Raw genomic sequence first — 139,334 nt, 5'->3', positions numbered from 1 at the left:
CCACTTTTCTATGCTCCACCAGCCAGAATTAAAGTACTCTGCACGAGTTTGAAACATACCGGCCCAGGAATATGGGAGACGATTCCACAAGAAATTAAAGATTGTAACACTTTGCATCTTTTTAAAAATAAACTGAAAAATTTTTTAATTACGAAAAGTTCTGTTTTTCAAGGATAATAATGTATATGTATATATATGTATATAAGTGTGTACATATTTCATTAACATTGATACATTTTCTCCTATTGACAATTTTATTTTATCATTGAGAAGCAATTTTGAGCTGCCGAGCCCACAAGAATTAATTTTCTTTTTTTGGTCTCCGAATCATTCATGCTTTTGTTTTGTTTGATTGAATAAAAGTGATTTGATTTGATTTGATATATATATTGGAAGATTGGAAGGAGACCATATTTTATACAGTATTGTATGAATTCCATCGAATTGTTGGCATTAATCAATTTAGAGTTTGTCTTTTCAATTTTCCTTTCTAGAATTTTTTGGAAGTTGTCCAATTTATTGATAACAGAATTATTATCCAAGTTCATCATGAAAATTTGTTAAAACTGTTGTTATCCAAATTTATCATGCAGATAGGCCTTATTTCGATTTTTTACAAATCATCTTCGTTAATACGGTTTCTTTAAACCAAGCAAAGTTCTCTTACAAAGTTATTAGTTGGTGCCGTATTATTCATCTTTGTTGTCATTTCTTTGTTTTTCATTGTCATTGAAGTCAGTATTAAGGTGTCAAGTTGGTAATGATATCATCAAATTTTGGATCGCAAAAATTCGCAATTGCATGTTATAAAATAATAATGATAGTGATGTCATTTTATATAGCGCCATGGCAAGCGACTGAGGCGCATTATCATTATTACCACAAACACACGGTGCATAAATACACGTGAATCAACGCATCACACACTTTTGCATGTGATAGGCGGGGATCTTTTTGCATTCGAACCCGGACACTGCATCAACAATGCCAGGCACCTCAGCCCAATAATAATAATAAAACATAATCGAATAAGACAATAACGTTGTAATTTAGCTAAGAAATATTTCAATATTTTTAATCGGCGATTTTAAAAAAATTGGGACGCAAAAATCATTTATGTTGCACGTGGGAAAAAATCTTAGAATAATCTTCGTCTATTTTATGTGCCGTTGACATATGATTTCTGTAATGTGAGATTATAACGTTACCATTTGTTGTTTTTGAGTGTATTGCTATCTTGCTGTAGTCTTTGTTGAATGGTGCTTTCTATGGATGATGTTTTGTAAGCATTGCTCTCTAGTAGATTGGTAATTCATTTCAGTTCCGCATTTCGAACATCAGTTGAGGATGAATGCATGAATGCACGGTTGACAAAGGATTTAATTGTACTTAATTTTGAATTGTTCAGTGCGTTCACGTAGCCCATTTAAACAATTGAATTTCACCATTGAGCACGAAGATGAATATTTATTGCCGCTTCTGGATGTTTTGATAGCACATGACAAACAAAGATTTACAACTGCCGTATAAATATACGGAAGTTGTAAATACGGCAAAGCCACAAATAAAAGTATTCGTTTGAATGGGCTAAGCAAATGCACGGAACAATTCAAAGTAAGTGCAATAAATGAATCATGATGAACTTTGATAATAATTCTATTTTTAATAAATTGAACAATTTCCAGAATATTCTAGTAGGGAAAATTGGAAAGACAAATTTTAAATTGATTAATAGCAACAATTCGGTAGAATTTATACAACATAAGTGAGTGAGTGTATAAAGGGTGAGAATTTCGGACCTGCTCCGCAAGTACTGTTTGCCAGTATGAATACTTAGGTACTTGTGGATTCTAGTCGACTCACTATTTCTTCTATTTGATAGAGAAAAATCTTGGTCTCTATCTAAATTGGTCTCAAGTATCTCTATCGACCAAAATGTGTTTCTGTGAATTACTTAAAAATTTGCAATGTTGTCTACTAAGATAGTAATTGCACTAAGTTGGTGTTTTAGCTCGTAACCAATAATGTTGTTAGCTGACACCTCACTCATATATTTGTTTATTTCACTAATTTTTCTTTTTGACAGAGTCCTAAATTAAAACATGATAACTATTCAAAATGGCAATTTTTTGTTAATTTGGCTCAAGTTATATCGATTTCGTTTTTTTGTTTATTTTAATAAAAAATATGCCCACGTGTAGACTAATAAGCAATCGGCAAAAGAACGTCAATCATTCAAGAAACCAAGTAGGTGTTCCGTTCAAATTATAAACCGTACAAGTAATGAAAAATTATGAACTTGATACGTTATATAATAATAATTCTTATTGGTTTCAATGCTTATTATTAAAATAATAAACTTTTTCAGAACATTATTCCTGCATGTTTCACGTTCTTTTTTTATTCAGGGTAAAAATATATTATGTGAAAAAATAGTTTTTAGAAAATCATAAAATATTTAAAAAAGCAACTTTATGTTTATTTGTTTATAAATATTTCTTATGCTAGGAGTGTTACATACTTTTTAATATGGAACTTCATTTCTTTTCCGTCTTGTCGGTAAGCTCTCCGATCTCTCAGTCCTTACCTAGTCTCAAAATCAAAACTAAAATTGAAACGAAACTGAATGCATCAAATCACGTGATGGATTGAAGAATTAGTTTCATGTAAGCAAAGCAGAATGTGTACGATCTGTGCAATCATTTTTATTCCATTATTTTCCATCTTCTGTTACTCCGTCGCCACAACACTGCTCCATTTGGACCGGATTGTAAGATTTCATGTTTTCTTATAACCAACTTCAAAAATTTAGAGAAGCTAAAACAATATTTTAAATTAAAAACAAATACTGAGGCTCCCATAATGAAAACTGTATGCAGGGTCAGTCAGAAAAAAATTGGTTCGAAAACCCACGCCCCCCGTCAAAAGTTTCTTAATGGCAAATATTGATATGATCTATTTGATTTTTATAGCAATTAAATGACAAATAATTTAGTTTTTAAAATTTGTTTTTTGCGTCCAATAAATTATTTATTAGAAAATAATCATTTTTCGCAAGAGGTAGATTTCAAATGAACGATCGTTGGAAAGCAGATTTAAATTCTATTAAAGGTGCACTTCCATCTAAAAGAAAATTAAAGATGAAAAATTTTGAGCATGTAAGTTATCAATTGTGCAATGAAACATTTGTGTGTTTCAAATGTAACAATCTACAAGCTAATCAGCTAGATTTCACATTTCTAACATTATTTGGATTTTCAACTTCTGTTAGAACAGAAACCAATAAATTAAATCGTATTAAAAATATTAATAAAATGTCATTTATACAGGGCCCTGTGCATAGTTCAGAAGAATAAAAACAGTCTGCCATTCAGTGTAACGCCATTCATCTTTGAATTAATTTGCCCCAACAAAAAATGTCATTACAATTTTGTTTGCACTAATTTTATCTGGTCGACATTTTTATTTAATTAAAAGCCTCTTTCTGTTTGTACAGAACATATGAGGAACATGAAGTTGTTTGTACTTTGTAACCCAAACAGTTGATTCCATGCGTCGATTTTATAGGGAGCAATTTTGCAATTATTTGAGACGAATAAATATTTTGTTCGCTAATTGACCAAAATTACCTTTCTATGATTTTCAAGTTTTGGTCTATTTTGCACTTAAAAACCGTCTTCTTTTTTCTGTTAAAAATCTGGCCGTATCTCATGAACCGCATGCTCCTACCCGATATATATTAATAAGCCATTTTAATTAAAACATTGCTCACGACTGCCCGGCTCAAACCTAGATCCGCCACTGCATACTTGATGCGGTTTTGTTATTTTGGTAGGTAGAAATGTTTTTACGGTAGTAGTGCATTGAAATAAAACTCTTTCTTTAGAAAAAAAACTTTTTATTGTAACTTTCTTAATAAAGTGAAGTGCAAGCGACTATCGCTGATGTATCTTTTAAATATGATGCTGGTCATGTTATTTCCACTGTGTTTTTAGATTTTTCAAAAGCGTTTGATTCCGTTCCACATGATATACTGTTGTTTAAATTGGAACATTACGGAATCAGAGGACATGCTCTGAAGTGGTTCAGTAGTTACCTCGCAAATAGATTTCAATACGTTTCAATAAACCATTGTAACTCAGATACTCGTCGGGTGGTAAGTGGTGTGCCACAGGGGAGTATTCTAGGTGCAAAATTATTTATCCTGTTTATCAATGATATCGTCAATACAACCGAAATCTCTAATTTCATTGTTTATGCAGACGACACTACAATGGTCACTACTTCTAAGGATATAAATAATTTGAATGTTTGTACAAATAATTGTTTAGATAAATTGCACACATGGTCTATTTATAATAAAATTAATATAAATATTACAAAAACCAAGTATATGATTTTTAAAAGATTGAACTGTAACGATGAAGAATTTGTTTTAAAAATAAGTGACAGTATAATTGACAAAGTTGAAGATTTTAAATTATTGGGAATTAAAATAGATCGGAAATTAATTTTTATAAAACATATTGATTTCATCCTGCAAAAAATAAATAGAAATTTGGGAATAATGAACAGATTTAAATATATTCTACCAAAAAAAATTTTAATTTTAATGTATCACGCTTTTATATATCCACATCTATACTATGGAAATCTAATATGGGGTACCACTTTCAAGACGTATTTAGAAATTTTATTTAATGTCCAAAATAAAGCACTAAAAATTATAAATTTTAAAAACGATATAGATAAAAAAGACCTTTTCAATAAACTTAAGATTCTATCGATATTTGAAATAAATAATCTTAAATGCTGTTGTTTTATTTTTCGATTTCTTAATAGTGCTATAAGACCATCAGACAATTACCTACATGATTCATTTAAATATGAAATCAAGGCAAGACCACCGAGTTCCAATTTTGAAAAAAAATTAAAAGAATCTATTGTTAAAACCAAACTACTCAATAGAAATATATGTTTTTGTGGGGTATATAAATGGAACAGGCTACCAAATTTTATAAGAACTTGTACTGTTTATCGATCATTTAAATATAAATTGAAAAATTTTCTTTTATGTTTATCTTAATTAATTTTATTTAGTATACAATATTGTTTTATTGTTTTTTCTTGTTTATACACATTTCTTTGATATTATATTTTGGTTTTATATTTTGGTTTTATATTTAAGGTAATTCTAATTTATTTAATTCATTTTATTTCAATTTCTTTCTTTTCGTGATAAAATTTTTTCTTTCTCGTTGCAACAAGTTTAATTTTATGCATGTTTTTTAATTCTAAAATTTTGTAACAATACTAATTAGTTTTTAAAAATTGATACTGACGTTTGACAACATTAATGGGTTTTATTATTTTTTGTGGGGTTCCTTGTTAATTGAAATTTTGGTTTCTTTTGGAATCCTTTTTCATGTGTTTTCATGAAATAAACTTGTTAAAAAAAAAATCTTGCTTTATCTAGCATGCATTCACAAAAAAGACGAAAGGATCTCAAAAGGATCGGGACTTTTGTGATTGTTGTTTAAGGATGAGTTGCTGAAGTTACAGATGCAGTTATTTACTTAATTTCACAAAGTTTAACAAAGTAATAAAAGCGAAAAATTTACAATTTTAAAAATAAATTTTGAATCATTGGGGTAATAAAAATGACCAGATGAAGATGTTTAAAGTTAATACTAAAGTTTTCAATTTACAACGTGACAATATTTTCACCGACCTTACATCGTAAGAATTTTTTATCAAATGGTGCATTAAAAATTAAAATGAATCTATATATCAAATGAATTTTTTACATTACCTTATCCAAGCAAATAAACCAATTTCTCAAAAGCTCGCTGCATCTTTCTTATACTTTCAAAAATTAATCGCAGCATCTTTTTCAAATTAAAACGAAACTTTAATTTTAATGAGCGTTAAACTGTGTTACATCTTTTAAACCAAAATTTAAAATTGATAAACGTTTAGATTAACATGAGCGAAAGAAGTTTAATGAAGGTGCGTGAGTGAACGTGTGTGTGTGTGTATGTGTGTGTGCGTGCGTGCGTGCGTGCGTGTGTGTGTGTGTGAGATGTGTGTGTTTGCGCGCCACATCCAAGAATTTGTGTACATGTGTAGATCATTTAGATTATATTTAAATGCGAATGAAAACTGACAAAATTTTAGAAGTTTGTGAATGGCTTCATCATTTATTCAGATGTTCAGCGTTTTCATCAACTCAGCAAAAACAAAATGTTAAATGTCAAACATTTTTAATATGCATACATGTACGACATCTAGGTATAAATTACAATGTATACGATAGTATATAGTGAGTGACAGGTATGTTTGAAATACACCCGCGTATGTCATCTTCAGCATAGGATGGCACTACCTGCCGAGAGCTCCATGTTGGTATTCAAGAATCACCTGAACTTCTGAAGCACGTGCCCTCTGGGAAAATATACGGAGTCACCAAAAAACAAAATTTAAAGCGTGCAATTACTGGCACTAATACACTTACGGTTTAAAGGCGAACTTAATGTTTTAAAACATGGGCTGGATTATATCTGCTGTATACAAAAGGAAGGGAATGAATCTCAGGACAGGGGTTTGTGGTACTCTCGTTGTTACTGAGGCAGCATAAGACACTGAATTTTAGATTGAAAACCTGTAGTGCTCGGCTTGTTGGATGGATGAATGGATGGGTGGAAAATTAAATAAATGAATTCATAAAATGGTGAATGTTTGACAGACTGATAGAAAAAAGTTACTTCATTCGAAGAAGGTGGGTGATCAAGCAGAATAATTATTATCACGCAGCCGTTGAGTAGAGATTTTATCAAAAAATTTATTATTGTCACTTTAATATGACGCCTAATTATTTTAGTTGAAAAATTTCGAAAATGTTTAAAAATTCACATTTGAAAACTGCACTTTCGACTTAGCAGCAGTAATATTAGTAGTTGAATGAAATTTTAAAAAAATTTGAAATAAGATATTTTGTGTAAGAAAAATTAATCTGGTTAATCTAAAAAAAATTAGTAATAAACTTTTTTCAAAATGAAAACACTTGCAGACGATGATTATATGTTCTCGGTTGGTCTGGCAATGCAACAATGACAGAAACGGACAAACATATGAACAGTTTAACATTAAAATGTTTCAAAACAATAGTTTTAGAATCGTCGAACTTTGTTTAACAAGCGGTAAATAATGACTGTCAGTTTTCGACGCTCGGAATGCTATAATGTTCGTCACAGCAAGGTTTGCTGGCTGCTTGTGTGAGGAAAACTTCAGCATAAAAATTATATTTCCATAAAAATTTCAGCCACGCACGTCATTCGACGAGTATGCGTCCTGTCAGCAAACATTCAAATGCTTGATGCCGACCGCCGTTCGCAGAATTTTATACGAGATTCATATGTGAAATTTATGCTTAAACTTCATAAAATAGGATGTGAAAATGATTAGAGGAGCACTAAATTTAAGTTTCGTTCTGCCAAGTGCATGTTGTTTAGATTTTTGGTTATTTGATTATAGAAAATTCTCCACTGATCTTTTCATTATATAGCGAGAAGTAAAACTAAAAAAGAAAATAGAGTAAAAAAATGGCTAAATTAAGTTAAATTTAGTTTTGAATTCTCAATTACAATTATCATATTATATTATCAAAATTTATAATCAAACTCTTCTTTGAATACTAAAGTTAAGATTGCCTCAAAGTTTGAAGGATGTTGGATGGGATCAGGTTCGGACCGGTTTAAAAAATTTGGTCATGGCGGACCAAATCATCCTTATTTTTATTTTAATTAATTCAATTTTGTATATTTTTTAGTTTCTGTGATTATTTTAGGCATAAAAATGAAATTTTTTAAGCTTCAAAAATACTGTTTTAAGCCCTACCAGAATGATTTTAATCATTACACGTTAAAATTTGTAATTATGCAAAACAACTTTAAATAATTAAATATCTTCTAATTCTTTTATAACAACCCAAGCATAAAAAACACCAGAGTATAAAATTTCTATTTATTATAAACTAGTGTAACGGCTTTCTCATCGCCTGACTAGTCGATGCTGAAACATCTTTGTTAATTTCATTGTTGTTGATTCTTGAAAGAAGATCCTTTTTGCAAGACATTGGTATACATTATTGTAAGGTTGACCGGCTCAGCAAATTTCTTAATTTGTTGAGAGTGTGTTTCAATTTTGAAAACGACCTCTCACAAGCAGCTTGTAGTGAGGAGGATGTCAAAACAAATTTGTAAGGCAAATACAAATTTGAATAAAACGTTAAGAAAACAAAATGACAACAAACATAATATTTTATAAATGATTTGCATTCGTATGTGTGCTTTCTGTTGTTTTCAACTGATGGGAGTGTGTACATATTTTTAAGTAATTCTACTGATTCAGCTTATTAAATGTCTTCCCTTTCAATTCAAAGATCAAATTATTGCCATCTTCGAGAGTTGCTTGAAAATTTCCCCGTTTCACTGCAAAATCCAATAATTCAGTTTGAAGCTGGTCTTTCGTTGCAGTGTCATCAATTTTTTTAGAGCAACCGGTTCAAGTGTTGCAGTGCCTCGCTAGGCGTTCTTTTCAAAATTTCTGCAAAATTTCTTGAATCTAAAAAAGATAAATCAGCGTACAGGCTACCATGCTCAGAGAACCTCTGTTTTAAAATATTAATCACTTGATCTTTCACGTTTTCAAGCGATTAGTTGGCAATAATTCTTTTTTCGTTCAAAATGGTCGGCACTTCAATGTCGAGATTTATTGAATCTGGTTCACTGTTTGCAAAGATTGAAAAATCCACCCACCCATTCATCCATCTAACTATCCATCCATCCATCCATCTAACTATCCATCCATCCATCCATCCATCCACCCACCCATCCATTCCTCCATCCATACACCCATCCATTCATCAGTGCATTCTACACTAGTTCGCAGTTGTTGTTGTTCACCAACTAATAAATGTCAAGTCCTTTTTTGAATAAATAATTAATGAACCATGTTTATTATTGTGGCACTAATCTAACCGGTAAATTATTTTAGTGGTGGTTTGAAAGAGACATGATTAATTATATTACATCAAAAAAATTAAGAAAATAAATTTTAGGTTTTTAATAAAAATATACTCATGAATAAAACGGGCCTAATAAATTAGCTTTCCAACTAATTTTTCTACAATTTGAAATAATTTGAAAATTTAAATTATTCCATGGAGATTGTTTGAAAGTTTCTGGCAAAGAACATTGACAATGTCAAATCATCATTTATCATCCGTCCATTCTTTCCGCTAACTGATTTCTTCAAAAATAGGCCATAACTTTTGTTGTTAAGTTTCGCATAATTGTTTTACAACTAATTATGAACTTCTAAAAAGAAAATGTCTTTTTAGAAATTATTATTTTAAAGAAGGCGAAAATTAATTTTTTCAATTTTAGCAACCCTAACTTACTTCAGAATCAACTTCTTTCGTGATTTTTTGTTTGCATTTTTTAAAATTTTGTGAAATGGTGAAACAATGTAATGAAGTGGAATTTTTTTATTTACGCACTCAACCTGTCTGAAAATTAATATAACATACTGATTCAAATAAACACGCACAAAAATCGTTGGATTTCATTCGCTTAATTGGAAAACATTGGTTACTTGCTGTGTTGTTTTCACGATTGACAGAATGTTGGTGTCTTATTCAACCATTATTAGGACTTGCGAGCTCTTTGAGCAAAAAAAACTTCCTCACTTCAACCTTCCAACTTGGCGTTTAGGGGGGTGAAGATATCAAATCGGTATGTGTGGTGACAACACGAGAAATGAACAACTAAAGTTCAGAAAGTTCAAGATTTGTAAATTTAAAAAATAAACAAATGTTTGAAGTCTGGATGATGTGAAACTATAAAATTTGTTCTTCTTGACTTGATAGAACCGTCTTGTTTATCATTCACTGACCGTGATCTACCTGGTTTGAATGCCTCGAGGATCCCTGATGACACGTATTAATTACGCTCAGTTTAAGAACTCTGCACAGACTCGATACAATGAGCTGCTTGTGTGTTCCGGGTTTGCAAAGTGCTTGGCTCCCTCGTAACACAGAGAAGTGTATTCATTCTATTCAACCTTAGACAAGGTTGTGGTTGATGACATTAAGCAGGCACTTTAATGAGAAAAGAGATGCGTCCTCCAGTCCAGCATTGATCATCACCTAACTAAGCCACAACGTTTCACAACGACGGCTGTGAAGTAGTCTCAGAAGTCGCTACAGTAACTATTAACATTCACACGCCTCCGTGTTAGTTTCAATATCTATTTAATGAGGTAAAAAAATGAGATCTAATATTTTTTATAGGAAAGTGTTAAAAGTTAAATAGATTTGAAACGTTGAAACTGCCGAAACGGTATTGAAACGAATATGCACGTGGACGAACTAATTTTTGAAAGAAGCCGTAGGGAATTTCAACGCGAATTAACAGCTGGAACTCTGCTCGGCAATTTCCTTCAAAATTATTAGGCGAGTTTTTTCAGTGTAGCGAGTGTCGACATTTTCAAAGCATGGAATTTTATTGTAAACATTTGAAATGAACGTTAAACAATTTTAAGATTAAAGTTACAGAATTATTCCTTTGCCAGCTGTCGGTGTCAATTTGGAAAAATTGAGTTTATATTTTTTTAACGTAATTTCTTGAAATTTAAATGTTTGTTAAATTTTGTTGATTTGATGTAATACAAGCATGACAAATTTTATTCGGTCGTCCAAAAATGAAAATGAAACACACACTAAGCGTATGTGGATACGCATGAAGTAACGCACCAAACGTTGTTTACTGTGTAAGGAGCCAGCATTATTTTTGGTGATACATAACAACCAACACAACACCAACCCCTCCAATGTTCCTTCTGGTCTTCAGCAGTGAACGCAGAAAAGAACACGATGTGTTTCACATTTTTGAGACGAGCAGATGCAACGAGATTCTTCAGCCAGCCAGCAAGCGATCTGAGATATCCAGCTCAACAATTGTTCATTTGGCAACGTGCATCCTGTCCAGCAACTATCTCTATGGACATTCGTTCAACATTTTTCATATTTATTTTTAACAGTCTCACGCCAGTCTCGAGTTGTTCGACAAAATATTGTTAGGTTGTTTATTAGTTATAAAAAAACAAATTGTCGGAATTTGACAAAATAAAATGACAAGGCAGCAATAATGATAATAAGGTCATTAAATGAGGTGCCGATCATAGCGACTGAGGCTCCCTCGGAACGATGCTGATAAAACACAACACATGAACATAAATTATAAAAGAGTTATGAAGGATAAAAACAAGAAATAAAATCAAAAGAATAAAAATAGGACTGATTAATTTAAATTAATTAAAAGATAAAATAATTGATTAATTAAAAGCAGCAATACAATAATGAGTTTTAAGACAAATTTAAATTCTCACGGAGTCAACGGAAATTCTGTTCACGAAAAATTGTCGGCGAGTTAGCTCAGTCGGTAAAAGTGCCATGTCTCGTGCAGTTACGCGATGGTCTGGTTCGAACACTGTCGGTCGAAACTCGAAGACTATCGTACGTCATCCGCGTATGATGCGGTGCTTGCGCGTGCATACGTAATGTGTGTGTGTACGTCGTCTGGTGTGGATTGTACAGTTTTTGTGGCACGGAAATGTCAAAGACTGTTAAGATAGGTCGGAGAATGTGATGACAACAACCAATGCACGATGGCGGCACTTTTGTACTATGCAATGATTGATCATTCCAAAAAATTGACTGCCATAAATGTGCCAACAAACACAGAATTTATATGAAAGCATTTTCAGCATATAACTTGAAAAAGCGTGCCATGTTTTGTTTTATTTTATTTTTAATAAATAGGAGTGGATTTTGAATGAAGTTTTGAAAATTCTAATTTATTAATGCAAGCTTCATTTTTCAATATGTGATGAGCTCAACAGTCGAAGGAAAGATCCTCAACTTGTCTACAAACATTATTATCGCATCAATCGCACGTGCGGATGGCTCTTGTGATGCTGCTGCATGTGGTTGTTTGGTTGCATGTGGTTGTTTGGTTGCTTGTGGATGTTTGGTTGCTTGTGGATGTTTGGTTGCTTGCGGATGTTTGGTTGCTTGTGGATGTTTGGTTGCTTGTGGATGTTTGGTTGCTTGCGGATGTTTGGTTGCTTGTGGATGTTTGGTTGCTTGTGGATGTTTGGTTGCTTGCGGATGTTTGGTTGCTTGCGGATGTTTGGTTGCTTGCGGATGTTTGGTTGCTTGCGGATGTTTGGTTGCTTGCGGATGTTTGGTTGCTTGTGGATGTTTGGTTGCTTGCGGATGTTTGGTTGCTTGCGGATGTTTGGTTGCTTGTGGATGTTTGGTTGCTTGCGGATGTTTGGTTGCTTGCGGATGTTTGGCCGCTTGTGGATGTTTGGTTGCTTGTGGATGTTTGGTTGCAAATGGTTGCTTTATTTTGCAAGTGCAAGCTGGTCAGTTGAGATTGAAGTGTGATTTAATAGGCTATTCAATTGCTCGTAAAATCATAAGAGTTTGTTCCCTGAATTTTTGACTAATAATCTGAAACTGTCGTTCTGATGATTTGGAATTAAAGTTAATGCTGCGATTAATCGGACATCAATTTTTTTCTCCACCGAATTCAAAACTTTTGCTTAATTATTACATGTTAATTTATTAATATTTTTGGAAAATTTTGTTAAATTCATTTAATGACATTAATTTTTTTAAATATTTTCATTATTAAATAATTTAAAATTTATTACAAACAATTTTTAAACACATCTTTAAAAAAATTGAAACATCGCCGCTGATGTAAATTTTTCATGAAAAACTATTTGAGAATTTCAGAGACATTTTTTGAGTATGCAAGTTTCAGTAGTGCGCTGATTAATATTCAGAAGAGCGGGATGATGAATTGCTGGTCAGCACAGTTGATAACAGTCCATCTCCCACGTGACCATCATCTGGAGAACGTAACATGCCCCACCCGCCTTCACCACCCCACCACGAGGTGCATGCAGGGAATCTGCCATGCACGGCTCCAATGCATTCACTCTGCTGAGTAATAACTGCACTGCATTCAACAAGATGATTACTGTTATATGAACTTATCATATATATATATATATATATATATATATATATATATATATATAATTAATATATATATATAATTAATATATATATATAATTAATATATATATATAATTAGGGTTAAGACTGTCGTAGGTACAATTGTCAAGGAATGCCGCCGCATTTTTGGGAAGGTTTGATCGTTTCAGGTTGAATTTTTTAATATTTCTTAACGTATTTTGATCACCGTTTTTTAACTTATTTACATAGAAAACAAGGTTTTTAGCTACTTTATTCTTTTCATTTTATCTTATACAGAAAAAAATTGTTTTCGGTAATCCTTTACCATTTTCAATGTTGCATGTTATCATCTATTGGTTGAATCTTATGTAATCTGTGTGTTCCAACTTCATTGGTTCCAAAAATTCACTTTGCGTTCCTACTTTATTGGCTCCAACAATTCACTTTGCGTTGATTCGTGGTTTCTCTTTATTAGTGGTTTCTTTGTCGGTAGTAAAACTACTGCGTTCTGCGGCGTATTTATTACAGGTCACTTTTCTTGAGATGTCCGAATGGAAAGACATACCCACCTACCACGTGCCATGTTCATGTTGGTCATGCGTGTTGACATAGGATCTGTCTGTGTATGTGTGTGTGCATGTGTGTGTGCGTGTGTGTGTGTGCATGTGTGTGTGTGTAGTGTGTGTGTGTGTGCATGTGTGTGTGTGTAGTGTGTGTGTGTGTGTGTGAGTGTGTGTGTGTGTGTGTGTGTGTGTGTGTGTGTGTGTGTGTGTGTGTGTGTGTGTGTGTGTGTGTGTGTGTGTGGAAAACATAACTGATGACAATGGTAGTAAAGATGGAGGTGATGATGATGATTATGGTGAAGATTGTGATGAACTGATGATGTAGGCGATGCTGGTGACGATGATGAAAAAGACTGAAAAAGATAGATGTTGATGAACCAGTAAAATTCATCAACGCAAATATGAAATAAACAAATTTGGAGTAGTTGTTCATAGCCTTCAGCAATGAAGTTTTCCAACTCGGAGATCGTTTGAAAAATAATTAATCACATACAATATTCTTGCACCTGATCTGATCCGCGAAACTGAAATTTCGTTCACCTACGCAAACAATGGCCGACTTTACAGTACGTAATATTTTACAATTTTTTGACAAATGTTCATGAATATTTTACACCGTTTAAATTAAAACTTGCAGTAAAAGACAACTTTTTTCGTCACTTCTCTAATACATTCTGCTTTCGAAGAAATAATTTACAACGGCTTCCATTTTTATAAGCAGGAGAGAGACTTCGAGCGTAACCGAAAGACATAAACCAGGCAGGCTACTTCGTTTAATTTCGTTCAACAATTTGTATTTCGTTTCGGCAATTTTTTTTTCAGGCGGTAAATAACAAATGCTCGTACATAAATAAACTGCTCGGTTCACACAATTTGCTGTTCATTTTTGATTCCTGCTAAATGTTCTGACAATCAATTTTCGTATTTTTGTTTTTTATAGAATTCTTGAAAAGCAAAAATTTATCGATGTGAGTATTTCAATTCAATAATAAAATTATTTACGATCAAATAAGAAAATTTAAACAATCAAAACAAACCAACACGTTGAAACAACAACCAACAACACAACCAACATGTTGAAACAACAACCAACAACAAAACCAACTTGTTGAAAAAACAACCAACATGTTGAAATAACAACCAACAACACAACCAACATGTTGAAACAACAACCAACAACACAACATGTTGAAACAGCAACCAACAACACAACAAGCATGTTGAAACAACAACCAACAAAGACATTGATGTAAGCAAACTCTCTACAGAATCGAACTCTGAAAGGCGAACACGAACTGCCAACCTACCCACTCCGCAAGCAGATGTTTGTACGCTCATCTTTGAAACCGATACACACCTTAACTTATCACCAGCAAGAATTGTTTGCGCTTTCACTCCTTATTACTCTCACTACAACAAATTTTTTGATGATGATGACGTCATTAAAATGAGGGGCAAGTTAGCTCAGACGGTAGAAGTGCCTGCTTGTCATGTCACACGGTGTTGACGTCTGCTGCTTTGTCATTGCTGTCGTACGCTTGTGTCTGTAACGAGTAAATAGCTGATATGTTATTCATTTTTTGTGTCTCTTGTTTTACAGCTCTGACGTACGCACAGCTAACCGCTGGGTCGAGGAAGTTCCATTGTAATCAAATATTTAGGAATGAATAGGGCATCAATATAAGAAGAAATAATAATGTTAGGTCGTGTGGGTGGATTCATGTAAAATTTAAAATCTTCATAAACAACGTGCTCTATTATAAATAAAACTCACTTTGTCATTGGCTTTTAGACCTAAAGTTTTATTAAGCGTTTCAAGGTGGAAATTTTTCAATATTTGTGGAAGAAGAAATTTGAGTGTGGAATGGAAACCATCGTAAACGGATCTCAGCAATCAAAATTTTCAAAAACAATTATGAAAGCTAAGAAAAAAATTTTATCATATTTTGTTGAAGTTGATTTTGCAATAATGAGCTGTAACCTATTAATTATTTTTAAGTTATATATTTTTGATTGGTTAGCTTGAAGTTTATATTGAATAATAATATTCCCCATTTACAAAATGCAACCAATCAGATAAAAAAAACAATTTTGTTTCGCACGTTTGTGCAAAGTAAAATATGAGCTCATCTATTTTGATTTAATAAATTTTTCCATAGTTTATTTGAAAATTGTTGATAACTCAACTTAAAAATGAACGTCCTATTTGAAAATATCATTATAAAAATTTTAAATCGGATCATGAATTTGAACGTCGAATCATGAAGTTGAACGTAAGAACTCAGATTGAAAGAAGGGAAGAACGCTAGCAGGCTCATAAAGTTAATCGTCTGTACAATTGAAGTGGAAGTCAATTCTTCGCCTCGATGAAGTTTTCAGCTTTTTGTAGTCATCGTAGTGTTGTTGTTGTCGTCGTCGTTGCTGTTTTGTGGTTGTTGTTGTTGTTGTTGTGGTAGGTGCTGTTGTGGTTGTTGTTGCTGCTGTGGTAGGTGTTGTTGTGGTTGTTGCGGTTGTTGTTATGATGGTCGGTGCTATTGTGGTTGTTGCGGTTGTTGTTGTGTTTGTTTTCTATTTCTGTGCTTTGTGCAATCATGTGTAGCACCGGTCGTTTCATTACAACAGGCCAATACAAATTCTTTTATTGTTGTTTTTGTTTTGTTTTTTATTTTATGATGTAATGTAAATGTTGTCTTCTGTTTCCTTCTTGATTCAAGTTAGAACAAAATGTGCTACCAATATCACAAAGCTTTGTTGCAAAAATTAAAAAAAATCACAAAATAATAATACTTCACTGTGCAAAATTTGCTTGCTTTTATTCAATTTAGAAAGTAAATATGAGAAAAAATTTCTTGTTTTGCTTGGCTTAAAAGGGATTTGGGATTTTTTAGTCAGGCTTATGTTATCCGTTTCAAAAATTATGAAAAAATAAAAAAATAATTGAGAATTTACAAAAATTGAATTATTACAAGTAAAAATACATCTCTAATGCTGCAAAAGAATTTTTAACTTCTTATTATTCAAAAAAACATTTTAATAAGAGATTCGAAACAAAAATGCTCTTGGTTTTTCAGCTTAAAGTTTACATTCAGATGCATCTCATGATATAACATATCATATAAGAGAGTAACATCAATAGTGCTGCACGAACACCACTGAAAACATCACAATTACGAAACAAATCATTAAATTCTACGGAATGATTCACTTAAATTTTTTCAGTGCGTTCTATTTGAACTTTCAACAAAACTACTCTAAACAAAATCGCATCAACAACTTTGATGAAATCCGACACATTTTGTTTCCACCACAAATATTTATTTCAAAGAAGAACTACACGTAGAAGGTACAACGCGTTTACACCTATTATAATGTTATAACCACTGGAATGATGGAATTACGCTAAAAAATTAATTATTGTTATATATATATATATATATATATATAAGTTTGTTGAGTTGAGTTTGTAACTAAGTTTTTCAATTTTTCGAACAATTATTTCATCGATATTCTTAAAATTATTCAAATTAATAATAAAATTTCTAATTAGTTTAGGCTGCATTTTTCATATATACATTACATAAAAGCTTTTTTCGGTAACCTTTACCATCGTCAGTGTAATAGAGTTTGTGATATTGTTATATGTAGTTCATGTGGAATTTATAGTTTTTTAAACAGAGGAACTCTAAGTTCCATTCTTTCTTTGTGTGAGTAATTTCTTTGTTGGTAGAATCTTTACAACCTGTTGTTGGATTTTTATTACAGGACTTCTATTTTCTATCAATAAGCCTCTGTCATTCTCAAATTGCTTATATTATGGTTGTAAAATAACACTTTGGTATTTGAGATTAATATTTTCTTTGTTATTTTTATTTGGTGTGAATCCATTTAATGATTTTTCATTGCACCATTTTGTGTATGCACTGTTCACCTTCTTGATAAAGTCGTAGTAGTAAATCCGATATATTCTGTGTTTCGGTGCCACAATAACCGATTTTATAATCAAAAGAATATACTAGATGACTAAATAGCTCAGTTAGTAGAAGTGCCATGTTTCGCGCTGCTATTACGCAAATGGCATGGTTTGAATACTGTCAGTCCAAAACTCAAAGACCATCATACCCGTATGATGGTCTTTGAGTTATGTATGCACGTGCGGTGCTTGCACGTGCATACATAACTCCCATGATCTTAACAATTAGATTTTCATTAGTACTAAATTTACTCATAAGAATTGATTATAAGTAAAGACGATTGAAAACTTGGACTAGGCTTCAATGGCTTGCACTGTTGCAGTGTTGCACTGCTGCACTGTTTGTCAATGCCTCTTGAGATTCTGCCCATCATACAAAAACAGTCGCAAAATGGTTCGATAACAGTTTTAGTTTAGTTGACTATCCTTAACAATCAGTTAACAATCACATAACAGTTATTATTAGTAAAACTATTTATTTTCAGCTCCTACAGATTAACAAAAATATTTAGTTAGCAGTCCCTCATAAATTGACCATAACTTCATCCTTTAAGAAAATCCCGTAACAACAATCTGTCAGCACATTATCTTCAATGTTTAAATTAAAAAAGTAATTTACTCTCCAAGATTTTTTGAAATAATTATTGAAATTTCCATCAGACTAACGTCGGACCCAACTGAATGGAACGACAAATATGATATTATCAGCGAGGAATTTGAGTTACATACTGCTTGTGATGCGTGATGTAGAGTACATGAGCACACATTGATGCACTGATATACATGCATGTTATATACAAAACTATCATTAATTTACTTTTTAACGACGAAGCCTCTGTCTCCAACGTTCGTCACATCTCAACGAACAACTGAGATTACATATTAACATTTCGAAATACAAACGGTGAGAGGAAAGTATTCATTCGATCGTAAAAATGCTAGCAGAAGTTTTCAATAAAAAATTTTTCTTTTGTATTTTAGTTTTAATTTATTTAATTGAAATACTTTATTGAATTAAATGGCAAATCATAAAAATGGAAAAAGGAAAACGCAAACGTGTTATCCTCGAGATTTTCTAATTCTTTCAATTTCTCTGCTTTCTAAGCCGGGAATCGCATTCAAAATTTATTGTTGTAAAAATATTAAATACGTGCGTATGCGTGCGTGCGGGCGTTTGTGTATGCGTGCGTGCGCATGTGTGTGTGCGTGCGCTCGCGTATGTGTGTCTGTGTGAGCGTACTAATTTGCACTTATTTATAGGAGAATTTGAAAATAATTGAGTTATTACGATCTTTTGAAAGCGCAGAAAAAATTATTTTACAAAAAGAGTATAAAAACATTTAATTTATCGTTAATTCTTGGAAAACCGTACTTACGTTTGCTAACACAGTTTTCGCAATTTTTGCTTCATTACGAGTGTGTACACCATTTGGTGGAGCAAAAGGCGCATATTATGATACATACATTCATTTCCTTTCATTACAGTAGCGGATCTAGTAGAAATATCAATTTAAAGCTGAGATTGTTAGCCGCCAAATTGGTTATAATATGTACAAAATTCTATCTTGTAAATTATTACATATTGCATAAAAGTTACTGTGAATTGTCTATTGTACGTTTTGTACTGTTACATGATACATTTTATCAATCCCACATAAAATTATTGAATATACTTCTAATACTTGAAAATATTAAGAGCTTTGTTATGAAATGTTTATGAAAAATGGTTTAATGTTGAAAATGTAAGCTCATTGGTACGTACAAATGATGTCATGGTTGATAGAAACTGAAAAATTGTTACCACTTATAGTAGATAAAATAGGTCACAAAAATTAGGTCAAACATCTCAAATTACAAGTTAGCATCTTTACTTTACTAGAGAATAGTTTAAAATGTGCTTCTTAAGAGTATTGTGAATGATGAGTGAAAAGTCGAAAAATAGAGTTTTAATTATTCATGAAAGCACAAACAAGATGTATCATCGAATGTTGTTCAACATTATAAAATAAATTCAAACAACCTTACCGACTGGTCAGCTGGGTCAAGGGTCAAGCTTAATGTTGAAGAAGTTGGGCAAGAAAGTCCACCAAACAACGCAGCATTATCAGTTTTCAAAATTTTTTATCATTTTATTTTTAGGGATTTTTTCATCCGTTATTCATCATAAAAATTACTTTTTGATTAATATAATACAAAAATTATTTGAAAAAAATGAAAATGAAGATTTCAAATTACACTTCAGTAGAATCATCATTGAATTTATTAAGAAGGTCAGAAGAGTGTTGTTGGCAGTAAGCAGATATACATCGTACGGCCATACAGTCCATGCAGACATTGACGTGCATGCGCCGCTGAAGCAATGGAGTACGTTTACGCTCTTCTTCATCGACGCCTTTCTTTAAGGATAATAACTCGGAAGAAAACAACATACATTCAAAACACTTGCGTTTAAACGAATATATATATATATATATATATATATATATATATATATATATATATATATATATATATATATATATATATATATGGTTTAGACTATCATAAATACAAACGCAGTGATCTTTATAAATAATTATATATATATATATATATATATATATATTATAATTTGATATTTGACATTTTTTATTTCATCAAATCAAAACAAAGAAATCAAAGAAATGATATCAATGGAAAGAAATGATCTAGAAATCGAAAAGAAAATATGGTTTTCTTGTAATGGTTACCAGTGAAATTGTAAAAATGAGAACATATTTTAAATATTTTAGTGCATGTAAACTCACATTCATATTACAAATCCTAAAAAACTAAAAATGGAACCATAATTATTAAGTAATCAACTCTTTTACATTTTTATTAGAATGTCGTTTGTAGTTATTGAAACACAAATATATATATATATAAAGACCCACTTAAAACATACTTATTCACACTCACACATATACACACACGCACACACATACACACACACACACGCACACACATACACACACACGTACACACACACACGCGCGTACATAAACCCACACAAAAGTTAAGGGGCTTTAAATGTTAAAAAGTAGGATTTAATGTCTTTTTTAAATTTTACAACGGATTTTGCTTTTTCCAAATATTCAGGTAATTTGTTCCACGTCTTAGGTCCGACGACTCTTCTGCTACTATTGATAAGTTTCAATCTGTTTTTTTCAATATAAAATGTTGAGGTATGTCTTGTGTGTTTTAACTGGATTGCGTTATTATAAATAAACAAATTATTAAATTTTTTTGGAATTAAGTTGTTAATAAGTTTAAATATAAATATTGAGATGCATGTGTAATAAATTTGTTTTATTGAAAGTAGTTTTGCAATCTGAAAATAATTAGAGGTGTGGTCATTAAATTTCAAATCGATTAAAATTCTTATAAAACGTTTTTGACATTTTAACTGATAAGCAGTACTGTTTTCCCATATGATCATCACGCAATAATGAATATAAGGGTATATAAAGCTATAATACAAATCTTTTAATATTGTGGAATTAATCTTATTTTTGATTTTATAAAGTATACTTATGAATTTATTGATTTTTGATTTAAGATTTTCAATGTGATAACTGCAAGACAAATTATCTTGCAGAACTAAACCCAAAAAACAACTTGATTGGTTCTGCTTAATTTCACATTGCTAAACACAAGGTCCAAGTCCGAGAAACTATTGGTTAAAATCTTTGGTCCAAATATAACATAGGCCGATTTGGATGAATTAACCATGAGTTGGTTCATAGAGAACCAATCCTCGAATAATTTGAGTTTATTATTTATGACTTCTAAATCTCGTTTAAGGTCATCAGAAGAATAAAAATGTTTGAATCATCAGCGTAAAGAATACAATTCATCTTTTTTGATAAGTAGGCAATGTCATTTATATAAATCAAAAAAAGCAAAAGGCCTAATACAGACCCTTGCGGGACTCCACACGTAACTTCACGCATCCCAAATTTAACATCATTCACAAAAACATATTGCTTTCTACCCAAGATATAACTCTCAAACCATTGATTTGTAATACCACGAATCCCATAATGGTTGAGTTTATTTAACTACGTGAACTCATGTTGGTCAATATATTTTGAACCAATTCTAGAATGGCTAGTTCACATGAATGGTAGGCTCTGAATCCGTACTGGTTTTCAGAGAGAACATTGTTTTTCATAAAAAAAGAAAATAAGCGTTTGTAAACCAGTTTTTCTAATACTTTGGATAAAGGTGATAATAAAGAAATTGGTCTGTAATTATTTAAGTTATAGGGGTCATTTTTTTGATGATAGGAACAATTTTTGAGAGTTTAAAGCTTGATGGAAAAATATCTTGTTTGAGAGAAATGTTGAAAATATGAGTAAGTGGAGATAAAATTTCGTTTTTGAAAGTTTTAACTATGAATGAGTTAAGTTCATCATAAGTTGACATTTTGGGCTTAAGCGAATTTATTATTTGAATAACTTCTGACCGATTGATAGGTTCAAGAAAAAAAGATGATAGAACGGGATCTGTAAACATTTTTAGTTTATTCAAGGAGTCAACAGAGAAAGTGTTTCGACAAGAACTAACCAAATTAATAAAATTATCATTGAAGGCATTAGATATTTCAAGTTTGTCAGTAATAAATTCGTCAGCAATTTTAATTTTCTCAATTAGATTTTTTGACTTATTTGTTTTTAAAATGTCTTTAATTATATTCCATTTATATTTAGAATTATTTTCGGCCAAATAAAAGTGATTTTCATAAAAATATTTTTGAGCTGATCTTTTAGTCGATGTTAAAAAATTTCGAAAATTTTTATATTTTATTAAATTATTGTCGCTTGGATTTGTTTTATACTTTTTAAATAATTTATAAACGTGTTTAGATAAATTTAATATATCTTTAGTAATCCAACTTTTTTTAATTTTTTTATTTTTAATTGCTGTTGGAGGAACATGATGATTTAGTATATTTAAAAATGTAGAATTGAAGTTATTATAGCATATGTTAATATCAGATTGGTTAAAAACAGAGTCTCAGTTATCTACCATTAATGATTCTTTAATAGCTTTTATTGTATTAGATGAAAATTTCTTTGCTACTAAGATGTCATCTTTCATAGGAAGTGATGTTTGTTTTAAATTAAATGAAAATATGGGATAGTGATCTGATAGATCCACCATTAAAATGCCATTTAGGTGATCTGAGTAAATATTGGTAAATATATTATCTATTAATGTGGAAGTTGTTTTGGACACGCGAGTCGGTTGATCAATTAGCGAGTGATAATTATGAGAATAAAGAATGTTTTCAAAACTGTTTTTAGTATGATTCGAGGAGTTCAAGTTTATATTAAAATCGCCAATAATATATGAAAAATTTGATACATTGTTTTTGCAAAAGTTTGATAAAAAGTCAAAGAATAAATTTAAATTGGGTTTAGGGGGTCTGTAAATTAAAGTAATATTGACAACATCGATGTTCAGTTGAACATCTATGTTAAGCAATTCGCAAATATTTTCATCGAAAAATTCATATTTTTTTGAATACTCAATGTTTTTTTTAACAAAAAATCCAACTCCCCCACCCAATTTATTTTTACGTGGGAGATCTATGAAATCATAATTATCTAAATCAATTAATTTAGACAAATTAGCAGTTAGCCAAGTTTCTGTGATAGCAAGAACAAAAAATAAATAATTCAAATTAGACAAAAGTAACTGAAAATCGCCTATTTTGTTGAATATGCTTCTTGTGTTTACATGCAAAATAGAAAAACAGTTTTTGATAGTTTTATTGTCTTCGTTAAATAAAGAGAAAAAATCAGGAACAGAAAAATACTCGCTGCTGTGAAATAAATTACTCGAATTCAAAATAAAGTCAACAGAACTTGTATTATTTCTAGCCATGTTTGTTGTTGTTGTTGTTTTCGATAGTGTTACTTGGTTTGACATTGAATATCCAGTCGCGTATAATCGGATGTTCGGGCCATAAGTCTTCTTCGAACATTTTTGAAACTTCATTGTTTGCTACGCAGATGCGAAATGCTGTACTAGATTTGTTATCATCGCCTTCAACATTTGAACCTCGTTTTGCTATTGGAAAGATGGATATAAATTTTATTCCAGCTTTGTTTAAGTGTTCTTATTATAGTGTCTGTTTTGGTGATGTTGAGGTTTCCCAAGTATATGAAAGATTTTTTAACTGGTGGTGCAACAGCTTTGAAGCCAAGTTCAGCTTTTGATTTTCCTGTATTTTTCCTGATTAATTCTCTTTTAGGTGTTGAAGCGGTGTTAATCAATTTGCGACGTGAAATTTTAAGTTGAAACGGTTTATTTCCATTATCACTTTCGTCAGTTTGTATATTTGTAGAACAAGGAGCTTTGTTGAAATCTAAAAGTTTCCCGCCAGACCAAGCATTGTTTAGAGTTTTAACAATATTTTCCTTGGTGTTGAATGTATTCAGCGTATGCAAACATTGTTTATTTAAAACAATATTTTCATTAACCAAATCTTCAATTCTGTCAATTTTATTATTTAAATTCGGAGAAATGTTTGAAAATGTTTCAATTATATATATATATATATATATATATAATTATTATTATTATTATTATTACGGAAATATATATACAGCGCTTTTTTATTGTTGAATCTCAAAAGCGCTACTAAATCATAGACAAATAAGACAGACATTCATTGCGCAAATAAATAAGTTTTAAGTTGACTTCGAAATTGTAAATATGATAGGTTAGGGTCACGTAAGTAAGGAGGAAAACCATTCCAAACAACCGGGCCAAGAACTGCAAAGTTGCGGGAACCCGTCACCAACTTTGTGGTCGGGATAAAAAATAAATTGCGCTCGGTTGATCGGAAGGAATATTTTGAAAAATGAGATTTGTATGATTCAAATCTATCGATGAGAGAGGGAGGTGCTGTATTATTGACACATTTAAACATCAAAACTGCCAACTTGAAGGAAACACGTTTTTCAACCCTCAACCAGTGCAACCTATTCAAAATAGGCGTAACATGATCGAACCATGAACCACCCAAAACCAGCTTGGCCACACGATTCTGTATTGACTGAAGCTTTGAAAAAAACTTTTTGGTGACACCATAAAAAAGGCCATTGCAGTAGTCCAGTCCGGAAAAGACGAAAGAGGAAACCAAACTTTGAAGAACAGACGTGTTTAGTGATTTTTTGACATTGCGTAATAAACGGAGTTAGTTGGAGCAGACCCTCACTAAATTATTAATATGTAAATCCATCTTTAGGTTTGAGTCAATAATAACTCCAAGACTACGGACAGATGTGGAAAATTCAATGATGTCATTGCCGACACTGATCGATGAAATTTTGACCTTTGACAACTGCTGCCAAGAACCAGCCGGTAATATTTGTGTTTTAGATTGATTTAACTTTAACTGATTCATACTCATCCAACATCCAATTTCAATGAGACAATCAGTCAGTTCATTCAGAGAAGCATCAGTCGAATCAACAGGACAAGAAACCAATAACTGAATATCATCAGCAAAGGCGTGGGAGCTGAACTCATATTTTTGAATGATATCAAAAACATCAGCAGTGTACATAAGAAACAACAGAGGTCTCAACACAGTTCCCTAGGGGACACCAAACGATAGTTTGTTTATGTCAGAGAGGGTGTTGTAGTAAGAAACCTGCTGGGTGTGGCCTAAAAGATAGGAAACGAACCACGATAAGACTGAATCAGACAGAAAAAAATTTGTGGAGAGTTTATACATGAGACGAGTATGATCGACACAATCTAATGCAGCACTCATATCAAGTAATGCCAAGAAAGAAACGCATTGACTGTCAACTGAAGAGAACAACTGGGAGAAAATATCAATGAGTGCAGTTTCTGTGGAAAAAGATTGACGATAGCCGGATTGATTCTTTGGCAACAAATTGAAATATATATATATATATATATATATATATATATATATTTAATATATTTCATATATATTTATAAAGTTTTGTTCATAATCAACAACATATCAAATAAGTGAATAAAAGTTATGTAGTTGAATATGCGGAGACCGAATAAGACTGTATGTCTTGTGGTGGCCACCGCAGTTAGATATATGAATAAACTTCAACACACAACCTTCGTCAGCGCAAACATAAATATCAAGTCGTCGCCCAATCTACATACCAGGAAAAGACCTTCATCACAAGACACCTCAAACATATTAGCACTTAAGAAAACTTCATCATTACTGAACTAGTTTTTACTTATTGATCACCTCACTTTTATCGATCACCTCACTAAGTCATCATCTAGTCTATCAATTTGCCGTTACTTCATTTTATATTCCATCGTCAATTACTTTTCTTTTATTTGTCTTATTATTATTTATTTTATTCTAACATATTTTATTTTTCATGTTTTATCATTTCTCTTCCTCACTTTTTGTATTTATTTTCTCACTTATTTGTTTTATTTTGTTTCACTGCCTTGCATGTTGTTACAGTTTCTGCGTCTGTCAGATCCTGATTTTTAAAGAATAATAAAAAAAAAATAGTTTATGAAATAAAATAAGGAAAATAACTGAAGCAAAAAGATGATTGAAGATAAATAAGTAAATGTTCGTGTTATACATATATAGACATATAACTATGTAAATGTTCGCTCAGTACATATATAAACACATAAATGTTTAACCATTCATAAAGACCATAAAGACCATTCATCCGCATCATTTGTTCTCGAGTATTAATAATGTTATAATACTCGCTGTCGTAACCGATTTACGATGCGACCGGTTCAAATCTTCGATTGAATAAAATATTCCAAACACTTATTAAACTTTATTTACAGAAGAATCAACTATTATTGTTTATTAAACTTTATTTACAAAAGAAATCAACTAATTGTTTATTTCTAGTAAATTCGCACTAACGCAACAATTAACTTTTAAATCTTTCAAAATCTATCGCTATGACAACGTCAACAAACAAATCAAATATCGCTTTAAATAATTCACCAAATCGCTATTCACAAAATCACGAATTTCACTAATCACGAATATCACTAATCTTCTTGCGACGTGCGCTTATATACTCTTCGCAAGCGTCGTTTCTAGATTCTTCTCGATGGTCCGATTCTAGCATACTCTAGAATGCTCTAGTCACTAGAACATTCTAGAATACGCTAGAATCTAGTGCGTTCGGTAGCACGGTTATAACATTACCCCCTTCTTAGTTCTGTTCGTCCCGAACAGCTTTCGTTTCGGTGTCCGCATGGTACGGAGCCAGTCTATCCAAATGAACGATCTTCATTCTTGCTCTCGGCTTCCGATATTCCTGAATACGGTAGACGACGTCATTCAAGCGGGTGATGACTTGATAAGGTCCTTCCCACCCTCGCTGGAGCTTTGGAGAACGTCCTTTCTTTCGCTGTGGGTTGTACAGCCAAACTAACTCGTCGACAGCAAAACCGCCACTGCTTCCTTTCAAGTCGTATCTGGTTTTGGCCGCCTCCGTGTTTTTCATAATTTTAAGGCGTACGTAACGGTGGATATGGTTTAATCGCTGTCGAAGATTATCCACGTATTTTGTAAAATCAGCAATCAACGCCTCGGCTTTTAGACGGTCTTCTTGATACAAATTGAGTTCATTTAGTAGATTTTTGGTAAGTTCTTTGAGTCTACCTTTTCCTGTTGTTCCATATCTAATGATTTCACCACATTTATTGATTGGCAATTACCTATTTCCTCGCCTTTTTACTTTTAATAGTGTGTTTAGCGGTATTCGTTATTCTGACAGGAATAAGACCATTTTTGTTCGCTTCTACCAGGCATTTTCCAATGACCGCGTTCTGTACATTTGTCGTTGAGGTTGGCTCCATCAAATAGAACTGGTGGCCCCCAGGATCGCAATTCAACTTGCCCCATACGATGTTTTCAGATGATTGAGGTAGTTCTACGTCACAATCGACTGTCACTCGAATGCATTTTTCATCGCTATCCCCTATTATCACTTCTGTATTTCTCCATCTAAGAATGCGTTTTTCTAAGTCAATTTTGAACCCATATTTTGTCAGAAAGTCGACACCTATTATGCATTCGTCGATGATATCCGCGACTAAGAATGAACCTTCGAATAACAAGTCGCCTAGCTGAACAGTACGGAGAATCTTTCCATAGACTGGTGCTGTTCCTCCGGTAGCTGTTCGAAGGATGTATTTGTTAAAAGTCTCTTTCTTTAGATTGGGTACCAAACCAGATCTTAAAATCGATTTTGTTGCTCCGGTGTCGACTGTAATTGCACATTCTCGTTGATCAACTTTTCCGTTCAGCCATAGGTCGTTTTGATTTCGATGTAGTCTGGAAACGTTAATTTTGTCGAAGGGCCGATCGTGATACAGGATCATCTTCTCTTCTTTTGCGCCATCTTGTCGCGAAATTTCGGCAGTAGTTATCTTTTAGGCGGTGTTTACAATCACGACGTAGATGGCCTTTTTCACCACAAATCCAGCATTGGGGTACACCATGCTGTTGGGGTTCGCGTTTCACAGCCACCTTCTGGCAAGGGCATTCTTCATGTACTTGGCGTAGACGTACGTCACTTTTTGATGCTTGCTTTGCCGATTCTAAAGTGAGACTGTGCGCAACGGCATCCTTGAGTTTTCGTTTATCTGACAAGAGAAGGGATTGCTTGAGTTCCGAATCACAAAGGGCTTTGATAAACGTATCCAGGGCAGTTTCGTCTCTATGCTCGGGGTCTGATGTCGGATACGACAGCAATGTCAACCGTTCGATATCTTGTGCCAGCTGCTGAATGGATTCACCAGATCGTTGCGTTCTGTTTCTAAGCTGAGACCGATAAATCTGTTTCATGTGTTCTTCACCATAACGTAAATCCAACGCGCTAACCAAAACTTCATAGTTGAAGTGGTTCTCCGCCGGAATCGTCTGAAGAACCTCTGCTGCTGAACCTCGCAGGGCCAGTATCAGTGCTGTTGTTCGTTCTTTTCCGTTCCAACAGTTACTAGTTGCCGCTGCTTCGAACTGGGTTTTATAAACGTTCCAGGACATCTCTCCGTCAAATGCTGGTACCTTCAAAGTTCTTCCGGATGCGTGATCTAACGGTATGGCCATTTTTTTTGGATTGCTCCAATTCTCGCTTCAATTTTTCTAACTTGTGATCTACCTCAACGGTCTGACGATCAAGTTTCTGCTCGATCATTTCTATTCTTGTTGACTGTTCTTCAATCTGTTCTGCCACTTTCAATTTTACGTGTTTTAGCTGGTCCTTGATCTGTTTTAACTCCTCTGTCTGTCGTTCGGACTGTTCCTTGATCTGTTGTTTTAACTCTTCTGTCTGTCGTTCGGACTGTCGTTCGGACTGTTCTTTGATCTGTTTTAGCTCTTCTGTCTATCGTTCGGACTGTTGTTCGGACTGTTCTTTGATCTGTTTTAACTCCTCTGTCTGTCGTTCGGACTGTTCTTTGATCTGTTCGGACTGTTCCTTGATCTGTTGTTTTATTTCAGTTGACATACTAAGCAGAAGTTCCATCATTTTAGCGGTTGTAAACGTGCCTGTGCTAATTTCATTGTCTTCGTCAGCCCCATCAAACTTGAATTCGTCTGGGTTCTTACCTTCGTCAATGAGAGCTTCTCTCAGACGTGCTACTAGTACTTCTTTGTTGCCACTTGTGACAAGGCTTCGTTTCTGTAGTTCTTCTCGTAGCTGAACTACATTCAAACCACACAGTTTTGACATCGTGTTTTTTTTCTATGAGTAGTAATTCGCTAGTCGAAGATCCCACTTCTGACACCAATGTTATAATACTCGCTGTCGTAACCGATTTACGATGCGACGGGTTCAAATCTTCGATTGAATAAAATATTCCAAACAGTTATTAAACTTTATTTACAGAAGAAATCAACTATTATTGTTTATTAAACTTTATTTACAGAAGAAATCAACTAATTGTTTATTTCTAGTAAATTCGCACTAACGCAACAATTAACTTTTAAATCTTTCAAAATCTATCGCTATGACAACGTCAACAAACAAATCAAATATCGCTTTAAATAATTCACCGAATCGCTATTCACAAAATCACGAATTTCACTAATCACGAATATCACTAATCTTCTTGCGACGTGCGCTTATATACTCTTCGCTAGCGTCGTTTCTAGATTCTTCTCGATGGTCCGATTCTAGCATACTCTAGAATGCTCCAGTCACTAGAACATTCTAGAATACGCTAGAATCTAGTGCGTTCGGTAGCACGGTTATAACAATAATATAGTGTTAGGTGGTGGAGTCGAGATCCAGTGTCAATAAAAAAGCACGGAATTTTGACTTGAAATTTTGTAGGTTTATGATGGCTCTTAGATGGTAAGGTAAAAGTTCTGTCCAAATTTTAGGACCTGTTATTTTTATGCTTGTCTGGATTAATTTGAGGCGAGTTTTGTAGATAAAGAAGAGAGTGATGTTTTTAGTGGTTGTAGATTAGATGGAGTTACTAAAGGTATAGAAATTGATAAAGTGAGGTGGGAGAAGATTGTTGATAAATTTAAAAACGAATAAAGCAGAGTAGTAAAGATAGATAAAGTTAAGTGGTAAAATTTTTTTTTGCTAGGAAGAAGGGTTATGTACGAGAATCGGGTTTGAGGTTAAAAATTAAACGTATTAATCTTTTTTGGGAGAGTATTAAGTTATTCAGGTGGCTTTTTGGACTATTTCCCCATAGTGTGATGCAGTAGGTTAGATAAGGGTAGATGAATGTGTGGAAAAGCGTATGTAGAACAGAAAGAGTTGATATTTGATTTTGTAGAAGATGCCTATGAGTTTGTTGATTTTGTCTGAGGTAGTTTGTAGGTGAGAATTCCATAAGAGATTTTCTGTGATGGTGATTCAAAGGAATTTGGTTGACAGGGTGCGGTTTATAGGAACGCCATTAATTAATAGGTTTAGGTTAGGAGCTTGGTTGGTATTTTTGGGCCAAAATGATTTATGATTAGTTTGTTATTGGATAACCAGTTAGAGTAATTTTGGAGTTCAACATTGCTGTGATTTTCATCAACAATTATTGCATTTCTGACAGTCTACATATATATATATAATATATATATATATAATATATATATATGATATACATATATATATGATATATATATATATAATTTAATATTGTGTAAATATATAATAATAAATTATATATATATAATATTATATATATATATATATAATTTTTAGGTAATTTTTATTTTAGAGAAATATTGATTTGGTTAGCTGATTTGTTTGTTGGATTTAGAACAGTTCTTTCCTTTAACCATGACAAAAGTCTTTTCTGTACCACTTTTAGCCTTTAGAATCGCTAATGGATAAGATTAAAGTAAAATGTGTTCTCAGTTAGCTTTTACATTCCAAAATGAACTATTAAGCCAAATTTCAATTCAATCGGATGCATCGATTGAATATATATTGAATTAAGACTTTCAGAAATGCAGAAGATTACAGCATGTTCCGCGAAACAATAATTATATATATATATATATATATATATATATCTATATATATATATATATATATATAATTATTGTTTCAATTATTGCTTCTGTCTAGAACCCGTGAAAGATTTGACAAAATTTGCTATTTATTCGCTACTCCCCTCGTCTACATCTGCTTATTAATCATTACAAGTATTGGTTATTTTCTCATTGCATTACTCAGAGTTGTCAATTAAACACACAGCCTGTATGAATAGTAACGCATCATATACACTGCACAAGACTGGTAAGGTAACTTTAACCATTACACCATTCTACCATTCAATAAGCATTGAATTTAATGTTTGTTACATCTTTATTTTCTCGAATATCTTTATGTTAAACCTTTTTTCTTAATAACTAATAATGAAAATCTAACGCAATCATATATCATCATCTATTAATATTTAAAAAAATATTCTAGATCAACAACCAAAATGTATATAGAAAACAGTAAATAAAAATAAATAAAAATTAAGATGTCATAGTGCTAATTTGAAAATTTCTTGGCATGACTAGCATGTACTTTTTCTAATTCTTGAAGTCGATTTTTAATTATTTCATTTCTTTGGCAAGCCAGGAGTAAATCTTTCTGTGCACCATAGCTCGATCCTGTGTGCGGCTGACCTAGTTGAAGAGAAAATCAACTGTTTGTACTTCATTTCAAATAGTGTGAAAATGAACAAACTAACTTGTAGAAACCGTTGTGAGGTAATTAATCTGTGACATCAGTCCACTTTCAACGTTCTCCAATGCTTTAGCAAACTGGGTGCAGTGTGATTCAACATTTTTGCTTACTGACTTATCTTTGGCCATTTCATTCATAACCACACCTACAATTGTAAAAGGTTAAATATTCTGTTGAATAAAAACGTTTTAAATCAAAATGCTTCTGAACAAGTCAACATTTATCATAAAATGAAAAAATTATAATAAGATCATGATAATTTTATGTTCTGTCAAGTGTCAATAATAGTGTAAGTAATCTGATGTGAATCTATCGATAGTCATCGCTAGGCTATACTTATTTATAAAATCATTTATGCAATAACATATCCACCAACAATAAAAAAAGTAAAACAATTATAAATATTATTATTGTTGAAATTACTATAAGTATTATTATTATTATGATTATGTAACATTCTAATTCTTTGCTATAGGTTCAGTTCAGATTATCAAACTCTTAGGCATTTTTCAACTTAACCTTATGACATTATGCTTACTTGCATATAAACACAAAGTAGTCACTATTCGTATCCCCAATTCCAATTTCAAACAAAACAAATATTTAGAATAATAATTTGTATCCCCCAATTCCAATTTCAAACAAAACAAATATTTAGAATAATTGTTCTTACTAGATGCTATTTTCATTATCAACAAAATATTTATAACTGGGTACTTCACCCATTTTATAATTATCTATTAAATTGTATAATATTTAATAGCTATTTTTTAATATTGTAAAGCAGCAAGTAAAAACTTTGTAAAACTGTCTAAATATCTAACCAACTTAACTAATTGAAGCAAATGTTAACATTTTTTATCTGTACACCGCTGGTTGCAAGTATCCAATTGTTGAATTATCACTGACATGCATCAATTAATTAAAATTTAAATTTAAAAAAATAAATTCAAATTGCACCGGAGAAAGATGATATCATCAATAATATCATCCATAACCAAGAACAAATAACTAGCTCAGTTAGAATTGTCATGTCTCAATAGTTGGCTTGATTCAAGTACCGGTATATACTATATAAAATAAAAATCGACAAATCTATCGGGCGTAAGCAGCTCCGTGTTTAAAAGTTTCAAATATAAATAAAAAAATTTATAAAATGTTACCGCACCAGCAAATTCGAGAGCTTTAGCAATATTTTTCTCAATTTCCTCTAACTGTTGAATTCTGCTCATCTGCTCGCTCGATTTGGCCATGATTATGATTGTAAGGCCGAGATAAAAATTATAATCAATCAAATAAATAAACTCAATTAAATTTTACACTTAACATTCTTATACGATCAAAACAACGTGCGCTCAGTCGTTAAAGATGTTGGCATTCGACTTTATTTATATTAGTGCAAGTTACCAAAAACCCTTTAAAGTTTGTTTTCTTTGCATTTGCTAAACCATAGATATCGAAACTCGTTTATAAAAGCATAAAGAATTTTTACTTAAAATAAGGTTTTATTGCGATATCTTATATAAAATCTCTAAATGTTTGTTTAATTTTTGTTATAATCAAATTTTATTTCATGTAAATAAGTATGAAGCTACATTTGCTCAAAACTTCTGATCAAATGATTTTCAAGATAAGAGCGTCGACGACGACAAATATGACTATAAATATCTTTATTAATTATATCTTGACTATATATATATATATATATATATATATATATAATATACCTATAACGGAAATCAACCAACCTTATCTAACACTGAGCAACCTACAATACTATGCACACAATGAAACCCTAATAATTCAGAACTATAATCTGAATTATACTATAAACATAAAATTAAACTATAATTGTGAATAGCATAGATTAACAAGCGTTTTAATTTTAACTATATATACGTTGTGCATAATGATAAAATATAGTGTTATAGCATGTTTAAATTCTGAAATTATATTAACGTTAATTATAGTGTACAAAAATTTTTTTAAATACTAGCAATTGAATAAATTCTACATGATCAAAAATCATAAAATTATTACGGCCTATTTTACATGGTATAAGAAACGATAAAAAGAAATTTCCTATATATGTTATTACATACATATGATCTTGACTAAAGTGTTGCATATAGGAATGGAAGGGAAATGAAGAGTTGGATCCAAACGTTGACTTAGAAGCAATTTCGTCATCAATCACACTCTAATATTTCTGTAAACAATCAACCGCTGGAGTGGATGCGTGACGTCATTGTTTCTCTTGCTTTCAAAAGTGTGTACCATATACCTTGATTCGACATATATCGATATATGGTGCTAACAATGGGAGAGATAGGATATGGGAATTCCAGTTTAAAATTTTATGTTTGTACGTGAGTGTCGGAGTCGGACGGAGTCGGAGATTTTTAGCCCGAGTCAGAACATTTTGAAAGCCCTGAGTCGGAGTGAGTCGGAGTCGAATTTTTATTTTAGAGGCCAAAGTCGGTATCGGATTTATAATTCCATAAGTTTAAAAAAAATAATTTTTTTCTTGAAATTTTTTAAGATTTTTTTTTTAGAAAATAAATATATGTAGCGATAAGCAATCAATTTAAATACTGAAAATAAATGCTGATAATGTGAATAAAATCACATAATTTTTTCAGTATGTTGTAAAGCAAAAATAATTTTACTAAAAAAAAACAATTACTTTGACTGATGTTTTTATTAATGATAACAAGATGAAATAATGATGCAAAAGTTGACATTTTTTAGTTTGTTTTAAAACGTAAAAATAAAGAAATTTTCTTATGGAAAACAATTACAGAGACTGATTTCAAGTGTTTTTTCAAATATTTTTCATTTAGTAGTAATAATAAGATAAATTTATGATACAAAAGTTGAAAATTTTTTCTGTTTCGGAACCTACAGTCAGAGTCTGAAGTCAGTGTTGAAAATCGGAAATTTTTATCCGGAGTCGGATATTTTTGAGAGGCCAGAGTCAGAGTCGAATTTTTTCGAAGGGCCGGAGTCGGATATTTTTCATCAAACTCTGACACACCGATTCCTACCCTATCATACAGAACAATAGTTTGGAGATTTTGGCGTAGCAGTATATTGTTTATTGAATATTATTTGTTATATATAAAATTATTTATTTTTTATTTAATTTAATCGGTATCTAAAAAGCCGATTATAATCATTCCTCTATGCGATTAAATTATTTAAATTTACAATTTGCGGTATCTATGGTCTTTAAGTTTACTTCGTTGCATTTGTTATATCACATGATTATTCTCGTGATTACAAAGGAACTGTGATTATTCGTATGATGATAAAGTTTTAAATTGATTTTCTATTCTTTAAAAATTTTCTTATCGTTAAACATTTTATTTTTAAAACGATGAATTATATTATTTTGTTATTCTGTTGTCTTACCGGTTCCCTAGGCCTTAAAAGGTAATTTATATCTTTTGAATTTGAATCTAAAGTTCTACTACTAACTAAACTAAACTAAATCTACAGTGGTTCAGCAACAACATTTTTTTCATGTTTGTTGAAATTTTTTGTGTAATGTGAAGTTTTGTCTCTATTGTCCTACATACACAAGAAGCAGCAGTATTTGGTATTATAGCTTAATACTTAATTACATTCCTAAAAGTATGGCAATGACTTTTAGCTTTAGGTCACAAATTTTCCATTTGTGTATGTTTTAATTGAGGAGTTTTTATTTTTATATTTAGATAAGTTTGGTAAAATCTTAGCAATCCCCGAATAAATTGTTTACTTTTTACATATAATAATATTGAAGACCTTTAAATTTGACTCTGCCCATCATTATTTCATGACCGACTAAAAAGCTTTATTTTTTTTAAATTTGTAAATTTTTTAACTAAAGCTCTTCATTTTTTTTTCATTTTGTAATTTTTAAATTTTTAATAATCTAATAACTATCATTATTTTTTATTTTTTAAAAATGTTATTAACAGGAGAACCATTTGTTATTTTATTTACACATTATATTTTCATAAAAAAGAAAACAGAAGTATCTGATAATAGTCAATAGTTAATAAAAAAATAAAGTGTCAATATTTTAGACTATGCAACAAGAATAACGGAATTGAAAATTGCCACAAACCACAATAAGTATATGCACAGTGAGAGAGAGCATGTTGATGTAATCATGCGTACACGTTAAGTATATTTTTGCACAGACATATATGTAAAATGTTTATAATAGGCTTATAGACATGTTCATATCAACAAATACTTTAATTAATTGTCAATATTATGGGAGGCGAACATTATTTACTTTTAAAATGCAATTGTACAAATTTTTGTGACGTATGTTCGAGTGCATGAATTACCATCATTTTTAATTTCTTCATTTTCAATTAACTTTGTTGAATTTTTTGTTGAACTTGGTTGAAAGGACAACTTTAGTTAAGGCACTATCACAAGTATTATGTTTACTTTTTTGTGCTTCTTCCAATAAATAAATAAATAAATAAAAAAAATACACACTAGGGTGGTTACAACGCTATATTTAAAAAAAAAAAATTTCGAAATCTTATCGGAGGAACCCCCTAAATTGTGCCATTTGACTAAAAAATGACATTTGTAAAGTTTTAGCTCAATTGGATAATGCTAACCCGTGCCTCATCGAGGTTGAAATTTCAAAAAATTGGAAAATTTTGAAAAAAAAACGCAGTTTTTGGTTTGTAAAATAAAAACGGTTCACTCTAGAAACATGATTTAAGTTTTATTTTGTTTATTGATTAGTCATTGTATTACTTAAGCATCAAAATAAATAATTAGACTATAAGTAATTCTGTAAAAAACATCAAAACATTGAAATATTTTTAAATTTTAACATTGTAATTATTTTGTCATCTTTTAAATAATGCTATGATGAATATATAAAACATCGTTCACTTTTACCTTAATATGTTTTAGGAAATTTGATGAAATATTCTTGCGTCCACTAATACTGATATTTATCTTTTTGCATAATCTACACTTTCCGGTTAATTTTGCATCACTGTTGCTATTTACGACATCAATATCTCTTTTACCGAATTCAAATAATCTGAATACTCCTTTGGTAAACCAATTATTTTCAGTCTCATTATCATTTGCCTCGCTTCTTGCTGCCATAATTACGAATTTTTAAATAAAAAAAAAATGCAAGACAGGAAACAAATTTTTTAGAAATTAGGAAGGTGCGTGAAGATAGCCACAAAAATAATTTGCCACAAAAATCGTAAAATATACTCATTCCAAAATTCAATATAATTGCAGACATTATTTAGAAAATGTATTAATATAATATACTATAATGCATAAAAATAATATAAATATATATTTTAAGTCATACTATACACTTACGCTTATACACGACAAACAGAAAAAAATTAAATAAAAAAAACTAGCGATCGGAACTGGCTGTAACTTATAACACAACTCGATTAAAAAATTTTTTCAGATTTTCATATGCAGATAAAAAATATTAAGTGACAAGTATTTAGTATTTAAAAAAATTTAAATACTAAATACTTGATTGAATTGGTATTTAAATACCCGATTTTCAAGCGGTATTTAAATACTTTCTTAAATACCGAATTCGGTATTTAAATACTATTTAAATACTTTGGGTATTTAAATACTGCACAACACTGTCTATCTTTGACCTGACAAGGGATTTATATAAGATTAAAAAAGTGGGTTTAGGTAATTTCATAAAATGTCTATTTATCAATCCTAGAGTTATATTACACTTATTAATTGTATTATAAATGTGTTTATGAAATTTCATGTCTGGTTCAAATATCACCCCCAAATCTTTAACAAATTCCACATTTTCAAGAAGTAAACCATTCATAGTATAAGATCTCTTACCACATGCTCTACGCCCATAATTCATAACGACACATTTATCCACATTCACCCCAAGCTCCCATTTCACACTCCACCCATAAAAAACATCCAGACATGCCTGAAGGTCCTCCATGTCATCATTAGAAGAGATACACTTGAACAATTTAGCGTCATCAGCATATAGATACATCCCAACATTAGAATCATTCTTACATAAATAACAAATATCATTCACATAAATAACAAACAAAATTGGTCCCAACACACTGCCCTGTGGAACCCCACTAATCACTTTAAAATTATCAGACAGACTTCCATTCACACACACTGCAAATGTTCTACCACTAAGATAATCGGAAATCCAATCAACCACAATCCCATTCACACCATATTTGCATAATTTTTTAATTAACTTGTGATGAGGAACTTTATCGAATGCTTTTTCAAAGTCTGTATAAATCACATTAATTTCCTTGCTTTTATCAATCGCAACACTCCAGTCATCTACCATTTTAAGCAACTGCATCGCAGCTGATTTATGTGGCATAAACCAAAACTGTCTATAGTCAAATAAATTATTGCTAATAAAATGAGACATAAGATTATCTTTGACTAATGTTTCCATCACCTTACAACAAACACAACAAAGAGATATTGGTCTATAATTTGTTACATTGCAGACATCTCCTTTTTTATAAACTGGCACTATTATACTGTGTCTCCATTCATCAGGTATCATACGAAGCTTTATTGACATATTAAATAAGCTACATAAAAAATGTGCAATCTCTTCACTACATTCATATAATACTCTGTTGAATAATTTGTCTGGCCCAGCTGATTTATACTTATTAATTTTTTTAAGTTTAGATAAAACTTTCTTAACTGTAACAGTTATATCGTCCACCGATGAAGTAAAATACCTACTACCCATATTAGTATCATTAACATCATTCACAGATAAATTGAATACACTATAAAAGTTTTGCCCAAATAAATTAGCGTTTTCAGTGTCATCATAAACATTCAAAACCTTGCCCTGACCATCCAACTTATGAAGGACATCAATATCCCCTTTATTTTTTCTTGCTTTATTAATGTGCTGCCAGAACACTTTTGGATTGTCTTTTATTTTTCTTGAAAAATTAATCATAAAATAAGTATTAAATTGAAAAATATTTTTTTTAATATCATTTTTTATTTTTTATATTCATTAAAGATTATACAACTTTTAGAAGTGACATATTTTTTCCATAATCTATTTTTTATATTGAATCAGATTTATAAGGTTTCTGGGAAATTTTAATGCAAATCCATTATTATGACACCCAACATCAATTAAAGGTATAAATTTATTTGTAGCATTGTTCAGTACAGTACAGAAGTACCTCGAGGCTTCATTGAGTTTCACAACATTATAAACTTGTTTAAATACACACATTTCTATACTTAAATCAGTTCTGACATAAACTCTCATCTTATCATACTCACCTTTGTTAAAAATATGTTTTTGCTTGGCACGTTTTCTAACTAAATTTCAAGTATGTCTCAATATGAAGACCAGAACAATATGATCACTATTCCCAACTGGGGAGTTATAATCCATGTTGACAACCACATCCTTGTCATGAACCAGAATCATTTTTGTGAAGTACAAAACCTAGTAACTTTAGAAACCAGCTGATGTAAATACAGATCCCTCACACAATTCAAAAACTTAGATTCCATGCTCCTAACACCTCTTGGTGTTAACACTAAATCCCAGTCAATATTAGGTAAATTAAAATCATCCACGTAAATTTTTCGTCCCTTATAACTTTAATACTACTCCATAGTTGAAATTTATCTAGCACTTCAGCTATTCCACTGTAAATACTATTAGCTTTACCATCATCCAGTTTCAAAATGGCTAACTTGACCTATTTTTCTGCATTTTTAAAAATCAAGTCTTGATAATCAATCCCGGATATTTTTTTACCATCAAAATGCAACACCCAATCATCATTTTTTAAATGATTAATCATATGCCTTTCCATTTTTTGGGCTTCTGACATTGTAGCTCTATAAACCTCAGATCTGGATGGTGCTTGCACATTAACACCACATTCAGATAAATTTTTGCAAACTTTTGCTGATCTCTTAATACTTAGTTTTGACTTCTTAACTAAGTTAACAACAAAAGTGGTGTTCTCATATTTTCTCTTTGTTTTTTTGTCTGGCGGATTATAATCAGAATCTTGCTCATCATCTTGTTCATTGTTTCCTTTATTGTCATCACTGACCTCTACTGTATCTGTTTCAGCTATGATAGTTTTTTTCTTGCCAGCTTTAGATGGATGTACTTTAACTATTTTTGATGTGCAATATACGCGCATGCGTATATGACAGAAGTCCTCTTTTTGAACCATATCTCACTCCGCATATATGTGGCTAGCAAACTTCAGTTTCATAAAATAGCATACAAAAATCAAATGACCATTTAACTTTAGAAATACCAGTATTCTTTTGTTGGTCCATTTTTTCGCAGTCTGACTTATTTATCTGATACTCGCAGCTTTGTTACTCTGAACCAGACTAGCCGACTTTTTTCATCCTTAGACTTTCCATCAAGCAATTCTAGGGTTTTCTTGACATTGTCTTTAATTTTGCTTTAACGAATTGGAGAGTAGCATATGGAGATCAGCGAATGAAAATTTGGCTAAACCTAGCGCTCTCTGATTTGCATGTTGTGAGGAGCAGCCGATAACCTGTCAGAAATATTTAGGACATTTAGTAAACAAATCATCTCATCTTCCTATCTGAAAAAATACTTTTCAACTTTTATATAAATTGTGTTTCAATTTCTGGTGCTGAAAGCTGATAATAATCACTCAAATAAAGTAAACAAATGAAAGCTTCTAACTCGTCTTCCGTTACATCAAACAGTAGTGCTGAAATACGGGCATATTCAACAGTGCATTTTTGAATTTGTCTCACAAAACCCTGGTCAATAATCAATCTGAATGCCTAAACTGGTGTCGTTATATTACAGCAATAGGCTGTTACTCTCGGTTTAGCTAAAAAGACGTTTTGAGACTGAATTCTACCTCGCCATTCACATTGTGGTGTGACTATCCATTGAGTTCCATCTTTAGCTATCAGTGATGTACTTTTTTCACCGTTATTTTCATTCAATCCATTTTTACCAACCAACTTGGTTTCATTATCACTGTCGTCAGTACTGCTTTCATCGTTTTCTTGACAGGATTCAATATCTTCGTCAGAATCAAAAGCAGCTCTTACTTCACAGTTAGAAACAGAATCACTTAACCTCAGAACCACTCTCTATGTCCAATATATCTTGCAATTTGGCCAGTGCTTGTGCTGCAGTCATGCACTGTGGACGGCTCTTTTGAGGCTGTGTGACTGGTTTTTTCACTGTAGAATTCTATGGTGTGATCCTTTCATGCGTTTAGGGCAAGGTGTTGCAGGGATCGGTTTCGATGTTGTCTTGGTAGTGGGCGACAGGTCTTGTGTCCCTCTATCAGTTGGCATTGATCCTCCTCTTTTCTTCTGAGAAAAAAATAACATGAATTGTTACTACAAGGATATAAAAGGTTTTCAAAGTATATTGATTATTATTATTATTATTAATTATTATTATTAACGTGGTTTAAAGTGGTTCAGAAGATTATAGTCTGTGTAAGAACCACTACTAATTAGATCTCCTAATATCCTATCTGTCCTAGTTTGGCTTTGAAGCTGTTTATCCTGGTCTAGGTTAACATAAACATCTTCAAAAAAATCCATTAGGTTAGATAGACAGGATCGTCCCTTCATAAACCATGTTGGCTGTCATTGATTATGCAATTAGAATTTAAGTGCTCGACTATATTCCTTTTGACAATTTTTTCTAATACTTTACATATAATGCAAGTTAAACTTACTGGTCTGTAGTTACTAGTTTCGCTTGAACAATGGCGGGACGATAGCGTTCCTCCAATCTCTTGGTATATCTCTTGATCTTAAAGAGTCATTAAATATTTTGCACAATGTTGCTCCTACTTCATATCTTATTTCCTTTAAAAATTTTGGGTGCAGCTCATCTATTCCTGGAGTTTTATTCTCTTTGAGACTGCTTAGTATTTCGATAACCATCTCTTCTGTTATGTAAACACTTGCAAGCATACTTTCTTGGTTTCCCCCAAACAATTTTTTTGGCTTTGTTTTGTTATGTTATTTGTATTTTCTTTTGTCATCACTGATCCAAAGTAGTTATTGAGCAACTCAGCAATTTCTCCTCCTCCCTTACAATCTTGTCTTGTTTTGTTGCTTCTCCGGATAGTCGGTATAGTCTCTTCAACAACTTTATTCATACAGGACACAAAGGATTTCCATTTATTTTGCACTCCCAAATCTTTCAATCGCTCTGCCAAGTTCATCTCTGATTTTATTTCTGACCTTGTCGTAGTTTGCTTTGAAATAATTGTAGCGCTTTGAATATGCTTCGACTTCTTTTTTCTGCTCTAAAACTATGTTAAATCTAAGTATCTTATGATCGCTCGTTCCAAATTCTTCCAATCCTAACTTCTTCTATTATGTTCTCGTCTGTTGATATTATTAAATCTAATGTATTTTCTTCCCTTGCTGGCTCCATCTATCCAGAAACAGTTCGTCCGCCAGCTTTTTGCCTTCTCTATGATTCCAGTCAATATGGTGGTTAAAATCTCCCATTATTACGCAAGACACTTCCGTGGCATTTCTGATCAGTTTACGTAATCCGCTGTCATTCTCTTTTGTTGAATCTGGTACTCTGTAGCATACTCCTACACGCACGCAGTGTTTCAGTTTCGTTTTTTATATCACACCAAACGGTTTCTTTAAATTTGTCGTTTTTCAGGTCTTTTCTTTCTAGCGCAGCCAGTTTTTCGTTTATATACAATAACACTCCACCGCCCTGTCCTTTATCTTTACTGTGTTCCCTGTCTTTTCTAAACATTACGTTTCCGTTCGGTTCTATCTCATATCTTGAATCGATTCTTTTGCCCATGATTCAGTTATACCTATGATATCGGGTTGTTCATTTTCTATACATAACTCCAGTTCTGTTCTTTTATCAATATTTACAATACTTCTTGTATTTACACAGAAACATTTCAATATTTCAGGTTTGTTTTTTTTCTTTTTTATTGTTGCTTTCTCTGCGTTGTTACCCGTTGTATTTAATATTTTTTCAGCTTTACAATTCTCATGTCTCCTGGTAGACCTTTCACCTTGAAAATAAATTCCCACGATGTTTCTTTGCTTTATCTAATTTTTGACTCCTTCACTAGCTCTCGGCATTGGTCTCTTTCTGTTTATGTCATATCGTGCGTCACCGATATCCTTCTAAAATTTTCGTCCGCATTTCGGAGTTTTGACAAATTTTCTAAAACTCTATTTTTCAGTGTTCCATCAAGAAATTCTATCAAAAGAGTTCTTCTATTTTCTTTTTTTTTTAATTTTTCCACGTTTCAATCTTGCCTTGTTTTGTTGCTTCTCCTGTTAGTCGGTATAGTCTCTTCAACAACTTTATTCATACAGGACACAATGGTTTTCCATTTATTTTGCACTCCCAAATCTTTCAATCGCTCTGGCAAGTTCATCTCTGATTTTATTTCTGAGCTTGTTGTAGTTTGCTTTGAAATAATTGTAGCGCTTTGAATATGCTTCGACTTCTTTTTTCTGCTTAAAAACTATGTTAAATCTAAGTCTTATGATCGCTCGTTCCAAATTCTTCTCCTACCCTAACTTCTTCTATTATGTTCTCGTCTGTTGATATTATTAAATCTAATGTATTTTCTTCCCTTGTTGGCTCCATCAATCCAGAAACAGTTCGTCCGCCAGCTTTTTGCCTTCTCTATGATTCCAGTCAATATGGTGGTTAAAATCTCCCATTATTACGCAAGGCACTTCTATGGCATTTCTGATCAGTTTACGTAATCCGCTGTCATTCTCTTTTGTTGAATCTGGTACTCTGTAGCATACTCCTACACGCACGCAGTGTTTCAGTTTCGTTTTTTATATCACACCAAACGGTTTCTTTAAATTTGTCGTTTTTCAGGTCTTTTTTTTCTAGCGCAGTCAGTTTTTCGTTTATATACAATAACACTCTGCCGCCCTGTTCTTTATCTTTACTGTGTTCCCTGTCTTTTCTAAACATTACGTATCCGTTCAGTTCTATCTCATATCTTGAATCGATTCGTTTGCCCATGATTCAGTTATACCTATGATATCGGGTTGTTCATTTTTTATATATAACTCCAGTTCTGTACTTTTATCAATATTTACAATACTTCTTGTATTTACACAGAAACATTTCAATATTTCAGGTTTGTTTTTTTTCTTTTTATTGTTGCTTTCTCTGCGTTGTTACCCGTTGTATTTAATATTTCTTCAGCTTTACAATTCTCATGTCTCCTGGTAGACCTTTCACCTTGAAAATAATAAATTCCCACGATGTTTCTTTGCTTTGTCTAATTTTTGACTTCTTCACTAGCTCTCGGCATTGGTCTCTTTCTGTTTGTCATATTGAGGGTCACCGATATCATACTAAAATTTTTGTCCGCATTTCGGAGTTTTGATAAATTTTCTAAAACTCTTTTTTTCAGTGTTCCATCAAGAAATTTTTTCAAAAGAGGTCTTCTATTTTCTCCTTTTTTAATTTTTCCACGTCTGAACACACTTTTTATATCCCTATTCTCGCATGGAACCTTTCTGACAACTGTGGTCCATGTCTCTTTATTGGCATCAATCGTTTTCCTGATGTTTTCTTCATCTGTATTTTTTTTATTTTTTGCACTTTCTCTTCAATTTCGTCGATACGTGACTTCTGTTTTTTAAACTGCTTTTTCACTACTTCATTTTCGTTTGTTGATTTTTTATTGTTTAGCAGCTCTACAAGCTGTTCGAGTTTATCGAGTTTATCATGCTATTCACTATATTTTCTATCTAATTCCTCCAATTTACGGCATGTTTTGCAGTTCGAGTCCACAAAACATTGACTCACGCCGTACATTTTCCGCATTTCTTCATACCTTTGTACATTTTCTAGAGACTTCCAAAATTTTTGACACGTGCGCTTAACTAACCTTGTTTTTGCTTATCATCTCTCCTCCAACTATTCTTTCTTGAAAATCTTCGCTTTTTTTCTGTCAAAAAATCTTTTTCAACAATGTGAATAATAATAATCCTAATTCGATTAAAAATTTTCAATTTAAACGATTTTATCGCAAAAAATTTATCGCAAAAAATTTGTTTACAACCGACCGGCACCATAGAAACATGATGCTCAACATAGACAGCAAACATAGAAAATAGTTTCACTTATTATCGCTCATTTTGCATTACTAAAAATGTATACTGTAATTTGTACTAAAAAAGCGACTGAACAAATAAGCAATGATAATAACAACGACACTATTGAGTAGACAGAACTGACAGCTAATCTAGACCTTAAATTTAAATTAAAATAGACAACATCGAAAGCAGTCAAACTTTTCAGAACATTACCATTGAAAAAGAAAGCAATCATTCACCAATTTTAGAAACTTAGACTCATTTGATTTGTCTTATCCATTAGTTAATCTATAATTCCAGTCAATACTTGAAATGTTGAAATCGATAATATGTTTCGCGTCATTAATTCACATAAAATTATTACAAAGACAAAGAATTTTCGATTATTAGCTATATCCGAGCTTGCACCTTTATAAACAACAAGGATTAATACAGCCCAACCCTCCCATAAAAGTTCAAACATAAGTATTTTTTGAAATCCACCCCCAAATTTATTAATTGTAATTTATACTCAGATTTAACATAATAAATTACATAAAAAACATACATGTTTCATTTCAATCTGTCATGTCATTTTTCATTACTACAGGATTCCACTGCTTCGATTTAAGTCAGCAGAACGTGTTCTCCGAGAGGTTGGCTCTCCAGTTGATGCCATCAGAATCAAATATTTGGAAAATGGTTTCTCTAGATCTGTTCCTGAACCTCTCACTAATTATTTAGACGTTCGTATTATTTGGCTATTTTGTCTTATCAGTGTTGGAGTATCATTGGCATTGAATTCATTCAATATTTCAACCTAGCTTTTTTCTAATTGATATCACCACCTCTTATGATTTAAACTTATTTTGTATGATTTTATTACTTTGTTCTGTTTTTTTTATTATTATCGGCGTGCCTTTACCTAATTTACCTAAATGGAGACACCTCGTGAACACGGCAACACGGCTTTGCTGTGTTCACAAGGTGTCTCCATTTCAAGCGATCATGAGCAAGTTACCAGGCCGAGTAAGGATCGTAGTTGATGAGGGACAGGTCCTTCACTGTGCGGATCCATGACTGTCTTGGGCGGCCACGCGATCCAGTCCGGTGGCGCTCGGTCTATGACAGCTTCTAAAGCCCGGTAATTATCCTTCATGGGACTGCATGAGCTGTGTGACCAAAGAAGTTTAGACGACGCCTGAACAGGAGTGAGGAAACGGAGGGCTGCTGTTCTTTTCACCTCAACGTTGGTGACGCGATCGCGATAGGTCAGACAAAGGATCTTGCGCAAGCACCATTGATCTGTAGCGTCTAGCTTTTTCAAATGAGCGCCAGTAGTTGACTGACAACGCCTCGCATACATAGACAGCACGGGGATGATGTATGCGTTATGCAATCGAACTTTGGTCGTCACCGAAATGCCCGAGTGCCATATACCACGATCCAGGGACCTCATACACGCGCGAACAATGATGATTCGACGAGTGTATTTGGGAGCCGAGATATGGAAAAGAATCCACAATCTGTACGTCATTACCCAGCACAGAGACAGACGCGGGTGGCGGATCGCCCAGAGAGTTTGCCTGGATTTCTCAACCAAAAGGCTTTGCCTCCTCGGACATAGTAGCCAACGACAGTAAGAGAACATCTCGCATATCAGCCAGGCAAATGATGAGGTCGGTGGGCATGGTGAAGTGAAACGAGTCCTCAAGTGCGCTGTAAAAGAGATCTTTGGTCTGAGCCGTCGCTTTTTTAGTTGGCGCGTAGCAGACAATCACTGACATCCATATCGATGTCTGAAACGAGCAACCATCAGCCTTTCACTGATCAGGTGCCATTCAATCGGTTCACTTTTTAGTTGTTCACTTTTTATAGAAAACAGTTTGTTTGTAAATTCAGAATTTAGTTACTCACTTTTTATCTGTTATTTTAAACTAATTTTTTAATATGTCTCAACAAATAGCATTATTCAATATTAATTTTAATATAATTAGCTGTATTATTATTTTTGATTAAATTTAGACTACAACTAATGAATGACCAATCCAACTTTACTCTGACTTGAGGAAATTCTTGATAACATAAAAATATTTAATTTGATTTTTAAGAGGTTAGGTCTCAAAGCGATACTAACCATTTAATTTATTTGTAATCTAACTTGTTCTGGTTTGCACACACAATTTGGCATTTCGATTGTTCTGCCAAGTTTATTAACTTGAGGTACAATTATAACATCTCTCGCAAGTCCATCCTTCAGTTTATTAATTTTATGTTTCTAATTTTTTGTAATTCATTCATTGCTCAATTTAGTTAATAATGAAGTATTTAATTTTCTTGCATTATATTCTACACAATACAGGTCCAATATTATGGGATAATAACAATCGGTACACCACCACAATCCTTCAAAGTGGTCTTTGACACTGGCTCCTCAAATTTGTGGGTGCCATCAAAAAAGTGCAAGTGGACTGATATTGCTTGCTGTATGTTTTGTTGCTTTCATTATTTTATCTTGATCAAGTGTATAATTAAAATTATCTTTTAGCAAATTTATTAATTAAGACTTGCAAAGCTTTTACACACTTGTTTTTTAACATCGGATTAAGACTGTCAGGCTGTCAGGTAGGCAACTATTTGAGAAAATCAAAGCATTGCTTAGTTTTTGCTTTGATTTCTCAATTCTCTAACCATGGTTTTCAAGTTGTGGTTGAGTTTGCTGAGTTTGTATACAAAATTTTTCATTAGATGATCAAAAATTAACTTACATCAACTCCAATCAGGGATACACAACAAGTATGATGCAACCAAGTCATCCACCTACAAATACAATGGGACCGACTTTGCAATCCATTATGGAACTGGCAGCTTGACTGGTTACTTGAGTCAGGATGTTGTCAATGTTAGTTCAACTTCTATTTATATTTCACCTGCAAGACCAACAACATTTTCAAATGTTCATAGGAATGCAGCTGAAACACTTTTTTAAGGTTGTGTAAATAAATTGAATGATTTAATTATCTTTAGATTATAATTCATATCTCATTTTTAGTCTTTAAGAAATCAGAATAAACCAAAATAAGTGTTAAAGCATATTATAAGCTTAAAAAAATAAATTAAATAAATATGAAAGAAATGCAAAAACCTTCAGACTATCAAAATGTGAAATATTTATTGAAAAAGAAGAAGATCAAGCCACTCAAATTATTAAATTAATAAAAAAATTAGCCCTGGAGAACGACCAAATAAAGCTTTAAAAATAATAAACAAAAAATAGCCATAAATGGTTAAAAAAACTAGTGAGGATTGAGAAATAAATGCTACTAATTTAAAGGCAGTATGTACCCGTCAATGATATATTGTATTGGTTTCTTTGTATCATTGGCAATTTCATTAATTGATGTTAAAAAAATTTTTCATATTACATTCTTAAATTACGAACAACAACAATACAGGTTGGAGGTATTGATGTAGTCGATCAGTTGTTTGCAGAAGCAATAACACAGCCTGGCATTACTTTTGTGGCAGCCAAATTTGATGGCATATTAGGTGAAACTTCAAAATGCTTTTATCCTAGATGTCGGAAATGTTTGCGACGTGAATTTGACCTACAAAATTTTGATCAATTTGATGTTCACGCAAATTAATAATTATTGATACTTTTAGGCTTGGCTTACCCTAGCATTGCAGTGGATGCAGTGTTGCCTGTCTTCAACAACATGATCAAACAAGGACTGCTAGAGAAGCCTGTGTTCTCTTTCTATTTGAACAGGTGAATTAGAGTTTATCTAATGAAAATAACTTTAATAGTAATAATAACAGTATTAAATGTAATATATTAATTATTATATTATTCTTCTATCGAAACTTCTCGCTAAATTTATACATTAAAAACTTGAATCATGTTAATGATTAATTAAATAATAAAATATTGATACTTGCCGAACATGGGGTTGCAGGGACGAGACGTCATCAGATGGCGGTGAGATTATATTTGGAGGAAGTGATCCAGATCATTATGAAGGCAACTTTACTTACGTTGATGTTACAAGGAAAGCTTATTGGCAGTTCAAACTAGACGGGTTAATTTAGAGCATTATTTTCCAATTTCTTTGGCGCCATGCCCCACCAAACATTTCTTGAAATTCTCATACTCTCTAAAAAAATTGTGTAACATATTTATACCTTAACTTAAATATTTTAATTTACATGGTAAAATTGTATAGGTGTCTGGAGAGTTTTATTTTTAAGTTTTCAAAGTTATAAAGTGCAAATGAAAACACAAAATTAATTTTCATTATTACATTTTTTTATGAAAATTTGACTAAATTTTATTTATTTTTACGTTGGCCACTTGTAAATAGCATATGATGTTAAGTGGAATCAATTTCTTTTCTGTATTTTCAAAATATTAAGTAATAAACATTGTGTAAAAAATATTAGAAGGTTTTTATCTTGAGATGTAGTGTTACCTATTTTCAAAAGAAGGAACATTTACTTAGCAAAAACTCCCTTTTGTCAGTGTATCTCACGAATGCCATGAACACCACTTACTAACTTTCAAAGTTGTTTGCTTATTTGCTCTGAGTATATTATACTTTCTAACTTGTTAAACTGTTTTATTGTATGACTTTTCTTATTTTTTTTATTTCATATGTTCATCTGCTAACAAGATTTTTGAAAAGAGGCATTGCATTCAATCTTTTTCAAAACGATAGTGAGAAATGATGTTGAGGGTTTGATGATGTTTTTTCCTTTAGCGTGTTTTTCCAGGGCATCGAACCGGAACTGAATCGAAAACCGTTAGAAACCGAAATTTTGCTCGGAACAAAAACCGTAGCCAAACCGAAATATTGTTTGCTAGTTTAACAGAAACCTAAAACCCTAACAAAATAAATTGCAAATTGATGTTAAACTATTTATGTTGAATTCAGAAACAAAATATTTAGATAATATTTCATCTTTTAAAATTCTATGTTAATTTTTATTATCTTTGAAAATTGATTATCATTTTTTTCGATTGTTTTTCCGACCGAGTTCACCGATCATTTAAAATCTAATATAATAGGAGAAATTTGAGATCAAGTACAATCATCTTTAAAATGTTTAAAGTATCAGTAAAACCTCCGGAAAGACTGGTGGCGAACCAGGGAGAAAATGTGACGTTGCAATGTGCCATCAAAAATACTAAATCATCAGTTACACAAAAGTGAGCCTGGAAAGACCTGTTTCTGGATTTAAATTTATCCTCAGAGACTACAGAAGTGGTTTAAATGAAAACATTATAGAAGATATATTAATTATCAGAAGAAACTTTTCATCTTTTTTGAAACAATCTTATGTTTATGAGGGATTTCAAAGTATTTTTGTAATGATTTTTTTAATTTGTTGAAAAAAGTTAGAAACGTACTCTGACAACATATAAAAATCGTTTTTGTTATTGATTTCTTATTATTCACAAGTTGTAAATTTTAATTCAAATTGACATTGTGGTGATAGTGGGGACCGTTGCGTTTAACTAACTATGCATGAAAAAATTAAGTTCTGGAGCGTAACCGAAAACCAAAAATAAACGATATTATTTCAGGAACGAAAGCCGGAACCAAACCGAAATTCGTTTTGCGGATTAAACCAAAACGAAAAAATTTCGGTTCGATACCCTGTTTTTTTTGCATGTTAGAATAACGAAGAAAATGTTATAACGCAGTGTTTCTTAAATTGGCGATAGCGCCCACTTGTGGGTGCTGAAGTCTAATTGGGGGCGAATACAAGTTTTGGCAAAATTTGATATTTTTAGAAATTTTATTGTTATGTATTGATCATTTTTGTTGGGATTACAAAAACCATATTTTTAAACCAGTTAAAATTTTATTCCATGCTAACCTGATACTCATCAACGTTATTGTCAATTCGTAAACGAAACTCTAGATCTTCTAGGCGCAAAGAAATGTATTTGCAAATTTTTAAAAAAGCAAAGAATACAATTTTTAAAAAATGGCTAAAATGATCAGAATTTTTATAAAATGTATACAAAATATTGATAAAATTGATATAACCAAAATTTCTTATTTAAACTTCAAGTTTGATACATTTTTAAAACTGTTACATCACGTTAATATAAATCAAAATATAATCCAAAGTGGGGATAGATTTTTTTATGATATTTATTGCGAGTACGAGTGGGCCGCACTACTAATAAATTCAAGGGCACATATATATATATATATATATATATATATATATATATATATATATATTGTGAACTGGTGGAAGAAATAAGTTTGAGTACCATTAATGCAAATTAATTAGAAAAAATTGCTTCTCATTTTTTAATTGAACATTTTGAAGAATCCAAGTGAACAAGAAATCAGCAGAATGTTCAAATGAAAACAATAACAAGAAGGTGGAGGGCTTATATTGTAATGGTGGATGTCAGGCCATAGCAGACACAGGCACGTCACTAATTGTGGGCCCCAGTGAGGAAATTCGCAACTTGAATTTGGAGATTGGAGCTTTGCCAATCATCAAAGGAGAGGTTTGTGTCTACACTTTGTGTTTATGTATAATATATATATATATATATATATACATACACACACACATTCATACATACATATTGTGTGTGTTTGTGTGTGTGTGTGTGTGTGTGTGTGGTTCACCTTTCTCATTTTTCGCATACAATTGTATATTCCAGGCAATCATTGACTGTGGCAAAATTGATTCACTGCCCCCCATAACATTTGTCATTAATGGAAAGCCATTTGTTCTTAATGGAAAGGATTACGTTATTGTTGTAAGTGCAATTTCCTTATTTTTATAGACACCTTCTGCCTTTATTTTACTTTGAAATTTAAATATTTGTTATGAAGTTTTGACATATTTTTGTTCTTTGATTTCATCAAGAGATCAAAGACAAATATGTGTTCAAAAGTATAAAATATCTTACAGATGAGCTCCTTTGGCAAGAAGGTGTGCATCAGTGGCTTTCTTGGAATGGACATTCCCCCACCTGCTGGTCCCTTGTGGATTCTCGGAGATGTTTTTATTGGCAAATTTTACACGGAATTTGATTTCGGAAAAGATCGAATAGGATTTGCTGCATCTAAAGAAATTCAAACTGATTATATTGGATTACCCAAATACAACCACTTCAGAGCTTTCGATGAACTCTAATTGTTTAAAACTTTTCCAAACATTACCTAATTTTTATTCTCAACAACAATTTTTACCACTAACTTTTAAATAAAATTTCTTTTTTATTTTTAAAATTTTCTCTCCCATACATAATTGCGCGATACAGATATTCTTAACGTTTAAATAGTTTAACAATGTTTAGAAAAAGATTTGTGATTCAACTGACGTGCTATTTAAGCAGAATCTTGGCCAAGTGTCTCTGAGGCTTAAGGAAGGTCCCTCAATGGTTATTTTTTATATAGAGTCAGTGGCGGATCTAATAAAAGTCAGAAAAAAGACCGTCTTGTGTTTAAAATCGACCGAAAAAAGTCATAGCCATACTACCCCAAATATTGGCCTCTTGTGAAAATTTTTGCCACCCGTCAAAATTTAAACATTTTCAAAATTTTGGATTCCGCGTCAAAGTTCCGCCACTGTATAGAGTTAAGGTTTTAATTTAAAAACTCTTCATAGAAATTTTGAGTTTAAATTGCCGTAAATTTACCCTCTTAACAAGTTGAAAGTTGTTATTAAAATATGGTAGACTTTCATGTGAATAAGCAAACAAGTTTCAAGCTCCTTCACAAAATTTCTGGCCGAACCAGGTAATCTGTGCCGTGATGGTTTTTAATTTTTTATGAAGTTAAAAATATTGTTCCAGTCAAATGTAAAAAATTATTTTATTTGGTTTTAGAGATTTCAGTAATTGAATATTTAATCTTTGGTTTTAAAGGAATTTTGTGGTACGATAGGTTTTTCGTTAAAATGTGCACAAATAAAATTCAATATTTACATTGTTTCGTCATAACTAGATGCTTGTTGGACACGATCAGTAGATTATTGTTTGAATTATTTAATAAACCAAAACTACTTAATTTGGATGGGCGGCGAATTAGCTCAGATGGTAAAAGTCTCATGTTTCGCGCTGTTATTATGCGGTGGCCTGGTTTGAATGCTGTCTGTCCGAGGACTCAGACGCCATGTGTGCGTGTGATGCAGTACTTGCGCGTCGTGGGGTGTGGATGGGTGCTTAATACGTCGTGTGGTGCCGACCGTACAAACTTATGACAAAAATAATCTGAGTGTACAATGATACGTATGTCAGAGAGAACTGTATGAAAAACAACCAAAAGTAAATGTATTAAAATTTTTTAATTAAAAGGATAAAACTAAAAAAAATTTCATTAGAAATAAATGTTACAGGGCTGATTAAAGTTAAATTTTAAAAAATTATTGAAAATGATCATAGGTAATATGACTACATCTAAAAACGTTGCTATTTTTAATCAAACCGAAGCTCCGTAAAATACAAATAGCTGAAGTTATACAATGTTTCGAGTTGAACGTTATCAGTTAGTTGGTCATTCGGCGTTCTGTGGTTTTCTCTATTTTTTATTAAAATTTTTTTACAATTTTGAATGAAAAACACATTAAAAGAATGTTGATTTACAACACTGGAAACAAGAAGATGCAGAGGAGATCTGACACAGGCATACAAATTGATTACCAAAAAAGAAGAAACACCGTTTACTATATTTTTCAACTGGAGAATAGAATAGGATAGAAGCTCTCAAAAAAATAGAAAGTGCCGTCAAGCTAATATTCTTTAGCAGTAGGGCGTTAAACACCTGGAATGATCTAAGTGATGAGAAGGTCTCCGTGGAATCAATCAGCATTAAACAATATTAACAATAAAATAATAACTTTTATGTTAACGACGTTTTTAGTTAATAAACTTATCCTGCTATAATAAGCAACCACATTTACTTAAATTAACTACTTAGTAATTTTTGGGCATTCATGTATGTAATTAAATTTATAACACGTTAAGATTAGTTTCATTTACTTTTATATATACATCAAAATGTCCATATTTTCAACAACAGAAAACAAAACCATTTGCGTTTTTCACTAAATAAAGCTTAAAAACTTGAAAATATTTGGCATTTAATTTAATAAAATTGAAAAAAATTGCACAGACTAGTCTAGCCCAACTGATCTGATGAAAAGGTGTGATTACTAATAAATAAATTAATGATTATTTTGATCCAAGTGCGATAAAATAGCCGCATCGCGCTAAAACGCAGTTAAGCTGCAAAAAAAAATTAGTAAAGACTCATTAAAATTTGGATGTCAGAAAATGAGCTTTTAATTAATTAATAATTTTTTATTCATTTATTTATATTTTTTATTTATTTATCTCGAAAGAGAGAAAGAGAGAGAGAGAGTCACTGTAGTTGCGTGCAGAAACAGCATAACGAAAACTCATGTTAATATGTTCTAAGAAGTTTATTGACATTAAGCATACCAATATTTAAATCAAACAAAAAATGAAAAAAGATAAATACAAATTTGCAATTGAAAAAAATTTAAAAAAATAATAATGCAAATAGTTATCTTAATTAAAAAATTAAAAAATATAAATGCAAATAATATTTTCCATAAATAAAAAAATATGAATGTAAATATATATGTTCAATAAAAAAATGAGACAAAGTATGCCAATATTTACATTAAAAAATTTGAAAAAAAACAAGATTACAAATCAAAGGTAATGAAAACGTTTCTAAAAAAATTATAGAATAGAATGAATGTTTTTTTCAAATACAACCGGTTCTTAAATAGATTAATTACAATGCGACAGGTCTCTTGTACTTCATTACGATCTGATTATACATTTCCTCCGTTAGTTTGGTATCGTCATCATCTTCTTCCTCATGAACATTTTTGACATATTTATAATCTTCATCCTTTTTCCTTTTTTTGGTTGAAAGATTTGATCCTGTTTTCTCTTCCAACTTTTTTGTAGTTGCAGCAACAACAATTGGCTCTCCGTAATCAATTGAAACATTTCTACAGTCCAGTTTCACCCATTCATCTAATTTTATGTAATAGATTTTATGTTTAGCTGAGTTCTTCAGTGAATGCTCTTGAATATGGTTCTTTAATCTCTCTTCTGCCGATACTCTAATCTTTCTATCTTTCAAAAACCTGAATGGATTTTCATGTCTAAACTTCACTCCACAAATATCACAGAGCAGTCCTTTGCGCAAATTACTTGTAATTCTTGGATCTACTCTGGTAGATTTAACTTTTAATTGTAATTGTTTTGATGTTTCGCTTGTTGTTGTTGTGGTTGTTGATAATATCGGACTGTTTTGTTTATTGTAACCGGTCAATGTTTTATTCAACATTTCCACTTGATCACTCTTTGCTGAATTTATTTTAATTAAACCAGTTTTAACCAGATTTTTAAGAAGTTCGTCTATGTCCAGAGAAGTGAGTGCAGGTGGATTTTTCTCAAAATTTGTCTTTTTAGAAGTAAAGTCATCGCAGTCATCTTCATCAAGTTTCCTTTTTTTACACGTTGGCACGTATTCCGGTTGGCCTGCATCATGATACACTTCCTTCCTGGGATGACAACTTTTTTCCATGATAATGACCGTCCGTGTGGTTAATGAAGTCAGTCCAGTTTTCACTGTTTATGATGACGTCATCTCGTTTCTCGGCATCATGCAATATCTTCCATCATTCAAGCTGCCACTGATGACGTCGTTATCACGTGACTACCACTAATATTATTTTTACTAAAATACTAAAACTTTTATTATTTTTATTATTATTATTACTATTATTATTATTATTATAATGTACTCACTTGCAGTGACGAGCATTTTAGATTAAATAGAATTTTATAATTATTTCATTATTAATATTTGATATTTGGAGTTAGAAAATAAAATGATGTTCTCATTATTATTATTAGTGATCCATAAACTGCTAGCCTCCAAGTTCCTCAAGTTTCTGAAATGCACCCGTCTCACTTGACTTTACAGGTTGCCCTTTTGTGTGAACCGCTGGTTGCAGACAGAGTTTTGGCTGTTTGGGCTTGAACCCCTGGTGTCTAAGGCTATGGATGTTCAGAATGCTCCTCTGGTTGAACCTCTTGTAGCATTCCTTGCACTTGAATGGCCTCTTACCTGCGTTTGTGCTGTTAGAATGATAATGTAATTAAGCGGGGCAAATAATGTTGATGGAATGTCAGTCGGTTAGTCAGTCAGTCGGACAGTTAGTTAAACAGTCATACAGTAAATTCAGCCAACTAACTAACCATCCCACCCACCAGCCAGCCATCCAACCAACCGACCAACTTATATGCACTCTAAAATGCCTGTCCAGCTGACTGGGCTTCTGACAGATCTTTTTGCAGTAATAACACACGTGAGTCTGGTTTTGTGTCCTGTGGGCGAGCTTGAGAGCGGAGACTGCAGACTGTGTAATTAACATAAAAAATGTATAAGCCGCATCATTAACGTAAAACACCGCGCGATCTGATTGAAGTTTTGTAAAAAATGAAGTCGATGAGAAATTTTATATATATATTGAAAGGACATAATGTAAAAACCAGTGTGTCGGAGGCGGATGAAAAATATCCGACACCAAGTCCGAACTCCGACTCAGGCTAAAAATTCCCGACTCAGGGTTCACAGTTCCAGAATAAATTTTTCAACTTTTGCATCATAATTTTATTTTGAAAAATGAAAAATACTTGAAAAAAAACACTTAAAATCAGTCAATGTAATCGTTTTTCATAGTAAATTTACTTCATTTTTATGTCTTCAAATATACTGTAACTGTTTTTCTTAGCAAAATTACTTTATTTTTATATTTTGCAGCATACTGAAAAAAGTTATTTTATTCACATTATTAGTATTACACTTTCAGTATTAAAGATGATTACATGTTGTTACTTATAATTATCTTCTTAAAAACACAATCTTAAAAAAATATTCAGGAAAAAAAATAAAACTTTTCTAAAAATTTTTGGGCCGGATTCTGGCTCCGGGCTCTCAAAAAATTCCGACTTGGGCAAAAATCTCTGACTCCGACATTTTGGTAAAACAGTGAAATAAGATTGAATTCTAAATAAATTATTAAATTATTATATTGGTGATGTAAACTTTTTGAATAGATCGAGTGTTCCTCCGATCAACCGACCAGCACCAACGAAGCAGTGCTGGTACTGTATCAACACAACAACCCAAATTTCATCCGTAACCCAACAAATTTTGGTTGTTTGTACATTTTTAAAAGAGAAAACCGAAAAAATTGTTTAACGAACGGGTGGGAATGGGAGAGAAATTGGAATACCTCTTTGGCGCTGGGAGAAAAATGAAAATTGGTTGGTGAAATTTATGGGAAATGGGCGAGAAGCGGAAATGCTTTGATGGTAATGGAATTGAATTGGAATGAAGCCATTCCTTTCAACCTCTAACGCAAACTTTTGAGTTTAAAAAACACCAACCACTCGTGCCGTCGTATTGTACGAAAAGGACAGGAAATCAAACAATTAGGAAACATAAGTAAAACCAAAAACATTAAATGTACTCTGCAGTAAAAATATGGAAAACTTAAATTTGTTCGCACTTTTTAGTTTAAAATTTATATTTAAAAACAATAGGTCGCGACCTGATTTAGCAAAAAAATAAGAGATAACTAAAATGTTTTAATTAAAAACTGTATAGAATTTAACTGAAATATTTTATCTAAATTATCATTTTAACTAAACTTATTTTTAGTTTATCTATGCGGGAAACTAAAAAAAACAGGTAAACTTCTAGTTTGCAACTTTTGCCCATCACAGCAAACATGTAATATCGATTTACTGTTTTTCACGGTGGTTTTACAAGACTTATTTTTTAACAGGTTTCCGTAAATTTACATTTTTTTTTCTTTTTTGTAATTTTCGATTTGTGGATTTTGATTGAATAATCAATCAATTAAAATCAATCAATTTTGTTACTTTACTCACGAGTCAATTTAATGATGGATTTAATGATGTGTCAAATTTAAGTTTGTTAATGACGCGAGTATATCAAGGACTAAATTTAAATTTTAACAATCGAAATATTTTTTACGGTAAATGTGTTTTTTACGGTAAATGTGTTCAATGAGCTTAATACGGGCTCCTCAGTCATCCTATAGTATTTCATGTATTTCTTTTTTCATTCTCGTTTGAGGACAAATAAAATATTTTGTATTTGTATTTGGGAAATGATGATATACGGAAATAAAGACGCGTAAACTTTTAGTCTAGCAAGTTTCATGTCATTTTTTTTTATTTAAATCAAAGGCAATTTAACGAGAGTTAATAAGATCAATTTAAAAATACGGCAATAAAATCTGAAAGCAAATCAAGAATATAAGTCATTTGATGTTATAAGATCAATCAAAGGATCAGAATATAAGGAAGTCTCGTAGAAGGCAGATACTTATAATATTAAATAGATTTTAACGGTTGAACAAATTATAAACATATGATGATTAACAACGTTTTTTATATTGAAAATAATAAATACGTAATGAGTTTTCATAAATGAAACCAGAAAAAAATTATACCAAATTATAATCCAGAAATAACCTGCTACATTATTAACAAAAAATAATAAAAGTTCAAGCATTTTCCATCATCATAGAGTTTGTTTGCGAACGCCAGCCGTAACCTAATAAAAAATTTAATATAATAGGCATGCAGGGAACAATTTACACACAGTAAGGCAGCATAACACGCGGCGCACCCCACAAACACAAACTTACACAAACATATTGTATATACATATACAATACTGCATGTGCATATACAATACATTTATTATATATATACATATATATATATATATTATTGAAATATTATTAAACGAATCTCAAAAACGCTATCTAACAAAACTAAACTCAACCTAACATGATTGAAATAACAAAAAAATCATAATGCATTGTACAGAAATAAAGTTACAATTTTGTCAAGAACAGAAAAAGTTATCAATGCGATATAGCGAAAATATAAAATAATATTTAGAACATGTCACCTAAGCAAAAAGGATTGGTCAATAATGCATTATAATGAAAATAAAAAAATTTTCAGTTTCTTCTGGAAATCACGCAGGTTTAGGTCCGGATTTCTGAGAGAAGAAGGCAGGTTGTTCCAAACAGCTGGTCCAGAGACAACAATATTACGATAGCAGAAAAATATATATATATAATTTTCTCTCATATACGAGTATATAAATAAAATTTCCAGTCTATTATTTCAATATATTAGCGAGAAAGAACTATGTACTAATAAGAAAAATAACGAAGATATAGAATAGTCAGTTTCATTTGGTTTTGCGTTGATAGCAAATTTTCGATTCTTTCGTGATTTTTCTTGATTTCTTGGTCGCAGTTTGTCAGTACCAGCAGCATCAACAGCATTCAACAGCAGCAACGATCTAACTGATCTTAAGCCATCAACTACTTGAAAAGTAAGAGGATGGCAAAAGCATTAGTATCTAACTAAATATTGTATAATTAGCGCTATAAAATGTGTCAATAATAATAATAATAACAATGATAATAATAATATTGATAATAATAATATTAATAATAATAGTAATAATACGGAAATCAAAATATTAACCAAATGCATAAGCAAGTTTTGATCGCAACACTAATAAGCAGCACCATTGCACATACATACATTCATACATACATACATACATACACACTTACATACACACACACACCACACACATTCACGCCCAGTAAACTCTGCAAACTCGAACTAATTTTCAACTTTTAAACAATTGTAGCACGGTTATTGAATTCCTTTTTAAAGTTATAAAATGTAGCAAAAATTACGCAATTTAACACATTCATATTTTTAAATATTATGCTCCAGCTTGGCAATCAGATTATTTAAGGAAAAATTAAACAAATCATGATTAACACTAAAAAAAGACTAGGCAAATAATAGAAATAAAATGACGAAAAAGTAATAAAGAGTAATAACATAATGCATAATGTAATATGCGTATAAATATATACTTATTTTTATCTATGTATGAACATAATATACTGAACAACAAACTTTAATTACGAAGAAATGAACTAAGAGCAGACCTCTAGATACAAAAGTCTTTATAGATGGTTAAAAATTGTGCGTTTAAACGTTAGTGGTCCAATGTAAGGCATCAGAACAATTCGAGGGCCAACATTCACTGCTGATATCGAAAATTTGTTTGAATAATTAACAAAAATCTATCATATCTTCTCATGTGTATGAACGCACATCTGAAGTTGAAGACATAAAACACAAAAAATAAACAAATACATAAAAAGGTCTACGCAAATATTTATACGTTTATATATGTACTATACATGTATATATGAATTATATATACACATATATAATTCCATTATTCCAACAAAAAAATCATTATGGTGGGGGTCAGGCCCTAAGACCATCTTGGATACGCCTACACACACACCACACATATATATGCTGGTAAAAAACCATAATTAATGCAGTAATTTTGAAATCTACAGAATTTCTAGCGTCGGATAGCTTTTTATTACATTTCTCAATATTTCTAACCAAATACTTGTCGTCATTATTTATTTTATTAACGTTAGAATTGTATACAGTTTTCCAATTTATTCTCGAGAGCATAGGACCTATTTCGATTCATCAATCCTCTTCAGCACTTGTTGCAGTTTATATAGAGAATTTGTATACCCCAGTACTTGTTGCAGTTCAACCCAGTTATACTCACTGATGATATTGAAAATTTGCAAACAAACTGCAAAAGCATTGGGTTATACGAATTCTCCATATAAACTGCAACAAGTGCTGAAGGTAATTGATGAATCGAAATAGGTCCTATACTCTCGAGAATAAATTGGAAAACACATATATATATGGTGATATATATATATATATATATATATATATATATATATATATATATATATATATATATATATATATATATATGAAGATGCAGATGAAGATTTGCACGCGTGATTAATTAAGACACATTGATAAAGACCCTTGTTGCAAGATCATAGCATCATTCTATGTACAAATACATGTATATTAATTAAAGTATATTATTGATATTACTTATATATTAATTAATATACATGTACAAACCTAGTAAAACAATAAATATTTATGACAATATTTAAAAAAATAATAGGAAATTTTTGAGATTTTTCGTCATAAAATTTTTGTAAGATTGTAGAACAGAATATTTGAACAGGATCAGATTTGTAATTGTCTTAAAAAATAATAATAGTAAATTAGAAACATTAAAATGACAAACATTTACAAAACAATCAGATATAATCTATGATAGCTAGGAAATAAATTTGTAAAATAATTTTTGGATATTTAGTAGGAAAATATTAATTTGATATACGTTAAGACAATAGTGGCTGATTAAAATAAATATGATTTGCAACAAAACAAAAACGATCCCGCACGCACAAGCGCACACATAAGTATATAAAATTCAAGTTTTTTTTAAAGAAATGTACAAATCGCGGAGAGTTTGTAACAAGTTTTCAAACTCCTGATCCTCAAATCTTCCACATTGCAAATGCATTCAATCCATGGCAACATATCCTCAGATCATGAGCCAAGCAAAAACTCAGAGGAAGGTGGTGTCGTGGATTATGATGGTGATGAATGAACTTTGCTGGGACTGCTTGTGCTGAGCAGTTACGTTTCGCTTATCAAGGTTGTCCATGGATGTTCAACTTTACCATACTGTTCAAAATAAATTTATAATGAAACGCGATAAACGCGTACCTACCTCCACACATTTGTTGCTTAAAACCAACAAATAAATTAGTTTGATAATTAATTAGAACAACTGGTTCAAATAAAAAATATAATTAGAAATAAGCTAATCAACTTATTTATAATTATTATTGAAGTAAATATTGATTTGTTATTTAATTAATTCAAAGACCTAACTAAATAAATTTTTCATTTGTTTGACCAAAACTCCACAAACCCCTTAAAAAAAACTTTTGCAAGCAAACAGAAAAACGGACAAAGAGAACGGATAAACAAAAAACAAATAAATGAATAAATAAATAAAATAAAATGAACCTGTATATCATGTAATGCATTGTAAAATTTTATAGACAGAGCTTTGTCACTTGTATCAGTGGGCACAAAAATCTTCTGATCCTTGTATAGGATGCTCTCAATCGGGCAGACCACGCACGCCGTTCCCGCCCCAAACAACTCCTTTATCTGATTTGCACGTAACAATACGTAACTCATTAACAACATAATATCTCAATTTAACAACTAACTGCACTAAAATTAGGTTTATAAATTATTCATCTGAACAAAAAAAATAAGTAAAAATGAAGTCAATGCAAAGAGTGACAAGAAAATTATTTGTGTGAATAGCACCAGCTCAAAGAGTTAATTTGAAGTTGCAAGTAATTTTAATAAAGTGCATGCAGCAACGTACCCGTTTTTCTTCTATGGCCTCCAGCAGCTCTTCCATGCACAACTTCCTCTCCACGACCTTCACTGTGTTCTGCCAACAAATATAAATCCTTCCACATAAACAGATAGTCTGATATTTCCGATAACCAAAGTAATGCAAATATTGAAAAAATGTGAGAACCAAAAAAATTGTACACTGAATTATCAAAAAATTTTAAAAATTGAAACGGAAATTGAAAATGTTAAAAAACAAAATCAACTCACCCATTCCCTAGCCAGATCAAGAATGCATTGTCGCGTGACTCCTGGTAGGATCAGTCCTGACTCCAGATCAGGTGTCACCAGTTCCTCCTCTGCAAATTGCAAACAAATTATTTTCTAGCGCACATGAATAAATGTGAACCTTTCCGATCCGTTTGATCATTATTTCGTGTTAAATTGGAATTATAGGCAATTGTACTGTCAAACAAATCTAAAACAGACATTTTACATACGCATATTTTCACGGTGTTAAAATATGTAATAATTGATAACGGTTTTGCTAAGATATTAGAATAATTTTAGGTTTTAAACGTTTTATATTGAAATGTCATAAAATGAAAAAAACACTTAACTTTGGTTTTTTTTAAATCACAAGTCATTGTGTATTAATTTGGTAATTTGTCAAATTTAAGTTTGTTAAAAATGTGAATGTATGAAATATTATTTATATTGAATTTTTAACAATATAAATATTTGTTGGGGTGACTGTGTTCGATGAGCCTAAAGTGGACTCCTCACAGTCATCTAGTCCCTTGAATGTTTTTTTTTAATTTTCTTCAGAAGACAAATAAATTATTTTTTATTTGAATAAACAGGAGTACATGTAGTAACCTCCATTCTTGTTGACCCAATACATAAGAAAGTTCATGGTACCGACTTCTGTAATTTGGTGATCAGACCCATGGAGCCAGAGGACTTGCTGGCATCCCCGTGCCACAGCATCTCTTTGTATCATGACTGTTGGAGCGTAGTTTCTGCAAACAAATACATTTATCTAGCAAATCTACTTCATTTTCAAAATAAGTTAAAAAAAAACTTGAAAATGAAATTAACTAACGCTCCCATTTTAAAAGCGCCACAACCCCCTTCCCAGGCCCTCACATACTGAGGGTCAGCCAGGAGTGAAACGGGTTTGAATCCGGTAGGAAAGTATGGTCCCACTGGCCCTGTGATAACATACAGTAGGGCTTCATTTGATTTGTTCACACCTAATGAAGGCTGTAAAGAAAAAGTAATTCAAATCACAATTCTATTTGCTATATCGTCATTAAACATAATCACCATAGATTTTATAGACGACTTCTTTATGACATCCCTTCACCCTGGTCTATCTTATGTTATCTCTTCCAGTGTCATTTTTTTGGTTCCATTTGATAACCTTTAGTTTAAGTCCGGTCTTATTTAAAACCATCTTCAAGCAATCTATCAATCTAATTTTGGATTTGCCAGCTTTTTTTTCTGTTTCTCGTTTGTAACTAGGAGCCTTTTGTTTTCATTTTGATAACGTGCATAGTCTAATTCTTTTTCTATAAACTCGCTAATCTGAGGTGGTACTGTTCTTCTTGACTCTCCATTTGAGACAAGTTTTGAAAAAAAAATTTTAATTATCCAGAGCAACTAATCTTTTTTTCGTCTTCATTTGATGTTTCGGGGCTCGGTTCCATACAGTGGTAATAAAATAACGCATGCATTCAGTATTCTGAGTTTGACTTTTAGTGCAACATAATTCTTTTATTTATTGGATAGTATGTTGCCCAAGCCATGCCATAATTTTTTTTTATTTCTGCATCTGATCCGCGGTTGGCCTTCAATTCAATCTTACCTCCATCCTCATCCTAGGTCTGCATACTATTGGTGTTTTTACTTTTTCTTATTTGTTTTACAGCCTTCTCCGCCTTTCTCAAGGTTATTTCTTTCGTAACACCATTTTCTCTTTGTAATCGGATTTCGAGCTCTTGTTCAACATCTGTTGCAGATTTTCTTTATTCTCCACTGAGTCTGCTTCCTTTACCATCAGATCAGCTTACTTAGATTTCATTCTGATTTTCATTAATTTTTTACTGTTAAAAATTATACCATTCAGTTTTGGGTGAATTAGAAATTATCGCAATCGCCAACCCAAATTGTATTCCTGTTTCCCTTTTTACCTCCATTAAATATTGTCCATCCTTCTGTTTCAAGTTCAATGCGTTCCACTAATCTCACAAATTTTGACTTATTTTGGCTAACTCATCTGTCTGCAAAATCTGCTTACCGGCGCTATTTAATGTGCCTTCATTCCAGTATAGCTCACTTGCTTCATCTTTTTTCGGTATAAAATCTCCTAGAGTAAACTTTCTTTATTTTCATTTAGATGTTCATGTTCTATTTTGCCTCCTCATCCAGTCAACACTGTCGCTAGAGCGCATCGACAATCAGCATGGACTTTCATCTTTATTTTCCTCATATCCAAAAATTTGATTGCAATCTATCTTGTTGCTTCACATTATTATCTCTGCGCTAGAACCTAATGCTTAATTTTTTAAACATTTGTTTATTTAGTTCTTCAACGAATATGCTACTTTCTATGTCAATCCACAATATAATATATTAAGTTGTGCGTTGTGACCAGTGAAAGAGTTGTTTAAAAAATACAAATTTCCCATTTCCTGAATAACTTTAATACACATTAATGAGTATATCGCTGAACCTCCTCTACTCATAGCAAGTATGAGGGTAGCAAAGTCACTTAATTATAATTACAAACACTGTGTGGTCCACATCTCAGACTACATACAGCCAATGAAGTGCAAATTGATTGATGACCGTCATAAAGATTGCTAAACGTGCATCAATTAATTGAAAATTCAAATAATTTGGTAAACCAGAGAGAGAAAGAGATGATCGTATCCCAACAATCTATGATTCTCAATTGAATTAAAATAGTACATCGTTTAGTTATCAATGAACTCAATACAAATTCTTTTCAAAAGTTATTAGTTTTATATTTGTGATAAATTATTTATTTTATAATATTAATGTGAAAAATTCATTTTGGAAATTTAAAAATTAAATTCAAGAAAACTGTCGCTTTCAGTCAAAACTCAACCGCATAAGTAAACTGTACAACAGTGTTAACATCGAGCAAACCTCAGTTCCAATGAGGGTAGGTCGGATGTACAGTGAACTCTTCAGTGATGCAGGCACCCAGTCCTTGTCAACTTCAACCAACTTCTTGATGCATTTTACCAACTCATTTGTATCAAATGTCTGTTCACAATATTAATACACAGTTGAATTTATGTAAATTAAATTTTATATGTTGTAAGTTGAAAACAATTATATCTAAGTATGATATGAGAGAAAAAATTGTTAGAATTGACTTCTTTGAAAGATGTTGAAAAGATGTATAAACTGAATCAGAAGAGGAACTAGGCATCGTTGACATGGGCAAAATTTTGAAAATTGTGAAATTAGATAGGGACCAAAAACTGCCAACATTTTTCCAGCAGTTGAAAAATTACTCTGATGATCTCTGTTTGCTTATCACGTCAATTTTTAGCCTATTTTCTACATAAAATGGTGTTTTGTGTGTAAAAATTGAGTTTTAGGCTAATGCCAAATCCTCCTTTGAACTGGATGGAGGAATAAATGGCAAAAATGTAGATATGCCCTCCATTTGCCCTAACCCTAACCAAAATTTCATGCTTTAGTGTGATAAGGTGTGGGTCAAAGTTTGCAGTGATATTCTTTAATTTTTAAAAATCAATTATAATCTTGTACCAAGGGTAGATGTTTGACATTAGCAGATTAGTTTTTAAAATATTTTTAAAAATTAAATTTGGAATTTGAAAAAAAGGAAACATAATTGCACTAAAAATTTGCAAAATAAAACAAAATAATGAAACAATAAGTCAAAAGTGGGCAAACTGTGGCTTGTATGTCCAGTCCATTTTTTTGGCCCAACACGCTTAAAATATTATGTTCAAAAAAACATTTTTTGCATTAATATAAAACTAGAATTCTATAAGACAAATTGATCTTTTTTTATTTCTCTATTTAAGCTTTGTTATATAAAAGCTTCAGCTTCATAAACATCACTGCCCTAAGTTACGCCATTCTGTTTTGGCATTGAACCTTTGTTACTATGGTCCCTTGCAGTGGAACCAGCTGACAAAATACATGAAAACAGTGACAGATTTTAATATTAAAAAAAAAACAATTATTAATTTCTTGCAAATTATTGATCTTATTGTTTTGAAAGAATTGCTGTTATTTTTACTCTTTCAAAACCACTCAATACATCAACAATTATTTTATGCACTGTTTTATGTACAATTTAAACTGTTGAGATTTTTCTGATGCAGCTGTATGAAGGGGCGAAGACAAAGGTGAGGGTTGGAAGGGGGATGTCGGACGCTTCTAGTGTTAAGGTAGGCGTGCATCAAGGATCAGTGTTATCTCCGTTTTTGTTTGCAATTGTGATGGATGTTGTGTGTGGAAACATAATGGAAGGGTTGTTATTTGAGATTTTGTATGCAGATGATTTAGTCTTGATGGCTGATAGCATGGAAGAAAAGCAGTTAAAATTTGACGGATGTAAAAGTGTTATCGAAAAGAAAAGGTTAAAAGTTAATATTGGTAAGACGAAGGTAATGATGAGTGGGGAAGGTGGGGAGCGAGTGATAAGTAAAATAGACCCCTGTGGGGTATGTGACAGGAGAGTGAAAGCTAACTCGGTATTGTGTATAGGATGTCAGAAGTGGGCGCATAAGAGATGTAGTGGTCTGAGGGGGGCACTGAAAAAGGTGGAAGGCACGTTCAAATGTAAAAAATGTGTTCATGGTGTGATTAATAGGAGAGACGCAAGGACGGGGTTGAGTGGTGGTATCGAAAGAGTGGAAAACTTGGTTTATTTAGGGATTAAGCTGAACGCGGATGGAGGTGTTTGAGCGCTGTTACGGCAAGAGTCCGTGTGGGATGGATGAAATTTAGAGAACTGGGTGAGGTATTGTGTGGAAAGAAATGGTCAGTGAAGATGAAAGGGAGGGTATATAAAGCATGTGTGAGAGCAGCGATGGTATATGGTGGTGAAACTTGGGTGTTGAGAAGAGAGGAGGAAAGTGTACTGCTGAGGGCTGGTGAGGATGATGTGTCGGGTTAAAGTAAAGGATAGGAGGAGTAGTACAGAGCTGATGTCGATGATGGGACTGAATGAGAACATTGTGACATTGATAAGGAGATCGAGATAGCGGTGGTATGGACATGTGTTGAAAAAGGATGAAAGGGTCGGGATTAGGCGAGCGTTAGAGTTCGAGGTTGAAGGAGTGATAGGAAGGGGTCGTCCGCGATTGGGATGGAGAGAGCAGGTGGAGAAGGACAGAGAGAAAGCGGGGTTGCGTGATACTGAGGCGAGTGACAGATGTGAATGGCGTCGAGGGGTATTTCGGTTTCATCCTAGGTAGCCAAACGGCAACCCCCGATCTCGGGGAAAATATCGTCTCGTGTGTTGTTGTTGAGATTTTGCTGTTTATTTTGTAGTTTAATTCTCAAAGGTTTAGTTTTTCACTATGATTTTATTTTTATTCATAGTTTTATTAAATTTTATAGATTTTAAATCACAGACAAATTTTCATTTTAGAACCCAATGAATTAGCGTTGACAGCTAGGATGCTTTGTTAGAAAAATTCAGTCGTAAACTAAGCAATGTAGAAAAGGCTGACACTTAATAACAGTTGCCTATATGACAGTATCAACCCTTATACATATATATTATATATATATATATGTATAAGGGTTGTATATGTATATATATTATATTATATATTATATATGTATATTATTACGGATTATTATTATTACGGAAGTTTATATACAGCGCTTTTTTATTGTTGAATCTCAAAAGCGCTACTAAATCATAGACAAATAAGACGGACATTCATTGTGCAAATAAATAAGTTTTAAGTTGACTTCGAAATTGTAAATATGATAGGCTAGGGTCACGTAAGTATGGAGGTAAACCATTCCAAACAGTCGGGCCAAGAACCGCAAAGTTGCGGGAACCCGTCACCAACTTTGTGGTCGGGATAAAAAATAAATTGCGCTCGGTTGATTGGAAGGAATATTTTGAAAAATGAGATTTGTATGATTCCAATCTATCGATGAGGTAGGGAGGTGCTGTATTATTGACACATTTAAAGATCAAAACTGCCAACTTGAAGGAAACACGTTTTTCAACCCTCAACCAGTGCAACCTGTTCAAAATAGGCGTAACATGATCATAGGCGTATATATGTATATATATTATATATATATATATATATATTATATATATATATATATATATATATATATATATATATATATGGAAAGAGCTGGACTATCATTACACTGGAGAACTAGAGTAATACTAGAAAACGGAAACGGATGGTGAACAGTCATTTTGGCCTCTTTGGCTGAAGACAACTGACAGAGGAAAAACGCAACTATAAAGCTATTGCGGCCCATCATAATTCAAAATATTTAAAAAATGATAACAATTTGACTTTTTCAATCTTTAATGTGAAGTGCAGTGACTAAAATAAAATTATAGCCAATAAAACCAAAATTACCTACTTCAAAGTTACGTTGTTCTATAAGTAATTGCGCAAAATATTTCACATTTAATAAAATATGAAATAAATTATTTTTAAATTTCACACTAGCAGCACCACATTTTAAACCTACAAACCACAAAGAGAAGCCACCATCTGGGCTGCAGATTCTTCACTAAGTTTGGTATGAACAATGTGAAAAAGAAAATTATTAAAGAGTTATCATGTTTAATCAGTTTATTTGAACTGATGTTTGACACTTTCCATGATAATATTTTGCATAACAATCAAATTTTCATCACTGTCTCACACTTTACAACTTTTTTCCATCAATCAGTCAAAAAAAAACTTCCATGCGATAAATCAGATTGAAAGCCAGAAAAAAGAAAATTTCTTAAAATAAAACTGCTTTACTTATTTAAAAAAACAATTTAAAAAGTGAAGAATCAAAAAATATTTCAAATATTGCAACATCTGCATTACTTTATTACAATCAATCAAAGCAATGCTTTAGAAAGACTGACCTGAACAACAGAAATAAGCAAATAGATGGTTAACTTTAGATGTGCATGAAATGTCAGTCAAATGAAATTGAATAACAGAGTAGATATACATTTTTACAAGTTTATAAGTTAACATAAAAGTTTAAATCAAGTTTGAAGACAACAGAAAAATAAATTATGAAATACTTCATCACAAAAAACTTTGTATAAACCGTTGCAATAAATCATCACCTTGATATACCAATGAAAAAAGTAAAATAGAAAATTACAACAACACAAAACATATGAACAATTTCAATTTATTTTATAACAACCTCTTCCCAAAACATAATAAAATGTACCCTCAGATAAATGTTTAGGAATATATTTGAATAAATAAATAAATAAAAACCAGTACAAGTGTATAACCTTGAACAAACAACTACCATTGTAAGTTAAACATAAAGAAGCAACTTTATAAAAATAATCACTACACATTTATAATAACATGTATATAAAATAAACATACAGGCAGAGCAGATCTTTCAGCAGTTCTTTTCATTCGTTCCATATTCAGATCTGGTCTAAACAGTCGAACCTTGTTATCGTATCCTCTATAGGCTTTCGAGCCTTCAAACAACTGTTCGTGTTGGGGAAGTTTCACTTAATGTTTCACTTAACTTCAATTAATGCAAGCCATTTTAATAATTAACCCAATTTAACAATTTATCCTCTGTATATAAATTGATATAATCAATTAAAATACAAAGAAAACCTTTAAGGTTTATTTGACAATGAAATATTTTAAAGTGGAAAAATTTAGAGTGAGGGTAACCTGTGAAGCATAATGTAGCACTTTAGAAGCAGGATGAATGGTCAGATCATGAAAAGGACAAATTTTAGGTGCACTCCAACCTTTATCAATGTCCCACTTGACTTCCAGCATGTGATCTGAGAATGTGTGTCCAAATATTAACTTATCTGGGTCTGGTTTCTGACATGTTTCTTTGCATAATTCTATTTCAAGATCAGCAAACTGTTGATGAAAAATATTACTATCTATAAAAATGATGAATCTGCATAGATTATAATAAAAAAAAAAAAAAAAAACAAAAATTTAACTCATAACTAATACAAGTAGAAAAAAAAAGCTTAAAAGTTGCTGTTATAATAAACATCGAGCGTGCACATACTCAGCCATTCTCCGACTAATTCTTTACCAAATATTTTGCAGTGAAAAAAATATACTCACTTTGAATGATGATGGGGCATTTGAACTGTAAAATGCTTTGCAAATGGATGTAAACTGAACTTTAATAAATTGTCCAGAAAACAATCTCTTCATAGTATAAAGCTAGAGGTTTTTTTCTGAAACCGAAAATTTAAAATAAATACTCTTCACGTAAATCTGATTATAATCATAAATGATAACATCTCATTTTTGATTTATTTAATTTATTTAGATTATATTTATAATTTCTGCTATTTTACTATTGTTTACAAATGGTATAATAAATAAAAATATAAAATATGAAAAACAAAAATTTAAAAAATCAAGGTGATGTTGCAATGTCGCAACTGTTTGTCATTTCATCATCTTCTCATCATCATGTTTAATACCTCATAAAGTTTGTTATAAATAATTCTATTTTATTTATTATTATAGTATTTATATTTATATGTATTATTACAATAATAATTATATTGTATGTTGTATAATATATATATAATTAATGATGCAATGGATAGTGTAAAAGCTAAAAAATCAAACGTAAATAAGTTATTTTTATGCCGCTTTTCTTTTGAATGTGCCTTTAGTTAGTTTTAGCTAGAGTTTATTTACATCTGTTTTTAAAAACATTGATGATTAATATTCATCATATTATTATAGATGTAAAAACATACCTACCACTGTTATTTTGAACTTCAGAAATATTTAACAAATATAATTAATTATTAAACTCAAATTTTATTTATTTATTTCACTGAATAAATTAATAATTTTATTACAAACTTCTGATATGCAGACAAAATAAATTAAAACGAAAGCAACTGACAGGCATCAACCAATGATTCAACAAGACAAATAAAGACAGAGAACAACATACAAAACACAGCAACTATTTACGAGCCAGCCATGAGACGATGATGATGATGATGAGATGATGATGAAATGACAAACAGTTGTGACATTGCAACATCGCCTTGTGAGAGGCTTGGCTGATGACTATTTTTATTCTCTTGTTTTTTTTAGTTATGAACTCTTAAGCCGAAAAGCATGCATGAATATGAAGAATAATGAAATGATAGATGGAAAGAATAATAAAATGAATTAAATTATTTTGGTACCATACCAGAAGTAGTTCCAAGAAAAGAAATCTTCTTAAAATAATAAAATGTAAAAAATATTTCAATTGAACGCAATTTCAAACTATAAAACAGAGCCTAAAGATGAAATTTAAATGAAAAGTTGCACACGATTAGAGTAGGTGCGCCTCCTATATTTATGCCGAGCGTGTTTATTTATTTACCTTGCGTTCTTTAGCCAGTTTAAAGCCACATTGCAAGTGGCGAGGTCAACTTCTGAAAGATCATTTATTCAAAAGGATTTTTTCATTCAATTCTAGCGAATGAATTTTTTCATTCAATTCTAAGTATAAATTGTGACAACAAATGCTGCAGAACTCTTTTAATCTTCGACATGTAAGAATTGCATTGAAACAATTAAAAAAAAACACATAATTTTGTTACAGAAATTGCTCTGTTCATTTCCATTATGAGCGTGCTAAAAATCGAAACAGCGTCATAGATTAATTAATTTTCCTTCGTTTTTAAAACACATTTTGATGATGTAAAAAAAATTTACTATTCGCAATACCTTTGTAGCTACACTTTGAAATTGTTGCAGTTGATGTTGCTGTTACCAAAAATCGGTGGAACGTTATGCGAAATTTTTTTTTGTAGTTGTTAGCCAAACAGAAAATTCTGTTGGTTTTGTCCAAAGATGAATTAGCAAAAGTTCTGTTGTGATGTTGGTACAGTTAAAATTGAATTAATTTCTTTTAATAAATCTAAACACTCTATTACTATTCCTCCTATTATCTTACTTGATTCTAAAACTCTTTATGTTTTTCACAAGTTTCGTAGTCTAAGCTTTATCTTTGATTCTAGTATGTATCTTTCTTCTCAGATTAATAGTGTTGCTAGAAGTTCTTACCTTCATTTACGTAGAATAAAACCTTTTGCCTTTTCTTGATGATCCTATTCTTCTCCATCTTGTAACTTCCTTAGTCTTATCTAAGATTAATCATTGTAACTCGCTCTACTATGGTCTTCCTGTTACTTCCTTAGTCTTATCTAAGATTAATTATTGTAACTCGCTCTACTATGGTCTTCCTGATTCTATACTCTATCCTTTAAGTAAAGCTTTTAACTTTGATGTTCGTCTAGTTGCTCGTGCCCCTTTCTTTTCTCATATATCTCCATATCTTGTTCTCTTGCACTGGCTACCTATAAAATATAGAATAGTTTTTAAAATTTGTACATTTATGTATAAGTCTCAATCTAAATTATTTCCTAAGTACTTATCATATATATTAATATATACTATTTGAACCTAAACGCCCCAGTTTGCGATCGTCTTCTTGTTCTCGCTTCTTCATAACTCTTGTTAAACACTATTTTATTAAATCTGTTAGTGCTTTTTCTGGCTCTATTCTCTGGAACTCTTTACCTACTTCTCTGACTACTTCTCCATCACTTACGAAGTTCAGAGCGGATCTCAAAACCCATCTGTTTTTAAAATTCATTGAGAAGCGCTGTTGAACATCGCGGAAATAGCGCATTACAAGCTAATTGATTGACTGACTGACTGACTGACTGACTGATTGAGTTGAAAAGAAGTTGAACATTGTGAGGACTGAAGACTGATGTTACATGCCGGCAGATGTTTGGGATGTTTGGGTTGATTCTGTTCTGGTAGTCAGTGAGGTCTTAAAAAAGTTACAATAGCCTGATCTTAATGTTCTTGTCTTTCTAGGTAGTGTTTCTACTTAAAAAAGTCGCCAGCCCAGGCACAAATGAACATGTTAAAAAATCTCAATTCCGACAACGGTCGAAAAATGTACATCTGCGGTCCTTCAAAAGTATAATGGTTCTCAATGCAACTCTCGCAGCAAAAAGTTTGCCCAACCCTGGTGTAGAGTTATATCTTTCATTGAGTAAATTTGGAGTTGCGTTGTTATTTAGATATTGCTTCTCTGACTGAGCCGGTGTGAAATTATTCAACTGCTAGGCGGTGGTCTTTTTGGTCATTTGGGCATGGACGAACTGCTGAATAGTGTTTAGGTATTTAGTTTAGAGGGTGTTCTTGATTTTGATTTGTCTTTACTAATTTGTTGAAAAGGTGATGTGACAAGGATGTGTTGGGTCTTGACATTGGATTAACAATTGTGATGAAAGCAAATAGGTTTGTCGAATAATAAAGAGAATTTTGCATTTGTGAAAGTTGAAATTTTTGCAGTCAATCATAACGGTTAAATTTGACAATATTTGTTAAATAGACACTGATATAAATATAAAACATCAACAAAAACCGTAGATTTAGAAAAGAAAGTCAACTTATACTAGAAGCCCATGAGTATCAACCAAAAATTTATGGCTACTTACGATGTATTTCATCAGAACACACCAGATTCTGTGATACGCCACACTTAAGAACTCTACTAAACTTTTTCAGAAGACATTTAGATGGACATGGAGTTGTTTAATGTTTTAAATTTTTGCAACGGTTTCATTTTATTTTGGCATTACCAAATTGTTTGTTTTTTCCTGATTATAAATTTTACTACAAGCAAGAACAGCGTTGATGTCACGTATTCATTACAATTGTCCAAAAAACATCAATATTAGTTAATATACAGTGTTGATGCAAACAGTCCCAGGTTTACATTCAGATCAAATAGTAAAGAAAATTTTTTGTGTAACTCAAAGTTTCAGTTCAGACATAAAACGTCTTAAGAAACAGAAACGATATAAAAAGCTTTAATATTTTGGTTAAAAGCAGCAAAATGCGGTATGTTATGTGTTGCTTTCAAATACATCATCCAGTATTGTGGGCATCCTGCTTTAATAAAAATGCTTGTAAATGTTGGACACAAGATGGTGTAATGGCTTAAGCGCCTGTTTGTAATATTATAGTGACTGAGTTTAAACACAAAGATCCCCGCCTTACGTGGAAAGTATTTGTTTGTTAATTTCAATACAATTTGTTTTAAAATTGCCAATAAAATGCTAAGCCGTTCTTGTGTAAAGAGATTAATTTAATATTTTGATCGTTTACAGATTTTACTACCACAAATCAAAAACTACTACACAAAACCTTCGTCAACGCAAGCATAACTATCAAGTCGCCACTCAATCAACATATCAAGAGAAGACCTTCATCACAAGACACCTTAAATATATTAGCACTCAATAAAACTTTATCATTTACTCAATCTAATTTTCTTTTTACTTTTCGATCACCTCACTAACTCATTAAGTCATTATCTAGTTTATTAATTAAATACTTTATTTATTTGCCCTTCTGTACCATTACTTTATTTTAAATACTTTTCATGTTTACACGTTTTTTTCTCCGTTATTTATTTCGTTATCATTTTATACTATTGCCTTGCATGCTGTTAACAGATTCTGCGTCTGTCAGATCCTGGTTTTTTAAAGAATAATAAAAAAGTGTTTGTGACTGAATTCCGTTATTAGACAACAATATTTTAATATGCAAATAATTTTATTTTATTCTTATTTTATATATATTCTGTCATTTACTGTGTTAACTACGTTTAGCAGGTATTCGTCTACTAATTTATTAAACTGTAAATTACTATAACTATTAATATTTTCAATTAAATTTTAAGCTGTTTTTTAGTATCGTCGATAGGGTTTTATTGTGATTTTACAAAATCTACTGGTATTTTGCAATAACATATTGATTTTCTTCTCATGTTCGTTCATGTACATAACTATGTAAGAAAACAAACAAGCGTTTAAATTTGAACTACGTATCCATACACGTTAATTTCAATTTAATTCGTTTTGAAATTGCTACTAAAATGTTAAGCATTTTTTGATAAATCGTCTTTTTACGACATATTTATATTTATAAAATTTAACTTCTGAAATGTTTTCATCGTTACTTAGAATGTATGGAAAAACAAATAATAATAAGAATAACTGCGTAAAGCAATTGAATAAAGTTTGGTTTACTGTTCTGTCTAGGGTAAACTAAAAATTAATCTAAGCTTTTGATATTTCAGTGTTTTGTCGACTTAATTTTAGCTGCCCGTTTAATTTTGTGCATTCCCTACGCCATTATTTATTTTGGGTCGAGTTTCAACGGTTTGATCGAAATCTACGTCGTATTTATTTCTTTGCTGTGATTTTCTATTTTTTTGTTGGTGATTTTTTATTCGCATTTTGAGTTAAATTTATTAAAAATTAAACTTTAGTTATTAGTAATTTAGTTTAAAAAGCCTTTTGTTGGCAATTGGCAACTATTATTAAAAAATAAGTGATTTTTAATTATTATATAAAATTTTAATATACACATTATACTTGTCTTATACGTGCATTAATAATGCATTATATATATAGTATTGTATTATATAGTAATTAGTGTATTTAATATTAATTTAATTAATTTAATCTTTTAATGTAACTAATATAATACACTGTATTATATGGCAATGCTTTTCAAAGAGGTGGTCCGCAGCCGGTCTGCAGACTAGCAACTGCAACTAAAATATTCAAAATAAAAAAATAAAAACAAGACTTGACCAGCAACACAAAGAGAATTTCATTAATTAGTACTGGTGAGATAAAAATAGAAGTGAGAGCGCAAGAGCCAGAATGATCTCTGCAACTAATGGAGATTCGTCGTTCTAAATTTGCGAGATAAGTATATATGTGAGGGTGGTCAGCTGTTTAAAAAAACATGGTTAGAGTGTGAGATAAGTATGAAAGCGAGCAAGAAATAGTATTTCACATGTGGTATATTAACTGTATTTATATATATATTGTGTAATGGTGGTCCGCAGCATGCCCATTAAATTCTGTACTGGTCCGTGGAACAAAAAGGTTTGAAAAGCATTGTTATATGGTATTGTATTATATAGGATCGGTCATTTCTTCTTTTAAGTTTCAATCTTGAAATTTTTAACTTCCCAGCTAGGTGCAAAAGTAGAAGCAAAGCAAGGTATAAAATAAATAATGATAATTAATATATATTAAATATTATTATGTATAAAATAATTATATTTATTTCATTTACTGTATAGTATTTATTTACTAAATAAAAAGTATTTTCTATTTAGTAATTTGTTTCATTGGATTTTATTTTATTTTTTATATAATTAACATTTTATTTAGGTGTTTGTCGTGGGTAATTTTTGTAATTTAGTTATTTTATTTTATTTATAATTAGGTAAAAGTGCATTTTGGATGCCTATATTATTTCATAAATAAAATGCATAATTACTCATGCATTAATGTGCATAAATTCTAGAGTGTCAGAGTCGGATAAAAAATACTCTGACTCCGGTCCTTCAAAAAATTTGGCTCCTGACTCCAGGTAAAAATTTCTGACTCCAGGTTTTGATTCCCAGAAAAATCTTTTAACGTATGCATCATAATTTCACCTTATTATCACTAGTAAATAGAAAATACTTTAAAAAACACTGAAAATCAGTCAATGTAATTGTTTTTCTGAGTAAAATTACTCTATTTTTATGTTTTAAAACATATTGAGCAAATTTTACAACTTTTGGATCATAATTTCACCATTTCATCACTACTGGCCATACCTCCATTGACCACGATAGATTTTCAATGAAAATATTTAGATTCATCTCTTTTCACCACCATCATTATACCATTGATGCCAAATCCTCCAATTTCACCTGGATTATTCTCCAGCCATAGTTCATGCACTTCGTGATAGAATTATACCAGTTGACAATTGTGTGATTTGTTGTCACTTTTGTCTCTGGCTTTGTTAAAAGTTGTAGCATATTGTGTGACTAACAGTATTACATCATTAAGATTATTTGTTTTAAAGTCGGATGACTGTGTTCAAAAAAGAACCATCTCTTATTGATTTTCTCCTGTTACATCTTGCACATTTCCATCTCATGCCACTAATATTACCATCCATGTGACTTAGTCGCTCACAACTGTTACACACAGACTGTTTCTTATTAGACTACATTCAGCTAACCATAGTACACAAGCATTTATGTCTGTCAGTTCAGGTATCACTGAAGCCAGGTTCTTAACATCATTTGTTCTGGTTTGTACTGGAATTATGGTATTAGGCGGCACAATTTCCATTGTTCCATGAGGTCTACCACCCATTTTAGCGCTATTTAATTCGAAATTTATTTTAATGAGACGTTTTTTAATTTACACGAATTTGAAACAGGAAACAAAACTAGGATAAAACTAGGATTAGTCGCAAAAATGGAAACCAAAGATTATGACTATTAATAAATATTTTTGTTATTTTCATTTTTTGTTTATCTTCATTTATCTTCACGTCCTACCTCGGAGTAACTGGTTCTTTGGACGCTAAAGGAAGATTGATTGATTTTTGTTTATTACTAGTTTCTAAAAAATAATTTTATTTGAAGAATTCAACATTTAGCATAATTTTAACTTTATTGATAAAATAATTTACGCACCTAAAAAATGTCTTTTATTGGTAAAATAATTTAGGCACCTAAAATGCACTTTACCTTTACCATATAATTATGTTTATAAAATACAAATTTAATTTATAAGTCTAAGGAAATATTTTGGTAAAAGTGTACTTTTCTGTCTACTCATGCAATTAATTTTATAACAAACTACATAACAATCATCAATTTTTCAATGTTCACAAGTTTTAAATGTTGAAGATTTTGCTTTTCTCAATTTTAATGTTAATCCTAACCCTAGCTCTCAGCCTGACACATTACAAATTTTATTAATCTAAAATTTTCGAAGTGCATATTTTTCTAATTAATTCAAGTTCACTTCTCGCTTTATTTATACTCTCACCTCCGTGCTTATCTCACAAAATTAATTTCATGTGTATTGAGAAAAGTACGCTAGCCGTCGAGTTGCGCTATATAATTATTTTGATTATTTGTTATCTTTGCTATATTTATATTTGTCATCTTTGAAAAACTATAGATATCGATAGTCTATATAAGACGCTGCACGTGTTGTGTATGTAGTGAAGTTTAAAACGAAGTTGTAGCTGTGATTCATATGGTTACGATCGGAATTATTGGCGGTCGTGCGTATTTCTTGGATTAGTGAATATTTAGCAATATTAAAGTTATTTAGCAATATTAAACTAATTAAAGGTGGAGTTTGTATTTTTTTTATTTCAAAATCAGTCGACTTAATTAAATTAAATAAGACTATAAAAGCTAATCATTTATATTTTATTTAGCTTTACCTTAGAATTAGATTTTTTAAAACTAATTTAACTTGTTAACAGATGAGTTTGTCTGCGAATTCTTTGAACTGCAATCAACAAAATGAGTCACAAATGGCAGAAGGAACAGAATCTATCACCAACTTTGTTATGCAGCTCGATGAAACGCCCACTATTGTAATATTACCAACTGTTTTTCTTTTTAAAATGTTTACTATATTAACAATAGTTCTTATTCATTCAAATTCAAAAGTTATTTGTCTTTTTTTAATAGAATATTTTTATTCACTAGATTCCAGATGTGGTCACCTCAAGTTTCCTCAATTCAGCAGGATTTGAAGCTAGCGATCCCCGATTGTAAGTTTATTAGATCATTTGTGGGTTACATTGTTAATTATAATATGTAGAGTCCATTCGAGCGCCTCGTGAATGTTGTTCTTGTCACAAGCAAAGACCGAATTCTCTACACCTCACGAGGTACATACTTGTTGTGTATGCTCTTGAAAGCTCCGCATCATACAAGCATGGCATATGATAATCATTGAGTTTCTGAAAGGCAGCATCCGAACCAGGCCATTGCATAACTGCACAAGACATGGCACTTCTTTAACTGAGCTTCTTGCCAACCTGTTACATTAGTTTTATTAATAAACAATTAATATTTAACAATAATTTTTATTTGATTTCTGACACTAACTAGAAAAAAGTTTGGAAATGTATTAAACAATCAACATTCATTTTTCAACAGCTATTCGTTTCAATTAGTTATGTTCAAGACCATGTTTTAAACATTCATTTTTTACTTGTTTATGAATTTCTAACTTACTTCATTTGCACTCAGTTGATATTTTGTTTCATTTGTTGTTTCATTTGTTGCACTTTATTACTGCCTCATCATCATGTAGAGTCAAGCTAGTGTCATTGGCCGGTCAAAAGTTTATAGCAGAAATAGTTAATGATGCCCTTCAACATTGCAGAGTCAAATCATCTGGACAGAACAAGAAGCAATCCAAAGTAATTAAACAACTTATTTTAGTTGCTCTCATTACTAATCAAAACAATTGCCTTGATTTTACTGTAGCATTTTTTCATAGTTGTTAGGTTTGTAAGCTTGAATGCATGAAATTTTTAACAGCATTTCACTTATTGTGAAAAGTGGAGTTAGACATTAGCTTAAACTTTTTGAGCTAAATTTTGTCTATGTCCCAAATGTGCATTAATTTTTTTTTGGAGAAAAACCTCTAATATTTAATTGTTTCTATAGTATAGATAAATAAAATACAATATATGTAATAGACATTTGAATGTATTGGAAAATTTATTAATTTTCTTTTAAATAAATACAAATCAGGATAAAAAATTGACGCTGACGATGGAGGACCTGAGCCCAGCCCTGGCAGATCACGGAATCCACGCTGTTAAGCCCCCATATTGTTTATAATCTTCAATGCGAATTTTTTTTCATGCATTCTTTGTAGATTTTTGACAGTTTTATGTACAATTTAATTTTGTCCCAAAATGTATAAAACGTTATAAATTGTAGCAATTAAAGTTAAAACAGGTACACAAAATAAAAAACGCTAAACTGATAAAACCAAAGATAAAACCAAAAATTACTGATCACATGAAATATTAAAACAACTGATTGTTCATTCGCTTATTGTGTAGTTGAGATGTACAAAAATGTCAGTTTGGATCTCTAAAAGTCCGCTATTGCTAATGTTAATGTCTTTATCGGGTACGTCTTTTGAGTTTGTCTTGATCTGACTTATCTTATAAACAACATCCTGCAAAAAAAATTTATATTTATCTGACAAATTTTTCTGAAGAGGCAAGTGTGGAGTGTATGTTTGTGCTTGATATAAATTTAAGTTCATAATACTATCTAAATAAAATGATATATATATATTTTATATATATGTATATTTTTATGTTGATATATATATATATATATATTTATGTTGGAAGGATACTATATTTTATACTTTATTTTATGAATTCTACCGAATTGTAGGCAATTTAAAGTTTGAAATGATTAATGCCAACAATTCGATAGAATTCAAACAATACTATATATATATATATATATATATATATATATATATATACATATATATATATATATGTTGGTAATAGACCATAATTTTTACAATATTCTATAAATTCTACCGAATGTTTGGCGTTAATATGTTTGTAGTTCGTTTTTTCGATTTTTCTCACTAAAGTTTTTTGGTGAACGTTTATTATATATATATATATATATATATATATATATATATATATATATATATATCTATAACTATGCACAACAAAAGAGGAGCCATTAGAATGCACCTTGAAACGATACATCAAACGATCCCATCACAAGAAATATTAGTAAGCAATACTAGTATAATATACGGTAACAAGTATCACAGCCTTGCTGAAGCGATCTTCACTGACCAAAGAAAGCCGCAAATTAACAAGCAGCAAAGAATAGCAACATCATTACCGACCAGAAGAATTTTATCGAAAGACTTTACGTGCAAAGAGAATGAACCGAACAAAGATATAATAAACGGACAGGACCAAGATATAATAAACGGACAGAAAAAATCAGAATAAAAGCCCTGTTGTATTAACAAAACTAAAGAGGTTCACTGTTAAGAAAATTTTTAATTTCGGTCTCACATTTTCCGACCAATATGTGGTGGGCTGGACTAAATCAACTTTAGTTTTGTCCGTTCCACATGAAAGGTGGTTGGCTATCTGTCTTGCCTGGTGATTGTCTGAACAGAAAATATAGATTTACAAGATTGACCGGATGTTTAACTGACTCTCCGGATGGTTTGAGGTCATAGATGATTCTGATTAATCTTTTTTGACATCTATGAATGTTTTCAATCAAATATGGGGAACAATTCCCGCAAATTACGTTACAATAAATGAGGTGAGGTAGAACAAAGCTATTGTAAATGACTATTAATGTTTCCAAATTAAATTTATATTTAATAGTTTAATACGGTTGAGAAATTTTTTATTTTTAATTGCCAGATGTATTCAGACCAGGATTAATTATTTTGAAGAGTTAAAAGCAAGAAATTTATTGAATCTGATTTCTGTACAGGAATGTTACCAAAAGTTTTCTTTATATCTCTCATTGAATTGGTTAATATTTTTGGCAAATCGTTGACGAAGACGGAAAACAACAGAGGTCCTAAGATAGACTCTTGCGATACTCCGTATTTCACAGGGAAGGCTTTTTGACTTTTGGTTGTTCTGATAAACAAATTGGGATCTATTGGCTAAATAACTTGTAAGCCAAGAAAAGATCTAACCGCGAAAATCGTAATGTTCGAGTAGTCGCAACAACTAATCGTGGCTTATTATGTCGAATGCCTTTTTGATATCAAGAAATAAACCCAGCGTAAACCGTTTACTGTTTCAATTTTTTAGTACTCTCTGATTGAGTTCTAAAATTGCCAGTCCAGTTGAATGTGCATTTCTAAAACCATATTGACTGTTTGATAAAATGTTGAACGTTGATACAAAAGAGTTCATTCTTGTACATACTATTTTTTCTAAAATCTTCGAAAACGGTGACAACAATGCTATCGGTCTGTAATTACTTGCATTGTCTCTGTGGCCTTTTCATGATCAGGTATGATCTTGGCAGTTTTAAAACTACTTGGGAAAACGCCGTTTGAAAGAGACCAGTTGAAAAATGGGTAACCGGAGAAACTATTTCATTTATAAATATTTTTATAATAAACATGGTAAGATTATCATAAAATACTGATATTTTCTTATTAAATTTATTGATAACTGACAAAACTTCTGAGCAACTTGTATTTATCAGAAAAAATAAGTTACTGTTACGTTCTGAAAATTTTTTCTGATCATTAGTAGAAGAGGAACTCAAAAATTCACACTGATTCAATAAAATTTATATTCATCGCATTACTAATGTCTATTGCGTCATGTAGAGTTGTATTGTTGTAATTTAAAGAATTAATCGTTGTAGATTTTTTTTTGTTCAAAATATTATTGATTAAATTCCATTTTGATTTCACATCGTTTTTTGATTGTTTATAAGTGTTTTGATAAATCAGTTTTTGAGATATACGTTTTCAAGGTGTAAAAGTTTCGAAATTTTTATTTTCTATTAAGTTGTTATCCGTTGGGGTATGGATTAATTTTTTGTTTAACTTACTTTTAATTTTGACAGATTCATAATTTCGGTAGTTATCCAAGATTTTTTCAATTCTGCTCGATTGAACAGGTTTCAAAGGTGTATCGAGGACTCTGTTGAAAACATTTAAAAACAAATCTACACACTTGTCAACACCGTATTTGTTGGAAATTAACTCCCAATTCTCTTTTGCTGATTGAAACAGATGACGTTGTGAGTTTTCTTCTTGTTTAGTGAACTGTTATTCGAACAATTGTCGAAATTTAACCTGTTAGCCATCGTTAATTGCATTTGTTTTTTCCACAAAATTTACTTTAGATTGAAAATTCATTCACGAATGATGGAGTGCTCGGGTCCATGATAGCAGACATTGAATCTTGAGAAACACAGAGCCTGAAACTAGTGCTGCCATCCATCAGATTTGTTTGGCAGGTTGTTAAATTTGTTTTTATCGTTATCTTTTTCGTTGAAAGTTTAATACCAGAATTGGTAAGGTGATTGACGATTACGCCAGTTTTAGGGAAATTCAAGTTGACTAAATAATTTATAGATTTTTTGACAAGTGGATGAACATCTTTGAATCCGATATTCGATGTTGATTTGTCTGTACACTTTTTGACAATGTTGAATAACCGTGAGGAAGATCGGCAATAACATCGAACAAGAACTTATGCATCTGGGGCTTGTAAAAGACGACAGGCAAAAGATTAAACATTGAAAACAACATACAAGATAACAAAAACAAAAAAATTGAATGAATTCTTCACTGTTCATTCAAAACAAATGTTGGTAAAAATGATGACACTGTTTAACTTGATCAACCAGACAATGTTTCGATAGAAATGGTTGCTGATCTTAGCGAAGAAAAGGCAGAAATTGTATCATGTGCAACCTGATGATTATGAAAAAGAAGAAACAGACAATGCCACAAGTTATGAAGAAGGTAAAGTTGATGACCCACCGAGAGGCAATGACATTGGATTCTGGCCATCTATAATTTCATAACAAATGCAAAACTAGTGGCTTAAAAAAGGCCCATCAACAATTCAGCATTGTGATGAAAATTTATTCATATCACATTCGGTTCAGCAGTATAAAAACGACCGCGATATTCCAAGAAGTTGCACAATTAGGTTTTTTTGTCGTCCAAATAAAAATGGAGAAGTTTTAACAAGGAACTGGCTGTTTTCCACCGTCTAATGAGTGCCTTTTACTGTTTAACTTGCAAACTGATGTGTTTCATCACAGCAGCGTTTTCGAGTAATGGATTCTGTAATTGAAAACGTTCTCAAGAACGTAAAAAAATTCATGAACAGTCAGCTGAACACATAAACTCCACTATTGTTTTCTTTACATATATATTTTTATATAGAAAAAGAGATATTATTCTATTCTTATAGGTTTATGAATTTTTATTCCAAAATATTTCCGTAATAATATTTAAATATTCAACGTTGCAATATTATTGCCGATTTAAAGCTCTAAAATTTATCTTTGTGACACTGATTGGGTGTGATGGTTATTTAATGTATTGTTATCTTAGAGCGTATTGCGGTGTTTGATAGGATATACTTATGTGTTTTGTGTAGAATAGGCTAATCTCAATTTATATGTATAAGGTTAAGCAATGTTTTATTAAAAATGCATCAAATAGCGAATTTGGCCGAAGGCCGAATAGTTGATCCACCACTTGACCAAAGCAGAAAAACGCACATTTTGATAAAAACTAACTTTTTAGAATGAAAAACAAGCTAGTATAAAAACGGTAGCCGATTTATGTCTATCCAACAATTCTCTTTATCGAGATAATATTCAATCTCATGTTCAAATTCAGATGTTTTAACAGCTATGATGCCAAAAATAAAATTTCCCGCTGATTATATTTAACAATTATTGTTCTAGAATCCAAAAAGTGATGGTTTTAACGGAAGTTACACTATTCAACTATTCGACCTTAAAATGTCGAAGTCGGGTCAAATTTTGGTCAAATGTTCGACCAGGCTATGTCGATATATTTGTTTTGGTCACTGAGTTAGCTCAGTGAATAGAAGTTCCATGTTTCGCGCTGCTATTACGCAATGGCATGGTTCGAATACTGTCTGTCCGAAAATCAAAGACCATCATACTTGTATGATGCAGTGCTTGCACGTGCATACATAATGTGTATCTGCGTCGTGTGGTGTGGATTGTATATAGCATTTGTGTCACAAAAATTTAATTATAAGTATGGAATAACATGTAAGCAGTTCTGCGTTTGACAGAGTTGCACTATAAAAAATAAAAAACCTTTGGTGCGTCATTATGTTTTTTTATTTTCCAAGAACTTTGGATGTTTGATAAGAATTCATAATAAGAATAATAATAATAAATAATAATAGACCAAGCTGAGATTGGAAATGTTGTAAAACTAAATATAATTATTTACCATTCCTTCCATGATTTTTCCAAAGACGACGTGATGCTTGTCGAGCCAAGGCGTTGGTACCAAAGTAATAAAAAATTGACATGAATTAGAGTCAGGGCCGCTGTTGGCCATAGAAACCCAACCTGCTTCAGAATGCTTTAAAATGAAGTTTTCATCAGGAAATGTTTTGCCGAACAAACTTATTCCTGTTAAACATAATTTAATGTTGGACAAAGTCTCATGCTCATGTTATAGACAATTTTATTTATATTATTAATTTATATTTAAAAAAAACTACTCATATTCGTCACCAGTGAACAGTTTAGACCCTTCACTATGCAATTACCCTTTTGAAGCCAATAAACAGTTAAGAGCTGTTGGAATTTCTATGCAGCGTTTTTAACGACAATAAGCACCAGCTGACCAATTTATTTACTTTTCGTTTTTGCAGAATGCATTGAAATAGGCAATTCAAAAGATTTCAAAGTTTTACTTGAATGTCGTAATTGTGTGATAGCTTAAATAACATAAAGTATATAAAAAAAGTGTGGAACATGAAACAAGTAATTGAGCTTGAAACCGTACAACCTCCAGTTCCATCACGGTTCAGGACATCTCCACCTTGAATCATGAATGATTTGATCACTCTGTGAAATTTCGATCCCTTGTATGTTAAAAATTTTTCCGCACCATCTAATATAGTGTATAAATTTAAGAACGAATTAAACAACAAAAATTTTTTTATATGAAATATGGAAAAATTTTAAGAATAAGAAATAAAAGCTATAAAAGTTAAAATAGCCTGGTAATCAAAAATTAAGTTGACTTATTCAATCTAAGCCATTTTTTCAAATAACAAAAAGTGGGTAAATAGATTTCTTCATTTCGGCTAAGTAATAACGCCTTAATCCCCTGTAAAAATTTCTATATTTTTCTCACTTTCAAACAAAATCAACTGCAGCTTGATGTTTCACCATTAATTTGAAAAATACACTTGTTTTCAAATCAAAACGTGAATTTTGGTAAGAGCAAACACCTTAGACTTTTAGACTTTAGTCACCTTTACACTTCCATTAAAACTAAATTTCCGAGATTGCTTTTTGCACATCTTGCTACCAACACTTGAAAAATCTTTGTGTGTGAGAGACGAGTCATACAACTCTTTACTCTCAATGGGAACTTGCAAAAAAGTTACAAATTTAATTTTTTCTAAAATATTGTTAATATACTTTTTCAACTCGAAAACATGTATTGTGCACTTACTATATGCAATAAAATAACGCACTAAACGGGGTTACGGTGGTACGGAGAGACACTCGCTTACTCGGTATAAATAGTATGATTTAAATTCTAAAATCAATATAATGAAACGATGAAACAAATCGCATGCAAACGTTGTTCAATGTTTTTCAAATTATATATTTGAATAGGACAAACAATTTCACAAAGTATTTTTGAGCTGTTCATAGAATATGCTGACCAAGCGGGCCTAGGGCACAATATTACACAAATTACAAGTTTCGTATTTTACCGTCACGCTCGCGCGGGCTCAGTTGACAACACTCCTTTTATCATCTTTACCTTGCCTAGTCTTTCACTTCCTATTTTTGCAAAATCTAGCTCTAGAAATTGGTCTAAAAATTTATGATTGTTTTTCTTAGCAGAATAGATTTGTTAAAACGTTTCCCAATTAGTGATTTGACAAAACATTCCCAGAGATTCGCGATGAATTGGCGAGACGTATAGCTTTAGATGACTTGTTCCAATCAGGATTATTGCATATCCAAATCATGAAAAGGGCAATGACAGCCGTGTAAAGGATGTTAAAAAACAAGACCTTCGTCCGTCTGTTGAATTTCCTTTTATTCGACTAGATTGAAGCCAAATGATCTGTTATCGACGTCACTTTCGATAGAGTTATATAAAAAGGATCATCTCCTGTTTATCAACAGATTTGTCATTATGTGTTGTGGACTGAAGTACTGAATTTTTTGGGTACATATAACATCAAAGTTTTGTTACAAAGTAAAATTTGTTTGTTACAAGCCCAAGTTTTTTGTGCGTTGTTTGCTTCGCATCACATATATTTGTGTATTAATATTTATTTAATAATTAATTTAATAAAAAGTCTAACTAATGTCGAATATGTACTAAAAAGCAATATCATCAAAATAAACATCCTTTATTAGCAATATTAATGTTAATAAAGTTAATTGTGTATTTTATTGACATTTTGAGTAACATTTGTCTGGTGTGCAAAATGCGTCCCCAAAGAAAATATTCCGGTAAAAATTAGCGTTGACATTTTTTAAAAATTTTATGCGTGAAATTAAGACAAAATGGTATCTTAACAATATTGTAGAGCATGACTGCTGTAGTTTTATTAATGACAAAGTAGAAGCTACATTAGAGAGTAATGCAGTCCAAGTTCCCATTGAGGGTTAGGTCATAGGTCATATCCATGACTCCTAGAGGTGAATCCAGCGAGAATACGGTGATGTTCCACCAGACCATGAAAGAAGAAAATATTAAAAATTCAATGTAATAAAATAAATGGAAATTGGCAAAAAAAATCATTAACGGGAATAAACGGAGACGTATACATATATTAAGTAGTATTAATATATAGGATCGGTAATAATGAAATTGGCATAAAAAGTCATCAATTTCGCAATTTTGAAATCATCCTGCCATCGCAACATTTTTGATCCGCCACATTCGACCCCACCAAATAAAATTATAATAAAATAAAAAATTTCAAAAAAAAAAACTTTTTGCATTACATTAAATTGCATTACATAATAATATTTTGTGTTAAAAATTCTGTTACTCCTAACTATTTCTCGGTAGTCTTTATTACTTCATCTTTAATATTTATCAATACATTTATTTCTTTTTTTGTTCTAATATCTACACCAACATCACATCCAACTCGGATTTAATTTTTCTTACTTATAACTTTCTTTCATAAATTTTTCAATATTTCATAAATATTACAACAATTAATTATTGATTTTCCCATACCATTTTACATTTTTCATGTATCTCGAATATTTTAAAAAATATTCTTCTGTAATTTTTTTGGTTTGAGCAGAGCATGATGGCATAATGGTTAATGGTGATTTGATTTAACCGGGTTCAAATTCAAAAAGAGGATCCTGCCTATCACATGCTATGTGTGTGATGTGTGTCTTTGCAAGTTTTCCTGTACTGTATGCTGTGTGTTGTTGGGAACTCAAAAGTTACAGAAACTTGTAATAATTCTTACTTTGTATATTTTGCATCATGTTAATTTTTTTTATCATTATATTAATTTTTGCATGTTGTACCAATCTCTACATTTGTCATCATGTTAATCTTTTTTATTGTTATATTAATTCATAGCATATTGGATCAATATCTACAATAGTCAAAGTTTGATTTTTGTAAAAAAAAAATTTTTTTCAATCTAAAAAATACATTAATGAATTAAACTTATCTGAAATCCTTGAGCAAAGGCAATAAAATTTTTGACTGTTTTTGGGACAATATCACCAAATAAACCAATAATTATTTTTCCTTTAACTTCCTTGTCAAAACTTATTTCCAAAAAAACCTTGAATGAGTAGGAATTAAATTAAATTTAAATATTTTAGGTAATTTTAAAAAATTTCAAAATTTTAGAAATATTTTTCATATATATGCTTTTTTAATTGCAAAACATATGTTTCGATTGTCAAAAATCTTTCTGAGTAATTTATAATCACATAACAACATGTACACATAAATGACATTTATATTAAAATATATTGACTCCCTTTCAACTATTTTTCACATTCACATGACACTTTAATAAATAGAAAATAATACTAGAGAATTTTGGTTTTGATCGAATAAACATAAAAAATTAAATTAATTTAACGAATCACATCATTACCACAACAGTAAATTACACTGAATTAATTTTGAGCAAGGTGATTGAGTAATACTGAAAAAAATTATCTGGACTATAGAAATTATTTATGACAGCCAATTTGAAGTAGTCATAATATTATATTATGTTATTATAATAATTCAATTAACTTGTAAAGCACTATTTCTGCAATGTTCAACAGCGCTCCTCAATGAATTTTGCAAACAGATGGGTCTTGAGTTCCGCTCTGAACTTCGTAAGTGATAGAGAAGTAGTCAGAGAAGTAGGTAGAGAGTTCCAGAGAAAAGAACCAGAAAAAGCAAAAGCAGATTTAGCAAAAGAGTGTTTAACACGAGTTAAGAAGAAGTGAGAACAAAAAAAACAATTATAAACCAGGGCATTTAGGTTCAATTAATATATCTGATAAGTATTAAGAAAATAATTTAGATTGAGACTTATACATAAATGTGCAAATATTAAAAATTATTCTATATTTTATAGGTAGCCAGTGCAAGAGAACAAGATATGGAGAATAAAAAATTATGATATAAATAAACGTTGAAAATTTTTCTGTAATTCGGAACCTGAAGTAGAGTCAAAAATTTTAGCCTGAGTTGGATTTTTTTGAGGGACTAGAGTCGGAGCTGGATATTTTTCATCTAACTTTGACACACTGACACTGGTATAGTAACAGTAAGATAGACTATTTTTATTTATCTCCATCTATTTGTTGATAGCAGGGGATAGGATGAGATGATTATTTATAAGTATAAGTGTTTTTAAAGTGGGTGGGTAGCTTAGATAGATAGACAATTACAATTAGACATACCACACACACATACAATACGAATATATATAATATACGTATTATAGACAATGATTCGACATCACCCATAAACAAACATTAACTAACTACTAATAGAAAAACACACCTGATCGGTTACTTTGATTGCACTTGGTTTAGCACTTTTAACATCGTGATTATTAACTAGATGGCGGTCTTTCTTGAAATATATGATGCAATAAATGAAGAGTACAAACAAGGCGAGGACCACTAACACTCGCTTGGCAAACCGGTTCATGGTTTAATTTAATAACAATTTAATGAGAAAAGTAAACAACAGGCAATCAAAGATTTCTAGACTTCCAGGTTCGCTCAATACAACTGCTCGCCTGCTCAAATTATTCTCTCTATAATATAGATAGACTAAAGACAGTACTGTTTATGAGTGAATATATTAAATTTAATTCAGGATGATTAATTAAATTTATTAATGATAAATTTTTAAAAATACTTATTTCGCAACCCCCCTCCTGTAATCCTTCTCCTAGAGCGTTACATATCATATCATATCATAGTGACGTAAAATTTATAACAGAAACTGAGCCAATTATATCAAAATTGCTATAACCAGGATCGAACTGGCTTAAAAAAACCGGCCCGGATAATTTGGTATCGGCAACCCATTAGTTTGAAATTTTTTTTCATTTAAATATTTTTTTCTTATTTTCAATTTATTTATATTTTTATATATAATTTTTTAGTTCCTATGATTATTTCATGCATAATGATAAAATTTTAAACCTCAAAAACACCGCTGGAATTCGTATAAAAGATTTTATTTATTACACGTTCAAATTTGTAATTCTGCAAAACATCTTTAAATAGTTAAATATCTCCGAATTGATCTAACAACTTATACATAAAAAACATTATAGCGAAGTGGTGGGCAAACTTTATGCTGTAAGGGCCGCATTGAGAACTATTTTACCTTTTATCTTTGAAGGACCGCATATGTACTTAAGCAACAAATTTTTTCGACCTGGGGAGAATTTTTTTAAGATTTGTGGGTCCTTTTTTTGATCATAATATCTGGCTGACGACCTTTTTAAGGCTTCGAATGTGGCCCGCGGGCAGTAGTTTGCCACCCCTGTTATAGTATAATAATTTTATAGTTCACTGTTAACTACTATGACAACCTTTTCATCGTTTCACGAGCCGATGCTGAAACACCAATGATTTCATCGTTATTGATTCCCAGGAGACATCATCATTTCCATATGACATCATCATAAATTATTGTAAGTTGACTGGCTCAGTAAAATTGTTAATTTGTTCAAAATGTATTTCAATTTTAAAAACGACCTCTCACATAGCACCTAACAGTAGATTTTTTACAACCCTCTATGGTATGAAAAGATTCTTTGATTTACAATCATTAACAGATAGCGAAGATAACAAATATAACAAGATAACAATAATTAATTATATCGCGTAGTTAGTTCCGACCATTCGGGCGGATATAAATTCAATTCAAATTCAAAGGCGAATTCAAAGGATAAATTTAAAAAGACACGTAGATGATGAAAGAGAGGTGCAAAAAGATTTCCTTCTGTAGAAAATAAACTAAATGTATAATACTGATCAATTTATCATAATTCAAAAATTAAATTGCTTTCAAACGCTTTTCCATCTAGTCAGAGCCATAAACCATTGTTTGACTTTTCGATTACACTTCCAGTCTAAAGAAAAATTTGGTTGTTTCAAATTTGTATATTAAAGTTGTACATTAAAAAATTTAATGTTATAATTCTCATTCATCCATTCTTATTCTTAATCTTATTTCTTTTTATCAATTTTGTAATTATTTTTACAGAATATAAACTTAAAAAGATAGAAATTTATGGAATTCAAATTTCGTTCAAGCCTGGTCAGCACATGGTTTGAACGACTAAAAAATGAACGACGGTAATAAAAAGTGAGTCAGGAAAGACATTATCGTCTTCCATTATTTTTATCCTACGGTCACATTGAGTGTTTGTTTTCAAAATTAGTTATAAAATATTAAAATATTATTCAACAGCGCACATTTTTTTAAATCATTCGAGAGTCCGATAAAAAATTAATGAAATGGCAGAATGGGACGAAAAAAGTTTGTTTAACTGTTCAATTAATTATCCTATAATTTTCTAATCATTTAAAATAATAATAATAAAATTAATGATAAAGATTATGATGATAAATTTCATTTTCATATGCAAAAAGGATATCTAACTTAATAATTTTGTGATTTCACACAATTACTACTAATGTAGCATGCGATTGTTGTTTAACGTGCAGACAGTAAGCAAACAATAATAATAATCTAGCAATGACCAGCACTTTGAAACGTGTAGTGGACACGATGAGGAAATTTTTGCTATCTTATAAAATCAGCGATCGATCAATCACGTTATTTGTAATCTATGGTAAACTATGGAAAATTTAAACGAAGTGCACCGAAGTTCAGATGTTTGATGCAACTGAGGCTGGATGTCAACTTGAAAACATTTCTAACATTCGTTGACGCTTGATCGTGAAAGTTATTATTTTTCGATATTAAAAAATGACTATTTTTACGTATGCCTAAAATTATTCTTTCCCTTCTTTTTTCCTTCTATACACTTGTCCTTTTGTCATCCAGACATCTGAATGGTATTCCCACAATTATTACCCCATTCCGTTGCACGTAGCCAGCTGAAATTTTCAGGGTAGGTATGGGACATTTTTTGTCCGAAACCAACACCCTAGTTTGTTCATACATTGAGATGAAGGTCGTTTAAAAATGATTTTTCCTTTTAATAGTATTTTGCATTTTTGAAATTAATTTTTGGCTTAATTATCTCAGAAATGTTGTCACTACTGCATTACTTTTCTTCATGAAGGTTAACGTCATATCTTCAAAAAGATTAACTTTTGTTGATGGGATCAAATTTAATCGAACGACTTTGTCTGAAACATACTGAAGTTAACGTGAGAGAATGAATTTTTGGGTTTGATACATTTTAAAATGCAGGCAAAGTATCTTTTAACAATATATAAATTCACTCATAAGTGCGGTTTTCGATGTGTTCAACAGGTCTCCTCGATAAAAATTGCAAACAGATAAATTTTGAGTAACGGAGAAGTAGTCAGAAAAGATGGAAGAAAGCTTCAAAGGAAAATACCAGAAAAAGGAAAAGCGATCTCAGCATAAAAGAGTTTGTCAGAAATTAGGGAATGTGAAAACGAGCAGACGATCGTAGACGTTTAGCGTAAATTAAAATATCTGAAAGTTACTTAAAAAATAAATAATTTATAATAAAATTTGTATATTAACATGCAAATTTTAATAATTGTTCTATATTTTAAATTAGTAATTGAGAAAGATAAACATATATTTATTTATATTCATATATTTTCATATTTATGTATTCGTATAAACATAAATATGTATTTATATATATTTATGACGTTTTCATGTTATACCTGCTTTCTAACAAAACTTATTTACGGATGAAGAACCAGAGAAATGTAAGCACCTTGATTAGGTAGGTACATTAATGTAAATAATTGTTTATTGAAACCTAATTTAATATTTCCATTCCTAAAACAATTATGAATTCGTTTGAAATTCAAAATTTAGAGTAATAACATTTGAAATATTTCTTCTGATATAAGAATTCATTTCATCCGTTCCACAAGCATATCTTCTTTGCGCCTCGAGCAAAAATGTTTTCAAACCTTTGATGGCCACCACGCAAGCACTCCTATCAATCCAGACATTCAAACCATCATCTGCACTACTACTGAATGCATTCATGCACTATCAACATTTACAGTGCACCTATCGGCATTCAAACATCATCAACATCATCAGTGCATGCTTTAATTCATCAATATTTTCAGTGCATGCATGCATTCATTCATCATCAATGTTATTAATGCATGCGTTTATTCATCATCACCACACGCATTTATTCATCAACATTATCAGTGCATTCATTCATTCATCATCATCATCATTGTCAGTGCATGCATTTCAAACATCGTCAACATCATCAGTGGCCGATCTAGACAACTTTGACGGAGGAGGCCAAGATTTTTACAAATATATGACGATCGAGGGGGATGGGAATTTTAAAAAAATGTCGATGAGGCGGGAATAAAAAACTGTCGATCAAAAATTACTTGACAACCGGGGTGAAGGGAATTTTGAATTTTCAACAAAAAGTTTGAGCGGGGAGGGGAATTTCACAATTTTTTTTGAAAAATTTTCAATGTTCAGCAGGGGGCAACTTTTCTAGTAATGTCAATTTTTCCTACAAAAACACTACATTTTTTATTAAAATAACCACTTTTACTAATTTTTAGCACAAACAACGCTTGCCACAGGGGAGGCATCCCGGTCCCCCTAAATCCGCCAGTGAACTCCATCGGCATTCAAACAATGCCGACATACACAACACTAAATTACTTCATATTTTCTTATTCTCACGACCAAAAAAGTTATTTTCTGTATTTAAATGGTCTCATTTTTCATTCACATGTTTAGAGTTTATTGATGGGTTGAAGTTTTCGTATGGTGATGCGTTGTTTTGTTTATAAATATAATAAATTTATTTATTACACATTTTTGGTTCCGACTTCAGACTGATTCACCGCTCAAAGTCTGTATTAATAATTCACTCGATGAATAGGTAATTGGGAGTTAAAATTAAATATCTTTTTTAAATATTTTATTTCATTGCATTTCTTTTAATATTTAATCACCTAAATCATGAAATACTGCAAAAGTTAGTTTCTTCCTCGAAAATAAATCAGCATAGTAACCAAAAATATTTTTCCAGAGTTTATTTCATACATAAAATGCAACCGAATTTGAGTCCATAAATCAAGTGCAGCCAGTTTCAATAAACAAAACAATTCGAATTCAGCAAAATAAAAACTCCATGCTTAGGGGTTTGCACCAGGAAACTGTCATCTGACAAACATACGCGAAAAAGATCACCGATGTTCAGTGACAAACAGCGGGCCAATTTATGACATCTGAAAGTATGAATTCTACGCACTGCCCACGTGCCCAGTGCAAAAACACAATGATAACACTACCGATGGCATCTCTTAAATTTATAATTTTTAAATAAAGTTATTCTGAAAATTTAATTTTTAATAAAACTTTTAAAGCTAATTTGAAAAGCTGAAACTAAAAAAATTACTCCAAAATATAAAAGCAGTTGGCGATTATTTACGACGGCTTTTTTGTTCACAGAAGTTGCCTATAGTGAGTGATAAAGAAATCTTAAAAAATTGTTCAGAAAAATCAAAACAGATAACAAAATTTTGTTTATGTAAATTTTATTCAATCTCAACGATAACTGCTGGAACGCTTGAATGTAAGCGGAAACAAGTCGGATGTGAAAAAAACAAATCGGGAAGTAGAGAAATAGAAGCGTTCGATATTTTTTGATGGTTGCTGTAATTTTTGCTTGTAGTTCTTTTTCTTTTTATAATTTTTTTTATTTATTTCATTTTTTGGTTGTTTTTGTCCTTATTAGGCAAACATTCGTTTATGACATCAAAGTTTAAAAGGCTTTATTAATTAGGAAATGCTTTGAATCAGTAATCAAATAACAAAGCAAATGTTGGTGTAACTTTTGACTAGGGCCATTTTATGGAAAACCACGCCAAACATCAGCCATTTTAAATTAAAGGTGGGTTTTTAAGATTTTCAGCTCACTCAAAATCCCTATTGCTGACGTACTGACACTACAAGGTCTGTTTAATAGTGCGGGTGCAAAATTGTTTGGAGTCGAAAGAATGATGCATGAATGAAATCATGATGGTTAGATTTGGAAGTTCATTTCATCAAGTCCATCTTCATTCATTATTGGATCGTTCATCATTCATTCCTTTTCTTTCAAACTTTCTCAAACTTATTACTTATGCCACGTAATACGAAATTTTGTTGAAGCGAGTATGTCGCTTAGCCTCCCCCCAATATAAAGACCAAAAAACATGTTCGTTCACGGTCTCGTGTTGATAATGAAAAGTTTATAGCTTTAGTTGAAAAACACATTTTTTAAAAAAATTTTAATTTCAAAACTGTTGATGAAGCAGTTGAATTTTTTGAACATGAAATTCGTTCCATTGTTGATATGGTTGCACCATTACATGAGATTGAATTGAGATATGTACTAACAGCGCCTTAGTTCGATTCTGTTTGTCGTGAGTGTAAGCGAAGCTGTAGGAAATTTGAGCAAATATATAGATTTTCTAAGAATGATGTTAATAAAAAATTGTATGTAAATGTACTTAAAAATAAGAATAGGCTTTGTGCTTAGAAACGTAGGAAATATTGAAAGAACATTACCACTATTCATGAAAATAGCCCGAATAGGCATACTGTTAGTTATGGTATGAAAGTATTAGGTAAAATATTAAACACTGACATATCACGTGAGTTGTCCTCTCAAAATACAGACCACACTTCCAATACTTTCTTTAATTTTTTCAGAAAAAAAATTGTTGACATTAAAGCATCTATACACGGTTTTGGTCAACCTAACTTTTTGTGCAATTTAAACTATCTGGCATGTTTTTCTATGTATATAAATTGCTCCTCATCTGATATTAAGACCATAATCATGGATGCATCAAATAAAACAAGAATGCTTGATTTGCTACCGACTCGTGTGTTTAAGCAGCACATTGATTTGTTCCTACCATTTTTGACAAGCTTAATTAATTTGAGTTTGTCTAGTGGAACTTTTCCGACATAATATAAACATGCAATATTTATCCCGCTTTTTAAAAAAACGGGTTTGGACATCAATATTGTCAACAGTTATAGACTGGTGTCGACTTTATCATTTATTTCTAAAATCATTGAAAAAATTGTTTCTAAACAAATTATAGGTTATTTGAGCGCAAATAATCTTTTACCGGTTAATCAATCTGGTTATAGGCAGCACTATTCAACTGAGACGTTGTTACTAAAAGTAACATCGGAATTATTTAAGGCTTCAGATGCTGGATAGATTTCTATACTAGCTCTCCTTGATATGAGTGCTGCCTTCGATTGCGTTGAGCATGATACTCTTGTTCATCGTCTTTCTATTAGTTATGGTATTAGTGGTTCAGCGTTACATTGGTTCATGTCATATCTTTTCAATCGGTCTCAACAGGTTTGTTTTAATAATGTCCTGTCTGATAGTGATGCTGTACAATCTGGGGTACCACAGGGCTCACTGTTGTTTATGCTTTACACGGCTGATGTACTAAATGTGGTGAATGAATTTGGTTTCAGGGCATTTGCATATGCCGATGACATTCAGTTGGTTGCCGGCACTCCACCTAGTTTTGTTGTTGGTTTAAAAGAAAGACTTGTTAATTGTCTCTCTAAGATTGATGTTTGGATGGACCAAAATGGCATTCGAATGAATAAGTCTAAAACAAACTTACTCCCCGTTGGTACGTGGCAAAGACTCTCATAGACTGACTTATATTCAGTTGAAATTGATGACACTGTGATTGATTTTTGCAGGAATTCAACTGTCTTTAAATTTACTATCGACACCAATTTGAATGTGTGTGATCACGTGTAAAAAGTGTCTGCCATGTCTATGTTTCAGTTTCGTCGTCTTAGTCTAATTAAAAAGTGTTTAACTATGAAAACTTTATGCGCTCTTGTGCACGCTTTCATTCATTCATGTTTTGACTTTTGTAATAGTCTTTTGTATGGTGTTTCTAAAAAGGAAATAACCATGCTGCAATCAGTTCAAAATATGTCCGCCAGGATTGTTACCGCAATCGCTGGTGTGACCATATTACACCAGTTTTAAACAGCCTTCATTGGCTGCCTATTCATAAGAGAATTATTTTTAAAATTGCTGTTATGGTTTTTAGATGTCTGAACAATTTGGCACCCATATATTTGGCCGATTGATGCTTGCAAACAAAGAAGGTGTTGAGTGACTATGATTTGGGATCAAGTAGTGCTAATACGTTGGTCACGGTTGTGACCAAGCTTAAGAATGGTTCGCGTAATTTCTCTGTAAGTGGTCCATCTGTTTGGAATGCTCTCCCTTGTTGCTTGCGTCAAACTGGATTATCACTGGGTCAGTTCAAGAGGGAACTTAAAACACACTTGTTCCGAATCTGAATTTTAAAAGCTTGCTTCTTTTGTAAAGCAGTAACAGCGCTTATGAGCAGCGCAATATATTCTTTATTATCTAATTGGTGAACTTACAACAAGCATATTTTAAGATTGCAAAACGTATTTATCAACAAGTTGTAGGTGGATGGAACAAATTTCCTATATTAATACTTGTCTGTGCATTTGTCGGTCCGTTTGTCTTTCTGTTGTTTGATGGTTAGTCTTTTTCTTGGTTCTGTATGAGATTTTTTTTATATCAGAACAAATATTCGTCATATGAAAAAGTCACTCACATTGAACAACACTTCTGTCTGATTGTTTAACCTCAGCTAAGTTTAACCAACTGAAACCATATATATATATATATATATATATATATATATATATATATATATATATAATATATATATATATATATATAATATATATATATTAATTAAATTAGACTGAGACCACATTAAACTGTTTATATTGATCTGTTCAACAAAAAATTTATGAACTGACGGCCTAAACTTATATATTTGTTTAAAAGATTTTTTTTAATTTAGTGATGTGATGATTGAAAAATATAAATTACTTTTTTTCCTCAATATTAATAAATAATTTAATAGAAAATGTAATAAAAAATCAAATATGGAATAATTGCATACATGCTTCGTTTGAAATATTTCCACTGTCTAATTTGTAAGACTTCAAGCAATTTTATGTTTGCAGTGCCCGTAAAAATTTTCTGCTCGTATCGTGTGATTCAGAATTTTTTCTTTCCAATCTGTATAAAAACATTTCTTTTAATTTTTAATAACAAGGTTGCGTAAATTTTTGCTTCCAAGCATAAATATAAAAATACCTTTGGGCATTTTTATATTTTTAGGTAAATTTTAAACAAATTGTGCTGCATTATCGGTATTCATTACGCAAATGAGTGTTATTTTGGTGCAGTTTATATCGATTTCAACCAAGTTATTCAAGGTTTTCATGTTACAAAGATTTCTCTCCACCGCAAAGTTTTTGTACGTCAAGTGTGATCGTGCTTGTTAACGTATTTGTAATTATTTTCATTCAAGATTACAGGCCGAATCGTTAGTGATATATTTATTCTTTTTGTACGTTTTCTTCCAAGCTGCTTCTTGTCAATGAGGATGACTTCTGCAAGCTTTAGATAGAATAGATAATGTTGTTGTTGTTGTTGTCGGGTATTTCTTTTGTTGTTTTAATTTCACTACAAAAAAAATTTTAGTATGCTAATTAATGTTTTTTTTATGAATTCACTACCATCGCATTTGTTTTCCCAACAAATTAATTCTAAAATTTTTTCATTTACTAAAGAGGTTTTTTTATTCGTGGTTTTGTTTGCGTAATTGTGGTGCAATTACCTTAATTTGTAGAGAAAAATGACAACGACACAGAAAACATTCCAGATCCTTTGCAATTTCTAAGATTTAAAGCTTGTGCTCAACCAATGGAATTACTTCAATTAACGATTTTATTGAAATTAATGATTTCTCTTTACTTTTTCTTTGCTGAAATTATTTATTGAATTTGTTTAACGTTCACAGATGCCGCTATTATTCTGCCTATAAATTTCAACCCTCTTGAAAATAGTAAAAGTTACAATTATTTGTTTATCGTATATTATTCAAGAAACAGTAAAAAAGTTTCAAGTTGTATTTTATAAAGTACGTGGCTCTACACTAGGGTTAGGGTGAATCTCCATAACTCTATGTTAGTCTTATTGGGATAGAGATCAAAATTTGGAAACTAGAAAGATAAAAAAATATCGAATATAAGAGAAAAGGAAGTTGAAGATTTCAAAAGTAAAAAAAGAATACAGTGCTCTCTGCCGAAGGAGAAGATAATTGAGAAAAAGAATTGCAATAAAGATTGGTGATGGCCATAGCAAAGATGTTTTGTGTCAAAATGTACAAAAGAGAATTGTGGTGACAGTAATATAAACACCTGTAGATAAAATCTTCATAGAAGTTTAGTTTGATATTATTATTAAATTAGCAAAAAGATCCTTCCTCCTTTTATTACTCCAACTTTTATTACTTTGTTCTTTTAATTATATTACTTAATTTTACAGTTTGATAAAAGTTTTTCTTCTTCTTCTTCATTTTGTTGTTATTATTATTAATATTCACTCTCAGTTTTTTTCATTGGCCATGTGAGCATATTATGATGAGTTTAGGGCTAAGGTTGTGGTTAGAGTGTGTGCTAATTATGATTCTTAATGTTTTAGCCAAGAATTTGGGAGTTGGGCTGGAAAGGAAATGATGATAGGAAACAATCACTGGTGGGAGCTGAATGAAAATAAGGCTTACGATGACGCGGAGGTTTAAAATAAGAAATATGATAAGAGTGAAGGCTTCAGAACGGGGAAATAATTATGGAAGAATGAAAATAGGACGTTATTTTGTTTCATGAAAATAAATTTTGAACGTTTTTGAAATAAGCGTAAATTTATCAACCTAATTTTCCATCATAGATATTATCAAATAGAAAATTTAGTATAGTGCTACAAAATTCTTAGTGTATTCACATACACCATAAATGTAGAAGTATCCTTGTATATAGGCTAATACATAAATTATCGGTTGCACTTGAACACTTTATTATTATTACACTCAGTTAGATAAGAAACGCTCTGAAGGCACTCATACACAACATAACAAACACGTACACAAAAAGTACATATATAGCGTATAATACACAATATGCATAACACATAGCACAGAACATATTAAACATCATCCAACATTTACATAATTTCAAATAGTACGTCTAACATGTGCTGATAATTATTTTAACTGATTTTTTGTACTTTCTACTCGTCAAATAGTTGAGCAAAAGCGCCGGCCTTAGTTGTCAAGACAGGTCGGGCAAAACTTGTAAACTTGTATTATTGATATTAGCAATGGAAGGTAGGTAGCTTAACATTAACGAACGGTTACAAGCGAGGTCAATATGCAACATCTGTAGATATATGTTAAAGAGATTTTTTAAATAATTTTTAATCTAAGTGTAAAATTAAATTTTTTTAAAGGTATGTTTTATTGAAAACAACTATATAAATGAGCAATGCAACACAACTAGATAAATTTTATAACAGATGATTTTATTACACAGACAACAAATTCTCCTAATTAAATCAGCAAAACATTGATTAAAGTTATTAAAATGTTACTCTTCTAGCTTTTTTGTCAGCAAAATCAAAAATCGAAATTTTCTGCTATTTCTTTCTCGATTTATGTATTTGGTTATAACTCTTGTAAAGAGAGTTTCTTCTCTAGATCCTGGATTTGTTCGTCAGCAGCATTTTAATCGAAATGACGTCTCACTCGTCGCATCTTCTTCATTGGTTTAAATACAGGCTCGAAGTTTAAGTCTTCAGCTTATTTTTTAGCGTCAACCATTGCTTGTTTAAAGTAAAACATTCTGTAATATTCTAAATACATAATACATTTAAGCATTTCGGTGCATTGTACCAGGCCCATGTCCTTGGCCTGCATCTCTTCACCAACAACATTTATTTGAAACAGTACACTTTACCATGCAATTAAAGAGATTAAAAAACTATAATTTTTTAATTGTTCTGCTAATGTAAGTGCGTCGTGCGCAAAGTCAGCAGTTTTGGTATCAGTTCCATATGCAGTAATTAAAGTATCATGCGGGCTACTTATTTAGTATAGGATTGCTCTGAGACTTTCACTTTTAGCCTTTCCATGCAGTACATTTTTGACGGAGGACAACCAACCATTTATTTCTAAATGGTTGGTCGTTGGACCACTACGTATAAGTACATCAATTTCTCTTTCTTTTATTATATTAAAATCACTCGAGTCATTTTCCGATTTTCAAGTCTTTTTAATAATTCTTCTTTAAATCGTCAATTTTTTCTGCTTTACGTTTTCTGTACTCAACACCAGATGGTTTTTTATTGCGAGTTTTGGAAAAAAGTTTCTTGATTACCTTCGATCGATTGCTGATGTCAGCTTTTATTCTATCCACACTTTTTAAAGTTTGAAATTGTGCCAGTATAAATCCAAACATCAATTATGGTCTCCTTCCAGCATATATATATACATACATACTTATATATATATATATATATATATATATAAATATATATATATATATATCTTTATAGAATAAATCTATAACATACATACAGTCTGCATTTATATATAACCCGATATGCGTGTTGGTTAAACGGTGATGAGTAACATAACAACAAACAGGCGATGACAAACATACAAAAATAAACATACAACACCAGCCATTCAATAACATCCATACAAAAATAAACATACATGGGCAAGGACATACATTGCATTAACAAACAGACATATGCATATTGGAGATGGTGACGTTTATAAAAGGATCGGACGGAGATGAAAACGTGGATGCGGTGCATGAATGAACTGCATGTGCTTTCGAAACTGCAAATTTATTTCTCCATTCACGTTCTCGTTAATTTTTTTGCTATTGGTTGGCATTAAAAATAATTTCTTTGTTGATTGTTAATAAATATCCGTGTTAGTAACAGAGATTCGTGTTCAGAAAATTTGAAAAAATTGAAAAATTATTAATATGAGATTTTGTTTTAATTAAAAAAAAACTTAACTAATAATTAATAAGTATTTTTTAAAAGTTTGTCAAATATTTTGTGCAGCGTGCTCCTTTGCTTGACCTAGGAGGTTAGTGCGCTGGATTTATTTTCTGTGCTGTGTGGTGAGGTAAGAATCATTACAAATGTTTTCCGTGGAGTTCTTACAATTATAAAAAATGAAAAACATTCACATCAAACTTTGAAATATTTAAAAATTAAACACTTCCCCGTCAGCACTTTCTCGATATTTTATGTAGAAAATAACTCGGATGAGATGTCAGTTTTATTTTGGAATCAAATTTTTGAGACGTGATTGACAATAATACTTCTGTACGATAGTTAAGAATGTTGTACATTATGTGCATGTGCATGTTGTACGTGGACGCATTAACTCTCGCACACAGATATCGCCGGTGGTTGATGAGGCTGGGATAGAAATTTGAAATAAGCCATCAATCATCGCTTTTTATACCAACTTTTTATTTATTTTAATGCATTTTTAAAAGTGATTAAATTTTTATCATTTGTGCATTCAAAAAACTTTTCCAAAAATGACATCAACAATCATTTTCAAAAGTGACATCAACACAATCAGAATCACATTTTCTGAAAACATTTTTACGAAAGATTTGAAAAATTGTACCGAGCTCTTGCGTAGTGAAATATAGTTTTTATATAGGGCTGTTTCAACCTTGAAATAACCCTATATAAGCGCTAAGGATGAATAATATCGAAATAGGACCTATACGCTTCTTCATGCATGATGAATTAGGATATTAAATTTTCATGATGAACTTGGATAATTCTATTTTCAACAAATTGAACAATTTTCAGAAAATTCTAATATGGAAAATTGAAGGACAAACTTTAAATTGATTAATGCCAACAATTCGGTAGAATTCATACAATACTGTATAAAATATGGTCTACTTCCTTCCAGCATATATATATATATATATATATATATATATATATGTATATAATAGCTACAATGTCTTAGTTATTTGTTTAGTCCCAAATTTAAGTTGTTATTTAAGCCATTTACTGAAGCTGATGATAAAAAATAGATAGAATTGTAATCAGACACACTAGGATGGGGATAGGATGAGATAAATTGTAATTAACGAACAGCGGAGTAACGATGAAGTTTTTGTTCGGAACGTGGGAGGGCAGCATCCTTTTATGAACAACCTCTTCCGGCTGCTAATGAACAAATTTTGGTTGTTGCATTGTCACTTTTCATTTTTTGAACTTTATTATTTCATATTTAGTTTTATTTGAATAATTCTGAAAGAAATAATATTAAATTGCGGCTTTTTAAATCAATATTTATTTTTGGAAATATTTAAGAAGTATGCGTCAACAATTATTATCTATCGGTTTATATTGTAGATTTGTTTTAACAATTATGTTATATTTTAGAAGTTATTTAATGTAATGTTATAACATAACGAGCTAACAAAACCGCAACTCTCATTTGAAGCTGGATTTGAAGCGAGTTTACATATATGCACTTGAAATCAAGTTTCTTACATAGAAGCTTATGAGTTTCCATCATTCAACTTAATTGTGAAACACTCGCCACAATCTGCTATGACGTATACCACTCAATGCGTGCGAAAATTTGAGATTAGAGAAGCACCATACTGTCTGGATGAAGTCACTGTGAAGGTAATTGCAACATTTATGATTCAGAACATCCCTTGCCAGATGTTTCCTTAATTAGCATCAATTATTCGATTGACATGCCTTTCCAATTTTTTTGATAGATTATACATGACACAAAAATGTTGATTACTGTTGTGGGGCTTGGTTGGCTTCTAACACTTATCAACAGTAACTTTGAATATATTTTAAATTAATTTCAATTTCATATTTATCTTTATATATATATACATATATATATTAATAGAAAATTTATATAGTTTATATATATATATATGTATAAATGATTGAATGTTTGTTTTTTATCTTTATAGACTCAAAAACTAATGAACCAGTTAACTTGAAATTGTGTGTCAACGTATTTGGGTACGGCGGAGAAAGTGGGCATAGTTTCAGCTCACTCTGTCCTCGGCCAGGCTCAGTTTGGAAGGTGTAAAAGGATTTTTGATAGGTTTTAAGGCTGAAAATCTAATTGGCTTGAAATTTTGTAAATTAAAGTTTTTGTGTACGGCAAAGTTACAATTTAAATTCACTCAACTCTCCAAAAAGAATCAATTTTATCGGGGGGCGAGGAGGGTGACTTTTTAGAAAATGTTAGAAAACTACCGATCTGATTAGAGTAATATTTGGTAAATAATGTATACACTTTTTACAAGTAGAAAACTTAGTATTCGTTACAGTATAACAGCATAAAAAGTGTTAAATCTTTTTTTGGTGTTTTTCCATTTTCAGCGGGTACGGGAGCAGAGCAAGAATCAGAAAACTCCTTAAGAATTGTATTATGTTGGCAATTATGTTTTATATGTTGGTATTTGGAATGAATAAAGTTTATCGGCCGCAAGAAATAATATCATTTATACAGTAACAAAATTTATTCAGGCGAGAACGTTCTGCATCTCTATCAGGATTAGGAACGGAACGAGGATTGAAAATTTAGTACCGACTGAATAATCAGTACTAAACCGGTTTCGGGAATGGTAAAAGATAAAACTTCCCTTGAATCTAAAAATTTTGGATTTACCAATTCATCGGCTACCAGTATATACAAATATACACATACACTGATATATAACATACATAGATTATTCCAACATACATTTGAAACAATACATTTATGATATGTACGTACGTGCATGCACGCACCGCTATTATTTTCAAATCTTGATAACAAGAAATAATCGTACGTCGGTATGAGAAACTATTTGGAAATTATCGATAAATCGAAAAACTAATGATTGATCGGTCTAGGTACTAAAAGTTTGATTCCCATATGATATCTGCAACAATTACGATGCCCGTTAGTACTGAATTTTTTGGCTCATTGATTCAGGAAAACAGTTTCTAATACTCATGCTCATTGGGTCAATAATAATCAGTTGTTTGATATTGAGCAATGTACATGTACAGTTGTGAATAAAATGTTATGTTAATTGTTTTAATTTGTTTTTTGTTTCAGTTAATGAAATTCTGCTATTTAGTTATTTCTAAGACGTCACTAAACACCTCAAGTCCGCTGGTTTTTAATAAAATGATTATTGAAAACTCAGAAACTTCACCCTGCTCTAATGATCATGTGTAGTGAGCATGTTGATGAGTTTGAAAATAAAGATTATTATTTTTTCTACTAATTACGCGTTACAATAATTTATAATTTTTTTTATTTTGTTTTCATTTTGTTATTTTACATTTTAAATTCGTTTTTCTAATTTTTTCATACCCATGTATAACGAGTCATTCAAATTTCAAGATGTGATAAGCTGATGATGCTTGTTCTTATTGTAAACATTTTTCTTAAACTTGAAATAATTTATATAGTGCAAGGGAAACAAAACAGATTTGTAATGGTCGGGTCGTTTAATGAACCAGCTCTTGAAAAACGAACGTGGCGGGAAAATGGTTCAAAGGTTGAAGCGTCCATCACATGCGATGTGTGGATTCTCGTGAATCTAACCACATGTGCTCTGTGTGGCTTGTTCATACCTTTGAATACTAATTAAGAGATAATTAATAATGATAATAATAATAATACTTGAAAAAATACACAATGCAGCATGATACTTGTCAGTGGCAACCACTTCCTCTTGTTAACATGTCCATCTTTTGTTTCTAACACTGATGACCTAGTGAAGTTTAAATTATCACATTTTGTCAATATTGTGAAAAAAATGATTTCAATAATTCAATTAGTAAACTTGTGAAAAACATGAACCAAATGAGTTTAAAAATTTTTATCAAAAATGAAAAATTATAAAATTTGAAACCGTGAAATGATAAGTGTGGCAGTTGTAAATTAATTTCTCCAACGGTGTTCAATTTTTTGATTATGGTAGCTAGTATCATCCGCTCGCCAATGAATGTTAATAAATATTCTTTGCGGTCATCTTGTTGATGGCCTGATTAAGAGTCTTCAAGTTGGATCATGTGATTGCTCGATGATGTCATCGTGACGTCACATTATACACTGTCGATGGCGCCGATGAATTGCAACGACGACTACGTAATGAATGCCTCTCATTTAAATAGCCCAACAATTTACTTTTTGATAAAGAAATGTTTGGAATCGTCAAAAATGCTCAACAAATTTGCTCTGGAAGAATTTAAAAACGTGCTTATAATAATTTTTCTGTCGCATCAAGTTTTTGTTTGATTGATTAGATTGAAAATTCATCAGAACCTTTTGTGAAACTTCAATAAAAAAATCTATTTCAATAATTCATTTGTTGAATACCAGCACATTTCAAATGTTACAAAAAGTTAAAGATCGGGTTGTGTGGAGGTCGATGGTCGCCAGTGTCCTTAAAGGACGAGGCACGAGAAAGAAGGAAGAAAGATTTTATAAATTATTTTAAACTGTCAACAGACGAGCGGTTGCTATAATCGATGAACAAATAATTTCATTTTAATATTTAATCCATTTATCTTGGTTGATTTCACGTTAATTTTTTGTCCCGAAAATCATTTGCATCAAGTGTTAGATCATTTGTCCATGTCGCATTTTGATAGTGCAAAGTATGATGTTCATGTTGGCAGCATTGTGCGTACAAAGATAACGATTGATGTCAAGTATGAATATTTTATTGCTGTCATCAATTGCAAAACTACAGTATTTTAAAAATTTTGCTGCCTGCCCTCCCCTTTCTGAGCCCCCTCCTAAACAGCCCCCTCGACTTCATCTTCAAATCCATCCCTTCACATCTTCCGGCATACTTCAACGGTCGCCTACATGCAAACAGAAATGAGTGGCTCCAGCCAGCTACGTTCGCATGTTGCAAATAAGTTGAGTAATGATTTTATGGTAAATTATAGACTGAGAAGATGATTTAAAGGACTCCTGCTAGAGACATGAAAGCAAACAGTGCGATGTGTTTCAATGGATGGACACCGGTGACCGTCAGTAGTCGTCTGTTGCAAGTAAATGAATATCACGCGATCATTGTAATTATTTTTGAAATATTATTTTCTGAGGCAGTCTTTGATAACAAGGCATGACGTCATTCAAACACCATGCTGTCCATTCATTATGCCGTCGCGTGTCATGGAACAAACGTTTGAAAATTTCACAAAATTTATCAACTTTTTAACAATTTCCTGAATTTTTTTTTTAAACCAACTAGAAATATAAAAAATTATTATTAAGTTGCAAATATAAAAAAGTAAAATTTTAATTTGATTGAATTTAAAATAAGCCAATTTTCTTCTGAAGTTCAGTTTAACGTCAAAACCGCTAGCAGGAGTCCTTTAAATCATCTTGGCTTACATTTTTTGAGTCAGCATCTTCAGTAAGCATGCATGTGCAAGTCAACTTCACTGGATGCAATATTTCAAAATTATAAACCTAGACGTGAATTGATACAAAAAAAGTTTCGAGTAATTTAATTAAAACTGTACGGTCCAACATTGTATTGAAAATTAGAAGCATAGAAATTATGCGAATAAAAATTTGAAAAATAAATTTCTTGTCACATCTTCCTACGCTTGTGTGCAAGACGTCCTAACACGTCACGCCGTAACTGATTGTGCCGTTGTGTGTTTGTGTGTTCTGTACACACACACACACACACACACACACACACACACACAGATATATATATATATATATTTATATTTATTTGTGTGTGTTGACGTAATTATTTGCAATGACGTGTTTACTTGACTTGAACATAAATTTCAACTTGATCACCCTTGTCGGCGGACGTTTGGGAGCATGTGTTTGTTGTGTGTTTTTTGTGTTTATTGTGTATTTGTAGTATGTTTGTGGTGTGTTTGTTGTGTGTTGTTGTGTGTTTGTTGTGTATTTGTAGTATGTTTGTTGTGTGCTGTTGTGTGTTTGTTGTGTGTCGTTTCTTTGTGTTTATAAAAAAAACCTCACACTTCTGAAACTCTATTGACTATGAATTTAAATTGGAATACGTGTAGACGAAAACGAAGATGAATGGATTCTGTTTGAAAAAGATTAACCTTCCAACGCTGCACGGAACTGGAGGTGGAAAATTTTTTTGACGGCAGTTTTGAGACTTCGTTTGAGATTGATTCACGGCTTTACTCTGCACCATCCCATCCAGTCCAATTCTTCAATAAGGCAAACACGCAGGTGATTCCAACAAGTGTTTGCTTTAAGTAAAGATTCGCAACTCTAACAATTTTTCAACTTCTTGTTCCACGCAACTAATTTTGTTTTTTTTTGTTTATTCAACGAGTTTTAGTATTTTCATTTGATTCCAGTTGAAAGGAAATTTAAAAGGATGAACTTTCAATTTGAGAGTGATGCACAATTGAAGCTGTCGTACAGTTGCAGAGTCAGGGAATTCAAAAACCGTATGATGTTCTAAACACGTCGCTTTTCCATGAATGAATTGTTAATTAGCAAGGAATATTTCAAAAAAAACACGTTCATATGTAAAGCAAGAAAATGGTTCGTGCCTTTCCATTCAACGATTTCATTAAAATCTTTCTTGCAATAACACTGCAGAAACAAATGCTTACAAGTTAAAACATTGACATTTTTAAACATTTCAAAAAAGCTCTATAAATTTTGGAAATTTGATACTTCCATTTGTTGTAATGCAATCAAGAAGCTCTTAAAATTAAAGTGTAGAAAAGCGATGTGCTCGTGTAGAAATGAACAAATTTAACTTCGCGATTTGAACAAAATCTCATCAGCAATAAATAATTGTCAAACTTAGTGACAACTATGCTTTGTTGTAAAATTTACACTGTACAGTGTACCTGTACATACCTACCTATTTAAGCAGTTGGTACACAATTACTGTACCGAGTGACAATGTTGTTGCATTGGGACGGTCCTTCAAAACGGTGAGTAGGAAAATGTTTTATTTTACTCAATCGAACAATGCCTGCAATGCACGTTCTCTATCTATTTTCAATTATTCAAACTATTCATACAAATATTTTGACAAAGAAAATCAATTTTCTTTTATTAAATTATTACGTATAAACACAAGAAGATAATAAATACGCCCATATCAGGATTAAATCAAACATTCAAAAACAAACACTGTATTCTACAAAGTCTAAATACATCAGGATGGTTGAACATTTTCATTTTAATGAGAATGAGTGGACAAAAATGGAAAATATATTATGTCACATATTCATTCATTGAAACTAATTTAATATTGATACTATACGTTTGGATAAGCAAATATCTTTTTTATTCATGCAACTGAAGTGAAACCCGATCAACGTGAAGTTTGACTAAAGTTAGCCAAAAAGCAAGTAATAAAAAATTCCTTCACAATAATCCTTCTGCTCTCGAGCAAGTTCTGCATTCCACCACTCCCATTGTTCTCTCTTCAGGACCCTTTCCTTCTGCTTCACCGAAAAAAAAATGGAAAAAGAGGATGGACAATATAAGATTCAAAATTTAATTAATTAAATGTGGTTCAACGTTTACCAAAAATTATTATCCTAATAATAATCTTACGGTGGTTATATTTACGATGATAATTCTTTTCAGCCTTGACATTCAGTTATTCTCAAATACCACATAGCGTATGTGAGTAAGCATGAATCGAGGCACGAGGTGGTGCCCTCCTGGCATTCGAATCCAGTTATTGCACCGACAGATCTAGGCGTCTTAAACATATCACCATTTCAACACTGAAGAAATTATGATTTATGACGGTATGTGATGAAAATAAGGATATAAAAGATAAGCGTAATTATACATATTATAAAAATTATTAGAAACATTCCTCATTAATGTTCATAGAGTCATTCATAACGGACAACATCACAGCATAAACGGCGTAACTTTATTTTTCGAACATTAATATTCATTTTTTAGACAAAAAAATTTAAAAATGTGGCCCATTTCGTAGAATTAAGAAAATTTCAAAAAAAAAATGAAAAATGAAGATGAAGACGTGTCATCAACTTAAATGCATTTCATTAGGCCAGACGTTTCAGGATGAAACTTTAATTAATGGCATTGAAAAGCCTGAAACCTAAATGTTTTGAACATTCTTCACGCAATATCCTCTTCTTAAATCATATTTTTGAATGGGAAACATTTTTATGGAATTGCTTGCTTGTTCTTATTCCCAATTGTAAAAAAAAACAAGTGTATTCAATATGCGTTGGTTTAATTATGTTTGTTTGATACGTATGAAACGAACAAATATGTTATAAAATTTTTAGCACAGGTGGAAGTTTTGGCGTCACAAAAACTGTGATAATAATTATTAGAAAGCTTTGTGGGAATGTTTTGTTCCCATTCTTCATGGTGGAAAATGTCGGTCATTAATTCTGCGTTAGCTTCATTTAATTGACGTTTAAAACTTCATGCACATTAAGAAATTGAGGTAAACGTCCAAGCATTTTGTTTCATTTCTGTTTGTTAGTTCACGATTGAAACTAAAAATTTGAAATATTTAATTCATTTTTTTTTAAACGAAAGCATTGATATTTTTTAAATATAATTAAACTATCATATCAATATTTTATAATTTTTATGAACCTTGCATTAACATTATCAACGTCGTCGTCGTCATCATCATCATCTTCATCATCGTCGTCATCTAACTAGAGTGATGCACAACAGAAATCAAAACACACGGCGAGTGAGGATAAATATTCCTCCATAATAATCTTAACAGGGCGGGGCGTTAAACTCAACGCAAGCAGCCCGACAAGCACCATCAGCACGCACGTTCGAGAATCATAACCATGCAGTAAGACTCACTCGCATGCAAAACACTCCACATGAAAAACTGAGCACGGACACAGCACATATAAAACACAGCACAACAACACAGCTCACACGCACAATGAATCACAACACAGAAACGCAAAAAGCACGCACGCACAACGCTTTTATTCAACAACATTCTGCACCACACACGCACACACACACACGCACACACACAAATGCACACACGGCCCACACAGCCAACAATTGAAAGAGCTCCTTGACGCATTGATGGCCGGCAATATTGAATAAAAATTAGCCATTTGAGCGTTCTTTTCTGTTGTGTTCACTCGATCTGCAATGAGAAGTCCTGATGAAAATGCCAGCCACCAACTACCAACCACCCGCTGCCAACTACCGACTGCCAACTGCAGGCGAGCAGACGAGCCAGCTATAGACATAAAATTATTATTCGTTATTAAATTTTGTTTTTTATGTGAAATAATTTTTGAAAATTGCAACATTAAAAATTTTAAAGAAATTAGTTTTATAATTAAGAATAACAATTGAAAAACGTTAAAAAACAATTTGGAAGTGTATATTTTATTTGGCACTTAAAAATAACGAGAAGAGAGCATAAAATTTTCAGTCGCACAGCTCGGCTTAAAGGTGCAAAAGAAATGATAGAATATGTCAGTGGGAACATCATTTTCATTTCATTTTTTCAATGGCATTCTGTGTAACAACTTTTATGTAAAAATAATCTAAAATTCTTTTATGATATAAAATTACTGTTGTCAGTAAAAGACAGTAAAATTAACAAAGTCAATGATAACTATAAATGCTAATCACTGGAACAGAGACTTGGGTTATTCAAATTCTCTATATAAACTGCAACAAGTGCAGATGATGATTGAAGAATTGAAATAAGTCCTATAAACTCGAGAATGAATTGAAAAACTGTTCATTATTCTAATTTTAATAAATAATTATTGACGACAAGAATTTGGTTGAAATATTGAGACGTTGGAGATACGTAAGATAGCATAAATTACTGCATTAATTATGGTCTTTTATCAGTATATATTATATATATATATATATATATATATAAACTAATAATAAATATATATTATTCCTATAGATTTTGGAAAAATTTATTATAAATCTCAGTAACAACAAACCTCCACATTTCAACAGCAATTGGGAGAGTTTTAGAAACAATTTTCAGCGCTCACTCACTTTTGTCGATGTAGTTAAAAGTTGCATTCTGTTGTCAAAGCACGTTCATCAGTGTAACTTGATGACCAACACCTTAGACGCATAAATATTTTTCTACACAAATTATCTTTCAAACAACTTTTGGATGCAATGCTCGAGAAACTTGCAGGTCAACAATGAGTCATGTTATATCGTTATTGAAGAGGCCGGCCTGCGATGATTGCAAATTTATGATGATATTCCTGTGCAGTGCCCGACCTCCCATCCATCTTCACGTTCCTGCTCGCTGCATCTCAACTGCACTGCCTCCATACTCTTCTATATTCAAACTGCACGAAACGTAAACAAGATGGTAATGCGTGCCGACCAGAGACAGGATTGGAAAGAAGAGAAACAAAATAACGGATTAAGTAAACGTGCAGACGTACTGACAAAGCGAATGAATAACAGATTTGCCTGCAACGACAATGTTCAGTGTCATTAATAAACAAAAGCAGCCAACCCTCAGCGAGTATTGAAATTCATTTCCTCTTTTCTTTCTTTCTTTCATTTCTTTCTTATTTTTTTTTTGCTGCTACATGTTATTTTGAAATTTTTATTATGATCACAAACAAATAAAATACATTTCTCTTCAACAATAAAACACAATGAACGTACCGTTGAAATCAAATCCACCCCACACGTTAAGTTCCAGCACGCCGATCATCATCCATGATGGGTCCTGATTGTTGTGTGGTGACGAATGCACGAGGCTACTGTGCTGGAACGAGTTCTTTATGACTCGCATTTTGCAATTAAATTTAATATAACCCGACGCTGCGTGTTTCTGTATTTTAACTGCGATTGATTTCTCGAATTTTTCCGATCGACTCTAAACTGAATGTGAGTGACAGTCAAGTTTTTAAATTCATTTTAACCTGCTGCTGGCGCTTTTGAAATTTTTTATTGAAAAGCAAATTATGAATTTTCTTTTAATAATATTAATAATAATATCATCAAAAATTAATGATAAATTTATATTGCGCCAATGATAAAATCTCTCAAAAGCGCCATGGATAAAGTAATTACAGTAAAGCAACAAACAGAAAATTATGAAATTTCAAATATTAGTATGTTACTTTGACTAGATGCAAGTGTAGTTATCACACAAATATAACGAAGGCATATCGGTACAAATTTCATTGCTCACTAAAGAATTGATCAAGTTCACAAATTTAATTTAAAAAAAGCTGTCTTTTTGTGTTGGGGAGAGTTGAAAGCTGCCCACTTTTTGACGTTGTGTCTATTGTTGATTGAGCATTTCGTTTGCGTTTTATTGAAGATTGTTTTATGTTGCTGAAGGATCATTCTCTAATCAGCACATGTTCTTGCCATAATCTGTCCACCGTGATGACGTCAGCATCTTTATCGTCAGCCCATCTAAACTCGGTGGCTGGATCGCCATTTCCAGGTTTCACGTCACAATTGCCTTTTTAAATGGTACATGCATGATAAAGTTATTTTACATTTTACACACACGTTCACACGTACACACTCACACTCACTCACACTCACTCACACTCACTCACACACACACACACACACACACTCACACACACACACACACACATATATATATATATAACCAAGAAGCTGAAGAAACTTATTAATTTATTCCTGATTGACAACAGACAAGATTCGAAGTTATGTTTTATCCTTTTTTTTAGCAAGCCATAAATCAGAAGGCTCGTAAATGCAGAGTTTTCTCACGTGCACATGAAGAGCAGTTTTTAATTTTTCCTTTCCAACAGAGCCGGCCTCAGCAGTTGCCATTCAGTTCGTTCGTTCATTCTCATTCATTAATTTGATTTTTAAAGAATTAGTTTCAACGTCACTTAATGAGGTCAAAGTTCATTTCCTCTCTGCCACTCCATCTTCTTCCGGTGCAAAATTAAGTTGAGGAGACTGGCTATCAATTAGATGATTGAAAAGCTGAGAGTTTATAGATCTTACCATAAACATCGTAAAAATAATCTTTTACGTTTCTCTAATAAAACCAAACTAAAGATAAAAATGTTATTTGCAGAGAAATAAAAGAGGCAAAAAACAACGTTAATAATTTTTCTCTGCATGTAAGTTTAATGTGCCTCTTATAATCTATCATCTCGGATAATACAAATTTTTTGGGTTTATTTTCATATAGAATGGTCGGCTGGAAAGTTTTTAGTTGTTTGTTATAACTCATCATCTATCACAATGCTGGTTACCATCTTTCATCATTGTTCATTGGTTATCATTTACCATCATTTTCCATCATTGTTGGTCATTATGCGTTACAGTGACACGGTGCAATAGTTAAGAGTGACCTAAATTAGCAGTCGACAATGTTTTTCAACCTCTAAAAGTCTTTTCTTTCTTGCAGTCCTACATCAAATTGCCCGATAATGTTAGTTTTTCAAATAAATCGAAAAACGATTATCTTTAAATATTTTTATTAGAGTGCAAAATTAATAATAAACACATTTGGTGGGGGCATACTAAGAACAAAATTTTGTAACATTCTCGTCAACTGTTCAGAAATATCAAATTCGCTTACTCTTACATTCAAATTTATATGAGCAGGTTAGGCTGGCCGCATGTTTTATGCTGGTAGCTACTGAACCATATCCAATGATATCCTCTTATCTTACAAATTTTTCCTCGTTCTTCCTCCGGCCTTTAAACATCTTTATGAATAAACAAATTTGCTTTTTTACATTTTCTATCACATTCTTCAAATGGCTTTAAACTGCTACAAAATCATTTGGTATGTATTTGACATATTTTTTGCTGTTAAATTAACATTTGGGTAAAAAGTAAATAAAAGTTTAGAACATTTGTTATTTTTATTATTCTTTATTTTTGACAAAATTTTATTTGAACCTTGCGGTTTATGAAATTGCTTTGGCAGTGTTTGACATTTACGAATTGCAATAAATCAAATAAAATATTTGTCGTTGCTAAAAATTTCATCAAAATCCTGAAACAAATGCAAGCAAAAAAATCAAAAAACAGAAATTTTGCCCGAACGACCATTTGCGGAGCAGGGTGAAGAAAATCCTATTCTACGTTCGTTGGCAGTTGTACATTTGTCTGCCTGGAGAAGTTTGAAAGTTGTATTAAAAATGTTGGCAGGTGTTCTGCTGGGTGTAGTCTGTCAGCCTACTTTTCGCAACGTTTTAAGTGGTTTTTACATCAACAGAAAAAATGAAATTTTTTTATGATGTCACGTTAACATCAAATATTGTGACCAGGTATTCAAAAGTTAAATTATCTTAAAACACGCAGTAGGTTCGTATAATTAAAACAACTAAATGGATGTCTGGCTGGATAGATGCTGATGGATGTGAGATGAAATGCTTTGATAATGTGCACCTGATGACATGTACAGCTGCTGCCACAAAACATTTAATGTTTCCATTCATCATCATCATGAGAATGGAAATTAATCAAAACCGCATTCAACTGGAACTGAGTTCCATTTATTTTGGTATTCTAAACACAGAAATAAAACAAACACTCCAACTGTTATGTAGTTTTTCCATTACATTTAACTACAAAAACCTTTCTGATTTGTAGTGTACAATATTATTTAACTCAAACACAAAAATATTTCACAAAACAAAAATAAACATTTAGAGCGTTTTTGTAATTTACATAAAAAGTCATTTTTCTGTACAATCTGACAGCCTCAATGTGATGAATATTTGGTTGAGGAGGCAACTGGTCTGATCGTCGGGCGAATGTTGCATGGTTGGGCTCGGCCTGTCGACATTCTTCGGACAGAAAAAATTTTAACTGGTGCAACATTCGAGGAGATATTTCTTCCTAATGCACCGCTATCTTCTTTAAGAAATTTCTGTAATATGAATTGAAAGTTGTTTTGAAAAATGAAAAAAAATAGCATTAATGGCTATGGAACATGTGCTCCTCAACGAAATATCATGTGTCGGTAATATTCTTACTGTGGATAAACTTTTTTCTTCCGCACATTAAAATGATTTATAAGCAGTCAACATTTTTCGTCCTGAAGATTTCTTCCTCCCTCTATCTGACTACGACTGTTTGATTAATATGTTGTTTGATGTCCTTCGGTTAGATGTATGTGTCGCTTGTTGTTGTTTGCATTGTTGTTGTTGTGTTGTTTGCTTGTTTATTGAAATTTTGTTTGGATTGTTGGCCCCTCTCAAAATTTAAACATTTTCAAAATTTTTGTCTTCCGTCAAAGTTGTTCAGATCCACCTCTGATGGCTAGCTATCATTAATATTTGTTGGTAGTATATTTTATTTTGAATAAAAATTAATTTCTATTGTAATAAAATACTTTGAAATTGTGTGGTAATTGACTTTGTATCGTTTTAGAAGAGTGTAATTGACCTTTTAACCTTTATGCATTGTTGGTCTTCTCAACGAGAGAGCCTGCTGACGTATTCGAAGTTTCGGTGTTGACGTTCATTGAGTGAGCGTTTGAAGGAATGAACCAGATGATCAGAGGATCAGATATTTCATCATGGACTGAAGTAGAGTGCGGATGTTTCGGTGTGTGTTTCATTGGCTGAGCAATATATTCTGCATTTTAATTTATCGTTCCTGTTGATATTCTACTGAATGAATATTTGCATCTCATTGTTGTCTGTTATACTATATTTTATAAAAATTTATTAAATCAAAATCCTATTTATTTAAAATCCAAAAACACAAAATGAAAAAAAAAAACAGATTGTGCTGATTTACGGAGATCACATAAGAATAACAAAAAAACTTGTAAAGACCACCGTGAATACAATAATCAATTTAAAAATAAGAACACACATATATACAAAAGTTGATCAATTCACTAGAAGTATGACTGACTGGTGTTACCCATCACATTTAAGTCATTAACATATGCATAAATAGTTCAATTGCACACAATGCAACATATAATCATAGTATTTAATTAAGATAGTTCATAAAATGACGACTATGCAAATATGTTGGTTAATTAACAATTAAACAAAAAGAACATGAAAACTGAAATTGTTTTGACCGTTTTCATTCAGAGTTAAATTAAAGTGTATTTACGACTAGAGATATCATCATTTCGTCATTTCATCGTTTCCTATTATTTTTAAAAATTAAACTCTGACAAACGTCAAGTTGGTACAACATGCAAGAAATTAATAAAAGAATGAAACAAATAGATTAAAATTGTGAAAATATATTGCAAAACTACAAAATAAACATAAAACTAAAGCTTGAAAAAACACCACCAGAAAGCATTTGAAGCCCGTAAAATATGTAAGATAGCATTAAAGTTATAAAAATTGATAAAAAGAATATGAAACAAATGATTTGTATAAAAAATTAAAAAAAAAAGAATAAAAAGCTGTCAAAAAATGAGATGTATCTACCAAAATAATTAATGACAGAATGAAAAAATATTTAAAAATGTGAAAGTGGAAGTGATGATGAAATTTATGAGAATTGGTGTTACTCATCATTAAACATGATGCTTATGCAAGTGGTTAATGAGTGAAGATTAGCTAAAGGTTCTTAAGAAGTAAGAATGAGTATTTTTATTTTGTTGACAAGTTGATTAAATGGTGAATCATTTGTTATATATCTATTTATTTATACATAAAATATATATCTGTATATAAATACGCACATGTGTATATTTTTTTTATATACCTACACATATGACGGGATGGTGTAACGGTAAGGTGGCTGACATTGAAGTTGCAGTGACAGGATTCAATTGCAAAGATATTCCCGCCTATTATGTGTGTGTGGAGCGTTGTTTCACGTGTATTTACATGCCCAGCGTGTTTGTTGATAACGCCTAGCTAAATAATATTGAAGAGGAATTTTAATAAATAAATTATCTAAATATATATTTATGAATAAATATACATATAAATCTAGGACTACAGAAAGAAATAACAGTAATGAAAAGGAAACAATAGCCTGTTTGCCAGGTCACTCATGTTGACTAATCCTATTAATTTCATCTGGAGAGCAGCACACAACCACCATCCAGATTGCTAGCGTTCAAGATGTATGTAAAAATAATATGTAGCAAATCAATGACGGTTTTTGTATATATAACAAAAATGTTTATTGTTTATTCTAACATTTGTCAATTTCCAACAGTTCATAATAATTTTATGAACAATCTTGACTTGAACAACGACCCAATGGCAGTCATTAATACAAAGTAAATGTAACACTCAATATAGTGTGGATATAGGGATATTTGGCTGCGCGAACACTTCATCGGTAAAAGTTCATCACTAATACTGCAATGCGACATTCTGATTTGAAGCCAAACATTGCAAAATATCTTTTATCTTTATAGCAAAAACACATCTCCAATAAATACAACCGAATATTGAAAAAAATTAAAACATTTAACAATAGATTTAGTAAGTAAAATTTATAGAATCATGATAGGCAATATTAATGTCACTCAAAACTACATCCTAAATAAAACAGAAATTCTTACATGTCAGTTTTGTAATAATAAATTAACTATCAAACAACTGCAACAAAACAAAAAAAGAACTTTACTATTTCTGTCTGACAATCTTCTTCACATTTTAAAAACAAAAGAAAACAAAAACTAAACTAAAACTAAAGGAGACCAATTACACGTGTATCGTTCCATTTTATTTCGTACTCTATTGCTTTCTTTTTTTATTAAATTTTGGTATAAAGTTGTGGGAATGACTGCCGTTTGGTTCGTAATCGAGTATCAGTCTGGAGGGTGTTTAAGAAAAGGGTTATTGAATTGTTGCTGGCTAATTATTTCGCGTAATTTTTGGTTCATTGACAATTTTAAGTTTTTTCTGTTTTCTTAAATATATTTGACTATCTTTCGGAATTATTCTATATTTTTGATTTTTTTAGACATTAGAAGCCCATAATGATTAGTAACAAAGAATGATTGGTCTGTTTAAAAGGAAGCGCACCTTCACACACGCACAAACTTTGGATGGATTCATAGAGAGGCGCGTTGCAGCGAGTGCGTGCAAACATTCTATGCCATGATCTAAATAAAATTAATATTCTCGATTGTTTACGTAAACTTCATTTAAATTCACAATCTGCAATGGATACCGCCGTTTCATTGCTTATAGATCTCGAATGATCTCTTTCAATATTTGAAAATATATTTACTCTGCTTGAAATTTATAAACATACTTAATTGCTCAATCCAGTATAACATTCATCAACAATTCATCAACAAGCTGATAAAACGAAACATGTAATGAAAGTTGTACTATTTAAAACTAAGTACCTTTTTCGGCAATCAGTAGAATTTGTTGAAATTCCTACCATAGCCGATTTAAAAAAAAAATCGCAAACGCTGGAACATTGCAAAACAAATAAAAATAATAAGACGTGACGTTCAACAAACGTTCTCCAAAGTAAAAAAAAAACAGACGAGCAGGCACAAACAAAACTCGAACTTCATTTATAAGCAGAACATTCACCAAACATTTCACATCAAGTGCGGTCAATAATAATTTACTCATAAAATTGAAGACGTTATTGTATTTTTCATATAATTTTGTAGCCGCTTTAATAATTCTTTCAATTTATTGTGCGTCATAAATTTTTTTCATTTGTTGAATGGCGACGACATTTCTGAAAAACTTTTAATTTAGATTGCATTTTGTCTCTCATCATATTCAACTTATTTTTTGAATTGTTGTTTGTAAATAAATAACGCGTAACATATTAATTATTCCTAGCCATTTTTCAATATTAATAATCAGTCGATCTGACAATTTAATTTGAGAATTTTCATTAATTATTATCAAAATAAATTTAAAACAATTGCATGATAAGTTTAATTTTGGTCTCGTTTCTGAAGGAGATCGATATATTAAACAAGAGTTGACAAGCTCCAAATACATATAGTCACAAAACCAGTACTGTGATGACCCCAGGGCGTAAAGATAGCCTCTTTGTGCGAAAACACCGTTAAACCGTAAAAAAAAACAAATAATAAGTTTAAAAAAGTTTAAACAACTTTTATAACATTGTTGACGTTCAACATTTAAAATGCATGCACCAATCAGGTTTGGAGTAACCATAACTTCGCGTCACTCGTTCGTTAGGATCATCGTCTCAAATTTCAGGTTGAAAGCATTCCAAGACCTCGACTGACAGTGAGACAAGACGGATGAAATCATTCAACTGATCAATCAGCTTACAGAGGTGTCACACAATTCTAACTTCTATTAAACTCATTCTTCGTTATGCATGCCTTGTCGCATTTCAAAGCGAGTCACGTACATATGCTTCACAATCTGTCTCCTTGTGCTGGCTTGTTTTGATTTAAAATTTACTAAAGTTGGTAATTATATTTAGTTTTTAAGAAGCCTACCAAAATTTTTGTGCTCTTCTATGCTCATATTCATAAAAATTATTTCTCGTTATTATTGATACATGTTTGATAAGATATAATATAACTCTATTTTGCGAACTCAACATTTTTTTAATTGAAACCGGTGTTTTTAACAACTGACAAATAAGTAAAATTGCAAGGTTATATTATTTTGTCGCGGAAACCTTGGGGTTTGTTTTGTCTTGAATCTGCTCCATATTTTTGCCAATCCAGTTTTTCTTAAACTATTTTTTACGTGGTCTCTCCATCTCGCTGGCCTTTCTTTTATTTCTTGGCCTGCGTGTTTTTTGCAGTTGTTGTTGTTGTTACTCCTTCCGGGGAACTCTCAGAATTCCAATCAAAGTTGGAGCCAATCCGCCACTGCAAGAGAATTCCTCCAGAGGTCTATTGGTTGAAGATCCGAGAAGTTTTGGGGACAGCGAAACAGATGTTGAACATCATCTGTATAATTGTTGCAGAAAGGACAGGTGTTGATATGCCCATTGTCCATTATGTTTTTGTAGCTATTAAAGAAGAATACTATGGCCAGATCGAAGTTGGGCAAGGGTCCGTCTGATAGCCCTTGATAGTGATTCTTTTGAAGGATCAATTTTTGGTGCTGGAGGAGGCCATCCATCGAGCAATAGCGGCGACTGGTACAACTTAGTGGCGGCTTTAGCAGTATTTGTATGTGGGCTCTTTAAAGCTGTCTTCAGAGTGTTATCGTCGATTATTGTTGGTAGAACCGCATTTTTTGTTGATAACCATTTTGAGAGGAGAGTGGTCTTTATGTCCCAATGAGGACAAGGTTGTACGATGATATTATGGCACGGGTGGCATTGAATTATGGCATAGAAGGAGGAATTGTGAAGCTATTAACTCTGAATGCTGTCTTACTGTTAACATCTGGCATTCTGAGTGCAGGTGTCGTTCTGATGCGACGGCATGGCAACCAGTAACCAGACGTAATGCAGCATTCTGGGAGCGCTGGAGACGGGAGACACCTGAATCTGACGTCAGTGATGCCCAGTTGAACGACCGATGGTTTTGTAGGTCTGTAGAAGAGTTTCCTTATCTTAACCGTAGGTAGTATCAGTGAGTGCTTTTAAAATATTGGTCTTTTTAGAGGCCTTCGATGCTGCTTGTTTATTGTGTCGTGAAAAGGAAAGCATCGTGTCTAGAGTGAGGTCTAATATTTTAGGGTTGTGTTCAAAAAGAAGGAGATTGTTATTGATTTTGATTGAAGGATGGTGATGATATTATGATGTGTTGGATGTGAAAAAAATGACTGTGGATTTGGAGGTGGAAATCTTCAAATTTCTGTTGTTGAAGAAGTCATAGAGCTTTGGCAGGTAACAATTGAGCCGGTGGTTCAGACTATCTGCATCCGGATCAATGGTGTAGAATGGGACGTCGTCTGCATAGGAAATAACTTTAATGTTTTGAAGCGAAATTGGGATCTTGGAGACGTTGAAGTAATCAAAGTTGGTGACAATACAGATCCTTGAGATACTCCTGAATGGATGGTACGTTGTTTTGAGGATTGTCGATTGAAATCTGTTGAGGCGGAGCGACCGTGCAGATAGTTTGAAAGCCAGCTTATAATTGACCGTGGAAGCGTTGACTGTAGGAGGTCAGAGATTAGGGTACGATGATTAACGGTATCGAAGGCTTTTGTGAGGTCCAGTGCTGTTAAAATTGTACGATGAGCTGGCCTCTTCTGGTTTTGTCCGTTTGCGATGTCGTTAACCATCGTAGTAAGAGCTGTTGTTGTTGAGTGAAGTGGGCGAAAACCATGTTGATGGCTTGCTAATGTGAGATGATTTGAGATGATTTGCAGTAGGCATTTTTCAAATACTTTGACTGCCGGACAAAGTAGAGATATGGGACGGTATGATTTCGCGTCGCTAGTTAGTTTGCCGGGTTTTAGTAAGGGGATAATCCTAGATTTTTTATAAATTTCTAAAATCCTACAGGTTTGTAGGGAATCATTAAAAATGTAGGTTAGGAAGGAAATTCCTATTGGGCTTAGGTGCTTTAGGTGGAATGATGTCAGGTTGTCCAGTCTTGTTGCTTTGGACGGTTTCGATGTTCTAATTGCTTCTGCAACCTGATTAGTGTGATGATAGGGTGATCGTCAGGCTGAAGTTTCTTGGCGGTTTTGTTGATGATTCTATTTTGTTTGTTTGATGAATGTTTTGTTGCAGAGGTGAACAGTTTGTTGAATAAATTGGCCATTTGCAGGTTATTGGTTATTGACCTGTTGTTGAAATTGATGGTGATATTTGAGTATTGAATTGGTTTGCCACTGAGAGTTTTGATGTTTTTTGCAGTTATTTTCCCTTTCTTGATCTTTTTGTTTGAAACCAAGGCTGGATAGATCGATTTATTCATTTTTTTTACTTATATTTTTAAAATTTGTTCGTATTTCATACCCTCGTTTATAATGGGGCTCTTGTGAATGATCTGTAATATTTCTGAGTCATTTGTTATCTGGAACTACCAGTGTGACTTTCATATTTTTGTGGTGCTCCATGACTTATTTGCACAAAACAACACTGAAATGACAAATGCATCAAGGTATTCTAAGCTTGATTTTTATGAAAAAGTCAGGTTTCTCAATCAACGTTTGGTGTCGCGTTTAGCATGCTGGTGCTGGTTGGCCCGATGTTGGTCCGCCGTACAACCGACATAGACGCTGTTAAAAATCGTAACATACATAACTCTACTAAAAATTTCAAACTTCATATGTGCATGGTACATTTTTATATATTTCAGCTCTTTACGGCATATATTAACGTGTTGTAGTTATGTTGTTTTAGATAAAAAATCATAATCAATAATTTTTATAATGTTTCCAACAATAATTTTTATTATTGTTTCGTCGTTTTAGTTGTCGTGTTTAGTTGTTGAAATCGACTTTTTGAAGGCACATTAGGAAAGTACATGTACATGCGTTCGTACTTCGTTAATAAATATATTATTAGAATTTATGTTTTTCTTATATAGACACACTGCCGGTACACAAGCAACAAATTGGACTCAAATTTTAGCAGAAGTTTTTTAAAATAGAGACATAAGTTATATTTTCATCGACAAAAAAAATTTATTTTGCACAATAAGCTTTCTAAAAAATTTAAAAATTTTAGTTCAGTGCAGTGTTCCCTGCAAAATGTTTATAAAAATGAATTGAGTTGAAGGTAGAAAAAATAAGTTTAATTTTGAAATGTTGTTCAGCAAAATGTGAATCGGAAATTAAAAGATGTAGCAATGACACTCAGCGAATTACTTTTCACCACCACCATCCATGCTGATGTTGTCACAAACGACGCACCACCATTTCTTCACTGAATCCGCTTATGTAATTATTTCCAAAGACGCCATCTATAAAAATGTTTATGCCTCCTCTCTTTCTCTCTCTCTCTCTTTCTCTCTAATCCCTGCTTGGTTTATCCTGCAATTTTTTAAAAAGTAGATCACAAAATCGTAAATTATATTATTTTAACTAAAGAATTGGTGAAAAATGAAAATTTAGTAGCAGGGCGTTAAATTTTTGAAGCCCAATGAAATAATTTATTTTTCAAAAGATTGAAAAAATATAGTTTTCAATTTTTAAATAAGTGAATAAATACATTTTTTAATAACTTGCGTACCTAATTTATTTGAGTTGGTTATTACAAATAGAAACAAAGAACACTTTTTTTTATAACAAAGAACAAAAAAACAAAATCAAGATAAAAAATTAAAAAAAAGAATTTTTAGAAAAAATAAAAAATTGTTTATGTCAACTGTTCGATTACCCTTGTATATATCAGTATATATATCAGTATAGGCATCACTTGCATTCAACAATCGCACGAGAGGTTACATTGAAACTAAAATAAAAAATATTTCCAAATTACACAAATTTTTCTTGCAATTTAAGTTACCCTTTTATCAAATTTGAATGGAACAGCAGTCCGTGGAAGACAACATCGGATGGAAGGCGGAGAGCGGCGTCATTTATTCATACTTCGGACGTTATCTTGTGCAAACTCGCCAGCAAGCAAACAGCATTTATCTTCTCACCGTAAACTGCACGGAACGGTAGACGAATACTCAACATAATAGAGAAATAAATTTTGTTTACACAGCACAATGAGGCGGCAACCACTTGTAACAAGCGTACATGCTGAAGTCATCGCAGTTGTACGAACAAAACGAACACGCAAATTAACCAACGAACATTCATAAACATAGTAAGCCAGTGTCATAAACATCATAAGAGTAAACAACCTGTGCCTATGCATGCAGTGCAACGTCAATGAAATGAATGAACACGTGCCTACAAAATTACGATAGCGCATATCGACACATGTTTATACATTCATTCACACACACACACACACACACACACACACACACACACACACACACACACACACACACATTCATTCATACATACATACATACATACATACATACATACATACATACATACATGGTGGGTACCAGATTGGACGACGAAACGGTCAGGACAGCCATTGGCTTCCGTCTGGGGTTGGCCGTTCAGAGTCGATATACATGCAGGTGCGGCGCGGAGGCGGATGAACTTGGCCATCATGGTCTTGTTTGTCGTTTGGGCGGAGGTCGCCAGCAGCGACATTCAGCCATAAACGATTTTGTGTGCCGACTTTTCTCCAAGGCCTCAATTCCGGTTTTAAAGGAACCGTCGGGCATTGCGGCGCACGACGGTAAGCGCCCTGACGGGTGTACCTTGATCCCTTGGAGAGCCGGCAGGTGCTTGGCGTGGGACGTTACCGTTCCGGGCACCTTTGCTGAGCGCTACGTGCAGCTTACTAGCAAAGAAAGCGGTTTGGCTGCAACCAGGGCATCTGACGAGAAGATCAAAAAGTACGACGGAGCTCTCCCCTCGATGGAGTTTTTACCGATTTGTATCGAGGTCCTCGGCCCCATGGACCGTATCACCTCCGGGTTTTTCAATCGGATTTGTAAAAATATCAGTATTAGGTCAGGCGATAGTAGGGAATATTTTTTTGCTATGAATAATATCTCGTGCATTCTGCAGCGGTTTTTGCGCGTCTGTGTGTTGGAAAATGTGGAGTTGAATGCCGACGGGGTTGAGTGACGTTATAGCAAATAAAATCAAATTTAGTCAGACGCTTGGCTTTTGGTGTCATTCGTCAATGATTTGGTTTTAACATACATACATACATACATACATACATACATACATACATACATACATACATACATACATGCATACATACATACATACATACATACCATCTTATTTTATTAAATTATTTTAAGGTGTCTTTGATACATATATACATGATACATGCAGTCAAATTTTGTTGTTGCCTATCTGAATGACGTCACACTTGAGTGGCTCTCTGGGTAGTTTGTTGAATGATTTGCCGGTTATTAAGAGTAGCTGTTCAATGCTTGTTCTTAAACTAAATTTCAACAGATGCGAAACTGTCCCGAGTCAAACCGCAACCTCAAAAGTTTCAACCGATAATTAATCGTAAAAGTAGAGTTGGATTGAAATTTTCAGGTTCTAATTTTAAAATTCTGAAAAATAAAATTGGATGAATTTAAATTTATTTTATGATCCAAAATGAAGCAAAAAATTAGATGAATTTAATTTTGTTTTAGGATCCAAAAATGCCACAGATTTTAAAACGTGACACATTTATTTTCCCGACACAAACTGTTTTCATTACTCACCTGAGCATACCAAAAAAGCATTCCAATCCACCTCTAACAAATTTTCGAAGTAGAAGGTTGGCACCAAGTCCATCAATTTTACTTACCAGCAGGATGGTCTTGAATCATCAGTCGTGACTGGATTGTCAACTTTTCGTTTTTTCTGCAGCCACGATGGCACCAGCTCCAAATCCATCTTCATTTTGAAGCAATCAAATGTTTTGTCTACGGACTATGCCGGATTGTTGGCTGTTGGAAATCAGCTGGGTTTAGCATGCTTAAAATATGTGCCTAGCAATGCTTACGATGCAAAATTAGGCAAGGCATTAATAAGGATGAGTCTTTGTTTAAGACTTGGTCTGCCGCGGGTAAGTCTCTGGTGTTGATGCATCTGTGTTGGGCTCTGGTGGCCTCTCATGTGGACTGCTTTAACAATTTTAGATGCAGCCAAGTTTTTAAACAATGAATTCAAAAAGTTGAATGGCGATAAAAATTTTTCTTTTTTTAAATAAACACTTGGATCTAGTTCTAGCACTAGACGAACTAAGATATAATAAAATTACATAAGTGAAAAACCAAATTTGATCAATACATTTATGTATATCAAACTTGTAATCACATCAAAACCATAACATCAACAACACCACATCACCAGCAATATTAACAACTCCATCAAATTCATGACAATAAAACTATATCACCATAAACACCAAAGATTTTTAGCAACGTGAAAAATATATGACAACACAGACATTACAACATCAACAACATGACATCTATCGACCACATTACGACATGATGACATCAAAAAAAACACACCATCACAACAAAATAAACGCTAATGGTATGCCATTAAATATATGACATTATATTTTTGTCATGTTAACTTCAAAAAATCAACAGCATCAAAATGTTGATAATGTCCACCACAATAAACTCTCATTAGCAACATCATAATCAACAACAACATCATTACCATTATCATCAACATCATTAAAATCATCATCAACACCAGCATCATCATCAACAACAACATCATCAATATCATCATCAACAACATCATTATCATTATCAACATCATCATAAACATCATAAACAACAACATCATCATCAACATCATCATAAACAACAACATCATCATCACTATTATCAACAATAGAAAAACGCCAACAACTACAACAACCCAGCAGATAGACATTCAGCTGATAACAATTGTCGTCGCACGCAACAAAACTTTCCACTGCATGCCAAGACAATACTTTATAGCATGCGGCATCTTCTGTTTTCCAATGTGGCTGCATTAAAGTGCATAGCAATTAAAAAATAACAAAAAGAAAAAAAATTTATTGCAGGAAAAAGAAAAATCACTAGTATAGCGCTTCATTCGTTGCATTCTACGTTTGTATATCAAACACTATTTATTAATTACTTTCAGTTCCAGACTGATTTAAACTTCAGTAATTACTTGAAACCGTAAATAAAATGAACGCTGCATGTAAATCTAAATGTAAGGAGGTAACAACTGAAAAACTATCGCAGATGCCAAGTTTATTATCCGAAAGATGAAGATGAAAGTCAGAAGACAGGAAGTGTGCTGGAATGGGACTAGGCAGAAAATGTAATAAAACGTGAAACACATTGGAGTATGAAATGGACCGACATTGAAGTTTAAAATGTATTGAATTATGAATGAAGTTTATTAAAGTGAGGCTGAAATATATTGAAGTTGACCTCTACCGTGACCTTGCGCTGGCCGGCAGATGTCATTTGAATAAACTTCAGATCTGTCGGCTTCCATCCAGATATAAGTCTTCACTTGCTTCTACTCTTCCTCAATCATTTCTTCCTTTATTGAGAATTCTTTTATTCATTTGTTTTATTATTTACTACATTTTTGCTGCAAAATTTGAAGTGCTCCGATTCTGACTGATTCTATTTGATGAGTCGCAATTTTGTAATTATACAGCAATATTGAATGAAAAAATATTGTAAATTATTTTTATTATCGTTGGGAATAAGAAAATTAACCGTTTTCATCTTGAATTAAACTTTTTAAATAAGTGCAAAAATTTATTCTCAAGCCTTTGAAGCACCACGCATTCATGCGTTCATTTATTCGTTCGTTTGTTTGTTCGTTAATTCGTTAATTTATTCATTCATTCATTCATTCATTTTCATTCATTCATTCATTCATTCATTCATTCATTCATTCATTCATTCATTCATTCATTCATTCATTCATTCATTCATTCATTCATTCATTCATTCATTCATTCATTCATTCATTCATTCATTCATTCATTCATTCATTCATTCATTCATTCATTCATTCATTCATTCAATTACTCACTCAATCACTCATTCACTCACTCAATCACTCACTCACTCACTCACTCATTCACTCACTCACTCACTCACTCGTTCACTCACTCACTCACTCACTCACTCACTCATTCATTCATTCAATTGTATATTTGTTCGTTCGTATTTATTAATTCATCCATTTGTTCATGAATGTATTCACTCAGTCTTACATTGAAGTTCAGATGATGATCGTCTTCTAAATGGCCGTCTCATAATTATCATTAACCAGGACAACCTACATTTTCGCCGTCATCATCATCATCCTTATTATCATCATCATTATCATCACCAACTTAATAATAATAATAATAATAAAATAATAATGTCATCTGTGCAACGCCGTACGCGTAGCTTCAGAGGCGTCGATAAGCAGACGTCAGCACGGCAACCACTGCAGGAGGCCAGCTCGAACAGATGTTGTTTCGATCGTTTATTAGGCGGTTCCATCGATGATTGTTGACGGATAAAGAGTGGCAAACTGTTCCATGTTGATGGTGAGCAATATGAAAGCCTTCATTGGCGGGAGTTGATTTATTGACTGGTTGATGCAGCTGCAATGATGACGACTGACGAAGGTGATGGCGATGATTAATAGATGAGCGAAGGTGAATGAGTTTGTGAAGATATGATGGTTGAGATGTGTTGAGTGTTTTATATGTGATGACAGCAATTTATTATTTGATACGTTGATGAATCGGCAGCAAGTGCAGGTGAGCAAGAGGTGATGAACTGGAAGACAAGCGAGGTAATTCTAAAACAAGTTTGGCTAGTCTGCTTTGGATGATTTGAAGAGAAGAAATTAGATACGCCGGAGTTGCATGCAACAGAGAGTTGCAGTAGCCAAGGTGAGATGGTGCAAGATGATGATAGGTAGCGAGAAGATGATGCAAGATGATGATAGGTAGCGAGAAGATGATGCAAGGCAGCGTGCTAGCGTGGAGAACATTTCAATTTCTATAACTATCATTAACCGGAATCATCCACGCGTCGTCGTCATCCTCATCGTCATCATCATCATCATCATCGTCATTACCTGGATTGCTCCTTCACCGTAACTATGATCATTGGCATCAACGCTGCCACCATCACCACTACGATCATCATGATCATCATCATGATCATCATGATCCTCATCATCATAATCATCCTCATTATCATCATCGTCGTCGTCGTCGTCAACAGAACATAATGATGATTATCATCATCCTTATCATCATCATCATCATCACCATCATCATCATTATGGTTATCATTATCATCACAAACACAACAATCGTCAAGCGGTCACATCACTACCAGCTGACCAGCACTACAGAAATGCTTACAGCGACGACATTTCACGTTGTGGTGACGACCTCACAAAAGTTTATTTGAAGACTTTTTCAAAATATAAAATGAGCAACAAAAATTTCAACTCATGTGGTGGAGCGTACGAATTGTTTTTATTAAATTGTTTCTTCCTTTCTTCCTTCCTCCCTTCTTTTCTTTCTTTCTTTCTTCCTTTCTTTTTCTTTTTCATTCCTCCCCCCCCCCCCTCTTAACACCACTAAAATTTTAAGACGAGTTTCCCAATCGACAGCAGAGATAAAAGTTTATCATTCAGTGTCATCGGAATATTCAATCAGCAACGAGTTAATAAAATATGCCTGCAAGAAAAAATCATCACCATCATCAACATTCTCATCGTCATCATCATCACCACCATCATAATCGTCGTCATCATCATCATCGTCGTCGTCTTCATCATCATCATCATTGTTTTTGAGTCATCATCATCGTCACCATCATCATTATTATTCTTGCCCCCATCATCATCATCATCTTCTTCTTCATCATCACCGTCTTCGTCATCATTATAATCATCTTCGTCCTCATCATTATCATCATCATCACCATCAGCCTTCCGACCCCCACCACCATTGCTCCAACATACATCCTGATTGTTGTTCATGATTGTGCCGCGCCATGTAGACAGCAACTCCATCAGACAACGACTACCACCACCACATCCACACACACACACACGCACACACGCACACACACGCGCACACACACACACATACACAAGAACGAGTCATCGAACGTTAGCGATTTGAAGCGGTACTCACAAGACACGTCCGTTATAATCCTCCCATAGTAAAAACATCATAAACAAATAACTGCTTTAAAATTATAGCAGCACGTGACTTGTTTAACACAAACATTTAATGTCGAACTTGCGTGCCCCCCTGTCGGCGGGTCCTAACTTCGACTTCAACCGCACGCACAATTAATTTGCACTTCTTTCTCCGCGAGGTTGCTACGTAATCATGTGACATCGTTTGCATTTAATCGTCCCCTTGAAATCCAACTGCTTGCAATTTGAATTGGTCAATAAAAACTTTTGTTTCATAGAAGTTTCTGCACAATGAAAGAACAACACAACCATACAAAAGATGGTACATAATGCTGGTGTTTGTGTAGAAGACCAACGGTGGTACGATTGAAACTGCTAGCCTTACAAAAGAAAGACAGGTGCAACTGAATTATTGTTTCAAACACAATAGCTATTTTGTTCCAGGTGCATTACTGACGCATATTCCTCCTGTATTCATGGGAAGCCGGTGCCGACCAGCAGGTCCAAGTGCGGTTTCCTCCAATGTTGTCATCGAATGCAATCGATGCTGCTCCTTTGTTGTGGTGCGGTGGAGCGTGCTGATCATCGTCTCATCAATACTCTCTCGACCTGAAACACGTTTACCGTTTTAAAGCTATATCCTTACGCCAACAACAATTTATGTGAATGTTTGTATGAACAATCACGTGAATGTTTGTTTAAATTATGTAAATGTTTGTTTAAACTCTTATGTAAGCATTTGATTGAATAATCATGTAGAAGCCCATATATATAAGTATTTGTTTAAAACTTGTTTTATGAAATTCATAAAAACAGTCAGTTATATAATTATGTTTCATAAATTTTGTATTCAAAGTTTTGTTGCGTAGAAGATGTTGCGGTCCGAGCCATGCACGCAGTTTTAGAGGTTGTTTCTTCTTGAACCTCTCTCGATGTATGTTGTGTAATTTAATAATTGGTCCTTCTTTATAATTTTCATACCGATATTTTCTATGTTGCAATTGTATGAATTTTGTTTAGAAGTATACGTTTTATATATTTTAAATTGCATGTAATAATATTTTATTAGCAATAAAACTTTCGTTGGTCCATCTCGCACATGGAAGTGCCTGCATTTCGTTACCCACACGAATGTGTTTTTAAAATTTCCATTGAGACCTGTTAAGAGCGGAGAAAGTTGTTTGTCAGAAACAATACTGATAAGACAATATGGGCATTTAAATAATTACAGGGTTTCTGTAATGGCCAACATTTCGAAAAAATCCTCTGGTCCTTCCAAAGAGATAGGCCTTACTTCCATTTATCTCATTATTTGCATTAAAGAATTTATAGATGCAAATTTGCATTTATGTTGTTTCCATTTTACGTTTAGATGTTTGTTGTGTGTGTATTTGGCGTGTGAATGTGCATGGTGGCACATCTCAACAGCATTAGGAACTTCATGTTCGCGCCTTACAATATTTTGCTGCTCATTGATTTGCTTTACATTTATTTGGGACTACATTTCTTTTGAGCCATCATTTAAGCTTTCATTTTAAATTATTTCTTATGTAGAGCATTTTAATTCATAGCTTCTTAGGTCTACTGTATTACATGAGTTTCAAGAAACCACAAAAGCTATTTATTATTTGGACTAGACCACGTTTCGTTGACAAAATTAAAATTTTATTTCTCATTGATGGTAAAAATATTGACTTGATTTTTGTTTCTTACTTTTCAATGATAAAAAATGTGAAAAACATTTTTGTTGATTTACAATAATGTAATGCAGCTTCGGATTTGAGGAGTGAAATAGCGCCCGACAAAGTGGCGCCGAAAAAAATTGCGCACGAAAAAATAACGTTAAAACAAAAAGCCGACGAAATAGTGCAACATAGCATTGTTGGTAAAATTTCGAAAAAATAAAATCATGAATTTTTTTATAAATAAGTTTGCAAAACGTAAATCTTAACAAATTCATTTGATGTTAGATAGTTTTTCAAAATAAATTTAAACAAAATACAAGAATAAAACAAAGTTTAACCAAATGATAAACCTTGTTATTTTATTAAACTAATTCACAAGAGGTTTTAAAAATGTCAAATACAATGTAATGGGACGTAAAAATTCCATTCGTGATTTGGTGTAATAAGTTGGCGATATTGTTGGTAGACGTTTGTCCAGTTTGAGATATTTGGATTTGCTGGCAGCTTTGCTTCGTTCTCCTGCATTGTACTGAATAATGTTGTTTTCGGTGAACTCCTCCTCTCCGCGGAAGTGATCAATAAGCTTGCAAACATTTGGACGTTGGCAATCTACAAAATGATGCAGCGATGACTTGATGTCCTAGTAGAACAAATGAAAGAGCTAGCAGCATTTTTACAAATAACTGTATGTTTTTATTTTGTCAATATGCAGAAGTAAAATTTTTTTTTTGCACTTTACGCCCGAAGCATTGTTCAAGGTGGAATAACAACCAAATAGTTTGCAGGTTGGAAATACGGTGCTTATTGCATTCTGAGTAACCTATTCAAAATCCATTATAGAAATATTAACAATTACAGCTATGTTGTCGGTCAGCAGCTCTATATTTTACAGACCTAAGGATGAGCGTATTCATGCTGATACAGCTCGAGAAAGTTTTCATTGCCAACCTCAAGCTCTTGGTGACCATTTAACACTTCTCAATATTTATAACAGATGGGAAAAAACTGGATTCAGTACTCAATGGTGCTTGAAAACTTTATTCAGCACAGGTCGTTTAAAAAAGCTAGAGATGTCCAAGCTCAATTGGTGGGTCTCATTGAAAGAGTTGAAATAGAACCTAAAAGTATTGAAATAACATTGCAATCAGAAAGGCAATTTTTGCAGGTTTTTTAAACACTGCCAGATTGGAGAAAAATGGCTATTACAAAATATTCAAAAACTAGCAAGGTGTTTCCATTCACTCATCCAGTTGCATCGTTGAAGACAGACCTAGATATTTAATTTATAACAAACTTGTTTCCACTTCGAAGGTGCATATGAGGCAGGCATTAAAAGTTGACTTTCAATGGCTGCTGTAAATAGCAGCCATTAAATAGCAGCCATTGAAAGTCAACTTTAAAAGAAAAATTAATTATGAAGAATTAAAAAAAGAAATGCCAAGAGAGATAGGCAAATCAAAAAAGAATTGTGCACATATTTCTTCTAGTTATGTTAACTTTTTTTCAAATTTTCTATTGAAATAAAAACAAAACATTTGATAATTTCTTAATTTTTTTTGCGCCATTTTGTCGTTCGCTATTTTGTCGGAAAAGTTGCGCTTTTTTGTTTTACGCTATTGTGTCGAGAAATTTTTGTGCTATTTTACGCTCTTTCGTCGGTGTTGGTTGATTGGAGGGGAGGTGCCAAAAATGGAAATTAATCTTTTTTCGCGTGGCAGGTTTTTTGTCACAGTTTTGCTTTGAAAACTGCAAAACAAATATTAGAACTAGACATCGAAATGTTTTCAAGATCGTAAACTTAATCAGCCTCCATAAAAACTTAATCGACTTTTATAAAATAATTTTCGTTTAAAAGAAATAAACTATTTTTTGCATTTTTAAGAAGTATGACCTGGATTGACCAGAAAACCAAAACCAAATAATGGTGCAAATGTTCTAAAAATATGGTTTATAAATTTTTCTGGTGGCGTTGATGTTACTGTGTTTGGATGATTTTTTAAAGTTTTTTCATCGTTTGTTAACTCTACCAAATGTGGGTGTTTGTTTATTTGCCGGCAACGTCCAACCCGGAATATTTACAATGAAATATTTTTGCTAAGCTAATTTTTTGTTGAAACAGTTTTAGGAAAGTTTGAAATAAATAAAAATGCAAAAGATTCAAAAACTAAGAGGAGAAAAAAGGGTAATCTTCATAATTGTTCCATGAGCAATCAACATTAAGCGGACGATGAGCTGGAACAAAATATCGTGATGAATTGCTGAGCACTACACACGATGAACAGACGATGTTTGTCATGAGTTGTAGTTGTGTGGCTGGAGTGGCGTGTAGTTGGAGTGTTGTTGGAGTGGAATGTTGTTGGAGTGGAGTGTTGTTGGCGTGGAGTGTTGTTAGAATGGAGTGTTGTTGGAGCGGGAAGTGAGGTTCTGTGGAATGTTATTTAGTAGACTGTTGTTTGATGGGAGAATAGTTGATTTTGAATGTTGCGTACTTACAATTCTATAGAGTTTTTTGTGGCATATATTGTGGCACGCATATCGTTTATATCGTTCCGGTTAGATCTTGTTAGATTATTTTTATTCTAAAAATCAACAAACTGAAAAGTCAGGGTGTCATACATTTTTCCAGCTAATAATCGTCATATATTTTTTGAATAAAATTTTGACTTATATAAATACTTCATCACTTTCTATTTTATGCAACTTTAATTAAATAATTACAATGCAATACATTATTTTAACTAAGTTTTTCTAATTTTTAATTAACTAAACAATAAAATTTACATTAAAAAAATATATGAATCTATATGTTCAATTTTTTAGTGTATATTGTGCAATGTGTAGGTGCGTAAACGACATGCGCGAATTACTCACCAACGAGTTTGCCTTCGTGGCCAGAATGCATTTCGCTTTATTGGCTCAGTCGTTTCAGCGTGTTGAGCTCAATGAATAAACAATTTGCCTATTAGTACGCACTTATGCCGTCGCCTGGTTGTTCGTTGGTTCGTTCATTTATAAGTTTTCTTTTTTGTGTTACCAACAGATAGATATTGGCTGAAGAATTTATCTGCAAACATTCGAGCAGTGGAGATAAGAAAAAGTTTGTAAGATAGTTTCATGAAAACTAAATCAATTTCATTAATTCTAATTTTAATAATTTTAATTTTAATAATACTAAATTTAATAATTTTATTTAATCTAACATATCAATTTTTTAATTGATGAAATAACGTTTTTCTCCTCCAGCTTATATTATTTAACTGTTTAAAAATATTCTATTGTTTCGCAAAGTTTTGTTGTTTTGTGCGCGTTAGCTGGTAACAATTAAAAAAAATTGATTCTCACAAAATATACCTGCGAACTCTTTGTTCACCATATTAAAATAAATAACCAACTCGTGTGGGGTCTCACCACGTCACGTCATTTTCGAATCAGAGCGGGACCTCATGTTCAATTTTGTCTGATCTATAAAATTTTAATAATGCAACATTTTTTATGATCATGTCACTGAGTGTTTTTTTGACTATTAATTTGGTTTTTAAATTTAACATGATATCAAAAAATTCTCAATTTAAAATAAATATCTTAAAAATTCGTTACACTCCAGCACAGCCAACAGCAGACTTCAACACACTATTCAAATCATACCAACAAAAATACTACGTTTAGGAAATGAGATGACATTGAACAATGAAAACAAATACACTAAGTAAATTTCTAAATTTTTGAAATAAACATTCGAATAGCAAAATAACATTCAGTTGAAAATGTTCCAGACAAAATTGTTTTGTATTAGTGCATCGTTATTGCAAACACATCCTGCTACCCTGCCGTTTTAAATTGGGAACAAACAAAAAATCCGTTTTAATGAACAACACTTTTTTCATTTTTTTGTAATTATTTTGTCTTTTATGAATCTTTTTTTATTCAAATAATTTACTATGTATTGTAATTTTTGTTGTAAGTCTCAACATCGTGTTGTTGTCGTTATTCTAGTGATCACACTATATGAAACGTTATCGTCATCAGCAAGCAATTTAGCTTGCTTGCTTGGTTGGCTAGTGCATTTTTGATAGCTTACTATTCGCTTAATGGTTTATTGTTGTTCGCAAGTGATGAGCAGGTTTGCTCAGGTCTGCAGACTGATGAACGCATCTTGTGCTCACGTGTGTGAATGTGTTTGTTGGTATGTGTGTGTGTTCAATATGTGTGTGTTTGAAAGTTTCGAAGATGTTGGATGTTAGTTTGAAAATAATAATTAAGTGGCTGTGCTTAAAGATGATTCATGTTTGTGTTGCAGGGGATGAAGTTGAATGTGTCCCATAATGTGGTCGGAAGCAAACATTTTTATGCCGTAAGTATTTGATGAAATGAATGTGCTGTAATTTTTTCATGCATTGAAAGGAACAGAATATGTAACATTCAAAGATGCAGTCATATAGGTCGGCAACAAAAGTAGTTGCACGAGAAAAAGAAAAACATCGAAAATAGATGTAAGCTGACATTTTTTAATGGAATAACAAAGGAAACCAAAGGTGGCAATCCAACTGAATACAAAAGGCTTGAAAGCTTGACAAAATAATAACCAAAAATGTTTCAGAAACAAAAAAAAACGGTTGAATGAAAAATGTAATTCTATGAAAAGGTAGAGGATTAAAAATGCAAACTCCATATACGTAAAGAGATCAGTGAAAAAATTTGACACATTTTGTGGTGCACCTAATCTGAAAGTGGTGAAATAATTACAAGAAAAAATTATTACGTTCATAATCATTATCATGGCGTCCGGTATGGAGACTTCTTTTCAAAAATTTCAACGTGGACGGAAGAAAAAAAAAATGGTTTCATTGACTGGGACAAAGCATGTGATAGCGTGGATCATTTGCAGCTTATAACAATCGATGAGAGGGACATTTAAGTTGTTGAAAATTTCTTCTCTTAACGATGAGTGCCAATAATATTTGAAAGTAGATTAACCCGTTTCGAAAACAAAAAAAGGTCTTACTTTGTTGAAGATGTGTTTTTGATAATAATTTGTACAAACTCTGTAGTGAGAGTAACATGAAAAATATAGATCATCTGTTTGGAACATGTGTAAATATAAATAATTTAAGGTATGCTTTCACCAAACTAAATGTAAAGATCATATTAAAAAAAACAGATGATATTGAATTTCTTATTAATGATAGAAGTGATAACTGTTACTGAAACATGGTTCAAAGATGATTCATCACGGCAATTCATATTCTAAATTTATCTTTAAAAACAGAAGTGATAGAGTTGGAGGTGGAGTCGGAATGTTCATCAAAAAAAAGCTAAATTTTGTTATAAAAGATGATCTCAGTTTCTCAAATGGAAATGTTGAAAGTATGGCTGTCGAAATTTTACTAAATCGCAGACCTAACGTTGTTATCATTGTCACTTACAAACCTCCAGATTATTATACATTCTCTTTTGTTGACCAGTCAGTCAATTTAATTTATAAAAGTGAAAAATTTTAACAACAAATCAATTTATATAACTGGAAACTTTAACATTAATCTTTTAGTCCATGACAATCTCAGTATTTTTAAATAGTATGTATTCTTGGAATTTTATGCCATTAATAACTAATGCTACTAGGATGTCTAATAATTCTTCCAGGCTTATAGATAAAATTTTCACAAACAACAATCTGATTCATTTTTTAGGAATTATATATTCAGATTTATCAGATCACTCTATAGATTTTGTGTGTGTGATAAATACATAAATGCTAAGCAAAAAATGAATACTTTCAAAAAATTAAAAGGTAGTAAAAATGACAAAATTTACATGAAAAATAATAATTAATCAAATATTAAATAAAAATCAACAACATAAAACGAGAGAGTATCAGATATCAAAGATAGAGTATCAAATTTATTACTCAAAAAAATTATCATTAGCCTTTTGGAA

General features: G+C 31.9%; 13 protein-coding genes across 13 annotated transcripts; 5 read left to right on the top strand and 8 right to left on the bottom strand.

The window, feature by feature from the left end:
• Positions 1 to 26,119: 26,119 nt before the first annotated feature.
• Positions 26,120 to 28,781, bottom strand: HELRODRAFT_163955 (hypothetical protein; the record flags this gene model as incomplete). Its single annotated transcript, XM_009029037.1, has 3 exons — positions 26,120 to 26,172; positions 27,904 to 28,074; positions 28,148 to 28,781. 3 exons carry the CDS (start codon positions 28,779 to 28,781, stop codon positions 26,120 to 26,122), a joined length of 858 nt encoding a protein of 285 aa, XP_009027285.1.
• A 277-nt stretch (positions 28,782 to 29,058) lies between these two features.
• HELRODRAFT_69060 (hypothetical protein) lies at positions 29,059 to 29,406 on the bottom strand (the record flags this gene model as incomplete). Its single annotated transcript, XM_009029000.1, has 1 exon — positions 29,059 to 29,406. One exon carries the CDS (start codon positions 29,404 to 29,406, stop codon positions 29,059 to 29,061), a length of 348 nt encoding a protein of 115 aa, XP_009027248.1.
• A 2,268-nt stretch (positions 29,407 to 31,674) lies between these two features.
• Positions 31,675 to 33,104, bottom strand: HELRODRAFT_68624 (hypothetical protein; the record flags this gene model as incomplete). Its single annotated transcript, XM_009028935.1, has 3 exons — positions 31,675 to 31,811; positions 31,877 to 32,017; positions 33,041 to 33,104. 3 exons carry the CDS (start codon positions 33,102 to 33,104, stop codon positions 31,675 to 31,677), a joined length of 342 nt encoding a protein of 113 aa, XP_009027183.1.
• A 6,164-nt stretch (positions 33,105 to 39,268) lies between these two features.
• Positions 39,269 to 41,281, top strand: HELRODRAFT_163952 (hypothetical protein; the record flags this gene model as incomplete). The annotated part of the gene is made up of 2 exons (XM_009029036.1): positions 39,269 to 39,388; positions 40,970 to 41,281. 2 exons carry the CDS (start codon positions 39,269 to 39,271, stop codon positions 41,279 to 41,281), a joined length of 432 nt encoding a protein of 143 aa, XP_009027284.1.
• A 2,938-nt stretch (positions 41,282 to 44,219) lies between these two features.
• HELRODRAFT_163951 (hypothetical protein) lies at positions 44,220 to 44,790 on the bottom strand (the record flags this gene model as incomplete). Its single annotated transcript, XM_009029035.1, has 2 exons — positions 44,220 to 44,521; positions 44,781 to 44,790. 2 exons carry the CDS (start codon positions 44,788 to 44,790, stop codon positions 44,220 to 44,222), a joined length of 312 nt encoding a protein of 103 aa, XP_009027283.1.
• A 1,038-nt stretch (positions 44,791 to 45,828) lies between these two features.
• HELRODRAFT_95592 (hypothetical protein) lies at positions 45,829 to 52,289 on the top strand. The gene is made up of 10 exons (XM_009029034.1): positions 45,829 to 45,905; positions 45,935 to 46,855; positions 47,384 to 47,507; positions 47,805 to 47,923; positions 48,477 to 48,570; positions 48,688 to 48,793; positions 48,981 to 49,103; positions 51,370 to 51,556; positions 51,716 to 51,814; positions 51,970 to 52,289. The coding sequence occupies exons 2-10, from the start codon at positions 46,817 to 46,819 to the stop codon at positions 52,192 to 52,194; spliced, it is 1,116 nt and encodes a 371-aa protein (XP_009027282.1). The 5' UTR covers positions 45,829 to 45,905; positions 45,935 to 46,816; the 3' UTR covers positions 52,195 to 52,289.
• Positions 52,290 to 54,824: 2,535 nt separating this feature from the next.
• Positions 54,825 to 55,628, bottom strand: HELRODRAFT_163947 (hypothetical protein; the record flags this gene model as incomplete). Its single annotated transcript, XM_009029033.1, has 1 exon — positions 54,825 to 55,628. One exon carries the CDS (start codon positions 55,626 to 55,628, stop codon positions 54,825 to 54,827), a length of 804 nt encoding a protein of 267 aa, XP_009027281.1.
• Positions 55,629 to 55,974: 346 nt separating this feature from the next.
• Positions 55,975 to 57,086, bottom strand: HELRODRAFT_163946 (hypothetical protein; the record flags this gene model as incomplete). Its single annotated transcript, XM_009029032.1, has 3 exons — positions 55,975 to 56,174; positions 56,379 to 56,466; positions 57,060 to 57,086. The coding sequence occupies 3 exons, from the start codon at positions 57,084 to 57,086 to the stop codon at positions 55,975 to 55,977; spliced, it is 315 nt and encodes a 104-aa protein (XP_009027280.1).
• Positions 57,087 to 61,735: 4,649 nt separating this feature from the next.
• On the bottom strand, positions 61,736 to 70,617 carry HELRODRAFT_68641 (hypothetical protein; the record flags this gene model as incomplete). Its single annotated transcript, XM_009028936.1, has 9 exons — positions 61,736 to 61,783; positions 62,132 to 62,278; positions 62,505 to 62,573; positions 62,747 to 62,835; positions 63,356 to 63,498; positions 63,582 to 63,742; positions 65,654 to 65,773; positions 70,108 to 70,218; positions 70,414 to 70,617. Coding segments are annotated over 9 exons (1,092 nt in total), but the record flags the coding sequence as incomplete, so codon positions are not given.
• An 8,556-nt stretch (positions 70,618 to 79,173) lies between these two features.
• Positions 79,174 to 80,500, top strand: HELRODRAFT_69115 (hypothetical protein; the record flags this gene model as incomplete). The annotated part of the gene is made up of 4 exons (XM_009029008.1): positions 79,174 to 79,236; positions 79,352 to 79,416; positions 79,965 to 80,073; positions 80,411 to 80,500. The coding sequence occupies 4 exons, from the start codon at positions 79,174 to 79,176 to the stop codon at positions 80,498 to 80,500; spliced, it is 327 nt and encodes a 108-aa protein (XP_009027256.1).
• A 5,240-nt stretch (positions 80,501 to 85,740) lies between these two features.
• Positions 85,741 to 85,911, top strand: HELRODRAFT_68922 (hypothetical protein; the record flags this gene model as incomplete). The annotated part of the gene is made up of 1 exon (XM_009028977.1): positions 85,741 to 85,911. A coding segment is annotated over one exon (171 nt), but the record flags the coding sequence as incomplete, so codon positions are not given.
• Positions 85,912 to 88,040: 2,129 nt separating this feature from the next.
• On the bottom strand, positions 88,041 to 90,608 carry HELRODRAFT_163942 (hypothetical protein; the record flags this gene model as incomplete). Its single annotated transcript, XM_009029031.1, has 3 exons — positions 88,041 to 88,102; positions 90,111 to 90,249; positions 90,459 to 90,608. The coding sequence occupies 3 exons, from the start codon at positions 90,606 to 90,608 to the stop codon at positions 88,041 to 88,043; spliced, it is 351 nt and encodes a 116-aa protein (XP_009027279.1).
• A 34,861-nt stretch (positions 90,609 to 125,469) lies between these two features.
• Positions 125,470 to 126,651, top strand: HELRODRAFT_163941 (hypothetical protein; the record flags this gene model as incomplete). Its single annotated transcript, XM_009029030.1, has 2 exons — positions 125,470 to 125,592; positions 126,229 to 126,651. The coding sequence occupies 2 exons, from the start codon at positions 125,470 to 125,472 to the stop codon at positions 126,649 to 126,651; spliced, it is 546 nt and encodes a 181-aa protein (XP_009027278.1).
• Between the last annotated feature and the right edge of the window lie 12,683 nt (positions 126,652 to 139,334).

Source organism: Helobdella robusta (genome assembly GCF_000326865.2).
Source record: "Helobdella robusta unplaced genomic scaffold HELROscaffold_6, whole genome shotgun sequence".
In the NCBI taxonomy this organism is placed as follows: domain Eukaryota; kingdom Metazoa; phylum Annelida; class Clitellata; order Rhynchobdellida; family Glossiphoniidae; genus Helobdella; species Helobdella robusta.
This window is presented reverse-complemented; position numbering and strand designations above follow the sequence as displayed.

Excerpts from the sequence above, each read along its gene's own strand:
- HELRODRAFT_95592 (XM_009029034.1), top strand. The coding sequence starts at position 46,817 with ATGTCTGAAACGAGCAACCATCAGCCTTTCACTGATCAG. Across the intron at positions 51,557-51,715 it reads TGCCAATCATCAAAGGAGAG|GCAATCATTGACTGTGGCAA; the intron begins GTTTGTGTCTAC and ends TGTATATTCCAG. Across the intron at positions 51,815-51,969 it reads GAAAGGATTACGTTATTGTT|ATGAGCTCCTTTGGCAAGAA; the intron begins GTAAGTGCAATT and ends AATATCTTACAG.